Source organism: Lissotriton helveticus, chromosome 4_2 (assembly GCF_964261635.1).
Source record: "Lissotriton helveticus chromosome 4_2, aLisHel1.1, whole genome shotgun sequence".
Taxonomy (NCBI): Eukaryota; Metazoa; Chordata; class Amphibia; order Caudata; family Salamandridae; genus Lissotriton; species Lissotriton helveticus.
In genome coordinates this window covers 118,124,050-118,268,228 of record NC_136064.1, presented here as the reverse complement: position 1 = coordinate 118,268,228, position 144,179 = coordinate 118,124,050, and the positions used below count along the sequence as shown (strand labels likewise).

At 44.6% G+C, this 144,179-nt stretch overlaps 1 protein-coding gene across 1 annotated transcript; it reads left to right on the top strand.

The window, feature by feature from the left end:
* Window positions 1-60,338: 60,338 nt before the first annotated feature.
* On the top strand, window positions 60,339-139,996 carry LOC144752074 (indolethylamine N-methyltransferase-like). The gene is made up of 3 exons (XM_078640023.1): window positions 60,339-60,505; window positions 97,648-97,855; window positions 139,469-139,996. Exons 1-3 carry the CDS (start codon window positions 60,358-60,360, stop codon window positions 139,893-139,895), a joined length of 783 nt encoding a protein of 260 aa, XP_078496149.1. The 5' UTR covers window positions 60,339-60,357; the 3' UTR covers window positions 139,896-139,996.
* Window positions 139,997-144,179: the final 4,183 nt, after the last annotated feature.

Sequence of the window (144,179 nt, the reverse complement as noted above, 5' to 3'; positions counted from 1 at the left end):
ATCACAGCGCTTCCACGTATGGGAGCGCTGTATATAGACAGTGGGAGGGCGGCTCAGCTGGGAGGCGGGGCGGGCTCACGAGGACGAGGACAACAACAATATAAACAAAATGGTAGCGGGGGGGAGGGCAGGGCACAGCGCCGGGGGTAATCGCATTTTAAAGTTACAGTGATTGCAGCGGAAGCAAAGCGAAGCAGCGCCCAGGGCAGTACACAACAAATAAACTTTAGGGTGGAATGCAGATTCAAAACGATACCAGGTCTCGGCAAGAAGGCTGTGGAGAGACCTCTCAGCACAGGAGCGATGAGGGGATCACAGCGCTTCCAGGTATGGGAGCGCTGTATATAGACAGTGGGAGGGCGGCTCAGCTGGGAGGCGGGGCGGGCTCACGAGGACGAGGACAACAACAATATAAACAAAATGGCAGCGGGGGGAGGGCAGAGCACAGCGCCGGGGGTAATCGCGTTTTAAAGTTACAGTGATTGCAGCGGAAGCAAAGCGAAGCAGCGCCCAGGGCAGTACACAACAAATAAACTTTAGGGTGGAATGCAGATTCAAAACGATACCAGGTCTCGGCAAGAAGGCTGTGGAGCGACCTCTCCTGGACATCCTGATATCTGGTACAAACAACTCACTTGAGGTCACGGCAAAAAACACCATTTCACAATACCAGAGTTATCATCCCAGTATCCAAAAGGATTCTATTCCTTTTGGAGAATTTTTCCGGGTGAGAAGAAATTGTACCAACATATCGGATTTCCACAAACATGGGGATACACTCAGAACAAGATTACTCGCGAGAGGTTACCCCGGGAGACTGGTTCGCCATGCATATAAAAGGGCAAAATATTATGATTGTGATGCCCTTTTGGAAGGGGTTCAGCGCACCCCAAAGGAGCAGGTAGTTTGTGTGATTCTCCACTCCCCGTTGAATTTCAAAGTAAAAAACATAATTCTGAAAAACTGGAGGATTTTAAACACTAATGAAGATGAAGTTCAGCTACAACAACCTTTGGTAGCCTATCATAGAAATCACAATTTACAAGATATTTTGGTCCATATGAGACCTAAAACCAGGAGGGTCTACGTCAGACCACCATACCAGGTGTCCCGGCTGTGATGGGTAACAACAAATGTGGATTCTGTCATTCTTGTGAATCTGCAATGGTTACAGATTTGGTTGTTTATCAAGGCTATAAGATCAAGCTCAAAAACCTTACAAATTGTCTGAATATAGTTTACTTTCTACTCTGCCCGTGCAACTTGGCATACATAGGAGAGACGTCACAGGAACTCAGGGTAAGATATAGTGAGCATAAATCAGCGATCCGCACTAGTGAAGTCAATGCTCTGCTTGTCCAACATTTTCTTGAAAAACACCACACTGAAAAAGACATCAAGTGGGGTATTTTAGAAAAGGCGAAAAGCCAGGCTGGGACACCTCAGGAGATTATCCGGAAAAGAATAGAAACCTGTTGGATATTTACTTTGGACAGAATAAAAAGAGAATTGAATGAAGAGATTCAATGGAATATCACGAAACCATGGTGAGTTTTAGGTAGTGCGATTGAACGGGCCTAATGAGTACATTGGTCGAATTATGCAGAGTCATGTTCTTGTGATATTTATGTGGTTTCCTCATAATTGTTGTAGAATAGTTTTTTCTTTTAATTTTTGTAATATTTTTTCTAGATGTAATTATTGAATTGTGCCTGGACGGCTGTCGCCTCTGTGAACAAGCACTTTAACGTCTTGTTAGAGTAATATTCTCTTAGAGGAAGTATCAATATATCAATAGCATGGTGGCAACGTACGGCTGTTCATTACATATATTGGTCTAATTGATTTTAGATAGGTGTTATTATAGCTTATTTGTTATTTTTTGGATATTTGAATTAGGTATGTTAGTTTTTTTTCCAATCTCTCATTTAGGTTGTGATGGGAATTTTACATGTGCTCTATAAAATACTCAAGATACTTATTAAATGATTAGGCACAGGTAGTCATTTCTGTATAAAGCGTGAAGGGAGGACTTTGGAAGGTTAGGAACACTTAGTTTGTTGTTTTATAGTTTGTGTAGATCCAGTGCGATTGGGAGACCAGACTATAGACAACTGCTGCCAGCTGTGGTTATACACAGTCCTGTTGAAGGGGGTTACACTTATTGATATATTGTCATCCCATGGCCCATCCCATGGGCCATGGCCGTATGAGATCCCAGGGCTTTGGAAAATGGATCGTAATAGCGTACTTGCAATTTAGTTGGCATTTACAAAATGAGTTGGAGTGTAAGTGCGTATTTTTTTAATTAGATGTTGAGAACGCTGCTTTATGGGCACTATTATTGGTGATACATTTATTGCGATTATTAGTTGACAATCGGCATACACTGAAAGAGAGGCCACTTGTACTATCTCTAAGATGGAACTACAATTCAACTAAAAGATAGTCTGTTATTAATGTTTGCTAAATCCCGCTTCATCAGCAGCTGAGTTGGTGGTCTAGTCGCTTTTTGCTGACGTAATTATACTGAGAGGATAGCAGTCTGCTCTTTATATTCATGAAACCATCAGGTGTAGCGGGTTTCACATTGCGCACTGGGCTTTCTTCCCGTTTACGCCATGTATAAATTGGGCGCGTGGGGCAGCACGTTTCGCATTTGTCTGCGGAGCTCTGCGACACGCGACTCTGGAGGACTGACAAGCCACATGTATAAGGTGAATGTTGTGAGTGGGGATTTTGAAGATTAAGCATGTATTTACTTAATGACGCACAATGTTATCAGTGTAGTGTGTCTTGAGCTCAAAATAACTAGAATGCTGGTATTAGTGCGTAATTGGGCAGACTTAGGTATCACACTCGGTTGGGGGGAGATAAGTGACAGAAGTTCATAAATGCTGCATTTTTGATTAAATTGATATCGTATGTAGTGAAGATCAATTTCAGGAACCTAAGAATGTTATCTAGTTCTATGACCAATGTGGTGTGCATGTACCGATAGTATGCATTTGAGATCATTTGTTTAATATTTTAGCCACTGCATAGGCCATTATAATGGAGACATCTTGATGGTAGGCATTGGGTCAGGATCAGGTTGTACTATAGGAGTGCAAGATACACACAAACAGCCATAGGGTCGTCACTAGCCACTGTCCAATGGGAAAATAAGGTTGGTCTTACTCTCACCTATCGCTTTATAGCCATGATCTTTACATGCAATTGGGTTTTATGTAAGATGGTATCGCCTCTTCACTCCTCTTTGGCAGTGTTGAAACAAAGCTAGAGAAGAAGGACACGTCCTGGGTCTAAGGCTCCTTGCGAAAATAGTGCTGAAATCTACGTTTGAAAAATGAGAAGAACACTGTGACGCAAATACTTCTACAGAGTCATGGTATTTTGTTCTCCTCCCTGCTGACAATCAGAATACATGGACCTTTTTCGTGAGAACACCTGAAATTTTCTATGCAGATATACTGATGTGCAGCAGTGGGTTTTCCCATTATCAAATTCTTGAATTAAGGAAGAGAGAAGATATACAATTTGTTGGTAAGAAAACTGCCTGTGTGAGGTTGAGATGTGCTGAAGGGTTTTTACTCCACAAATAGTCGATAGTAACAGATAATCTCCCTTCCCTTACTTTGGTAGTAATTAGGCAGACTTTTTGAAACTTTAAATAGTGTGGGGGTTTTCCCACCTATTAGTGATGATTATTGTGCTTCGCTTAGAACATTCAACTATAGTGAGTATACAGGGAAAATAATAGGGTATATGTTTAGATAATATTTTCTAGTCACTTTGGGTTTTCATCACTGTACTGTGTTTTGGACAAATCATGGTGGCACTTACTAATAGCTTCTGTCTCATCTTGTACCTTAGTTGGCTTGGACAGGGTAAGTACAGAAAGACTATTTGCATATATGTTGACACGTGTTTGTGGGACAAGGTGGCACTTGTGTATTACATCACACTTTGTATGATTATATTGTAGTGTTTTGATGGGTTGGTCCAATCGATGTCTGTATATCAAGATATTGTGTTATCATAGACTATTAACCAATGGATTATTCCACATGTTTTTCCAGGTAATCCCAGGGTGTTGAGAAATATATAATAATAGGTGGGTCCTGATGAAGGTGGCCTCAGTGTTTTCTTATGCCACCGAAACGCATTGACCGAGTCCTTTTTCAAGCCTACTAATTAGCAATATCACAATATAGGGCTACTGAGACTATATCCAGCTAAACGTGTAATTTTGGATAACCTTGTGTAGTTGTGGATGGATTATGAATGTAATGTGTATAAGTGCGTGAGTGGTTTGTGTGGGTTAGTCTCTACCCGGGGATGAATAGATTGACTGTAGAAAATGTGTTTGTACCTGAGAATTATTTGTATATAATATGAATATGTATTTTTTATACAAATATTACAAATGAAATAAGACAAATGAATTAAGATATAGTAAAAATAAATAAAAAAGTTGAAATGATCCTCTTGTAATATGTTATTGTCTTCCTGGTTTAATAGCCCGTAATAGCCCATAATGAAATGTATTTTGAAATAGAAAGTAATGTTATTTAGGTCGTGAGGGAGGTATATTCTTTGTATTGTCTGAGTATCTCCACCCTAAACCCTAATGTGGGCTGACCTGATAGATAAAATGGTTTCCACAACGTTTTGCTCATGTTTTATCCAGACAATCAGAGCATTCCCTTTGGAGAATGCATTCTCAATTAATCACAAAACCACTGTGAAATATTCCCAGCCTGAGATATCACTATCATTTTAAACGTATATTGCTCAACAGCTATTGAACAGATTTACACCAAAGAAGCAATGGGCACTTCCATGAGCCAATATCTACCTTCCTGACAACTTTTGTGTAAGTCCATTCAGCAGTTTGGGAATTTACTTTTTCTAATGGAAGCATGGTCCTAACTATAACTCCCTAAAGGTTACTGCCAGTAGTTAATATACATAGATATTACATATGTAATATCATCAGTGATGTCACTGACCATGTCATGATTGATGTAATATGTGACATCATCAGCAGTTCTTTGCAAGGGCGCGAGTTATAGTTAGCTCAACTAACTATAAAGGCCGAATTTCTCTGGTTTTGTATGAGTAAATGTCCAACTAACTATAACGTCCCGGAAGCATGTGTTTTTTTAAGGAATTTCTAAGATTTTTTTAAATCATAATTTCTAACTATAAAGTCCTTGAAACCGATGTTTTTTCCAGTGCATTTCAAAGGTGTTTTAAATGCCAATTTCTAACTATAGCATCCCTGAATCCTATACTTTTTTCATTGAATTTCTAAGGTTTTTTAAATGCTAATTTCTAACTATAATGTCCTGAAACCTGAGGTTTTGTCAATAAATGTCAAAGTAATAATATGTAAGCATGGGCATAAAATCCGTTCCGCTCGCGGATTTTGCGGATTTTCGGCAAATTCGCAATCCGCAAACTCTCGCGAACTTGCCGAAAATTCGTAAATCCGTGCGAAGCTGATTTTTTGCTTGGTAGCACTTGCCAACTAGAATACTATACAATTTCACGGGAGTAAACACTTGCGAACATGTAGATGTGGCGGGCAGCGACAATCTCGCTATTGCGAGATTGCAAAATTTACAATTTCGCACAAGAAATCCACCAGCAGGCAGCATAAACCTTGAAAATTATGATTTTTTATCAGAATAACTCCTCAGGGTGACATTTGCCTGCACTCTTTTTTTGCAAGGAGTCCATTTTGGGGGGGGTGGGAGGAAGGAAGTGTCCCACAGTCTCCAACTTCCTGTTCCTGTCTAGCAGGCTCCACCCAGTGCTTTCTTCATGTGCTGGTCACTTTGATTTGGATCTTGACCTGGAAGGATTACTTTTTGTGGATGCTGCTGGATATTTGGATTTTTGCAAAACTGAAAGCACTCAGCAGGTGCAAAAGTTCAATCTTATCATTAGTAACCATTCCCTGTAGTGCTTGGAAGGATTACTTTTTGTGGATGCTGCTGGATATTTGGATTTTTTCAAAACTGAAAGCACTCAGCAGGTGCAAAAGTTCAATCTTATCATTAGTAACCATTCCCTGTAGTGCTTCCTGAGGGGCCCCTTCAGAGTTCAGTTGCCTACTTGCAACTATTCTATGACCCGGCTCTGACCCGTACAGCAGGCTCAGAGAATAGCTACAAGTATACAACAAAGGTCCTGTTAAAAAAATTACACTGCAACAGAAAGCAATTACAGATAAGGAAGCAGGTGCCAGCCTGGAAGTTCAAATTCAGTGACACATTGATCAGCCCCTAATTCATTCATGTCAGCTGAGGCAGGGCAGGTGTGCTTTTTCCCCTATAATCTACAGTGATGAACTAGAGGGTGGCATGGGTGAGCCAGAGGGTGGCATGGGTGAGCCAGAGGCTGGCAGTGGTGAAACAGAGGGTGGCAGTGGTGAAACAGAGGGTGCTGTGATGAACCAGACGTAGAAACAACATGGTCGCGACCGTTGCTACCCGACAAGTAAGTTCGCATTTGCAAACTGGTAAAAAATCCTTGCAAAATGGCAGAAACACTTGCGAACACAAAAAAAAGGAATCCGAAAAATTTGCGAGAGTTCGCGGATTTTGCGGATTGCGAATCCATAAATACGCAATTTCGCATATTGCCAATTCGCAAAATCCGCCCATGCTTAATAATATGCTTTTCATCATTAAAACTCTTTTCAAAATGTACCACTACGTACAATAAAATAAACCATCAAACTGTTATCTAATGTAATGTAATGTATTACACAAATTACACTGCTATTTTTTTAAGACCACAACATAATTTAAGATTTACATAACATTTAGTTTTCCCTTTTTTCGCTGTTCTCATATTCCACTGAGCTTCACTATACACAGTGACGTCGATGTAGTATCATCATGAAACAGTGGGAAAAATAAACAATCAACTAGGTCATTGCAAACAATCAGCATACAACATTCTTTTTAATATCTGCGCCTATATGTGTTCCTCCTTACAATTTTTTTATTACATCCTTCTATTACAGGATATCTTTCATTTATCTCAAGAACATTTTCAAAATATACGCTCATGTACATCTCCTACAACATACAGAACAAATATGTAAACTGTATGCATTTCAACACACTTTTTCCAAATGCAATACCAATAAGCACAATTAACAGTCCCAACACTAGTTATAATTACTAATTGTTTCCAGTGCTCTTTACTATCTTTACACATCTTCCCAATAGTCTGAATAATGAATGCAAAACTTTGGCTTCAAAAATGAATTTGTAAGGCAATCTGGGTTTTATTTCCAAGTGTGCATCATTGCAATGTGTCCATCATTTATTACACTTTAAATACACAGTATAGTGTCCAGATGTGGTAGTAGGTCCAGCATGGAAAATAATAGCCGATGTTGTGAAAGTTGTTCCAGAAATAGATATTTGACCAGTAACAAAACTTTTAATTCTGTTTTCCAATTTTCTTCCATTTGCTCTACAACGTTGTAGCATTAAAATCATATATTTTCCATATCTTTGTATTTGTAATTTGTTAAAAGCTACAGATGTGCAGTCTGGAATGGTTAAGTATATGAATCGTCCTGGGTTGACTTCAGTGCATATTATTGTGCACTGTTCACATGTATTATGCCATTTGTAACTTAGACCAAATAAGTTTTCAATCTGTATTCCTTCATCTTCTCATACTCCAAGCATTACCATTAGAAATTTGTGTGCAGCTTGTTGTATATTAAGACTGAAAGTCAAAGAACCAGTACATATATCCAAGTGTTGGCGAATGACACAAGCAGTATGGATTTTAATAATGTCCGTTGTCTATTGTTGAAATACATAATGTAGGCCAGAGCATAATCTTTTTTTACAATTTGCTATGTTTCCATGATGAAGATCTTGTAGATAAAATACAACATTCAGAATTACATTAGCGTAACAGTTGATACCTGATCTATTTTCCAATTGGTATCCAACATGATCAAAACTTTCAATTTTCTGTTTCTTTACACTTTTTCCTTTCTCTTCAATTGTTTTATTTTTTTAACCACACTTGATTATTTAACCTATTTTCATTTTGAACACACAGCACATTTCTCACAAATGGGATATTCACCTAAATTCGGTGTTTAAAGTCTTCTCAAACAATTATATTCTATTCCACAATTTATATCAGCACTAATCTGGTTGTCGTCAAAATCAATCAAATACAAACCAGACAATGTTCTTACCTGAGATATCACAGTAAATGCCATTGCCTCCTTGAACACAATACTTCCTATATTTACCAAAGCACTGTCTATACTTTAACCTTGAGATTTAGGAACAGTTGATACATATGCTAAAGACAAAGGAAACCATTTTCTGCGAACATACACGTCTTTTAAGTACAGCACAACGCCCAATCTGTCTTACCTCTGTAATCTGATCAAATTGTATTTTCAAGGATTCTATTTCATCACTGATTGTATACTTTACAAAATCAACAACTTTCACCATTGCTCCATTTAATAAATCTTCTTCTACATTCAAATTATGCTGCAAAATTACCCAAAAGTAGCAGTTTTAGATACAGACTTTTCCAAAGAATTCAATGTCGTCTGTAGTTTGTCTGAAAGTAGAATCGCCACTCCCTGGTATTCAATGTTATCAACAGCTTAAATGTGAACTATTTATGGTTTTTCCAATTAAAGAAGCTCTTAATAACATGTACAACACTCTTGCAGGGTAGGCATTAGGCAACCTATAGACTTTTTTTCTCCAATCTTCTTGTACATTAGTTCAGCTGCTGTGTTTTCAGTTGTAAACAAGTTTCTTAGTAGCTGACTTTCTAAAGCTTGTTTACCATGTTTCGTTAGAACACAAATTCTTATATCTTTGAGTATATTTTCATAATCTTCACCACTTGCTTGTCACATATTCTTTATACGTTCTTTATATTCAAAATGTAACCACAAGTTCACATTTCCAATACTTCCCAAACATTTCCTAGTGTCTTGATGCACAAGTGTTTAAAAAACTGGTTTTCCTTTTACAGGAGTTAGTTGTAGTAGATCTCCAATTACAATTAAATGTTTTCCTACAAACAGAACTTCGTAATCTGTTTTTAAAACTTGTTGCATTCTCAAGTGTCCAAAAGCAAGCACTAAGTTTAAGACCATGCTCATCTCATCAATGATTAAAAGTTTCATTTTATTTAGCACTCTTGACACTTCATACCAAGCATCTCCAGACAGCTTCTGATATTCCAATTTATTATCATGTGCGTAAAGTAATTCTGTTAATATTGTGCGCTTCTAAACCAGTTGAGCTGTTACAATATATGAGACATGTGAATGTGTAGTTTTTGGTCAAAACTGCAATTAAAAACCTTTTACCTGTCCCAGCTTGACCACTGATGTACATAAGAATAGGTTTAAATGATGAACATAGGCGTTTTTTTTATGCAACAAACCATGTTGTATGTGTTCTGTCACTTGTAGATATATTTCTTTCTGTTCAATATTTAGTTGTTCTTCTAAGTTTTGCAAAATAGTATTCTCCTGTTGTGCTTGTTGCATTGAAATTTCTACTTCATTCATGGCTATTGTTGCTTTATTTTCAATTATTGGTTGTCCCAGTGGATCTTGACTAGATGGACCATAAGTTTGACTGTCTTGAGAACTGTTATTAGCTATTTAAGCTGCTATTGTCTGTTCTTGTTTAATTTCATCATTTAACATTTGTAGATATGTAGGGGAAACTGAACATGCAGAACTATCTTTACATGCATTTAAAGAATCTTCATAGCAGTCGAAATTTCCAAGTAATTCAGTTTTGGTACGCCATGGATTGAACAGTTACAGAAGTGCTAAATCTCTCTTATCTGGAGTTTCACAACTGAGTTTTCTGTGTTTAATACGATTTCCTTTGCCATGTTTTATTAAACATCTGTCACATCCAATTACTGCATATTTTCCTTGTTTTATATTTGGTGTAACATTTCTTTTAACGCTGTAATGTTGAAGTATTTCAAACAGACATAACTCTTCCAGATGGTGACTCCCTTTGGGATAGTATGTATTCAACATACTAGTTTTAAGAATTTCAGTACTTTCTGGTTCATTCACTGCTAAGTATTTGTGTCCATTCAAGACCTAAACTTACCCAAATGATTCCTCGTGACTTTGAATATAAACTGGAAGAGCACAAGTGATTCGAACATTCATAGAATCCAATTTCTCTGTGGGGAAGAATTTTCAAGTTAAAGCTGTATAATTTTTTGATAAGGCTCTTCTCTTGTGAAATTTCTTCCCACATTTCTTTTATCTCTGTCTTTTCAGATTATGTTCTATATGAAGTAACCTACTGTGCAACAGCAATTGAGTTATCTGCAACATATTGAAAGTCCATGTTTGCATTTCACATTTTCAAAATAACTGGATTGTAATCATTTAATATACTTCGCTTTTTGTTAAGTTGTACGTATTCTTTAGAGATTTCCAAGTTATTGTATGACTTACAGCCGACAAAAAAACTATTTACTCTTCCTTTAGAAAGTACGTGATGTGGGAATCCAAACTGACACTTGATATAACATTTTCTTTTGGACTTGTATTTTCGTTGACAGTACTTTCCACAATGGTGACTTTGGAAACATAACATTTGTTGTCTCAAGCTTTTTTCTCCTCCTTCTCTTGGAATCCCACACAAAATGTACTATTTCATGAAGGACAATACTGTTTAATCAGTATCCGTTCTAAATTTCGGAGCATTCCTAATCAATAATAGCATGTGAATATGTCAAGCACCTCTAGCTTGATACTCTTTACGCCAAAAATAATCAACAACTTCTCCAAGAGGACAAATATTTTTATTACAGATAAAGGACATCATAGTTTGAAACCTATGATTAAAATACCTGCATACATTTACAGGATCCAATGACCACAGTTCTGCAGGTGTCTTAATTTCAATATTTTTTATATTGGAATTTGATTCTCGTAGAAAATCAAATAAATTTTCCCATGCACATTCAGCACAACTAACTCTTACAAACCATGTTGGTGTACCTAAGTTTCTTCACAAACACTTAAGTTCACCATGATGATGAAACCAACACTCATTGGTTCCACGTTGACATGCCATCAATTTACTGTGCTTTTACATTTTCATCTGTTCGTTAAGCTTTGTTTTAAGTATGTGGTTCACTGCATATAAAAGAGAAGACAACTCACTTTCAAACCAAAGGTAAAATATATATGGAATGCAATGTCAAAATCTAGGATCTTTAGAGTATAATCTTGTTGAGCGATATTCTGAAGCTCAAATCCGTACAGGTTGCTCATCAAATCGTCCTCCTTGTCCAGTGGGGAACAAACTTCTAAGATTTTCTCCCATACACTCATTGGAGTTCCCTTTGCTTTTTTAATTTGAAATAATTCAATGTTGTTTCCTATTACTTCTTTTAAATGTAGAGGACATATCGTATAATGTTCATAAATCTCTTCACTCCTCGACTTGTCCACTTTCTATATTTCACCACTTGAACCATATGATTCATCTTTCAAACATACTATCGGTTCATCGACATTTACAGTTTTATAATGAATATTGTTCTCTGCAAGATATAGAATAGCCTTTTGAAGTTTATTAACATCTACAAACTCTTGCCAAATTTTCTGACTCTTTGTTGGTACACCGTTTACTAGAATACCTACTGGCTCATTTTTCTCTCTGTCCCCACCAGCAATTTCAATATTTCACTTAAAATCTAAAGGTAAGTACACAACTCTTCCTTTCAGACCTCTTTGTAATCTGTTGGTGGTAGCTTACCTGTTTTAGGCTCAATATGAATTACAGCTTGAAATGAGTAAACAGATTGAATAAGAACTGACTCATATGTATTCAGCTACTAAATCCTAGTTTTTATGTACTTCTCTGTGAGTGTTTGATTGATTCAGATGCTCCGTCCATCACCACCCCATTTTGTACCGTTAGGTACTTCTCTAGCTGTCATTGTGTTCTCTTCTAATTTGCTGTAACAATATTTACAAATACGTTGATCAGTACCCAACTCAGTACCCAACTCAAATCGACACTGCACCAAGTAAGCTCCAAATTACTGCCATCTATTATTGTCCTCCTTTTCACTTTTTAAATAAAAATTAAAATTCCTAGTTTGTATTTAATAATGAGTACAGCGACAACAAATACAAACATAGTTTCGTTATTCAGAACATACTGTCTTAAACTTTCTAATTTCTTCTACAAACTCATCAATGCAAATCTCTTTCCCCTGTTCTTCAACATCTGCCGTTGTCAAGCTCTCACTTTCTACACACTGCTGTTCTGAACAAAACAAATGAAACTCAGTTTCATCACAATGATAAACAACTGTGTAAAAGAGCTGTGTTCAGTTCACTTAAACATAATGCAGGAGTTTTTATATGGAACCCTTTCTTTACAATCATCCACATTCCTGAGTGGTGTACTGCTAAAAATGTTACCCGACAAAAAGTACTTTTACACACTTTTCTTGAAAGACAAGTCAGAGAATGTCCTTGCAACTTAGTATATTGCCTTACATTACATGGATCTAGTCCTTGTAACAACCGAATCGTGTGTTTAACACTTTTGTTGGCATATTGCCGAAAAAATGTTTGCATTAAGCCAATAGATTCCGGTTGAATACTGCAAATACTGTTACAATCCCACTTATGTACAGGCAATTGTGTGTGATTCCCTTGCACTTCTTCAGCTATTAATTCTTTTGCACTCATAACAACTATCTCTTCTTTTGAAATGAGACAACCATTCTGAACTTCGTAACAGCGACCTGCAGTATCAACTGAAAGCACTAATCTATTCTGTTGAACGTATCTTTTTTCCTTGAAGGCTCACTAGTAGAAGTGTGTTTCCATTCACCACTGAAACTTTTACAAAAGTTACTCCAATTAACAAGTCTATTTCTTTTGTCTTTCAGAAACATCATAATTTTATCTAATGATTTCATTCTCTTCAATATTAAAATAAATAATTTTAGTTTCAAATTAAAAGCAATATCTATTACAGTTTCAATCTGCTGTTTTTATTTATAGGCTAATAATCTTCTTTTATACTTCTTACAATCTTACTCTACTTCCAAAGAGTCGGTGTCAAATCTGTTGTAATTGGTTTTGTCTTCATGTAACATCTGTTATTTTCCCAGAAACTATTTTTTTTATCATTTGAAGTGTCATTCTCCTTCTCTATTCTATTCATGTAATTTCTCCACAACTCTTGTAAGAAAGTGTCTAGTGTTCTTACCTAAACAAACATTATCCTTAGTAACATTGGCATTTGCTTGTAACACTTCTTTAATTAGATCTCCTTTTATTGTTTCCTTCTCTTTTCATCTTTTCTTGCCATCTTGACTTAGTGATCCAAACAAAATAATTTTCAGAAAAACAAAGAAAAGTTCCAATAGTTTCTTACACATATTCAATATTTAAAAAGATTTACATAGGGTTACTGATATTAACTACCAAGCAGTTATTTACATTACTATTATCTTGATTTTAAATATCAAAACACAACTCATTCCACTTAAATACGTAGTGTGTACTTCATCAATACCTACCCAAACACCCATACAAAGTACCATAATCACTAATCCTGTAGCCACCATGTCTTTAACCTCATTCGCCTGTTGCATCTTTACTACTCAGCAACTACTAACAATGTTGGGCCTACCCAAATGAAAACCAGAAACCCTTTCCATATCACAGTGGAAAGTCTCACCATACTACTGAAAGGATGCATGTATCTCCCTATGCCTTTTCCTAGTGGCATCATACTTAAAACAAACAAAGGTATTGCATCTTCCAATATATAACTCGTGTGAAAGTAAATGCTGAAGCATAGAGATAACTCAGCAAAGTTAAACTGTTAAGACAAATCGTCAACCAATGTAAATTGGGACGATATCTAAGTCGCTACTGTGTGCAGCTTTTTTGTATATCATACAAGTTGATTACAAATTTCTCTGTGCTCGTCAGAGGCCCCCAGCAGCCTAGTAAGGGTCAACGCAGATAAGCCTGTCTTACCTTCCTTTTACAAACAATAGAAGAGGAAACGTTAGAGAGGAAGGAGGGGGGTCAAGGGACTTGCCATTCCCAGTCTCACCATCTTCGGCTCCTGTGATGTACGCAGCTTCAGCACGAACAGTAAGCCTGACAATTACCTTAACTTATATTCACGCATGCTTCATGTGTGCGCAGACCTGTGCAAGTGAGCAGGCAACATTTCATCTCCCTGAAGTTAATAAACATGTCCCTCTGGAAGTCCCCCCCAGTATTTTCCCACAAGGTTCAATCTGCAGAAGGCAATTCCTTTTGCATTTCCCTGGCCGATTTTGGACGCCAATTGATCCCTGTACCTTAGTCACAACACCAAGTAGTCCTTGCAACATGACACACTGCACTCGTGTAGCAATGAAAGCAATTGCAACGTTATCTATGCTCTACAGATGCCACCAACAGTCCAATAAAGGTCTAAGTGCTATTGGTCACAGTACATGGGCTTCTGTTACTTTATTTTTAAAAAGAGGAGAGGGAGGAACTGTTGGGCATTAGAAAATGTAGCAGGGGAGTAAAGGGATTTGTAATTCCCAAACTCGTGGTTTGCTGGCCCTCTAATATATGCAGATTCAGCACAAGGAGACCCCCTGACATTTACATTTACTTATATTCTCCCAGATATACATAACACTCATATCTCTTGTAAAGAAATGCCCCCCCCTGCCTCCCCCTGTATTTTCTGACAAGGCACAATCTACAAACATCCCTATTTCTCATAAATTGATTGGGCCAATTTTCGATCCTAATTCAACCCTGTACCTTAGTCACAACCCATGCAGTCCTTTCAGCATAAGAGACTGCATTCCTCATTTCACAAAGACACGTAAATATATATGGTGTACTTCAACATTAGCTTTGCAAACACTCATACGAAGTACGATGGTCACTTATCCCTTTACCAGCATGTCTTTGACCTCGTCTGTCATTTGCATCTTCACTATTCAGCAACTCCTAACAGTGTTGACTCTACCTGAATGCAAAGCAGAAACCCTTTCCAAATCACAGTTGAAAGTCTCACCATATTATTGAAAGCATGAATACATCTGGCTGTGACTTTTTCTAGCAGCACATACTTAAAAGAAACATACAAATAGATATATACCAGTGTTTTATAGGTATCAGATCTTCCAATGCATAACACCTGTAAAAATACACGAAGAAAGGGACGTGTTATTCTTAGTCTCTCGATCTGCCGGGCTTCTAATGTCTGCACATTCTGTACTGCCAGGGTGTGTGACAGTTGCCTTCACCTATGTTCAAATATAGCTCACAAGTGTCAAAAGTCTGAGCATAATGTCTGCACTCAACATTTCATTTTTTTTCATCTCCCTCAAGATAATTAAACATGCCTCTTCTACCCACACCCCAGTATATTTTAGTGTCTTCGAGAAAGAAGAAGTGTAGTTTGTCATGTTCAAAGGATGTAAGGTTTTGGAAACCCAAATTTACCATTTACCTCACTTTCAAAACCTTACATTCCTTTGAACATGACAAACTACACTTCTTCTTTCTCGAAGACACCTAAATATATATGGGGTACTTGTTCAGCAAATACTCACACTCTATACACATTTTGTAACAAATGTGTAAAGGCACACTTCAGTAATACTATGTTATTTAAAAATATATATATATTTTCAAACTTAAAAATATCGCCTCAAAGACCATTACTACACAATATATAACACACCTTATTGATTTGTAACTCACCTTAGTAGTTGGTATGCAGATTTTAAAATTCACAAACACATGCAATATTTTCATTCTAACACAATAAAAGTAATTCAAGACTCTAATCAAGAATAGAACCAGTAACAGCAAATGAAAGTCTTTCCTTCATGCTTTTAAATTGCAAAACACATTTCTAGTGGTTACTCATATTAACTCTCTCTAACTCTCGTCTAAAATGCCCCAAACTGGTTCTCCTATTTTGTGGATTGGAGATTCCCCCACACTGCCGCATGGCCATACAGCCTAAACCCTTATGACAATTCAGAAGCCTTTTTCTAATAATACTTCTGCAAATTGTGAACAACACACTTCTACACATACTCCTCATTTTGAAAAACAAACTTTAATAGCTTATCAATTGTAATTAATTTTGCATTTCCCGTTTTAATAACACAATTATTTCTACTCCTCCCCCAATCACCTTATAGCCAGTTTCCATACCAACAGCCTCTGCAACATTGAACGGCAGGTACAGGTCACAAGTTCCCCATATTTCAACTCAACTGTTTCTACAACATTTAACGGCGGGTGCAAGTTCACAAGTTCGCCATATTTTAAAGTTCAGAACAGTACCTTCCAATTGCAAGTAGCAGGAGTAGTTGACTTGTGCACGTCTGATCGTATCCTACGTAGTGTACATTTACAACTTTTTTATTAAGCAATCAAAAACATACTTTTTCACGAAAGTAACATACACCCTAGTTTTCACATCACAATGTTCTTCATCAGCCGATCAATTTTTGCAAAAAAAAAGCTTCTTTTCCACCTTTCAACATATCGCTCATCCTACCAATGGACTACATGAGCTACAGACATCTTTTTATTCCTTCCAGCCATACCTTCAAAATGCTAGTGTGGATCGTAGGACACAGCAATGTTTTCTGGTGCAAAAGGTATGCTGAAAACTGACGTATTGACAAAGACGTAGGTTTACAAAATGTGGACATTAAATGGTTTGCATAAAGAGGATTAAAGAGACACTAATTGTTGCCTTTGGTTAAAACCTCTTTGCATCTCCAACACCCTCACCTCATGAGTGTGTACTGTTGGGGCAATGACCTTGGCACATTATCTGGGGTAGGTGTGGAAATGCTCATGAAGGATACCTTTGCACAATATGTGTTGCTTTTGCCTCCAACTGACTTTGTATTCTCCAATATATGCCAAAGACAGAAGTGGAAATGGTCAAAACAATTATGTCCTTAGATTGAGAATTCTAGGAAGAATGTCAATTTCTCAGAGATCATAGAATGGGATCCATCCACAACAACAATCTATGTTTTGATATGGAAGACACATACAAAAGTGATGGAGTTCATTTCACAGATCAAGGAAACAGTTTTTATCAACAACCTGAAGCTGTGTATCCGCACTTAGATGTAGCTCCAACAAACTCATAATGAAAACAAGGGCTCTTTTTAGAGGCACCCTATAACTCAGAACTCAGCCGGGCCATTATAGGCCCAGTGAACTGCATCCTCTGGAGCCTGGCCACAATGTTTGGGAACAGCGCAAGGAGCCCCAATCCCCCGCAGCAGCTGGAATTCCTTTTGAACAAAGCCAGCTGCTCCATGCAAGCACCCTCTCCCCAAATGCAAATCTGCTTCATTTCATGAAAGCGAGAACAAATATAATCCTCTCACTTCCATGAAGTGAAGCAGAAGTTTGCTGTGACAGAGTGAAAACTCTGCATGGATTCCACCCTGCCATAGATAGGTCTGGGCGATGAACTTCGCTTAGTTTGTGGAGTTTTCTACACTCCGCACTCCACCGAGCTCGCAGAGTGCAGAAAATTCAGCTTCGCGATGTGCAGCAGAGTTTATTCCACACTTGTGATCATGAACGGTAAGTTTGCGATTGTGAGCTGCCACTCAGGTAAAATTTCTACCCGAGCAGCAGGAATACCAGCACAAACTGAAGTTTGCAATGCACTCCGCCACTCGTGGAACCTTTTAGATTTTTTTGTAACTTCGCGGAGTTCTGCGTAGCCAACCTCCGTGAACTATGCCCAGGACTAGCCATAGCAAACTACAACGTCCCTGGGGTAGGCACCACAGTTCATTGTTAAAACTGGCCTTCGAGATAACGATACCGAGGGCCATGTAAAGCTCCCCACAGGAAATTAGACAATACGCCTCCATCCAATTTAAAGGCCTGCGAACATCATACTCCCTTGGGCCGACAGTCTGCAACAGATCCCCGCATTTTAATTTTTGAATGTCCGGGAAAGAAGTGCCCCCGGGACAGTGTGGAGGAAGCTTCACCCCTCAACACTTAAAGTTTACATATACCTCCAAAGAAATGCTGCTCTTCGGAGCGGAGGGGGGGAAGACACATACCCCTCCCACATATCATTATATTTGCTCCATGGAAGTAATGGTCCCTGTGATAGAAGTAAATCCTGCATCATAATTAAACATTGCTCACAGGAACTGGCCTACCCGGAGTCTTAATTAAACAAAGCGCACAACACTGCATTTCGTTTCCCTTTTTCCCGCCGTGATTTCCAGGCCCTAAGCGAATCATACAAATCCCATTGAAAACACATACATTTTTCTTTTGTTTCCGACTCCCTGTGACACCCCCTGAGCCCCCTATGGAGGTCACAGTGTTCCTAACCTGCCCTCTTCTACTTGTTCCCCCTTTTTCCCCTACTTGTTTCAACCAAGTCACAAGATGGCTGCCAAGGCTTCCTAGTTTGAAGTGTTGGCAGCCAATCAGAGGCAAGCTCGGGCTCAGAGAGGCTTGGCCAAACAGATCTCACAATTCTCAAATATTGATATCTGTAAATCTTTAAATATCTCAAAAATTACTATAGGGATTTACACCATTTAAAGAAAAGTGTGCTTTCTGGACCAAGAGCTATCTCTCTGTGAATTTTGGTGTAATTCAGTTCAGCAGTTCTGGCTGGAAATTAACATGGAGAAAACATGTTTTGGGACCCCCCCTTGTTTCTCGGCTCCCGCTTGACGAATTACCCTGAAACTCTCAAGACAGGAGCTGATCTGAGTGATACTTTGTTGCTATGGAGGGCCATTTGGACCATAGATGAGAGAGCTTTAAACCGGTCTGTCATTGAGGACTGCCTGAAATTGGAAAATTTCCTTAAGATACCATGGCTCGGTTATATTGTGGATAGCTTTCAAAAGATATTTGGACTAAACATAGTTGCAGACCCCGGCTCTGTGGGAAACTACTCTAAGTTGGACTTGAAGAGTATTTTTTGTAGACCTATCGGGGTCCTGGACAGGAGCACAGCGTCGTCTGCATAAAGCACAACTGGGACACCTGTACCACAGATCTGGGGGGCATCTGCTTGGACTGTTTTCAGGGCCCGATCGACTGCATTAATAAATAAGGTAAACAAAAAAGGGGCTAGGACAAAGCCCTGTTTTATACCACGTTTAACATAAAAGTTAGGGGTACACTCTCCCCCTACCCCAAAGGGCACACAAGTCTGCATTTTATAATATAATCTAGCTAGGAAGAAAATGATAGCCTCGGGTGCGCCAAGTTCCAACAGGACAGGCCAAAGAATGGAGAGGTCCACCAGATCAAATGCACTGCTCAGATCGGCAAAGCAAAGATATAAGGTACCAGGCTTAGCCCTGGTATACTTTCCGATAATTAATTCTAAGTTCAGGCATTGATCTATTGTACCACGACCCCTTCTGAAACCGTATTGAGAGTCAACCAGAATCCCCTTTTCATCTGCCCACTCTTCCAGCCTGTACAACAGCCCTCGACTTGTGGTAAATAAATAATTAATTACCGGTACTATTTTTGAATATATTAACAATAACAGATAGCTCAATAAATAAGAGGCAGGATCCGATGTGTCCGAGTTGAACAGGCTTTATTCAGGCAAAAGGGAAGGGACTGGAACGGGACAGCCTGAAATAAAGTAGGAAGGAAGGAAGGCAGCTGCACCATTTCATCGACAGTGCAGCATATATATAGTACAACATTACATTACATTACATACAGTAGGCGTAACTTATGACAAACGTAAGATAAGAACACATGGGCGGAAGAAGAAGGCGTGCACAGGGCGTGCACGTAGACCTGTGATGTGAAACGTCATAGAAGTGTCATGAATGGGCGGAAACATGGAGGGGGCTACCTGAGCAGCTGGGACCTTTAACCTAGTGGTTCGCGCAAACGGGCAATGACGTGTTACCAGGGAGAACTGGGGGCTATGACTTCTGCACTAGAAGAGGAGACTAAAGTCTGCGGTGTCAGGACGACATGTACCTATAGCATATCTGGTATCTCGTGTTTGGAGTACATGTTGATAGAATCTAAAAGTTATCAGGGCAAAGGCTACTTGACACTAAGACTGGTGCATGCATATATTCTACATGTATTGCGTGTGCTATGAATCTTCCTGAATATTAATACAGTATTTCTCTGACATGGAGACAGAAAGACTAGACTATAGCTGGAGATGTTTATGCGGTTCAGTAGCTTAGGAATGCAGAGAAGGAAAGCTGGACTGATAACTGGAAGCATAACATATTCTTGGCAGACGGGCAGGCAGAGCCAGGCCGGGCACCGCGCTGCTTGGCAGGAAGTAAGTGAGGGGTCAGGGATGCAGGTGGGGGCTACATCGCTCCTCGGAGTGGGTTCAGAAGACTGGAGCTTAAATCTGATGTCCGGGCCCTTTTGAGGCCTAGAAACGGGGACAATGCGGTGAATTAACGTGCATACTGTAAATGTGGCAACATAGGCCTAATACTCGTTGCTTTCACGAGAACTGGATACTGGCATACTAGAGTTGGACACAACTATAATTGCGTCTTTAATCGATCATAGGGGGATATATGCATATCGATCATGCACATATAACATAGGATGGGGAACACGTAGGCACATATAACAAGGCAAAATATAATTTTCCACATTCCCTCCTTGTGCCCTACGTTTCCATCAGGAAACATCAATATTCATGATACCATCTATCTGTTCATATAGCATCATTTGCTCATCTCGAATTGTCTTGGAACGGGACTTAGGACTAGGAATACAAGAGGTAGCAAACATGCCGCAAATCGCAGGGCCACATTGTAAACAGAGGCAGCAACTGAATATGATCATTACTGCTATACCTAGGAATGACAATACTTTCCATCCCCAGGCAGATATGATACTCCAGAGCCAACCGGACCATGTCCAGGTGCCTGGATTCTGGTGTAACTGATGGGCAATTTTATGAAGTCTGGTTATAGCTGAATAAACAGACGGCGCGTTATTAGGAATGAAAATGCAGCAACTAGATCCGATGACTCTACAAGCTCCTCCTCTATCGGCCAGTATGACGTCAAGAACGAGACGATTTTGGAGCACGACAAAACGCATAACAGATTGTTCTTCATTTAAGTTACCTAGAGCGGAAGTAGTCTCATTCACTACTGCTTCAAGGGTTCTGGTTAACCTACGTATTAGCTTACTATTCTGGACAGGACCTATAAAGAAAAATAAACCTTTATTGAAGTCTTGATATTGTTCTAGAGCAGTTTCAGTTTGATCGACAATTGGGGACTCGGTCTCTCTTCTATGTCTAACGTGTACTAGATGTGTGTTTCTGTGATAATCAGATGGGGCTAGAAAAACTGGTGGCAGTAGGAAGGCAATGTTTATTTATTTATTTATTTATTTTAACGACTTGTAGAGCGCCTGGTGACCCGAAGGCATCCCCGCGCTGTAATGATTTTGATATCCAGATGAGATGGAGGAGAGAAAAGGAAGAAAAGAAAGGGGGGGGGACGTTATTTCGGAAATAGAAGTGTTTTCAATTTTTTTCTAAAAATAAGATAGCTGGGTTCCAGTCTGAGGGAACGGGGGAGAGAGTTCCATCTGGTGGAAGCTTTCACAGAGAAGCGTCGGCCACCAGTGCGTGTCTTTTTAAATTTGGGGATGATGGCTAGATGTTCATTCTCGGACCGCAGGGATCTGGGAGCTATATAAGGCGTTACCAGGTCGCTGAGAATCGGGGGGCCAGCTCCATTAATCAGTTTGTAAGCCGTGCACATGGCTTTGAATTCCACTCTTTGACGCACCGGGAGCCAGTGCAGGGCTTTGAGGGCAGGTTTAGCTGACACTCTGGAGGGAAGGTTCATGAGTAGTCGGGCTGCAGCGTTCTGTGTTCGTTGTATTTTAGCCAAGGTGACCTCAGGGGCACCCAGGTAAACCATGTTACTGTAGTCCAGCCGTGACAATATTAGCCCTTGGACTAGGAGTTTTCTGGAGGTGGGCGGGAGTAGGGGAAAAATCTTGCGGGTGGTGCGCATAAGCCCAAAACAGGTTCCTGCAGTTTTGGCCGCTTGTGTTTTCATTGATAACTCGGGTTCTAGCCAGACTCCTAGGGTCTTAATTTCTTTTTTCGGGGTGGGAATTTCCCCGAACATGTTCCATCCCAATCGAGGGGCAGACGAACATATGCGGTCTGACCACAAACAAAATAAGAATGACGTGAGGCTTTGAAAATAGATTTCCCACTGTCACTATACTCGACCATAATAGTACAATCACTATGACCTACATGTGCTGAACCATTCTTTCTGACACATAATTCGCCTTTAACTGGTAGAACTGAAATAGCAGGCAAATCTGGAGTAGTATCGGACTGAACATTCAAAACCATGAAATTCGAGGAATAATTACCTAGATCATATACTTCATTTTCTAGATCTAATCCTGTTCTATGGGAAAGTCCTTGCTTGTCTGGGAAACATGTTCTATTCAGAAGGGACATATCAGTTGAGGATGACGTTAACGTGGACCATGCTCCACACAAACCATTATGTGAAAACGGATAAGGAAAGAGTGGCAGAACTCCCTTCGGTGTCTGGAAAGGGGGGAGTCGACCACACACCCAACAATTAGTGGCATTGCTGGTCTGGTGTGAATAGTGCAGCATTCGGATAAAAGTATTATTACGCATAGCAAGATGATAGGATAACTCGTGAGGAGGCAGGTCACTAAATGTGTGCTCTACTGTAGCATTAGAAAACATATGTACATGTGAAATAGGAAAACATAAATGTAAAGCATAACTTATACATGTAACCATAAGGCTCAAAAACAATAGAAAGAACAGAGTAACTATACATCTATCAGAGTTTTGACTAACTCTCTCACTGTGTGGGTCTGTCTTATACATGTCAGGAACCTGTCTAACCGTTTCACCCGAGAGGGACTTAGACAATTAAACTGGCTGACTTACTAGACCTCAACTTGGATTTATACTCCTGCTGCGGAGTTTTCTCTAATAGGAGAAGTTTAAATTCAGTTTCTTGGCAGTCCTTGAGAAAAGTTTTTGCTTTGAGTCCATGGAATTTCTTGACGTGGCTCATGTGTAGCCACCCTTTTCGGTTCTCGACCTTCACTGCAGTCCGGGTGGTGAGAAGAACGAGGCGGGGCTCCTTCCAGCGGGGCTCCAGCGGACTTGAACGATCAAAATTTCTTATAAGCACAAAATCACCAGGGACGACTTCATGCGGCTTCACGTCGGTGTTGTCTGGAAATGCAGCGGCAACCTGTGAACGACAAGATTGTAGTGCAGACATCAAGGAGGCAAGGTAATCTGTCAGCATATTACTGTCAACATCGGTAATGGTACGGGGTCTAGGTGTACCCCACATATTGGGGGGACGTCCAAACACTATCTCATACGGAGATAGACCTGAACGGGAGTGAGCGACCATTCTCATATAAAAAAGGGCGACTGGCAGTGCTACTATCCAATCTACGCCTTTCTCTGCACAAACTTTAGCGATGCGAATTTTCAGGGTCTGGTTATGTCTCTCTACGAGACCAGCTGCTTCAGGATGGCGTACACAATGGAACTTCCACTGGTACCCTAACAGAAGGGAAACTTGTTTCATGAGCTCGGATGAGAATGGCTGGCCATTATCTGAATACACGACCCTAGGTAATCCATAGCGGGGAAAATACTCACGAACCAACTGCCTGGCAGTGGTCGCAGCTGTGTAATCTGGAACTGGATATGCTTCTGTCCACCTGGACAAAGCGCATACAACTACGAGGACATACTTGAAACCTCGACATCGCTCCATCTGAATATAATCCATCTGGAGGACTTCAAAAGGGTGGTCAGGAGGATGGAATCCACCTTGTTCCACCGGGACACCTTTACCTGGATTGAACTGACAACATATCATACAGGTACGGACTTTCTGTTTGGCTGCTGCTCGTAAATGCTTGTTGAACCAGATGTTCTGGATACTATCTAACATGGCTTTTTCTCCTAAGTGTGCTGGGCTATGTGCGGTGTTAATAATGACTTGAACCATAGAGTCAGGGAGAAACCATGTGGCTTTTCCCTTCGTCAACCATCCTTGATCTGTCTGGACCCCTCCTTGTTCGGACCATTTCTTGATTTCATCGGGAGTAGCATGTGACTGTATATCTATTACATCTTGTGTAGGGTCCTTAACTGTCATACAAGTAGTCTGATCTGGAGTGTGTGTCGTGTTAACTAGAATGTCTGGAGTCTGAGCTGTGAGCTTGGCTGTTCGATCTGCTAGATCGTTACCCTGGGAAATGATATCAGTGGCTTTTGTATGTGCCTTGCACTTCATGATAGCGATAGCTGTCGGTAAATGTATTGCTTCTAACAGAGCTTGAATGAGGGGGCCATGCTGAATCTTGGTTCCATGAGAAGTCATAAAACCTCTTTCTTGCCAGAGCACTCCAAAGTCGTGTACGACTCCGAATGCATAACGTGAATCTGTGTATATGTTAACTTTCAGGTTCTTGGCACGTATGCAGGCTTGGGTCAGAGCGATGAGCTCTGCTGCTTGAGCAGACAGGGTGTCTATACGATGTGTTTCTATAACTTCGGCTACTAGTTCTCCTGTACTTGTTCTCATACATGAACCATCCTCATAAAGTGTCAGGTCGGGGTCAGGTAATGCAATGTCTGTCAAGTCTTGTCTTGGCTTTGTCATGGTGTTAACAACTTCCACACAGTCATGTGTGGCAGGATTTGAAGTAACTGACGGTAACAGTGTAGCTGGATTTAAAATGTTGCAGCGTCTGATTTCTATGTGTGGCTGGAACAGTGTCAGTTCATAACCTGTTAAACGTGCAATTGTCAAGTGCTGAGTCTGTGTTCGGTTTAAAAGAACTTCCACTGAGTGTGGAACTTGTACTGTCAGGGAGTGTCCTAACACTATGGAATCACTTTGTCTGATAGCTAGAGCTGTGGCTGCAACTGACTTGAGGCACGCAGGCAGAGCCTGGGCCACTGGATCTAATGTGCTAGAAAAATAAGCACAGGGCTTGTATTGTCCTGCTTGATCTTGTGTGAGAACAGATAATGCAGTACCATCACGTTCAGTGACAAAAAGTGTAAAAGGCTTACTGTAGTTCGGTGTTGCTAGAACAGGTGCTTGGCATAAAGCTTTCTTTAATTCATTGAAAACAAGTGTATGTTCCTGGGTCCAAGGGAGGACAGTCGATACGGCTGCCTCCTGTGTTGTTAACTGTATCAGTGGTTTGGCTAGAAATGCGTACTGGGCAATCCATTGTCTGCAGTAAGAAGTGAGGCCGATAAAAGCTCGTACCTCCTTCTGTGTCTTGGGTTGTGGAAGACGTGCTATTAACTGGATACGGTCTGGTGTCAACTGCCTACCCCTCTTGGACAGTAAGTGTCCTAAGTAGACCACTTGCTGGACACAGAATTGCAATTTGGAAGGGGACACCTTGTGCCCCATCTCGGCCAGAAAATACAGGACTGTAAGTGACGCACGCTCGCAGTCACGTTCAGAACGGGCTGTGATCAGTAGATCATCGACATACTGGAGCAGGGCAGTGTCAGTTGGCATGTGAATATTGTCTAGTTGTCTTTTAAGTGCTTGACTATAAATACTAGGACTTTCTGTGAAACCTTGAGGAGCTCGTGTAAATTTATAGCTTCTTCCATTTAAACAGAATCCGAAAAGGAACTGGCTGTCTGGATGAATGGGGACACTAAAGAATGCGTTCTTGAGATCGATAACTGTAAAGAACGTGGCTTCAGAATCAATGGCTGTCAAGAGCGAGGAAATATCAGGGACTACTGGGTACTGGGGTATGATACATTTATTAAGTTCTCGAAGGTCAATCACTAATCGATAAACTGGAGGTGTATTTGGATCAGTACGTTTCAGGACTGGAATGATAGGAGAATTACATACATTGGAGTCAGTTTCTACAACCACTCCTTGAGCAATAAGCTCGTCAATAATTTTTGATAAGGCTGCTACAGCCTCAGGTGGCAATTTGTACTGTCGGATTCGTGGTAATACAACACCTTTCTACAGAGTGACACGATGGGGTGTGATATGCATACAACCTACATCAGTTGGACCTTGCGCCCATAAATGCTGTGGTACATTCAATAATCTTGGATCAAAATCACGTAATACATAATGACCTTTAAAATCACGCAAAAACAAACGGACCCCTTCTGGGGAGCAGCATATTACTGCTCCTAATTCTTTAAGAGTTTTAATGCCTAACAGATTCTCTGGGCAAGATTTCGTGAGTAATAAGTCTGTAGTTCGGGACAATGGACCAACTTCTAGAGTGACTGGTTTCGATATTTCATTAACAATAGGCTTTCCTGAAAATCCAAGGGAAACATTTCTAGAGCCTGAGAGTGGAGCCCCTGGAACCTCGTCATGACTGATGGTAGTCCTACTTGCCCCTGTATCAATCAGAAACTTTCTGTCTTTCCCTAATACTTGACTGTGTACATAGGGACCCTCTTGATCTACAGGTATCTCGATGAGAGGCAAGCCTACCTCCCTCTCTAGGCTGTTTCATGAATACGGCTGATAATCTGGATACTCGGACTGTGCATACTGGTACATCTGCTGTGTAACGTGCTGTGTTGCAGCTATAGGCTGCGGTGCTGTAACTGACTGTTGTTCATTCTGCGGCGGCTGGGAATTCTGTGAGACTTGTTCTTGTCTAGGCGGACGTGGTCTTTCTTTAGTTTTACCAGTAGCTATGTTGTGTTTCAGAACTGCACATTCATTTATAAAATGACCTGGCTGTTTACAGTAATTGCATGTCCCTTTAACGGGAGCTGCAGGATGACTGGCTTGATTCGGACCCCTCTTCTGACTGTCTTGCGGAACAGATTGTGCAACTAATACTTTCATTTTCGTGTCTTTCATACGTCTCTTTTCGTGTTCCTGCTTTTCCCTGATTCTGTTCTGGTGATACTGGAGCATCTGGAGCATCTGTGACGGAGTATTAGCTTGCCAGGTACTTTCGACTTTCAGTACTCGATTTTTAACTTGTGGACTTGAATTCTCGACTAGTTTGGTAACAAAAAGATGGGGATACGACTCACTACTCGTTTTCAGACCACTATTAATAATGAACATTTCTCAAATCTAGAATAAAAATCACTAGTATCTTCGTCTTGTTTCTGTTTACAGGCTGAGATGGCATCACAATCTTCCTTTTTCATGGCTAGTAATCTTGGCAAAACTTGTATTAACAATTCGGGCAAAGCTTTAGCTTTATCCCCAAGACCGGTACCTGGTACTCGTGTATTATCTTCAGCTTCTAATGCTGTCCAATCTATCTTTTTCTCTCCCACCTCCCATTCTTTTTCCTTGAGTTTTTCATATATGCCCGCAGGCAACAGGACTTTTAACATTTTAATGATATCAGGATACGTGTATTCTCCCATACGGAGCATGTCCTTTAATTCACGGTGAAACCCTGCTGGGTCTTTATCATGACAGGGAATTAACTTTTTCATTTCCAAGAGTTCTATTTTCGTGATAGGGGTGTAAACAAATACTCGTTCTAGACCACCACCCTCTTTCTTGACTGGATGTACTTCTCGTAACGGATTCTGTCTGTCTATGTAGAATGATTTACTTTCTGGGGGTGAGACGTGAACAAAATGTGGATTCAGAAACGTTCGGTATTTGTGGCGCTGTTCTAGAATGACACTAATTAAATCGGTACCTAGACCTTTCCATCTGTATTGGAGTAACTCGTTCAATATATCATGTAGCGGACCTGGATCAGAATGCTGTTCCTCATACAGTGTAATGAGGTGCTGGATCATATATGTGCCCACCAGACGTTGCTCGGCTGGGGGCAGTTTCAGAAACATTTGTGCCACTATTTCGTCTGGAAAAGTGGTAGAATCACTAGTCCATCGGACTGCTGATCGGGCTAGTTCTTGCTCATGCATTGTACTAAGCTCGCTATACCCTATTCGTGATTTCAGAATGCGATCGGTAGCTTGGAATACTTGCTCAAGAGAACACTGTTCTGGTACTGGAGGAGGAAAAGATTTCTTGTAATCTAGGCGTGAATGTCGGTCGGAGAGTCTAGTTCTACCTACATACGCTATTCTGGAAGGATTCTCGTTGTCTACCTCTTCACTAGAAGAGTCATTCTCTTTCTCGGTTGCTCGTTTTTCTTCCTCTTTCTGGTGTATACGTATTATTTCCTTACGAATTTTCTTGTACATACTCTCTATACAACCTTGTGTCTTGTGTTTTCCATCGGCTATATTGTCACTCCACCTAGTCAGGACTTTCAGTTCTTCTTGATCTTTTTCTGGATAATCTTGCTCTCTTACTAAACAGTTAATCAGGAACTTTAAAATCATGAGCTGAGTCTCGACTTTTCTTTGAACCATGGCTTCGTGAATACTTCCTGGATTCTCTCCTGTACGGATGAAACGATATATTCTGTCTAGATGTTCTCCCATGTCGGGCAGGGTGACCAGATAGCTGGCAACCCGTCTTAAACGTAATGAATATATGACCATGTGATCCTCGCCTGGAACTGGATCATAACGACAGTCAGTAAGACCTCGCATGATATCTACATATGTAGACACTTTTGGCGTACGCTGTAACGCTAGTTCATGTAGCGTCAGACGTCTTGGTTGAGGCGGGGTACGAGGAGAACCTCCCCCCGCGGCTCCTAAACTAGAATCGTCGGTGAATACTGTACGGGCTGGTAGAGTGACTGGCATAATGGGTGCATGTACTGTGGGCTGGGCCGGGGGTGCTGGAACATGAACTTGGCCCCCGGGAACAGTAGTTGGCGGGACAGGAATTACATTATTAACGGGAGCAGACTGAACAGCATTTGCATATGCTGGGACTGTGTCGTCCAAATAGGACGAAAGAAATATGTCAGCTGCGGTCGGTTTATGACGTAGCTTAATCGGGACCATTGGCGGCGAAAAATTACAGGGTGCTTCCGGGGTTGCTTTTGGCAAGCCCTCGGCTAGAAGAGGATACATACCTTTAATAAGGGCATTTCTCTGTCTGTCTAACTGTTCTGTTCTAACTCGTTCACCTTCTTCGATTAATTCCCTTTCTTGGGCTTTCTCAGAGGATTCCCTACTTAATTCTGTTTTTCTGAATTCTTTTTCGGTTCTTTTATGAGATTCTTTGCGCCATAACTCGATGGCATCTTTCTGGGACTGTCTGGCTTTCTTTTTCCATAATGCTTCTTCTACTCGCATGATGCACTCGGCATCCCATGTACCTGATACGGGCCATCTATATTTCTCTTCTAATTCCTTAGTATAGTCCGCCCATAAGTCTAGATATATTATGGCATCTAAGCCATGCTTGTGATACATAAAATGTCCTGGACTGTCCCTAGGAGGGACAGGAACTGCTTCTTCGAGTAACCCTTTTCTGGTCTTTAACTGACGTAATTTCGAGAACAGAGGCATTTCGGTAATACACTTGGAACACAATACACAATAATCACAGTAATAAAATAGCATACAAATCTCTCATACCACGACATAAAAATACATAAATAACAGTTCGAACAGAATAATACCTGATACAATGAAAACAGAACACATGAATTTCTCGAGAACGAAACTTACTAGAATTACTGGATGCACTGCTAAAACAGTACAGAACATACCGGTCCCATAAAGAGACACGTCGGACCGTACCCACCTAGGTGAATACTTCGTAATGGATCTGTGTACCCAAACCCAACGGACCAGGAACAAACTAATGATCCTGTCTAGATACTTCCCCCGCGACGGTACTCACCGGGAAGCAGAAACTGGAAGGCCTCGGACTGGACTGGACTGCTACGACGTCGGACTACGAACTTCGGAAACTTCGGTTACAGGTGGGCCTCCGGATACTTCGGACCTTGCTCTCTCGGCTTGGGCTCTGGTCGGGACGAACCGCATTCCACACCGCTTCGTCTGGATGTCGGACCGCAGTCTCCGTCTCCTCCGTGGGCCTGAGGGAGACTTGAAGCAGAAATATCTGCCGGTGCGCAGTAGAGTTCCGTCACGGCTGCAGAGGGTCAGGGGGCCTGCGTAGCATCGCCAGCGCGTGAGGAAGGGGCTCGTCCCTATTCGGGCGCCATTATGTGGTAAATAAATAATTAATTACCGGTACTATTTTTGAATATATTAACAATAACAGATAGCTCAATAAATAAGAGGCAGGATCCGATGTGTCCGAGTTGAACAGGCATTATTCAGGCAAAAGGGAAGGGACTGGAACGGGACAGCCTGAAATAAAGTAGGAAGGAAGGAAGGCAGCTGCACCATTTCATCGACAGTGCAGCATATATATAGTACAACATTACATTACATTACATACAGTAGGCGCAACTTATGACAAACGTAAGATAAGAACACATGGGCGGAAGAAGAAGGCGTGCACAGGGCGTGCACGTAGACATGTGATGTGAAACGTCATAGAAGTGTCATGAATGGGCGGAAACATGGAGGGGGCTACCTGAGCAGCTGGGACCTTTAACCTAGTGGTTCGCGCAAACGGGCAATGACGTGTTACCAGGGAGAACTGGGGGCTATGACTTCTGTACTAGAAGAGGAGACTAAAGTCTGCGGTGTCAGGACGACATGTACCTATAGCATATCTGGTATCTCGTGTTTGGAGTACATGTTGATAGAATCTAAAAGTTATCAGGGCAAAGGCTACTTGACACTAAGACTGGTGCATGCATATATTCTACATGTATTGCGTGTGCTATGAATCTTCCTGAATATTAATACAGTATTTCTCTGACATGGAGACAGAAAGACTAGACTATAGCTGGAGATGTTTATGCGGTTCAGTAGCTTAGGAATGCAGAGAAGGAAAGCTGGACTGATAACTGGAAGCATAACATATTCTTGGCAGACGGGCAGGCAGAGCCAGGCCGGGCACCGCGCTGCTTGGCAGGAAGTAAGTGAGGGGTCAGGGATGCAGGTGGGGGCTGCATCGCTCCTCGGAGTGGGTTCAGAAGACTGGAGCTTGAATCTGATGTCCGGGCCCTTTTGAGGCCTAGAAACGGGGACAATGCGGTGAATTAACGTGCATACTGTAAATGTGGCAACATAGGCCTAATACTCGTTGCTTTCACGAGAACTGGATACTGGCATACTAGAGTTGGACACAACTATAATTGCGTCTTTAATCGATCATAGGGGGATATATGCATATCGATCATGCACATATAACATAGGATGGGGAACACGTAGGCACATATAACAAGGCAAAATATAATTTTCCACAGACTCATAATTTTTACTGAGGAGTCTAACAAACTGTAGTTACTTGCTGTCGCCTTGTCCCCTTTTTTGTAAATTGGGACGATGATGGAATCCCCCCAGGTAGATGGAATCTGGGTTGTGACAGCTGCATTCAACGCCAGTGTTAATATGGGTCCCCCCGTGGAACTGTTTTATATACGTCCATGGGTACACCATCTGGACCCTGCGCCATACCCCCTTACTCAATCCAATGCTGTATTCCACCTCAGCCAAAGTAATATCTAAGGGGACTATGGGCCAGGAACTTAAAACAGTATTAGTAGGAACCGCACCTTGAAAGATGGCTGAGAAATGTGAAATCCAGGCCTCACAACCAACATTGGATACAAGATGAGGTACTTTATCATCACAAAGAAAAGGGGAATTAACAGTAGCCCAGAATAGACAATTATTAGAAGTTTCTGCAGCCTGGGTTAGATTATCCCGTGCTTCTTGTTGTAACTCCTTCTTCCTTATGGACAGAGCCAGTTTGTAGGCAGATCTCAAGTGGGCAACCAAAATTTTATCCTGGGGTTTCGCTCCCAGGGCCACTTTCAACTGACTTAAGGTGGAGGTGCATGTATGATCAAACCAGCCCTTTCCTTTAGAGGGGTTAACCGTTCTATTACTAGTAAAGACATCCTCAATGGTTTTACAGATTATGTTAAAGTGGTCCATAATATCAGAAGGAGAACTACCCACATTCAGGATCCCTTCAATTTCATCCATGGATTTAGAGACGATCATACTCATAACTGTTGCTGATTTTTTCCCTTTCCATCTTATCCGTGTTCCATTTCACCTGTGAGGCTCAATGTCACATGAACTTATGGTCGCTAGTTGTCTACAATGCATCCATATCTCAGTTTCCAGTACAATTCGATTGTGATCACTGAGTGATGGATCCTGGATAACAGAAATAAAAATACTTGGCACAATAGAAGAGGACACCATAACATGATCAATGAGGGAGTTAAAATTCCTTCCAGTAAAAGTGGGTATGATTTGGCCATCCTCATGCTTCCCATGTTGTAATAGCTCTAAATCATAAATTGCCATGAGATTGTTAATAGCGTCACCATAGGCATTATGCGGAAAGTGTGCTATGTAATTATCACTATTTTCTAATATACCACAAACCCTAGAAAGTGACAGAGGACAAATGGAAAGATTAAAATCACCTAACCAAATGAAATTAGAAAAACATTTTGCTTCAGAAACCAGCTTCACGTGTGCCCTTTCCAATTCATCTATAACTAGATGACGGATACTATTAAAAACATTATTATAAAAATGTATTAGCACCACCTCACAGCCATCCTTTTCCTTGACCCACAGAATTTGTGAGTGTGTTCCTACCGTAACATATTTCACAACTGTAAGTGGTAGGTCCACAGACAACAGAAGGAGCAAACCACCCTTCGCTCTACCATGCCTAGATACTGTTGCTTCTAAGCTGTAACACACAAAGCCATCAACACTAATACTGCTGGTGCACCACGTTTCCTGTAGGCAAAGGATATCATAGGACCTAACTAAGTCCATCCACCCGGGATTCTTTTCCTTAGAGGCCCACCCTGAAATATTCCAGCTCACCATAGTAATCCTACTCTTAACACTGCTGTTAAGCATACCGGTCTGACTATCAGTTACCTAATCACCATTCAGGTCCGGACTGCCTTCAGCTATACCAACACTAATAGACATAGGACAATTATAAATCGGGTCGATTATTGCCCTCTCTGGGACTTTTTGACTGGTCCCTGAACATATCCTTAAGGACACATCCAGTTTGGAGAAGGGCACTAATTCTTGGTTACTGTTGTTGGTAGTAATCAGGGCCACATCCATGGTTGCTCTGGTGTCAGTACCACCCCGGCAGGGTTCGTTAATAAGCTTTCCCCCATTATTAGTTAAACTGTGCCCCCAGACCTTTGGCTGTCAATCATTTATGTCCATAGAGCTTAGGACTTGAAAGCTATTAAAAGTTGGAACCTCAAAGGTCAGATGAGTGATAGGGAAAAAGGGTCTAACCCTATTAACAAACTGCGGTGCTTCGTTCAAGTGGTTATAAAAGTACCCCAATGGATGAACATATACTTTATCATCCTCAGGATTTAAAGAAGCAGCTCTAAGTAGGACAGTTGCCACATGTTGTGAGTGTCTGAAGTTAACAATTATACAGTCACCCCTATAAACTTTCTTAGAGTTACCAATCCAGTTAACTCTCCTGGTGCTTAATATCGGGTCATAGTAATTTAACGGAAACCCACACTGCCTATGTAGCCAGGAAACAGTTTTATTTTTTAAGGAATCATTGGTTTCACTGTAAGATGAGAATGGGTTGGGTGCTAAGGGTGGCACATTGGTAAGAACCACCGTAAAAGGTGCACAGTCAGGCGGGAGATCTATATAATTACCCCTGTAGATTGGTACCTACTTCTTACTAACTGGCGCCATAGGGACCTTTTACTTTTATCAGTTGGGACAGGGACGGCCGTAGCCCTTTTATTCTGCGTCCCTGGCGGAGGTGTACCCACCCTCCTATGCTGATCCACCATGGTGGTTGATATAACAACCTTGCTTACGCCCAATGTATCACCTTGCTGCCTTAGTCCAGCATTGCTAGATAAGGCACCCCTTTCGATAGCTACCTTGCTTACACCCAATGTATCACATTGCTGCCTCAGTCCAACATTACTAATTGAGGCACTCTTGTCGCTAGAGCTTGAACAAACAATATTATCAATATTAGCACTATGAGCAATTAAAAGATTACCCAACCTAGAAACTTCGGCATAAATTAGGTCTATTTTGTCCACCAAAGGTTTGACAATAGTTGCAAGCTTATCCTCAATAAGTTTAACCATCAGGTCTAATAACTCAGAATTCAAATTGACAGCACTATTCTCCATTGATGTCCCCTTGTTGCAAACAGTGTTCTTAGGCGAAGAAACAGTTTTTTTCTGATTATTGGATCCCCCATGCTTTAGTTGCACTGTTCTGCAGGCCCTTATTTCTCTCCTAATCTTCACAGGACGCTCAGGAGTGTCAATAGGGGCGTCACAATGGGTACTTCCAGAGGTACTTCCAGTGGCTCTACTACAGCTACTTTGTCAGATAAAACCGATAGCCCGGCTTCAGGGGCACAAACGAAACCAGGGATCAATACATCAGCCGCAGCCACAACAGGCGGGAGCTGTACCACTAATGATGGTGAGGTCCCGCGCCCCAAAGATTTTCTCCTCTCGCTATTAATTTTGTTAACTACCTTAACCAGATAGTTATCCAGTGTGGCCGGCTGTTTGGGTTGGTTAGACATGGTATAAGTTTCAGATGCACTCTAACGTTATGGGGTGATGAGTAAGGGCAATTGTGGATAAAGGTGTCACTTACTGTGGCTGGGACCGGGGACACGCAGGGGGTATGACCCAGCCCAGCCGCCTCCAGCCAACGACTGTCAAAGACTGGCCCGCCCTTGTCCCGGGCTTCTCCCAAGCAGCTCCCGCGCGCGACTCGCGGAGCGAGAGGTTGCTCCCCCCTTTAATCCGCCTCCGGTCGCGCTGGTGAGGAGTGGGCAAGGTACCGCCCCCGGCGCTGCTGAGGAGTGTGGTGTTGGGAGTCTCCCGGCGCTCCCTGTGTGCCAGAAGTCTTTAGCCGTTCCCCTCACGGTGTTTGATGCAGTGCAGGAGCCGATGCCCCCAGCGCTGTGTTATCTGCACGAGTAAGGTCCCCCAGAGGGCTCCTGGTCGCTCCCCCCTTTAATCTGCCTCCGGTCGCACTGGTGACGCGTGGGCAGGGCGCCGCCCCTGGGGCTGCTGGGGAGTGTGGTGTTGGGAGTCTCCTGGCGCTCCCTGTGTGCCAGAAGTCTTTAGCCATTCCCCTCACGGCGTTTGATGCAGCGCAGGAGCCGATGCCCCCAGCGCTGTGTTATCTGCACAAGTAAGGTCCCCCTTTTCCTGGCAATATGCTTATGGAATCCCAGGAAGATACGACGAGTTCAAGAGGAGCGGAATGGTTGATGCCCTTAGAGCCTGCAGATCCATAGACTGGGAGATAAGTTTGACTTGCTTATTGATGGTGCTTTTCCAGGCTGAGTATGGAATAGTGACTGAGAGGAGAGATGACTTGTCAATCTCTAACACTCTTATGGCCTTTACAATCTGGGTATTCCAGGGATTGCCAGGACTAGACAGGATTCTTTTTAGCTGGGATTTAAGAGTGTTATCACCTGCTTTTAAGGTCCTAATAAAATATTTCAGGATGTCGGCTTCGCAGTGAAGAGATTGTCTTTGTAGACCCAGCTCCAATCGTAGTCTTGCCCGCTGAATAAAACTTGGCAGATGGAAAAGTTTTTTATAGGTGGAGATTTGGGCGAGCTCAAGACTGGAGGAGCATGCACCAGGAAAGGCCTGGTGTCCGTAGGTTAGCGCAGGAAGTAGAATAGCTTTAGTCACCTTCAGGAGGGCTTCTGCAGAGGGGCTGCTCAGAGTTTGGTTCAGCCGGGTCAGGGAGTATGTAATTGCACCTGCTCTCTTGTGCAAGGCGGCTAGGTGAGCTGAAGGCCTGGACGTCTCGTTGAACCAGACTCCCAAGTAATTATATTTTACTATTGTGTTAATCCTGGCGGGCCCGATGTTCCATGCCAGCCTTTTCTTGTTTTTGCATCTGCCAAATACCAGTACCTTTGTCTTTGCCTGGTTGATTTTCAGGGCATTGGCGGTGTTATATGTATGACGCGTACTTAATGCCCGTTGGAGACCCGATTTTGCTTGGTCCATTATTACGATATCATCTGCATATTGTAATATGTGAAGAGGCTTTTTAGCGGGTCCTAGTTTTGGCGGGAGAAGATTAATATTCTCCAAGAATGTGTCGAAATCAGCTGTGTAGAGATTGAACAACAGCGGGGCAAGAACACAGCCTTGCTTTAGCCCATCTTCAACGGCAATTCTTGAAGAAAGTGTCTTTGGGCCAGTTTTAATTCGCACCCACGTGTTCTTATGCAGGGAAATTAGTGCTCCTAGTAGGTCATGCGGAATCCCCCATTTCTTCAGCGTCCTCCACAAGATGTTCCGAGACACTTTGTCAAAAGCCGCGCTGTAGTCTATGAAGCAGCAATAGAGTGGAAGATGTTTTTTTTGTACTGCTTTTTGACTCAGAGTGGCAAGAGTAATGATGTTGTCTATTGTGGAGTCCGATGCCCTGAACCCAGTTTGGTAGTATGGTATTATGTTATTTTCTTCGACCCCTTTTTCAAGCAAACGAAGAAGACACCGAGCATATGCCTTTGCCTCCAGATCTAATAGGGCAATGAGGCGGTAGTTAGCCGGTGACGCAGGGTCTCCTTTCTTGAATATGGGGCATAGAGTCGAACCTAACCAGGAGTCTGGTAGCTGGCCTGTCGCGAACACGTTGTTAAATAGGGGAGTCAAAAGGTCCGCCCACTCTTCCGGGGCATTTTTAAATATCTCGGCAGGGAGTCCGTTGGGACCTGGAGCTCCGTCTTTTTTCATGGCTCACAGATACTTGGCGACCTTGGCTGCAGTGGTCAGTTCAAAAGTTTCTATTTGAGTGGAAGCAGCACGATCTCTTAATTATGTCACCGCGGAGTCCCCAGAGTCACTGCAATAAAGATCGGACACATGCAGGGCCCAGGCTTCTTCACAGACTGCATTTCCTCTCGTCTTGTTGGTGGAGCGGAGCTTGTTCATATGATTCCAAAACTGGGAATGACTTTTGCCCTTGAGAAGGGCGAACATTTTTACCCACTCAGACTGTTCTTTGAGTCTCTTGGTCTCCCATGAGGATTTCTTGTAGGTCATCCGCAGCAATGCCACCTTTTTGGCAGTGTGTACTGTTCCAATCAGTTTGTGCTGACGGACGGCCTTCCTGAGGGTCTTTCGTTGGAAGGCTAAAAATGGGTCATGGATTTGCTTCGGATATGGCCCGAGTGTTCTATGATGAACCGCGGGCCCTGCCAAGAGATCCTGTAACTTAGCAATGGCGTTATCCCACCTGTAGTGTGATTCTGTCGGGGTACTGTGTCTGAAGTTAAGTGTTTCGCCCTTGAGCCAGGATCCCACCTTGGCAGATCCTGTGAGTCCCATTTGATTCTTCTATCCATGGTGTGCAATTCAGCCCGCGTTGAATGCCCCACATCTGTCATTTCGAGGGTGACTTGCACTTGCAGGTCCAGTCTAGCCATTATGGGGTCATGGTCACTCTCCAAACGATAGGGAATTTCCATCCTGACCAGACGATTGTCCAGAAGCGTTGAAAGAAAAATGTAATCAATAGTTGAGATTCTCCTGAATGTTGGCAAGAAATGAGCGTCATGGTGCAGTTCCAGCGAGATTTGCTGAGCCGAGTGGAAGTTATGGGTTGTTGGAAAAGTGATCATCGCTTCTTGCTCTTTGTTTTTCCTTGCTAAGAGGCCGTTGGTTGCGAGGTCTTTGATGTTAAAGTCTCCTAGTAGCAGTACCTCCGTGGATGCAAATTCCGCTAAAAGGTCTTCCAGTTGTTCTATCATTAGATCCGTTGCAGTTGATTTTGCGGTTTTTTGCTGTATTATGATAAATGTTAATTAGGAGGATAGAGCGTGCCCTGCCTGAAAATGACAGACCGGTAATCAGGACCGTCCGCCCTGCCTTCAGGTTCCGAGGGATAGGTGTGGCCGTTATCTTGCACCTATGGCTGATGAAAATGGAGAGGCCCCCTGAGGGTCTTCCATAAGAATTGACCTTGGCGGCCGGTTGAAAAAGTTCATAGTAGCCAAGCAGAGGCGATGGAGACAGAGACCAGGTCTCCTTAAAACAAATTATGTCGCTTTTGTTCAGGAATTCAACGGCTGATTTTGAAGCAAGGGTTGACTTTAGCCCGCTCGTGTTTCAAGATGTGATAGTTAGTTTGGAATCGGGCCAGTTGGTGCTCTTGTTAGGAGGATCGCTGTTGCTGGGCGAAGTTGATTGGCTGCTCTGGGACAAAGTCTCCATAGCGCATGTCGTTGGCATGGGGGACAGGGCAATTGAGTTTGCAGCTTATCATACGTTGATTTTTGTAGCATGCAATATTTAGGAGATTGTCAACTTTTGACACTTCTGGTAGCCAGCCATGGGTTGGGTCCCGGGACCCCTTCAGTACGCTGGTGAGCTGTTTCGCAGAGGCCTGTGGGAGAAGAACATGGGGGTATTTTTTTGAGTGGGAACCCACATTTAAATGCCCCAGTTTTCAAAATGATTGGCTTCCTTGAAAATTGCATTCCTAATGGATTCCTGGGACCACATTGTAATGGTGGCCTCTGAGCCCCCTTTCCCTGGTATTGTGGAGAACTTGACTGATGTAAGGTCTGAGGAGGTGACCCCGGCCAGTGCTGGAATGCAATTGAATAGGCGGAGGAGGTTGCGTCTCTTAAGAGTATCATGTGGGCCCTTATGCTCGTAGTGTGGATAAAAGACTAGTTCTGCTCTCTTTTCCGGGCTCTGGTGATCCTGACTCCTGGCTGTTCCAGGTAAAGGAGCTGTCCCCATCAGGAGTTGGAAGCAGGTGGGTAAATAGTCCCCACGATTGACTTGTCATTCCCGAGATTTGTGGCACTTGGGGCAAAAAATGCCTCTGCGGCTGCATGTGGAAGTCCCAACAGGCTTTGGTTGGGTCTTCTAAACGATGGGGCGTACCGCAGTCTGTTGCATTGCCCACTGTTGAGCTATGAAGGTCAGTGTTCGTAATTTCTGCCATTCCCAGGGATTTAGGTGGACTATTCCGGTCTTCCATTATTGCTTCAGTGATCTGTACAAGGTTATTCTGGTTCCCAGCGCTGTAATCTTTGGTATTTATTCCTGTAGATTTGTTTGGCAGTAATACGTTTACTGTGGTTGTGATGTGCGCTTCTGAGGCTCTTGTGATCCCGGGACTGCCCAGGGTTGATGACCCGGGCTGTTCGTTGGTGTCCATTGAGCCCGCGAGGGTCGTACTTTTCTCGATGTTTTTTATTTCGGGTTTTACAGGTGAGTTGAAAATGGGGAAGTAGGGGAGACCCCTCGATTTATTAACTGGTAGACTGGGTGCCACTAACCCTTGAAGCCCCGCTCTTCTTTTCAATAAGCGTTGTTTTTTAGATTGTTTTTAAGTTTTTTTCTCTCCCTCCTTGACAGTGAAGTTTTCATTAGAGGCTTAGAACGCTGTGAGTCGAGCCCGTGTGGGTACTGTCGGAGCGATCGGATCGCGTGGTTGATACTTGCGTCAATGTGGTTTCAGTGAGTTCCAAGCCCGCTATGAGCGAGCCGGGGCTGGTCCCTGATGAAAGGCTGGCCGAACTTTTGGTAGCTTGGTCGGCGCGAGGGGGTGTGTCTTTTTTCACAGAGCATGGGCCGGCTAGTGAGGCGGAGCGTAAAGGGTCTTCGAGGATAGATGGAGTTTAAAACTCTTGCATGGGCGTGGGCTGAGATGTTCCTTCTCTGATGCTGTGGCACTCTACGCTGTTCAAGATTGCGCCCAGGATTTCGGGGAGGGACGAGAGTTTGTTGATTATTGGGCTGCAGGAACAAGGATTCCGATTGACCAGTGTCCCCGCCAAACCTTCGAGGGTGCATATCCTGGAGCCCAGATCCGACAGTGCTGAGGCCAGAGTTTGCATTAGATCGATCTGCAGCTCTAATTTCTGCGACTGCCATATCGTAGCTTTGGCAATCGCGGCTTGTTTGGCATGGAGGGATGTCAGTGAGACCAAAATAGAGTTTGTGGGGTCCGCCAAAATTAACACGGATGATTCCTGGTCCTCTGGTGGGATTCTGAAGAAATTTGAGGAAGGGCTGAAGCCCGGTGAGTGGGCGAGTGATTCTTCAATTCGACTTTCTAAGGAGGCCAGGAATCGGTTGGATAGTTTGTGAGATAATGAGGGGGATCACTGAAATAATATCGAGGGACAGAATATCGACCATCAAAATATCGAGTTTCTATCTACAAACAGGTAAGTACAAAAATATCTAGTTAAAAATATCGTTTACAAAAATATAGTTGTAAAAAATATCGTATTTACTAAAAACAGTGTTAAATTAAATTAATATTAATAATTAATTACTAAAATATACCTAAAATTACTTAAATTAACTTATAATAATTAACTAAGTAATGAAAGTTAAATAAATATTTTTTTATTTCATATTTATTAAAACATATATATAGTAACAAAATATAATAAAATAATACCCAAAAACTGAAAACTGACCCTGAACCCTAAAAATACCCCTTTACCCAAAAACCCAAAACTGACCCTGAACCCTAAAAATACCCCTTTACCCAAAAACTGAAAACTGACCCTAAACCCTAAAAATACCCCTTTACCCAAAAACTGAAAACTGACCCTGAACCCTAAAAATACCCCTTTACCCAAAAACTGAAAACTGACCCTGAACCCTAAAAATACCCCTTTACCCAAAAACTGAAAACTGACCCTAAACCCTAAAAATACCCCTTTACCCAAAAACTGAAAACTGACCCTGAACCCTAAAAATACCCCTTTACCCAAAAACCCAAAACTGACCCTGAACCCTAAAAATAAAAACCATTTTTTTTACTATCTATATTATATACTTACATATTTTCACTTTCTATATTATTTACAGTCGATATTACTTCACTTACCTTAAAAACGATATTTTGGCTGTCTATATTCTGTCCTGTCGATATTTTGTCCAAACGATATTTTTGACTCGATATTCTGTCCAAACGATATTTTGGAGTCGATATTATGTCTGTGCACCAATGAGGGGCCATCATATTTTGGGCTCTTGTTTGAAGGTAGGGGGTCGTTCCGGCTAGTTAAAGGGGCCCCTGAGCATGCACTTGGGCTGGGTTGTGATGGAGCCTTCGGTGTTAGGTCTGCAATGTAGCAGTTGTCAGTATATTCAGATGGTGTAAACGGAACACTGCCATGGACTTGAGCTTGGACTTCTAGCTTAGTCGCGTTGTTTAAAATCGTGGTGTTTGTAGAGTCTGAGCTGAAGGCTGGTGAGGAAGGATTTCCTGGAGCTAATGAGTCGTGGCGGCGACCTCCTGGGAGAGGATGAGCAGCTGATGTGTCTTATGAAGTGACTCATGGAGTATCTCATGAGCGATGGAAGATTCGGGTGAGGGTAGAGAGGGTTTCTCCGGGGTTGAGTTTTGAACGTAGGCAAGTCCGGGGGAGCAGTGGTTATCAGTCTAGACGTCAGCTTTTAAGTCTGTATCCTGCTGAGATGATTGGGTAGAGGAGAAGCCCTTTTGGACAGGGGTTTTGATAAAGAAGTCGCTAATCCGAGGTTGCGATTGCGATTGTGATGATAGGCCACCTGTGTTTGACATTTTGTCTTGGGGAGGTGGCGACTCCTGTTGAACCCCGCTGGGGGAGGCGGAGCGGAGGGTAGTACCCTTCCTCCGTGGGAGTCTTCAGAGTTGCTTGGGGTTTTTCCTGGCGGGCCCGCGAGGTATTAATCGCTGGTTTAGCAGGGGGGGGCTACACTCCTCCTGACCTGTCAGGAGTGGTAAGTGCACAGAGGTGGAGGAAGAGAGCCAGATAACAGTGACCAGGGCAGGAATTCTCACCTGTCAGCTGGTGGCCCCCCTCGACCCCCCTCGAGCTTGGCGGCTTGGTGGCGGCTTGGTGGCGGCTTGGTGGCGGTGTGGTGTCTCCCCTTAACACCGGGTCTTGCCCTTCCGGTTCGTCCTGCACACAGGTAACACTTTAAACCGCTTAAACCCCCGTGGTTGTCAGCTGCTTCCCACAAACCACGGCACGGCACCACCATCCGCGGCTCTGAAATAAGGTGGGACAGATCCGGGACAGGTCAGCCGAGCTCTGCTGTAGTTAACCATGAATAATAGATGTCTGGCCAGGTTAGCAGAACCGCTGCTACTGTTGCTGTTGTGGCGGTTGTAGATCCAGCAGACAGAGGAATTGTCCGATGGTAATCCTAAGACCCCCCCGCAGTGACCAGGTCCTGGAGCCTGGGGCAGTGGCGTAATGAAACTGGAGGGGGCCCCTCTGCAAAGTACCTGGAGGGGGCCCCCCACAATCTGGACCCCGTCAGGAGCTCTTAGGCCAGGGACCTGCTGCCCGTGGACAGTGCCAGAAGGGGCCCACTCAGCAAGGGCTGCAGGTGCTAATGTTACATCACTGTCAGTGCCATGTTCAGTCCTATAGATATTAAGGTGTGCCTGTACATTTCTAGGTGCCATGGGGTACAGGACATTCCACCCAAAGCACAGGTGAGTGTACATATGTGTCTTAAGGGAGCCCTCAGCAAGAGAAATCTACAGCTTGGGTGTGGAGGAGATGCTGACTGACCTCATCAGGACAGTGAGTTTGAGTCTCTTGACAGCTTGCGTTCAGGTACTTGTACCTTCGTCATTGGGGCAGTAGGAGGAAAAGCGCTTCAACACCTCCGTCTAGATTTGTAAGTGCTACATAAATGCAATTTCGTTACAATTCAATACAGTCTAGCTAGTCCTGTGGATTAGGGTACAGCCTTGCAGTGAGTATTCAACAGTGAGCGAGAAATGTATCATTGAAGTAGATGTGAGAACAAGGACTAAATGACTGCCATTGAAGTGGATGGGTTATAGTGAGTGTTGGAAAAAGAGTGGTCCGAGAATAGGTGAGCTGGTGTTTCTTGAGGCTAATGTTAAGTTTAATAGGACATTGAGGGTGTCATGTGCCAGAGGTAGGCCTGGTAGGAAATAGTGCCAATTTACAGTCACAACATTTTTTCCTAAAGTTGCCTTCCCATTGTCATATCGACTTTTGAAACACATTTGCATTTGTGACACTTGGGTTAGTGTCTAAGAAACTCCAACCTTGCTGACACAAAGGAACTTTGCGAGAACACTTTCACACTGCCTTGGCATTATGTGTGTGATACAAATGTGTTATGACATCCATATGGCGATTCAGCTATCTGTGGAATACAAACAATAGGCAGCCTGATCACAATCACAGCCTGAGGCAAGGATGCCATTTTCTATATATATATCCTTTTGTTTCCAAGGGGTCCATGCTTTTGCTTAGCCGCTGACTGACATCTCTGTGAGGGGGTGTCCGGTTCGTGACCAAGATGGGGGTCCTACATTCTTACCCACCAGGTAAAGGGGTTAGATCATCCAGAAGGTTGTTTCATGGCAGGCCATACACTCACACCCTAGACACGTAGGGTAGGGTTTGCATCGTAGGAGTACTTTGGGTCATTATAATACTGTATATGTATGCCTATATCAGATGTCTCAATAAGATGGTGGAACTCTTCATTTTATTCACTGTTTTGCCACTCATAATAACTTTTGTCTACTTCTGTTTATTAATCATTGCAGCACATATTTTCTAAACAATAATCACTATGGTTAAATAAATATTGGAAAACGTCCCTTTGTGTATTCTTTGTATATTTCTTTGAGCGACAGAGAGCACGAGTGACTGAAAGAAGCATTCTGATCTGTCACCACGATTCCTGAGGGAACAGGGCTGTCATGTTCAGTAGTTGCCAGAACTGGTCACTCCCTGTCTAGGTTTAGGATGGCTAACTATGGCACTGTGAGCTAACTGGTCCAAGGGAGAACATATCCTGCAGGGGTGCATGGGATCAGTCTGGCACCATCCAACGTTTATGTCGTCCACAAACGAGCAGTTCCTACTGATTAGTGGAAACTACATGTCAAGGAGTGCTGCTGTGCAGTTTCAAGAATCATCTTATTACTTTTAGGGAACCCTACATTGGGGAAACCTGCAGTGTAACGTGTGGGACGACGGATTCCATTGTGTCCCCGACCGGAAGGCCTAGAGTCCAAGACTAGGATAGGGATTGAGGTGAGGTACTTCTTGGGAAAGAGGCTGGCTGGGTCGCTGCTGACAGAGGGCTTACAGCATGTTCAGTCTGGGTGGGGTGATGAGGTTGGCACTGGAGTGATCGACTAAGCCAGTGACCATGGGGAGAGAGTGACAAAGAAGGAGTATGAGTGTAGTGATGTGAGAAATAACAAAGCAATACCGTAAACACTCACTATCTTTTGAAAAGAATCGCTTATTCCTAAAGTTGTTTTCAGAACTGAAATTCTCGTTGATTGAAGGCATTACAGAAGTCAGATTTAAAAGACTTGACCAAGCATTTACTAAACCAGATCTCTGGCTTTCCCACAGAAGAGACACACAAAATTTAATTTCAATCACAAAACGTTAAGACTGCTTCATTCACTAATGCATGCCGCTTTGGATCGGTGGGATATGGTGCTGTGCTAACAATGCCAAAGCTATGGGTCCAAACTGTACTGGCCAAGAATGAATTAAGCTTTTTAGCAAAACTATTTGCATCCCATTATCTTACACAAATGTATAATTGCCAAATATATTACATCTTTGTTAAACCTACCTATTTTGCAACAGCCACTCTGTCTTTATACTCCCATCCTATGCCTTTTAATCAGCCCAGCATTCAGTGGCACTTTCTGCTCACATGTAGAGAAACCAGCATTGGCTACCTCGTTGGTACTGCCAAAGCTTGTTTTTTTCTCACAGTATGCATTAAACTTTATTGAGGAGAGGACGCTGCTGGGCTCTCGTCAATCTGGAAAAAAGCATTGGCTAAAATCAAAAATATTTCTTGATCTCAAAAACCTCACATTGCTAAAGGAGTCCCTTCTACTGAAGGAAACGACTTTGTGTGTAGATGTGAAAGGGCAGAATGCAACCACTCACAGTGAAATTAGCAAATGGCTAAAGTGGGCAGATTTTTTGCCCCGAGGGGTATGCTGCAGTTGGTGGAAGAAAAATGTGGACCATACAATAACAGACCAATCCATTTAGAGAGCTCGCTCAAAGCCTCTACTAGTATACTACAAGTATATTACACATAACATTTATGTAAAATCAAAAGGTCTTGGCTAACGCTAGACCTAATAAAAATGACAATTCCTAGCATTGGCTAAGAGTGGCTGCCCAACACTGTCACAGCCCACCCTCCTAGCGAGTCCAGCCAGGGGAGGGTCGCTTGTACTACAGCCCACTCCTTGAAATGCATTTAGCAAGTTATCAGCCACTACAGTTCTTTATACTTTCAAATGAACATTTAAATGTAGCCGTTCACATCCTGAAGCAAGGAGAGACTGGCATCTCCCTCTTCCATGATTTCTGCGCCCTGCTGGGACGCAACTTAAGACAGGCACTCCGCTGTTGGCAACGGGTGCAGTGCTTGGACCAGAGCAAAAGAGTTTGCAGCAGTGAGCAAAAAGTGAGAGGGGCAGAGGGTGCATCTTGCAACAAAAAAAGAGAGGAAAAGAGACAACAACAATAAGAAGGAGAGAAAGCAGTGGAACAAAAGAGAAAAGGGGTGCACTTTCCTGATATTATTTGGGTTAATGTCTGTAATGTCCCAGAGCAGGGGTGTTCCAGTTGACCACCCCAGCTCTGAGGGCCCTTTTGCTTGAGCCCACGGTCATGTGAACATGAAGCATAACACAACACGGTTGGATCCACAAACGGTAGTTTGTCTCACAACGGGCAAGACGTATACGCCTGTGGTTGTTGCACCGCCCTGACCACGAACGCTGGCGTCCCAACCAGGAACGCTGGCATCCCCTGGGCATGGGAATCCGCCTCAACCAGGAAAGCCATGGACATAACAATATGGTGATGTGGTCAGCTTGCCCAGTGCCGCCCCCGCTTCATCACTCGAATGCCGCCTCCCGAGAGTCATGGCGGCTCCCCGCTATACAGCACCTTGCCAGTCTGCGTGGGCCGACCAAGCCAGCACACTGAGCATGGGTCCCGGAGGGTCCCCAGAGCTGCCAAGGTTTTGGATTGCTCATGTGTGACATTTTCATAATTTCAGTGTAGTTATGAGTGACATTCAGCGACTATGAGTGACACTTTCTCGCGAGCAAGATCAAGCACTGAAGTCAAGGGAAATATATAAATACCAGAAATTAAACCCATTGAAGCAATGAGAAACTCTAAGAAGATCTTAAAACGGCTACAAAGCTGTGCTCTTACATAGGGGTGGTGCATGGAGGCTGTGCGTTGCTGCAGCCAGGTCCCAGAGTCTGGGTTTGAGGACAGCAGGTGTGAGAAGGCTCCCTACATGGGGTTGCTACCTGGAGGCTGTGTGTCACTGCAGCCAGGTCCCAGAGTCTGGGTTTGAGGACAGCAGGTGTGGGAAGGCTCCCGACATGGGGTTGCTACCTGGAGGCTGTGTGTCACTGCAGCCAGGTCCCAGAGTCTGGGTTTGAGGACAGCAGGTGTGGGAAGGCTCCCGACATGGGGTTGCTACCACCTGGAGGCTGGGTGTCACTGCAGCCAGGTCCCAGAGTCTGGGTTTGAGGACAGCAGGTGTGGGAAGGCTCCCGACATGGGGTTGCTACCACCTGGAGGCTGGGTGTCACTGCAGCCAGGTCCCAGAGTCTGGGTTTGAGGACAGCAGGTGTGGGAAGGCTCCCTACATGGGGTTGCTACCTGGAGGCTGTGTGTCAATGCAGCCAGGTCCCAGAGTCTGGGTTTGAGGACAGCAGGTGTGGGAAGGCTCCCGACATGGGGTTGCTACCACCTGGAGGCTGGGTGTCACTGCAGCCAGGTGCCAGAGTCTGGGTTTGAGGACAGCAGGTGTGAGAAGGCTCCCTACATGGGGTTGCTACCTGGAGGCTGTGTGTCACTGCAGCCAGGTCCCAGAGTCTGGGTTTGAGGACAGCAGGTGTGAGAAGGCTCCCTACATGGGGTTGCTACCTGGAGGCTGGGTGTCACTGCAGCCAGGTCCCAGAGTCTGGGTTTGAGGACAGCAGGTGTGGGAAGGCTCCCGACATGGGGTTGCTACCACCTGGAGGCTGGGTGTCACTGCAGCCAGGTCCCAGAGTCTGGGTTTGAGGACAGCAGGTGTGAGAAGGCTCCCTACATGGGGTTGCTACCTGGAGGCTGTGTGTCACTGCAGCCAGGTCCCAGAGTCTGGGTTTGAGGACAGCAGGTGTGGGAAGGCTCCCGACATGGGGTTGCTACCACCTGGAGGCTGGGTGTCACTGCAGCCAGGTCCCAGAGTCTGGGTTTGAGGACAGCAGGTGTGGGAAGGCTCCCGACATGGGGTTGCTACCACCTGGAGGCTGTGTGTCACTGCAGCCAGGTCCCAGAGTCTGGGTTTGAGGACAGCAGGTGTGAGAAGGCTCCCTACATGGGGTTGCTACCTGGAGGCTGTGTGTCACTGCAGCCAGGTCCCAGAGTCTGGGTTTGAGGACAGCAGGTGTGAGAAGGCTCCCTACATGGGGTTGCTACCTGGAGGCTGTGTGTCACTGCAGCCAGGTCCCAGAGTCTGGGTTTGAGGACAGCAGGTGTGGGAAGGCTCCCGACATGGGGTTGCTACCTGGAGGCTGTGTGTCACTGCAGCCAGGTCCCAGAGTCTGGGTTTGAGGACAGCAGGTGTGGGAAGGCTCCCGACATGGGGTTGCTACCACCTGGAGGCTGGGTGTCACTGCAGCCAGGTCCCAGAGTCTGGGTTTGAGGACAGCAGGTGTGGGAAGGCTCCCGACATGGGGTTGCTACCACCTGGAGGCTGGGTGTCACTGCAGCCAGGTCCCAGAGTCTGGGTTTGAGGACAGCAGGTGTGGGAAGGCTCCCTACATGGGGTTGCTACCTGGAGGCTGTGTGTCACTGCAGCCAGGTCCCAGAGTCTGGGTTTGAGGACAGCAGGTGTGGGAAGGCTCCCGACATGGGGTTGCTACCACCTGGAGGCTGGGTGTCACTGCAGCCAGGTGCCAGAGTCTGGGTTTGAGGACAGCAGGTGTGAGAAGGCTCCCTACATGGGGTTGCTACCTGGAGGCTGTGTGTCACTGCAGCCAGGTCCCAGAGTCTGGGTTTGAGGACAGCAGGTGTGAGAAGGCTCCCTACATGGGGTTGCTACCTGGAGGCTGGGTGTCACTGCAGCCAGGTCCCAGAGTCTGGGTTTGAGGACAGCAGGTGTGGGAAGGCTCCCTAGATGGGGTTGCTACCACCTGGAGGCTGGGTGTCACTGCAGCCAGGTCCCAGAGTCTGGGTTTGAGGACAGCAGGTGTGGGAAGGCTCCCGACATGGGGTTGCTACCACCTGGAGGCTGGGTGTCACTGCAGCCAGGTCCCAGAGTCTGGGTTTGAGGACAGCAGGTGTGAGAAGGCTCCCTACATGGGGTTGCTACCTGGAGGCTGTGTGTCACTGCAGCCAGGTGCCAGAGTCTGGGTTTGAGGACAGCAGGTGTGGGAAGGCTCCCGACATGGGGTTGCTACCACCTGGAGGCTGGGTGTCACTGCAGCCAGGTCCCAGAGTCTGGGTTTGAGGACAGCAGGTGTGGGAAGGCTCCCGACATGGGGTTGCTACCACCTGGAGGCTGGGTGTCACTGCAGCCAGGTCCCAGAGTCTGGGTTTGAGGACAGCAGGTGTGGGAAGGCTCCCGACATGGGGTTGCTACCACCTGGAGGCTGGGTGTCACTGCAGCCAGGTCCCAGAGTCTGGGTTTGAGGACAGCAGGTGTGGGAAGGCTCCCGACATGGGGTTGCTACCACCTGGAGGCTGTGTGTCACTGCAGCCAGGTCCCAGAGTCTGGGTTTGAGGACAGCAGGTGTGAGAAGGCTCCCTACATGGGGTTGCTACCTGGAGGCTGTGTGTCACTGCAGCCAGGTCCCAGAGTCTGGGTTTGAGGACAGCAGGTGTGGGAAGGCTCCCGACATGGGGTTGCTACCACCTGGAGGCTGTGTGTCACTGCAGCCAGGTCCCAGAGTCTGGGTTTGAGGACAGCAGGTGTGGGAAGGCTCCCGACATGGGGTTGCTACCTGGAGGCTGTGTGTCACTGCAGCCAGGTCCCAGAGTCTGGGTTTGAGGACAGCAGGTGTGGGAAGGCTCCCGACATGGGGTTGCTACCACCTGGAGGCTGGGTGTCACTGCAGCCAGGTCCCAGAGTCTGGGTTTGAGGACAGCAGGTGTGGGAAGGCTCCCTACATGGGGTTGCTACCTGGAGGCTGGGTGTCACTGCAGCCAGGTCCCAGAGTCTGGGTTTGAGGACAGCAGGTGTGGGAAGGCTCCCGACATGGGGTTGCTACCACCTGGAGGCTGGGTGTCACTGCAGCCAGGTCCCAGAGTCTGGGTTTGAGGACAGCAGGTGTGGGAAGGCTCCCGACATGGGGTTGCTACCACCTGGAGGCTGTGTGTCACTGCAGCCAGGTCCCAGTTTCAGGGGGTTTGAGAGAAGGAGAGGGGTGTGGGATAGCTCCACACACACAGCTGCCAAGTTGTCAGATTGTGGGACATTACCATGGTTACAGTGCACTTGTGAGTGAAACTCAACTGCCAAATGTGTGACATTGTCCTGCGAGTAAAACGAAGCAATGAAGTGCATATAAATAAATAAATAAATCTTAGAAATGTCACCCTTTTGATCACTGAGAAGCCCTAAAATATCTTTCAACTGCTTCGAAAACCTGAAATGGAAGGTTAGAATACTGAATCAAAACTATTTAGGTCCCAAGAAGATATAAATGTAAAGCAATCATCATAAATGCCTTACACCCCAATGTCATTACACGTTATTGCATCCTAATAATTAATACAGTAAGTACGTGCTGCAGAGATCAAATAAACACAGGCCAGTACAAGAATAAGCAAAATGACAGTTGGTACATATTTTTACCGTTTACCTGTATAGTTCACACATATAAATAGAAACCACGTTTAGCTATGTTCTATATATGACAAATACTAACAAACAAAACACAGAAATTGCACGATACGAATGACTAAATACGATTTTGTCTCCAATTAGTATGTCATGTCCAGGATCCAGGCCTTTGCAGACTATTGAAATAACAATTAATGGCCGGAAATGTTCTCTTGGAAAGGTGTTCCCTCTCAGTAGAATGCAAGATTCACTCACCCGAGTGCTGCCATTTCCGGGCTGCAGTTAACGCTGTCTCATAGCACCAGCGAGCCACAGGCAGCTCTCCTCAAGAGTCTCATGCGGTAGTTTGCAGTCATTCAAAGACCCTCTGAATGTTGTTTTCCGCAGTCCTGTCAAGTATCACGCATATGACGTTAGACTGACGCATTTCAGTGTGGTGGTCCGCATCACCGCACTGAAATGCAAAGTCACACATTTTTAAGGCCTATGTAAACCTGTCAACCAGGCGTGCTATAATTAGCATTGAGCAAAGCCGCATTAGCGCACTGCTCCTGCAGCCAGCCAGGGACTCTGACTGCTGCAGGCCCAGGGGGCAGGGGCTTGTTTACATGACCAGGCTCCATTCGGCACTCACGTGACATGATGGCGTTGTTAGGGAGAGTGCAACAATGTGTCCCATATTCAACCAATGCCGAGACAGGGTGGACCGCCGACGGCACGACGCAAGCAGACAGCAGCAGTTATCACGTAGTTTGGTAAAGTTTAGCAGGAATGGAGCTCGCCGTTTCTGGAACTGCCGGCCAGTACGGTGCGTTCTGCGCAGCCTGCATCCTCTCACCAACCGGTGCTGCTCCAGTGCGACCGGGCCGCTGCAGTGCGACCGGTGCTGCTCCAGTGCGACCGGGCCGCTGCAGTGCGACCGGTGCTGCTCCAGTGCGACCGGGCCACTGCAGCGCGACCGGTGCTGCTCCAGTGCGACCGGGCCGCTGCAGTGCGACCGGTGCTGCTCCAGTGCGACCGGGCCGCTGCAGTGCGACCGGTGCTGCTCCAGTGCGACCGGGCCGCTGCAGCGCGACCGGTGCTGCTCCAGTGCGACCGGGCCGCTGCAGTGCGACCGGTGCTGCTCCAGTGCGACCGGGCCGCTGCAGTGCGACCGGTGCTGCTCCAGTGCGACCGGGCCGCTGCAGTGCGACCGGTGCTGCTCCAGTGCGACCGGGCCGCTGCAGTGCGACCGGTGCTGCTCCAGTGCGACCGGGCCGCTGCAGTGCGACCGGTGCTGCTCCAGTGCGACCGGTGCTGCTCCAGTGCGACCGGGCCGCTGCAGCGCGACCGGTGCTGCTCCAGTGCGTCCGGGCCGCTGCAGCGCCAGAGAGAGCTCACAGATGCCTGCAGCATAGCTGCCAAGGTTTCAGATTGCTTATGTGTGACATGTTCATAAATTCATTGTACTTATGAATGACATTCAACGACAATGAGTGACACTTTCTCGTGAGCAAAAATCAAGCAATGAAGACAAGAGAAATATAAATATCAAAAATTACACCCATTGGAGCAACGAGAACCTCTAAGAAGACCTTTAAACTTCTTTAAAGCACCAGAAATGGGAGGACACTAATGGGAGTCTGTCCAGACTTTCCCCTTGGGACCTCTGTTAGTTAAAGCACCGAACCAGAGAGCCACAGAATCAAATCCGGGTATGTGCAGTCGAGAATAGTGAGTTGTGTACGTTTAGTGCTACAAGGTCCCAGTCTTATCAGTGACATCCAACTGCCAAATGACATAAAATATAAAAAATGAGACCCTTTTGAGACAGTTCTAAATGTATCTTAGCCCCGCTCACTGTCTCAAAGAAAATGCCCCCATTGCACAGATCAGAAAGTGCTCTCTTGGTGGACTCTCCTTTGCAACAAGAATGAAGTGCTCCCTGCAGTGCCAGGCTGAGGCAGAGAGCTTCTTTAGCCAGTGTTTTGGACAGGAGTGCAAGAGAGCTTACTGGCAGTGCTCCCATAGTCTAGAACTGGCTGCAACTCGCCGTCCCAGCGTTTATTTTCAATACGAAAACAGCTTGCCTCGTAATGTATTGCTCCATCTAGCTAGTGGAAGCAGGGCCTCAATGTGGACGTTGTTGTCACTTTCGTCATTACCATATAATTCAGTCGTGCTCTATTTAACCTATTTTTTGTATACTGACGAGGCTAACCGCCTATTGAACATTTAGAGTGTGTAATGGCATTATGGCATTATGCTGGTCTTTAGAATTGAAAGATGTATGCTATCAAATGCTGGCACAAATTCTACAGATTTATGTCACTTCCGTTGGGTGTCCATGACGTGTAACGCTGACTCTGAGGCAGTGAAGCTGCACACTTCTCTGGCACCACACAGGGGTGGGAGTTGGCAGAATTTTGCAATGCAAATATAAAAATGTAGGTGCTCGCTTATTCCAGCTCACCTGTGTGTTACTAGGAAGTGCTGGCACTCCCCTTTTAAAAGCATTGGACAGTGACAAAAAGTGCAGGTCTCTCTTTTAAATGTAAGAAGTGTAAGTAAAGAGCGAGCCCCTCCTCATTTAAAATCCTGACCCTGTGCACGGAATGAAAAGCTAAGCTCTGCCAGCTGGGGATTTGGAACGCTGGGGGTCCTGCATTGATGGGGGCTTCCCGTATACAGGGGGGATGCAGCGACACAGACATGGGCCATCTTCTGGCTGTGCTATAATCTCTCTTTCAGTGGAGAGGCGCTCGGCTGCTAGAGCAGGGGGCCTGTGACCCAGCAGCCTGGAGCCAACTTCATTCATGATACAAACAAAAATCTTCATCTTCAATGACGCTGCTAAGTTAAAGTGTAGGGAATGCACCTAAGTGCTATAAGTCCAGCAGTTAGAAAGCGTTGTCACAAACACAGGGGCGGCTGGTGACATTTGACAGTGGTGGGGCGTAAGCTAATTTGCATATTGCACCGCAGCGAGCTAAATGAGGGCACCAAAACGAGTCATTAGCAGTTAGATGGCCGACAAAGCTACACTCGTTTGTAGCAGCGCGCCAAAAACCGCCATTCCAAGCGCGCGCATAACGTTACTTCCTATAGTTTCTTTAATGCGTTAATCAGGTATTTACTTTCCTATCACCCCATTTCATAAGCAAACCTGTGCTGCCTAGCTGGCGATTGCTACTGCGGCATAATTGAATAAATACAAATCACTCAGCAGCTATATTTCTCATGGATTTCACTTTCAGTGCACACTACACTACTACAATGAACCCGTTTAGTAAACAGTGTTCCTAGCACTCTGATCATACCTGAGCTGAGTGTGAACGCCGGGTCTCCCTGGCCGAGCGGTTCCTTCGGGACTTGACTGTCGCAGTGTCGCCCTCTCAAGTATTCCTGGGTCCGCTCAGGTCAGAGGTCAAGTCTTCAATCAAACGAACCCCATAAAAAAACAGAGGCCGCAGTACGAGGGAGGGAGAGAGCTCTGCCCCCCAAGACAGGGGGTTATGTACCCGGGCTATGTATTGACCAGCCAATCATAGATTGGCTGGGGGGGCACCATAACTGCTCGCCCAGTCGCCCTGTGCAACCCCGGGGGCTGCCGCCCGCCCCCATGTCCTCTCTCTAAGGGGAAATTCAGAGGGGAAACAAGCTGCGCATGCGCGGACATGTTTGTGCCCAAAAGTCCACTTGCGCAGCTGCAGCAGGCCCATCCTCCCCCCCTCCCTCCCCCCCTGGGCACTCCGGAAAAGTCGGGTGTCTCGGATTCCCGGCCGGCAGGTAGCGCGATTTTTTTAAAGATTTGTATTTGGTCTTTAGTGACGACACGGTGGGTCCATGGGGCTTAGTGGGGCTACGCCCCTACACCCCAATGGACGCACCGCGCCTGCACAAACACCACAATCAGGCCACTTTGTGTTTCATTTCACACCAATAACGGCGAGGGGCGCCAGACAAGCACATTTCACTCGCCAAGGAAGAGGTGACATTTTTTATTGCCCTAAGAGTTGAGATTGGCAAGGACAGGCCCGCGCTGCCTCGAGACCTTTGAACTGAAAGTCCTGCAACCGAGCACATTAATTTGAGACGGGGGTCGCAGAGCAGAATCTCAGCAGTGAAGATAAGGACGGCCTCAAATTTAATATACTTGAGATTTACATTACCCGACACTAGACAGTGGCAGCTTGGCAGAGCGGCCAGTGGCAAGAGAGGCTGCAGGCCCCAAACTCGACTCTGGCAGCCACGGCCATGGTCGGACGTGCATGGCATCGTGATGGGAGGCTGCAGTGCCGGGCGGGCCCGCCTTAAGCAGCAGTGATGCCTTCCGGGCGGGCCCAGGCTGGATAGCAACGAGGGGGTGCCAGTCACGCACATTAACGCCCCTGTGAAGGCTTGCTTGTTTGTTAGCACACAGCCCCCTCCTCACAGTCAAGATCGGTTGTGCCGGTGCCTCGTCCTTACCTCTTACACACAATCAGGTAGGCCCACAATCAACAGCGCTACCTACCAGCAACGGATTTCACTGCAGTGCAACCCCGCAGATCCCTCCAAGCCTCAAGGCAGACGGTGGCCCTCAGTGCCCAGCGTTGACAAACCACGCCCCCAAGAGTAAAAGTGCACACCACAAGACTGCCTCACTGCATTGGCATAAGGAAACTTGAAGGGGGCCCCCTGGAGCTGGGGGGCCCCCGCATCGCGTGGGCTGTGGGGGCCTGTGTTAATCCCCTGGCCTGGGGCCTGGATGATGGCGGCGGAGGTATAGCCCAGAAGCTACGGTGGAGGGGGAGATGTTATGGTAGGATCCGCAGCTTCAGTTTCTGCGTCCGTAGCTTCAATTACGTCGGCGGGTGGATGTCCGTGGGCAGTGTCCAACGAGTGATTCCTGCGGTCCCCCAGCAGTGCGGTATTTTCCCTGGGCTAGGCAGGGCAAATCGTGTTTCACAGCAGGCCGGTCGTGTTAATGGTATCTCCGCACCCCCGGCCGCCGGTGGCCCCGTCGCCCCTGTAGCCCGGAAGCCCATTTTCCTGCGGTGGCCTGTGCGTTCAGCTCAGTCTGGCGTTCTGCCGATCTCGCCTCTCAGCTCTCTGATGCTCTCCGGTGCTCTCTGGCGGCCGCGCAGGGAAAGACAAGGGTGCATGTCAAACTTGTTTGCTGCCGAGTACTTACCCAGAATCCACATCTTGGGTTGGGATAGAGGGATAGAGGGGACCTGTGGAATATGTAGCAGTCATCTGTACTGGGAACACTGCATGCACATCTGTAAAGGATCCACTGACAATACACATATACTGCACAATGATGGAATGTCAGCATTGTCTGCTGCGTAAGATATGTGCAATGCAATGAGGTGGTCAAAGTGCTACATAAGTGCAATTAATAGCACCTACCATACCTGGGAATCATGAATGAAGGTTGAAACCCCTTGCAACACTTTGCCTTCCTGTTAGTGTATGTGGCAGTTGTATGTAGAGATGCACTCTCCATTTGATGCAGCTTAGAACCTGACACAAGCAGAGGGACTGGAGTGCCTGAGAAATGGCCATGATGTTTCTGGACACTCTCTAGAGAGACCATATAGCAAAGAGATGGAGGGCTGCAAAGATCTCGGAAAAGCCTGAAATGTTAAGAGAGCAGCATGTTTCAGCGTCAATATCTTGCCCCCATTCCCAATCATGACCAAGATGACATCAGGGAAAAACAGTATATTGATCTGACATCTTGGCTGGACACCCTAAAAAGGTTGATCCTTTTCCTGAAGATCCTCTCTACTATTCTCCTCATCCTCCTCCTCCTTCCCCGCATATCATTCTATCACATCACAAGAAGAAAACCAACAAATACATTCAATGACAGTTTGTAAGGTCTAAAAGGGTTTGTATGTGGTAGGTCTAAGTTTATATATGCAACTAGACTGGGAGTGGCTGTTGGGCTAAAAACCTTCAGCTGGAACTTGGTGGGCACTGACACAGGTGTGTGTGGTGTGCTTGTGAGAAAGTTAGAAATTTGAGGCTTGATAAGAGGTTTTGACTTTTGACTATTTTGCATTTACATTTGGTTTGAGATGGAATAGTAAAAATGGTTTCTTTGTAGAAGACATTACATGACATATAACTAATAACTAATTGTGCAACTGTAATAGGGATGCTGTATAATTCAAACTTATGATGTTCCGGTGACCACTTGAAGAGTCACATGTTTATAGTTCTGCCATCTTGCATACTATTTGTACACTGTTGTAGTTGGTGTTTTTGCTGTCAGATTTCCACCCAATACACTCCCTACACAAAAACACGTATAACAGCTAAGTGCCTACTTGTAGCTCTTTTCTATTTTAAATGACGTTTTTTGCGCTATGTTGGTTGTACAGCTAGATGCCCTGGATTTAATGATGTGTATATATGTGCAAATGTATTGGGACACACACCAATGATTGCCCTCCTATATCACTGTGTTGTGTTCCACCAGGATAGCCGAGTCTACTCTCCACCCCGAGTGCAGAGATTCTACACCTGGGCAGACATTCCACTTCGAGTGCGGAACTTCATCCCGACTATGGAACCCCTGCAGTCATTAAGATACTACAGTTAGATTTGTGGTCTAAACTTTTAGTTTACCTTTTCCTTTGTGAATCAGACCCTAAAGGAGCAACATTTACTATTCTCATTACGATACAAAACTATTTGAGGAAAAGACTGGCCACTTAGGGCCTCATTCTGATGTGGTTAGGAAAGCATTCCCACCTAGGGACTGATTCTGATGCGGTTAGGAAGCCCTCCTAATGGCATTTGCTTCTTCCAAATCGGATCGGGAACGTGCCCTTTTGACCCACGGCCCAATTATGATGCAGTTAGGAACATATGCTCCCATTGAAGTCAATGGGAGTCCAACCAAATTGTATCTGGAAACATCCGGATGCATCATACTCTGTCGGTCGGTCTCTCCCGATCCGAGTGGGTCGGAAACCATTTCCAAACTGATTCGGTCGGGAAGCTTTCCAACCCGCATCAGAATCAGGCCCTATGTGTTGGCATTTGGTATTCTCACTCCAATACAAACTAATTTGGGGAAGGTGTTGAACAATAATGGGCTGTATTTACTATTCACACTAAATAATAAACCATTTTTAGAAAGATGGTTTACACTAAAGTATTGTCAATTACAATTCCCACTCCAATCTAAACCGATTTTGGGAAGATTTTAGACACCAAAGGGGTGAAATTTACAGTTCCCACTCTAACCTAAACAAATTTAGGGAGGTTGTTGGATTCTAAAGGGGTAATATTTACTATTCCATCTCAAACCTAAGCCTATTTGAGTAAGATAATTGACACTATAGTGTAGACATTTACTATTTACACTCTAATCTAAACTGATTTGGGGAAGGTGTTGGACACAAAAAGGGTTATATTTTACGATTCTTAAAGTAAAGGGGTGCCATTTACAATTCTTGATCCAATCTCAACCAATTTATGGAAGGCTTTGTGCACTAAAGGGGTGGTGACATTCACCATTTCCACTCCAATCTAAACATATTTGGGGAAGATGTTGGATACTGAATGGGTGACATTTGCTATACCCACTCAAATCAAAACCTATTCATGAAGGTTCTGGACTCAAAGAGTGATGTTTACTATTCCCACTTCAATCTAAACCAAATTGGTGAAGGTATTTAACACTAAACGAGGGACATGTACTAATCCCACTCCAATCAAATCCTATTTCAGGAAGGTGTTGGACATGGAAGGGATCACATTTATTATCCCTATCCAATCTAAATCTATTTTGAAAATATGTAGGACACTAAAGAGGTGATATTTCCTATTCCCAATCTACTCTAAACCAATTTGGGGTAGGCAGTGGACACTAAAAGAGTGACAGTTATTGTTCTCACTCTAATCTAAACCAATTTGAGGAATGGGTTGGACACTAAAGGTGTTACATCTACTATTACCACTAGAATCTAAACCTATTTGGGGAAGGTGACAGACATTAAAGGGGTGACTCTTGCTATTCCCACTCCAATCTAAACACATTTGAAGAAGATTTGGACATAGAAGGAGTGGCATTGTCAATTCCTACTCCAATAAAAACCTATTTCAAGAAGGTGCTATTTTCACTCCATTCTAAACCAATTTGGGCAAGGCGTTGGTCTCTAAATAGGTCACATTTACTATCCCTTCTCCAATAAAAACCCATTTGAGGAAGATGTTGGACACTAAAGAGGTGATATTTTTTTCTTCCTTCCAATTTAAACCATGTTGGGGAAGGTGTTGGACAATAAATGGGTAAGATTTTCCCACTCCAATCTAAGGCGAAGATGTTGGATGCCAAAGAGGCTACATTTACAACATCCACTTCAAAATACATTTTTCACAAGGTAATAAAAACTAAACATTTTAAATAGGCAATAAATACCCACACACATACACATTCTATGGAATAAATAGAATGTTATCTCAAACCACACTACTTTTAATAATTAATGTATTTTCAAAATATGTGCTACCATTCAAACAGTTTAAAACATACAATGACAAATAAAACCACAATTCGACCTAATAAACATAAACAAAATGTTTTAAATTATTGTTATAAAATAAGAAAACTATTTAGAATACATTTTTTATTTTTAAAAACCCAAAAATCTAACATGTCTACAATTTTGTAAAATGGGTTATTTAAGATGTAAAAATTGTACATAAACATATTTAAAAAAATGTAATGTTATTAAAAGGTTTTGTAATATTTTTAATTACTATAATATTTTTGTGTTCATATTTGTATTGAATATGTTTAACATATATTTTCAAAATTATAAAATAAAAATATATTACACATATTAATATAAGAAAAACAATGTTAACTTTCACAAAGTTTGATTTGCAAATATTTAAAATAGGTAATTTATAATTTATTTAAAATAGAATTGGTTTAAAAAATCTTCCCAATCTTATTCCCTAAAGATCCAATATAGGCTAAAATATAGGGCAATTATTTATGTATATTATTATACCCCCCCAAAATCTGCAATTGCATAACTAAAAAATTAAATTAATGGAAGCGAAAATCACTAATAAACATCTACATATACAATACATGATATACTAATTAAAATTTAAAAACTATCTTATACATTAATATTTATGACAACAATATTTTTACCTATGATATTCCTATTGACAACATTTTTAATATTCAGTTATTTTCTTGATATGATTGTTTTAGTATCCTAATATTTTTTCCACAATATTTTGTACAAAATCTCTCACTTTTGCTGCCACCGTGTGATTGTGGCCTTGTGTTGCTGGCTGAAATTTTGTAAACACACACTGGCACTGTGTGAATTGGCAGTTGTGGCAATGGTTTGTGATCACACTTCTGGTCACATACTCTTGACCAGTTACCGAAACCTCAAAGGGGACACTTTCCCTTTGGAAATGGTGTTGGCTCTGCGAGGGGGAGGAACCCACTGCCTTCTCTTTCTGAAGCTTTCCAAAATGGGAAACTTTAATTTACTAAAAGTAGCTGTGTTTCCTTTAAGGATCTTTGGCTGGTTTACAAAAAAAGCTTTCCTGTTTCAGAATGCTACGCAGGTATACTAGTCTACTGTCCCTTGCAGTCTAATCAGCTGCAGCCAGTTACAAGGACCTACAAATTGCAACCTGACTAATAAATATTAATAGTGTGGCCCTGCGGTGAGCATCCTCAAATGGAGATTTTGAGAACCAACTTAGGAGTATATTGGTTGTTTTGAAAAATCTGATTCTGTTCAGAAACAGATCCAGGGCTTAATTTGTAGGCTTTATTTAATAGAATATTAGCACAGCAGCCAATTGTTCTTCATCACAACATGCTGATAAACAGGTAAAGCTACCTAAAATATCTAAAAGCACCAACCTGACACCCTGCTTATGCAGCAAATAAATAAAAGCCAAATTTTGAAATTAAAACCATCCTCTCTATACATTTTGAAATATAAAATATAATGGAATCCTCTTCTTAAGATGTTACTGTTTCTGTTATGTTGCACAATTTTTTGTTAGAACTGGCATTACAGGTACCATGCTCCAAAGTGTCAACATTAGCTAAAACATGAATACCAATGAACTACTTAATTCAGTGTGAAACTGTCAACAGACACAGGTTGGCATAGATTAAAAAGGATAAATGTGCAAAGAGGTATTCATTATTTGCATATTGAGCTCTCTTTGCTTGCCCTTAGTTTACCTTTTAGGCCATTTTTCTATAAAACAGGTTTGCACGTAGAAGACGTAAAGTCTAATTACACGGATTGCAGAAAATGGCTTTCTTTTCTGAGCTGAAAGAGTTCCACGATCGATATTTGGATCCAGCATTGTTAATGAAGATGTTCTTTACGAAGGACTCCCCGTTTCCTGATGATACGAGTAATCGGATATTTCCTCTTCTTTGCAAAACATTCTCTTCAGGTATGTGGCTTTTTTACCCCATTTGAATCTCACACAGAAAAATGCAGTATTTGTAAAGCACCCACAATTATTGCCAAGGCGCTGGGGGCCACCAGGAAGATGAAGCCCTGAGTCACGTGGTGATGGGCTGACTTCCCGACAGCCCCAGGGATGGAACTGTGAGCCCGCGTGTTCCGTAGTCAGGCACCCCGGCCGCTACGCCACATCTCTGAATCCTGCTGGAACTCATGTACTATGGGGATATAAACATGCAGGCTCTACTATTATATATATATATATATATATATACTATATACTATAAATCTACTGAAAGGTGTGAATTATGAATGGTTTCAAACATATGTTCTTTGGTTTTGCATTGAGCCCGGTAAAACATAGGCAAGGCGTCTTTCTTTGGGTGTGTTAATTGTGTTATAAAATCTGTTCTGTAAAATAAATGTATAATCACTATATTTTTAACATTGATCAAACACTGTCAGCTTGTTTGAGCAGTACATTGTGTGTGGATGAAAGAGGAGACTGATGGATGAGTCAGATCAGTGTTTCCCACTTGGAGCATTTGTTGGAAGCACCTACAGGATTAAAGGTTGTCTCTGATCAGCATGGAGGGACTAGAAACAATCAAACCTTCTAAAGTATGTACACACAGACAAGGTACGGAACAGAAGGGCATGCAAAGCACCATCCAGTGAGTGATGTCTCAGTACACCCTGGGATGATGTCATGAAACAAAGCAACATTCCATGATACCTAATGATGGTTACATTTTTTAGAGGGGAGACGGAAAAAAAGTGCTGTAGAAAAATCACCTGGTGTTTACTCTGCAAAGGTACAAACAGACATTTTTCAGAAAAACATTTTTACACAGTTTTGGCATTTTTATGGGACATAGCCTAGTTTTGCTATTTTTGGTGCAGTTACTGGTAGAAATGGCTATGAAATCAATAATGGGTCCTAAAAAACTATACATTTCTAAAAAGTAGACACAAATTTGAATTAATCATGGGGTAATTTGTGTAGATCCTTCAAGGTTTTTTTTTAAAGAAACTAACAGGAAAAATTGAAAATAAGTTGACAACGGTAAATTCTTCGAAGTATGAGCACTTTTTGAAAGCAATATACTGTTATATCCACTGTACTCCTCAGGATGTGGGGATATATAGGACTTGTAGATTCACCAAGAACCCGATGAACCCAGAGCCAATAACTGAGCAGTGTCATGCAATGGATTTTTATTGTGTACTAGGTATATAGCAATGCATTTGGGGAAAAAAATACCAGTGAAAATCTATTTGAACCACACCTATGTATTTCCGAATTGGTAACAACATATAGGGGCTGATTTATGAGCCCTTTCGTCACTTTTCCGCTGCCGGTGCGTCACTTTTTGTGACGCACCAGCAGGGTAAAAAGTGCGCCATGTTGCGTCATATTTACAAAGTGACGCATCTATGTAGATACATCACTTTGTAGACTCCTGAGCCACATTATACCTGCGCCAGGTATAATGTACGCAGGGTGAGCGTTTTTAAACAAGTAAGCCTCGTAGAAGTCACACAGTGAAATCTATGAGATTTCACTGCGTCACTTCTAGGAAGCAAATGCATCAATATATTACGCCTGCCTCCCATCAGGCGTAAGACTGTCAGTCAGTCAGTCAAAATTAACTTTATTTGGTTTGTCATAACCATAAAGCATGTAAAACACATTTCATTTCATACAAAGGTTAAAAGAGAAACATTTTCCACTCAGTTAAAATATTTACAAATACTGTTAACATTTCTTATCTGGCGCCGGACCTTTAGTCGTTTCCGGCTTTCGTAAGTACGTTTTCTACTATTATCATGAATTTTACCCCCCGACATATTAAAATGTTTGATGTGGCGCCCATCCAACTTGTCACCGCATGTCTGCAAGTGCGAATGTTTAAATCAATGAAGGGTGTTTTTAGCAACTTCCTTCTTTCCGCTTTTACTATTTCGCAGACGCACAGTAGGTGGCTTAAAGTTTCTATATGGTACCCACATAAACGACATGCCTTTTTTTGATGGTTACTTTTCCAGGAGGGGGCCAAGTCCTTCGAGCAATAATCACCAAATCTATATGCCATGAACTTTCTTTTGAGTGACAGTCGGAAATGGGCTGCTAGATAGGGTTGTGGTTTTAAGCTTATATACGAATGTATTATAACCCAAGCATGGCGGCGTTTTGCTAATCTCCTTTTATATTCTACTAAGGATAATGCTTTTGCTCTGTTGTTGCAGACTTTATTGAATGCCGCCATTTCCAACGTGTAAATGTACATGTATTTATATAGCGCAAATCACCGACCCGGTATCTAAGCGCTTGCTTAGGGAACCCGTCCTGGTATTCCCCTGCAGGGTATCCACAAGGTGAAAGCCAGGCATCCCGCTGCAAGGGGCGTAGTGGAGATTAAGCAAGCTATTGCCCAGAGTCGCAGAGTGTGACCCCGTGAGTTGAGTAGGCACCGGAGCGAGAATTATCGAGTCGGTGGAATTTTTTGAGCCCGAGACCCGCTGAGGCGGGGAATCGAACCCTGGTCCACGGCCGATCTCAGTTTCCGGGTCTGCCGCCTCTAACCACTGAGCCACGCTTCTCCACGTGCTTTTCCATACTTCCTCAATATCCAGTTCTTCCAGGGCAATCCGCAAATGATCACCCCACGTGTTTGGATTTCTTTGATCGTGTTGTAGTTTTATTTCTGTCCAACATAAGTTGTCCAAAGTTCCCAATTCCGCTGTTATAAGTTTCCTGCATAATTTTACCAAGGTTGCTTTCCTTTGAAATTCTTGATTCTGGAGTCCAAATTCCAAACGTATCTGTGCCGGCGAGGAACCTTTAAAGAGATTAAATACTGTTTTATAGACCTTGATCTGTAATTTGTTTAAGATGTTAATTTCTTGGCCATGCCACGTTTCCAATCCATAGGACAAGGTTGGGAGCAATTGCGCTGCCATGATTTTTAGGAGGTGCCCATGTGAAGGGCATTCCAATTTCTTGTGCAACTGTTTGTAGGCAAATATTAGTGAATTGGCTTTTGCTGTGATCTCCTTTTTCTGGTCTATCCGAGATAGATTTCTTGCCATTTTGATGCCCAAGTATTTATAAACCCCTATTTCCCCTATTTGTGTGTTCTTTGCATATCATTTGTATTTCCCTTGTCTCGGGCCCGCAAGTCTTATTGTCTTATTGGGGAGAGGAGTTGGCCTAATGGCTAGGGCGCTCGACCTCCGACCTGGGGATCTGGGTTCGAGTCTCGGTAACGGCGCCAAAACCTCCTGTGATTCTAGGCAAATCACTTAATCTACCCGTGCCTAAAATGAAAGTGTTTCCTCATGTAACGTAACTGGAAAAATATGTAAAGCGCTCTGATACCTGATTCGGTTCGGGTCTAGTTCGCGCTATATAAAACTCTGCAAAAAAAAAAAAAGTCTTACCACCTTGGTTTTTGATTTGTTCAATTCCAGACCTTGGATATCCAGGTAGTCTATGAGTTTATTTATGGTCCTTTGCAGCCCTATCGGAGTTTGGCTCAACAACACGATATCATCTGCATATTGCAGAAATTGGATTGACTCGTTTGCCAACTTTGGTGGGTGTCCGTTTACTTGTAACAAGTAATTGTTTAAATCTGCCAAGTATAAATTAAATAAACATGGAGAGAGAACACAACCTTGTTTTAGTCCATTTGTTATGTTTATTTTTGATGATACTCTACTTCCGTCTCCTTGTTTTACAGTAGCCCATGTTTCGCTGTATAACGATTCTAAAGCTTTTATCAGTGGCTGTGGGAGACCCCATGCTTTCAGTTTATTCCACAGGCGGTCACGTGGTACACTGTCAAAAGCAGATTTCAAGTCAATGTAGCAAGCCAGTAATACTCCCTTTTTTCTTTCAGCCTTTTCCGTCAAGATCGTCAATGCCGATAGGTTTGAGATGGTACCCATGCCTTGTCTAAAGCCGGTTTGAAATTTCGAGATGATGTAATTTTCCTCCGTCCATTCTCGTAGATGTTGCAGTATGCATGAGGCGTAGAGTTTAGCCTCCACGTCAATGAAGGCTATCAACCTGTAATTCCCGGGTTCTGTTCTACAGCCGCTCTTGTAAATTGAGTGGAAAAGGTTACCACTCCAGGACTGTGGGATTTTATTGTCACAAAACACTTGATTAAATGTCAGGGTCTCGTTTGAACAGGGCATTTGGTTGACCATTTGGTCCTGCTGCTCCTTCAGCCTTCAATTTTTTTATCAAAAATGTTGTCTTTTTTTCAGTTGTCAATGGTGTTTGCTCATTAGCTTCCCAGCCGGTCATGTCTAATACTTGTTCCCTTTTTATACCGGTTGTCTCAAGGGTAAGTTCTTTTCCTTTGGCTTCTTGTGTACTTAATGCCTCATTCTGTTGTGGTCCGATTCTCGGGTTATACAATTTGTCGATGTATTCCAGCCACGTTGTTTCGTTTATTCCAATGTTGGCCGTCATTCCATATCCCTTCATTAATTTGTTCATTAAGCCCCAAAATTCCCTGCTATTTGGTAATTTACTTGCCCACAGCAGGTCCTCCCATATCTTTTCTTTATATTTCCTTTTTCCACTCTACATTCTTCCTTGTATTCTTTTCTAATTTTTTGAATCTTATTGTTATATATGTGTTTTCCCGTTGTGTTTGCTTTTGCTTTTTGTCTTACCTCCTTTGCAATGTTTCTTTTTTTGTTTCTCAGCTGTGTTGTATACCATGGATCTTTATTAGCCACTTGCAGGCCTTTACCTCCTGGTTTTGTTGGAAATTTATCCAAGAGTAACGTATATAATTTTTCCCAATGTTTTACTAATGAATATACAGATGGCTCCTCAGCATTCTCTATATGTTTTTTTACCGTATCCATTATCTCTTCCATTATTATTCCTCTCCATTTGAGTTTTCGTAAATTATACATTTCAGGCAGTGCAACTAGAGATGCTACACACTCTTTTTGCTTGATGTCTAACGTAGGACTGTTTCCTGAGGAAAGTGGTTGCTTTCCGGTCTTGTTGTAATGCGGAAGTTGTTGATCAGGGGAATGAGGTCTTTGCTGATTATTGTATAATCTATAATTGATTGTTTTTTCCCGCATGAAAAGGTGATACCTGCCGGCTGATCTCCCTTCGTATTTCCATTCAGGAAGACAAGACCTAGTATTTCTAGCTTGTTTACTGTTTTTTGATGTACATTCTTATTGGATTTTCCCCCTGTTAAATTGCAGTTAAAATCCCCTGAGAATATTATCTCGTGATTTTGATGTGTAATTTGTAACGTTTTTATTAGATTTATTAGGTTTGACGGTTTTTCCTTTTTCTTATTCTTATCAGGATGAATGTATATGTTTAGAATTAATAGTTTTTTCCCCACTCCGTTTATAGACTGCTTACATTCCAATTTGATTACTTGAATCCAGTTTTCTCCGGAATCCATTTCCTCTGTTTTCCAGTCATGTTCTGTTGTCGTATATACGGACAAACCCCCTCTTGGGTGTCCATACTTTGCAAATTTTTCCGCCATTATGTGGTATTCTTCGTATCCTGCTATGTATTCAGGTGTCGTATTCCACGTTTCTTGTAGCAGTATTATGTTGAATTTACTTAAGAAAGCAATGGTTTCTTGTTCCTTTTGCATTTCTTTGAAACCATGGACATTCCAGGAACACATCGTACTTTTTTTATCATTTTGCTTGGTGGTCTTCTTATTTTTTTCCCCACTTACTGTATTATTATCATCAGGATCGATGTAAATTCAGGTCGTATGGTATCCAGGACCAGTCTTCATTTCCGTCAGACTGGGTGGTTGTTTGTCTGAGGGTAATGTTGTTTTCGCTTGTCTCCCTACATGTCTCTTGGTTTGTTGGCATACTTCTAGCTCCTTTTGATATTGAGAAAGTCTTTCCATTTGTATTAGGCAGCCGCGTTGCGTCGTCATTTAATAGTGGGTGCGGATATTTTATTAGAGGTGGGTAGGATACTATTATACCCCAAGTTGCAAAGATCTCCCTTGTAGAGAAGATCCGTTCTGTTGTCTCTGCTGATGCCCATGTTGTTCTACTTACTTCCAATTCGTTCTCCATATTTAGTTGAACAAATTCTACCGCCAAGAGTTCCGACGATGGAATTTCCCTTAGTTTGGGAATTTCTCTGAATAGTCTCATTAGGTTGCCCCTGTTTAATGTATCCCTTTTTCCTTTTGTTTGGTATTCCGGCTAGAAGATTAGTTTACCGCCTGTTTCTGTCGGCTCCAATTGAGGTTCATGGTTTTGATTTTTTTCCGCTTTTTTTCCCTATCTTTTCCCAGACCTTAATTTTACTCAGGGGCTCTATCGTGGATTTTTCTTTTGGGCTCAGTTTTGACGTTGGGACTACCTCCTCACTTTGACCTCTTTTGTCCTCCCTGGTTCTGTAACTAGTCGATGTCCTGGCGTTTTCCTTGTATATTTTCCCCACTAATGCATTGCAAGTCCTGCCTTTTTTCACCAAAGTGATTAATAATTGGGTATCAGTACTCGAGGGTCGTTCTATGGGTAGACTGATACTCTTTCCCCATTTTGGCGAGATTTGTTTATCTTCAACGGTTCTTCTTATGATTATTTTCCTTTGGTCCGGGTTTTTTAAGCCATCGTAAGTTTTTTCTTAGGGTACTTTTTCCAATGATCCTAATTCAGTATCCTGTAGTCCCATTGTTACTTTATTCTTTTCCCTTTTAATCATGGTTTCTTTATCTTCCTCTGTATTAATTTAAAAAAAATCTTTTTTCAGTTACTTTCTGTCCTTTCTGTGTTTTGATTTTGGTATTTTCTGGTGACCCCTGGTTACTTTCTTTGGAAATGTAAAGAGGCCCCGGATTATCTGATGTGTTTATTTCTTGAATGGTCAGTTCTGCTTTTTGCGAATCGTGTGCCTGCTTTAACGTACTTTTGTTACTTTTATAAGTGAATATGGCATAATTTAATTTTTTTTCCTGCTTGGTTTTTAGGATAGCGTTCTTCCTAGCTTTCCTTGCTCTTTTACGTTGTCTTTTAGTTTGATTTTCCAATGCACTTGGTGAAGCAGGGGTGTTGTTTTCGCTGTGCATGTTGCTCTTATCATTTATTATATTTGGGTCGCTTATGTTTGGCTCGCTTATAGTTGTGATGTCTGCAGATTCAATGTTTGGCCTCGTATTCCTTTGTTTTACAAACTTTGTGGTTTTACCTTTAGTTTCTTGGCACAATGTTTCTTCTGTTTGTCTTGTTATTTGTGCTGCCTGTAGAATTTCGGTCAGAATTTCCGGTAGAGGAGCCAATTTATCTATTATTTTGCCGCATCCGCAGCTTTGGTCTAATGCTTTGTTACTGCTTTGGTTGTCTTTATTTGTTCCTTTGGTTATTTGATCTGTAATTTTATCCAGCTTTGTATTAATTCCTGCTATGTGAGTTGTGATCAAATTCATTAAATCTACCTGCACGTCTAGTTTATCTGATTGAAAATTTAAAACGGTAATAGCTTGCTATAGACTTCTTAATAGCGAGTCGCTCCAAGTGACCGTCTCTGTGTTTATCGGTTGTGGTAGAAACCCTGATATGGAGTCGAACCCGCTTACTGAAGAAATGGTAATTGGAGACTGTATTTTTTTGTTTCCTTGTGGAGAAACAGTGTGCCCCTTGTTTGTTTTTTTCCAAAGGTTGGGGCTATGTGTATGCTTAATGGGGGTTGAAAATTCTCAACTTTCAACTTCCTTTTCCATTTTTCCGTTTCTTTGTGTTTCTCTTGCCTGTTTGTCCCTGATTCCTCCTTCCTTTGCGTGTTAAATTCTAGTATTTTTATCAGATCGTCTTCCTCAGTGATTGAAAAAGATCTTGACCAGTCTATCTTTTGAGTGATTCCTTGTGGTATAACTTGACCCCTGCATTGACCTACTTTTTCCTCCTTGCTTTTTTCATGCGTTGCTGCAATTGACGCATGATGGGCTGGGGGTATATGTATTTGTGCTGATGTTTTCAGTTGCCATTTTTTTAAAGCTGATTTCTCTTTGACCGGTATTTCTTCATTTCCTTCTGCATCCTTTCCTCTTTTTTGTTGCCACTGTTGTCGTTGTCTTAACTCTGCTTCCTGGCATTTGTCTCCCGATTCTTTTGGTGTTGTTGAATGTATTGGCTTTATGGGACTTTGTAAACTTTGTGCCTCCTCCGTCGTTGCATAGATTGTCGCCATCGGATATTTTAAAAATTGGAATTTATGCTTTGAGTGGTTCCCCCCGAATTTAAACGGTTCTGAAGTTGTGATTTGGATCAAACTCTTTATTTGTAGATTTTGGTCCTCTTTTGTTTTGCTTTTATTTGCAGATTTGTTTGCCGATTTAACTTGGTCTTTTGTGGTCACACTTCTCTTATTTTTGCGAGTCGGGACTTGACGAACTTTTCCTGACGGCATATCTCCTATTCTCTATTCGGGCTGGGGGGTAGAACTGATCGAGGGCGCTTTTACTGGTATACCAAAACGCCACTTCTTCTTTTGAACGTGTTCGTTCTTCGTGCACCCTATACGTTTGGCACTCTCTGGGCTTGTTGTTGCTCTTCTTGACCTTGCCGCTACTTTTAACTTGTGGCTCTTCCCTCAGTTGTCTTGCCTCAGCTATCGCTGCTGCCTCTGCCCCCCTGCCGCTGTGGGGTACTCTTGTCTCCTCTGCCGTTGGCTACACTCTGGGCTTGTTGTTGCTCTTCTTGACCTTGCCGCTACTTTTAACTTGCGGCTCTTCCCTCAGCTGTCTTGCCTCAGCTATCGCTGCTGCCTCTGCCCCCCTGCCGCTGTGGGGTACTCTTGTCTCCTCTGCCGTTGGCTACACTATGGACGGTGGGCCACGGCTCCAGCCGCTCTCGGCTCCGTCGCCGGCTTCAGACTTCCAGCTTCCCAAACAACCCGCTCCTCACTCGAGCCTTTCAAATTGGGAATTTTGACTTCGGCCTTGGTCTTCCGGTCTCGGTCCCACGGTCTCCCGGAAGTCTCAAGGGTGATCTCGGGGGTAATCGGGGAGATCAGCTTCCCTGCTGCTGCAGCTCGCTCCAAACGAACGGGCTCTGTCGGCTCTGTCAGCGTCTATCGGCAATCGTGATCTGCTTCAGTTGCCGCTTACTTCGCACTCCTAATCTCCTGCCTGCTCCTGCACCAGCTCCTGGAAGAGAGCCTTGAACACTGCTCGGTGCTCTTCCGCTACTACTACTCAGGACTGGCGCTACGTTGCTCCCGGTGCTCCGATACTCTCCCCACTGTGCTGCACTGCACAGAGAGACTGCCAAACCGAAAAAACGGTGTATCCCCAAGGCATTGGAGCTTGAAGCTTTTTTCCCAATGCTAGTTCTATCGGTTCTTGGTTTTTTCCTGAAAGTGGGAGCGAGCGAGCCTCCTGCATAAGTCCCTTGCTCTAGCTCAAGCTCCACTTTGCTCGTTTGCAAAGGAGATGTGAGGGGGGGACCATCAAGATCCAGGTCCTGCCTCTCCTGTCTCACACCGACCAGCAATAAGGCCGATGATGCTCTCTCTTCAGGCCTTTTTTCCAATCCAGTCCTCCATCAAGCATCCTCCGTCTGACTGCACTGCACAGCCTCGGAGTTACCGCGCTGGATCCCCAATAACAGTGCTAATAAGTCGTGGGATGTCGTGGGATGGGAGGCTGGAGAAGACCAACAGCCCAAAAACAGATGTTTTGGGAGACCTGTTCAAGGCACACTCTGCCCCCACAGCGCCCGCAGGAATCCCTGGCCCGCCACTCACGATGCCCACTCACGACGCCCTCAGCACAGTTCTGTGACTTCTGTGGCTTCAGGTCCACCACGATGCTCACAGTGCCGCGCCCGCTGCGACCACAAGACTCAGCTATGCATTGCTGTGCTGTGCTGTGCTCGATTGCAAAAAGCCGCGTCTCACCTCCTCCTTCTGATTCCCGCTGTCAATCTCACTGGCAGCAGCTTCAGATCAGCCACAGGTCCGCAGGACTGCAGGAGCTGCCACCTCTCTCTGCCTCGAGACTTTTGCCCCCAGCTCCCGCTGTCTGACACCCCGTGGCAGGTCCGCCGCAAGATCACAAGATCGCAAGATCGTCACAGACCCTCTGCCTTTCTCCTCCTTACGGCTCGGCTCGGCTCGCGGCTTGTGCCTCACTGCTCTCGTTGGTTGTGCACTGCTGCACTCTAGCGGCCCCTCGGTCTCAACAGGAATCACCATGTAGAAAATCCTATCCAAGGCTCCACATTAGGTATGAGCGCAAAATCCGTTCCGCTCGCGGATTTTGCGAATTTTCGGTAAATTCGCGATCCGCGAACTCCCGCGAATTTACCGAAAATTCGCAAATCCGCGAGCGGCGGATCCGGGAGCAAAAGTTGAAGCCTGGCCTGTTGTAACTATTTTACGATGGCGCCGGCAAGCTGCCAGCGCCATCCTAAAATAGTTACTAAGTTAGCTTCAACAGGAAGCTCTAATAGATAAAATAAAGCAGGTGCTCGATTTTATCTATTAGAGCTTCCTGTTGAAGCTAATTTAGTAACTATTTTAGGATGGCGCTGGCAGCTTGGCGGCGCCATCATAAAATAGTTACAACAGGCCAGGCTGGTGTGCTTTCTTTTCCCAAATCTACCGTCGAAAATCAGCTGTGATGCTGGATAGAGGCCTTTGCATCCTTGACTTTCACGAGCGCAATCCCTTTGCTGTTCCTGTGACCAGGAGCTTCTGTCTCTTTATCTACTGCTGTGATCGGTCTCAGACCTTTTACACACACAATAGGCATGTGCACTCGCATGGAAGCCCCGCCCACACACTCGCCGTGTGCACCGTCTTCCCGCCATTGACCCACTATGATGGACAGCTCACCCAAGGGACCCCTGCGCCCTTCGGGGCGATTGCATAGTAACACACACATGGTCGCTGGAACTAGTTTAAGCTCAAATGCAGTGACTCATTCATCAGCCCAAAAACAATCGTGCTCGTCATCGAGGCTGGGCAGGTGTGCCTTCTTCCCAAATCTACCGTCGAAAATCAGCTGTGATGCTGGATAGAGGCCTTTGCATCCTTGACTTTCACGAGCGCAATCCCTTTGCTGTTCCTGTGACCAGGAGGGTCTGTCTCTTCATCTACTGCTCTGATCGGTCTCAGACCTTTTACACACACAAGAGGCATGTGCACTCGCATGGAAGCCCCGCCCACACACTCGTGGTGTGCACCGTCTTCCCGCCATTGACCCACTGTGATGGACAGCTCACCCAAGGGACCCCTGCGCCCTTTGGGGCGATTGCATAGTAACACACACATGGTCGCTGGAACTTGTTGAAGCTCAAATGCAGTGACTCATTCATCAGCCCAAAAACAATCGTGCTCGTCATCGAGGCTGGGCAGGTGTGCCTTCTTCCCAAATCTACCGTCGAAAATCAGCTGTGATGCTGGATAGAGGCCTTTGCATCCTTGAATTTCACGAGCGCAATCCCTTTGCTGTTCCTGTGACCAGGAGCTTCTGTCTCTTTATCTACTGCTCTGTTCGGTCTCAGACCTTTTAAACACACAAGAGGCATGTGCACTCGCATGGAAGCCCCGCCCCAAATCCGCGGATCCGCAAATCCGCAAAATCCGCCGATTTTGCGGATCCACGATCCGCAAATCCGCAAATCCGCAAATCCGCAAATCCGCGGATCGTGGATCCGCAAAATCTGCCCATGCTTACTCCACATAGTGCTAAATCTGTCAGGCGTAAGACTGAAGCAAGCACATTTGAAATGGGAGTTGCCCATGTAAAATGATCCATTGATGAAGTTGTGTCACTTTCGTGACACACTCCTGCATTGCGTCATTTTTGTGCCTACAGATACATCAGAAATACTGACTCCTTGCAACATGATGGGTCACAGAGTAAATGTGACAAATCCATCATGTCGCAAGGAGGCCACAATGAAAAGTGGCGCATCACTTCTTTTACGCAGCGATGCGTGACTTCTCATAAATGAGGCCCATAGAGTTTAGAAACAGTAGCTATTTTCACATCTACAAAATTGTGGGCATCCATACTAGCAAATGAATCATAGGATTTTTTTTTAAAATGATTTCTCTTTTTCACATTGTCTTACATTTGGAAGGCAGAAATGCATTGAAAGTCAATAGGTAGTAACAGTTGCTCTACAATTATGTTACCCTAAGTCTCCCGATAAAATGGTACCTCACTTGTGTGGACACTCCACATTGTACAGTGAAAACAGACCCTTTTTTTGCAAAGTGACTAGCTGTGGAATTTGGCCTAGTATCCGTGACAGGTAATATTACATTTTTACAGTATTATGTTATGTTATGTTATGTTATATGGGTTTATAAAGCGTACTGTTACCCAAGGGTGTCCTGGCACTGAGGATTGTCTACCTGGTACCCTCCACCTCTGAGCCTAGACTGAATCTAAGCTGAAAACAACGAGGTCTTCAGACCTTTCCTTAAAAAAAAGGAATTCCGTAGCAGTCCTTATGTGTAATGGAAGGTAATTCCAGGCATTTGGGCTCTAAGGACAAAGCTCTTTCCACCCCAGTTAGCCTTTTTTACCCTAGGAACGACCACCCGCTTTGCTTCCAATGAGCGCAGCGTTCTCCCGGGGACATACCTTTGATGCGCTTTTTAGGTCTTCAGGGCCAGTCCCCATCAGGGACTTAAAGATCGTACAGAGAGCCTTGAATTGAGCTTGTTGTTTTATTTTGAGCTAGTGAAGGTACTGTAGGCCATTTCTGACCGACACAAACCTCAGAGTGCCCGTAAGCAGCCTGGCTGCCACATTCTGCACCATAAGTAATCTGTTAATATGTTTCTTATTAATAGTCAGATACAAGCTGTTACAGTCGTCCAGACGGGACAGAATGAGGGCTGAGACAACTGCTCTGAAACTTTCTTCCATGAGGAAGAGTTTTATTTTCCTAAGGGTACTCAGAATTAAAAAGCTTGTTGATACCACTCAGCTGACCTGGTCTCCAAATGTTATCCACGATCACCCCCTAGTTCTTAACTTTACACGCAGGTGGTGGGGGGGAGTCCATAGGTTGGGGTTATTCTAAAAAAATCACCTCTGTTTTGCCTGCATTCAACTTGAGGCAGTTAGCAGACATCCAGCCAGTTATTGCTAACATTCAGTCATAGCAGCTGGAGACATTGTACTCTTCTTTGCCTCGCTCCAGGGATAGCACGATGTGTGTCTGCGTAAGAGGTGAAAAGTATCCCAAAAGATCTTATAAGGGCAGCCAGCGGTCTCACATATGTATTGAAATGCGTTGGACTAAGGGAGGACCCCCGTGGGACTCCACAGGGGAGGGAGAACGGTTTTGATCCGTCCCCTCCTAGAGCTATTGTTTGTACTCTGTCGGCCAGGAATGATTTCAGTAGGATCCAGGCCACACCCTGGATCCCAGACTTCAATAGACGACCCATCAACACATCGTGTTGCACCGTATTGAAGGCTGCCGACAGATACAGCATGATCAAAATGTCTGAGCCTTCCTGGTCCACCGCCTCACAAATCTCCTTTGTGGCTTTAACCAACGCTGACTCTGTGCTATGTCCCGAGCAGAACCCATACTGAGAAGGGTGCAACGTTAATTAGTGGTAGAATTGAGGTTGTTTTCCATGCTATAGGGTGGTGACCTGCCCCCATTATGAGGTTTAGTAAGGAGGTTAGGGTGTTAGAAATGACTTACGAGTAGATTTTAATTACCACAGCCTGACAATGGTTGATAGCGGAACCAGATCTTCAACCCATAACAGATTGGTAACCTCCTTGATCACCAATGGGGTGATACTGTTAAACATGGAAGAGTTGTTGCTTACCATTATCACGGTTGCCAGATCACTGGCCTCACCCTGTTGATTGCTGAAGGAGGAGAAAATCACCTCAACTTTGTTCAGAAAAATAGAGGCCAGGGCATCACAGAATTCTGGACTGCAATGAGTAATAGGTTTAAGGAGTGAAATCTAACCCCTTTTTTGCAAAGTGCCTAGCTGTAGATTTTGAACACTAGCTCTACCGGCACCTAGGGAAACCTAGCAAACCTATACATTTTTTTTAAAACTGGACACCCAGGGGAATCCAGGATGGGATGATTTCTGTGGCTCTCACCAGTTTCTGTTACCCAGAATCCCTTCCAAATCTCAAACATTGTAAAAAAAATCATATTGTCCACACATTTCTGTGGATTGATTTTTATGGGGTGTTAAGGGACCCTTGCATAGGGAGGTGCCGGCACAAGTCCGATATTTTCATGTTGAGGGAGGTCTTTGGAAGCTTTGATTTATCAGGATTAATTTAGATAGTTTTAGGACATTTCCAAGTGAGGTATTGTTTAATTCTCTGCCAGGAGAGAGTTAAACTATGCCGCTGAACCTTGCTTGGAGGATACTTCAAGAATGAGTTGGGTATCATCAGCATAAATAATGAAGCAGATGACACATGTAGCTGTTAAAAAGTGAGGGCAAGGTAACAGAGGACCTGATTTACAGTTTGTGTACTCCATCATCTGTCGTCCTGATTCAGTATTTATAGTCCACATTTAAAGATGTCCACCATCCAAGCAGACACCTCTAGTCAGAACCACAATCATGGCAGCTCCTGTCAATGAGTTAAAGAATTGATGGCCAGCACCATCAACATTTTTATTTGTATTGTTCTTACTTAAATAAATTCCCAAAGTAAGATTTATTTTTGAATCAACAAAAAAGTATGCCCCCCACAGGAGTTATACAAATGTGTTAACGTTCTTTTCCCCAAAAGATATTTTGATGGTGGTAAGTGAGAGGGAGAATTTGCCAGTTTAAGTTGGGGATGCAGTTGAATGCTCAAACCTCAAACTCAGCTGAGCCGTTAGATGCACATGTCAATGACAGGGACTGAATAGTCTCTTTGACCGGCATACTTTAGGGCCACCTGGCTCTAATTCAGGTGTGCAGTCCTTCAGTTTGGCAGAAAGGGTACTCTGTTGCTGTTATGATGGAGTACCATCTCCACCAAACTCTGAGCCCTAGAACAAGTGCTGTGAGGAACAAAGAACCCAACACCCATAGGAGTAGGAAAAAGGAGGTGTGAATACACTTTGTTGATCAGTAGGAGTGTGATCTATGGAGTCCTAAGAAACCAAGACATCCAGGAGCACAAGTACCCTGAACCTCTGACATCCATCATCCTTAAAACAGACATCACAATGAGGTCAGTAGAAATAACACTTTTCTGATCATAATAATGAATTTGCAAAAAAAATATTCTTTCAAGCATTTTGATACAGGAAGGCAGCAGAGAGATGGGGTTAATCTTGCTTAGAAAAGATGGATACAATGAAGGCTTTTTTTTTATTTCCAACATGACAGAATGCAATAGGTAGAGAGAAATTGGGAACAAATAACACCAAGCTTCACATTAATAAACTGAGCCAAGGGCTGAAAATTTTTGTTAGGACACATGCCTAAAGGATCACCCGAAGAATGCCTTGCTTTATCCGACTAATAAAATTACACTACAAGAAGGCACAGAATTTGTCCAATGTGGGAATGCCCCATTCTAAAATTGTTGTAAAATTGTTTGGACAAATATTAGTTTAAACTTTTATATTCACTTTTATTGTAATAAGTTTTCAGTTGTAAAGAGATACAATTGTTCTACAAAAAAAGGTGAGGGTGGCATATCTAAAGTGCCTGTAGCGGATCCTGAAGCAATTTAGATAGATTTGAGGCAGGTAACATGTTGTTTTAAAAGGATTGTTTTTGGCTACCTCAATGTTATTTTCTGATGAAACCGTAAATTTCATTTCTGCCTGTGGATTAACGGTCTTCACCAGAGTCTGCTCTACAAAACTGTATCCTCCTCCCTGTAGTCCTGGCTATAAACTGCAGATTCATTTTATTACAGTTGTATTTTTTCCCTTTACCTGTGGATGTGCCTCCAATCTTTTAATATTAGTGATATTAACTTTCATAGCAGCAAGTGTGACAGCAATGTAGCTGTTATCCAATCTTATGCAGATTGTCCGACCCATCATCGTAGGATCAAACCTTAGCACACACCATTGTTCAATTGAGTACGTCACCTGTAAACAATGCCAATTAACCTTTTTGAAAACCACTCCTTCTCTAGCCACTTTGAAATAAAATCAGCAAAAATAATTCTCTCAGACCACATGTGATAGAGCCGTCACCACAGAACTAGCATAGCAGGATTGGTGAATCAATAGGGAAACTATGTTCTGATGATCATAAGTATGAAGAATGGAAATATGGAGGGTTGTGACACATGATTATTCTGTACTTTACATCACACATTCACTCAGCAAGAATATCTTTCCAAAACATCAGTACATTCCTACAGGTACTAGGTGTTAAGTGCAATATGCTTTATGCAGTCAAACTGAGTACCAAGATGTCAGGCAATTCACACATTTTCGGCACAGCTGAGGATGCCAAAGGCTTCATCAAACCAAATCTTCCTTCTCTACCAGGTTCAATGAAACAGTACAACAAACACAAGGCGCGAGAAAATGAGTGTGTGATTATCTGCTGTTCACACCAATAGTCAAAAAACTGAGCTAAACAAGGGTCATTTTGAGGGCAGGAACAGCACAGGTGGATGGATGAACTTCTAGCTGGTCTTGTCTTAAATCTACATAGTAACATCTAGGTATAACGGGTTCCATGCAACTGGGGTAATATACTGGCCCTACTATAACGGAATCAGAAGAGTGTTCTACTTTGGCTGATTTGCTAACAGAGTAATTAAAGGGTGTGACAGCATAGTGTCAAGCATAAAGCTGCAAATGTTTCAAACATATTTTATCCAGAAGAGAATGGCCAAAATGATTTCCAAGGATCCTGACTAGGACAGAAACTGGAAGGGAAGCATGATTTTAGTTACAACCCATAGGAAAAAAGGAAAGAAAGGACTGTTCCCCACCACTGAACATGAATCCTTCTTAGGAGCTGCCAGGAGGATGAGAATATCAGGTTGTCAAGTTGGGCACTTGGATCTTGCAAACACCATTGAAAGATTAAAGATACTACAAGGAAGTGCTTTACAAAATTAACTAAGTACCCTTTCCAAGTTGCACTATTGATAGGCAGTATGCTGTCAGTATGCATGCAAACCATTAGGGGTCAAGTAACACTCCAGCTACTTCCTGTAGATATCTTTGAACAGGATCCACAAGACCCAAATCACATTCATATAAACACCGTAGCATTTTATCGGAAAGGTGTGTGTCAATGAGAGTTTCCTGCCCTGAGAGATACTGCTGCCTGCTAGACTATTATTTAAAGGAACCACCTCAAATCTCAGATAACTAAAAATGACCTAGGGCCAGATGTAGGTGGCCCAATACCAGTCGGTAACGGCCGAAATTACCGAATTTCCGCCGTTACCGACCGGTTTTGGGCATTTGGGATGTAAGTGGCCTAAATTGCAAATTCGGTAATTTACCGATTAGGTATTTTAAGGAATCAGTAAATTACCGATTCCTTAAAATACCGAATTGGTAAATTACCGAATTTGCAATGTAGGGAGCACTCAAATGAGTGCTTTTCCCATTTCAGGATTCGTTATTTACTACCAACTACAAGTTGGTGATGAATAAGGAATTCCTTTGAAAATGCAAATCTATGCATTTTCAACTGTGCCAAGTGGCAGACATACATGCCCTTAGGGCATGTATGTGAGCCACATCTGCACACAAGCACGATTCAGGGGTGCAACAGGGTGTCTAAGTGACACCCTGGCACCCTTGAATGTGTCCCCCATTTTACCGAATCGGTATTTACCGATTCGGTAATGGCCTCAAGGCCCATAGGAATGAATGGCAATTACCGAATCGGTAAATACGAATCGGTATTTACCGAATATTACCGATTCGGTAAAAAATACCGAATGATTACCTACATCCAATTTATCGATTCTAAAATACCGAATCGGTAAAATTCGGTATTTTAGAATCGGTATATCTGGATTACCTACATCTGGCCCCTAGTGGCTAGTATTGATGACATGGGGTATCCGCTTGCCAGTTAGTAGTTAAAAGACAATAGGAAGTCATCTGTCATTGATGGGATATGATAGAAACAGGGCCCTGGGTTCCTAAATGGCAATGACCTGATTTGGACATGTTCAGTGCCTGTAGCCTGGACAGTGTCAGCTGGACTGACTTGTATACCGTTTGAATGCCATTCTTGTGAAGACGTCTTTGTCACTCTTAAAGTGAATGAACTAATATACAGTACAGTAGTGCAGACACGGGTAGGTTTTGAGGAGACACTGACCTAGGTGCTCATTATATCTGCTCTAAATGTAGACGAGGAAAAGGCCTCAGAGGCAGACCATGTCTTGAGACTTGATCACTAAGAGAGCTACAGAAATCCATGGCTGCTGTAAAACTGATCAGTGAAGAGTTTTGGCAGGAACAGTAAGAGTGTTCTTCTTTGGTGGACCTACTTAATGTGTCCTACCGAAAAGCTGTCCCATAAGTGGTTAATAAACCTCGTGTTGCCTGGATGATGGAATATTGCCTAATGAACTGAGGTATCCAAAACCGAGTATTATGAAATATTCGTGATTCAGTATACACTGACATTTTCTGATGTCAATGACCTGTGAGGCACTTTTAGCTGGGAGCATGAGTATAAGTTAGAACTGTTTGTCTACTGCACAAGGCATATGTAGATATATATACAAGTTCTTTTAAACCAGCACAATTTATCAAGTGGTCCATTCACCTGTGGGTGGTGTGCCTTCTTGAAAAGGTGGGCATGGAAGCAGACCAACAAACTCATTTCATCTTCTCATACTTGAAGGAGAAGTGATTGCAATCTGGTGTAACCTACCATGTTTTGACTGAAAAACACCCACAAAATAATTTGTTAGTGAAAAGCTTCAACTGTCACTATCTAGGGCCCCCTAAAGCTGCAGGGGTTTCTAAATCCCTATTGCAAGGACTTAGTTCAATGCATTAATACAAAGTAGATATCTTGTTGGATTGCAAGCCATACACAACCCACTTTGTTTTAGGGTCAGAATTAGCCCCAAAACATGAGTCCAGGGACAAGGTTACATTCTAAACCCTCATTTGTAACTGAATAACACACTAAAACCCTAGTCTAGTATACATAATATGAATGGTAACCACACAGAATGTAAGCAAAAACAAAATACACATTCCAAACATAATAACAACTGACTGCTACTTATTAGAACTATGCTAAATTTTGGCAGCAGCAGACAACAGCAAACCTAAAAATGTAGTGTCTTAAAGATGGATTGATCAGCAAACCTTCTTACTGGAAAAATAGCTGTTTAGTTAATTTGTATCACAACATTTGATGGGGAATGGTAAGCAGTGCAGTCTTAAGGCATCTTCTCTGCACTGCGTCTGGAGAAGCCTCTGACCAAGGCTGGGTGTTAATGCCAACTAGCTTGATCTCTAATCATAGTGATTTAATGGTCATATTCCTTTGTTTTCATAGCATTTGATCACCAAATGTATCTCATGTTTATAAAATAAAACAGTACTTGGAGGCACTATGGCCCTGATTATAATGTCGGTTGGAGCTGCAACATAGCTACAGTTGGGAAACCACCGACCTCAGGTGGGTGATACAACATCGCAATTAGGATGCAACCCCACATGGTGTGGTCGCAAACTTTTTTTAAGGGGAGGTTGGGCAGTGGTAACATCCCTGCATCGTTTGGCCATAGGTGCCCCAGAGGGCCACATTTGAAGGGCTGGAGAGAAGAGGGCCCTGCTCGGGGCCTCCAAAGACACTTTCTGACTGCAGGTCCATGTCAGAAAGGCCGACATGGAACTGCTGTCGGAAAATGCCATCATGATCCCATTGTCAGAAACCCAGTCCTTTAGGAATTATGAGGCCCTTCTGACTTGCAGACGGGTTCTTGAGCACATCAAAACTGATTCAGATTCCTCAGCTGGTTTAAATTCCAACTGCCAAAAAAGAGGACCCCGGAGTAAAGAATGAACAGGCAGACGAATCAGGAACGCAAATGCATATACCATAGAAACAAACAGACTGCTTGCAAAGGATTAGTTGACAGACTATCTTCCCTAGCTTAAAGGATGCTTATAAGTCTTTAACAGAGAATTCATGTGTATGTATATATCTATCACACAAAAATATTTTTTAATAAACATATAAGGAATCAATGGCTTCTAAAAACATTTTTAATAAAACAATATAAGATATTCATTATAAATATCATCATATAAAAATACATGTAGCTATACATATCACAGTTCAAAACATAACAGAAATTACCCAAATGACAAAGGGATTGTATCCCATTTATTTAATACCTACCTAGATTCAAACGCCAATACACCTCTCAAACCATTCATTTAACAAATACTTCCAACGATATCAACAACCTACAGATAAACAAGGCAAGAAGAAAAGAGAAACGAACACTTAAGAGAATGTACTGATGGACAAACAAGTATAGCAAGCAGACTAATTTCTAAATTCAATTATTTTGCATACATACAGTTAATCTATATTGTTGGCTGTGTACGCAGCAAGTGCACAACACTTTTTGTATATACTGTTGTTGGAACAAAGGGGAGGTGCTGGTCATTTTGTCTAGCTGCAATTGTGATATTTAATATAGCTGTTTCAGTCAAGATACTCATTGACAAGCCTTGATGAATTAGCACTGGTAATGGCAAAGGAAGTGACCTCCTCAATGAGAAGATATGCCTTGGACCTCTGCAGCCTATAAACGAAGAAAACCAATGTGGTAGCCAAGGGAAGGGGGGCCACATGGCCCCTCTCCCTAATCTGTGCTTAATTTGTGCCGGTGCTTTCCGGTGCTTAGCACTGGCACTTAATTATCAGGGCCAGGTCTACACGCATTGCTGCACGTAATTTAATTATATTTTTTATATTAATTATTCACCTCACTACTGGACTTGGCAGTGTCACAGAGTGTTGTGCAACTTCCACAATTTCTCATCCCCAGTACTATATGTCTGCTCGTCCATCTTCCTGAGTGACTCAGTCCCACTCCCAGCAAAGCTGTGATGAGCCTTACCGTGGGCACCTGGGAGCAAATGCTTTCCTGTGAAATTGTAACAGTGTACCTGGCACCTAATTGGCCAGCAATGCCACCAACACAAAACAATCTCCTTACATCAGTCTGTCGCTCCCCCATAGCATCAACAAATGCCTTAGATCCATCACCGTTTGTTGTGAGTTCCTATAACCTCTGGCCTTCACCGGGGGTATTCTGAGGGGGAAGCAACTTGGCCATCCACTCATAAAAAACTCAGCAGGACAATCATGTCCTACCTGGTTCAATGGGAGTACAGGAAACACAACATCCCTACCTGGAAATCTCTTGGGCTCTCCTCCAAGCACAGGATGAGTAGTGTTGCCACTGATTTTGTCATGTTTATTGTTACCTGCTCAGAGCTAGTCTGCACCTCGATTCCCCCATCACTCTTCTCACAAACATGGGTGGAAGTACTACTTGTTTTACATCTGCATGGTTGGGCTTGACAGAGTACTATCAGTAGATGACTATTGTGCAGGGGGTCACACCCCACCCCTTAAAACCTCCCTTCTTCATGTCAAACCATTCTCCAAGAGAACTTCAAGAATATAAAGCAAAAAGGCAATATATCATCCAACAAAGCAACCCTTTCCAGTATTTTTGATGTGCTCTTGTGTTGCAGGGAATCTGCACATACACAGAACTAAGTGCAGGAATACGGGACATCAGTGTATAGGGGCTATGCCTTCCTACCACCTCAGCACCCACAACCCCAGGACTGACTACCTATAGTGTCACATTTGCTCTCCTACTCACAAATGGAGAAACCAATGATTAGGCACCCCAGAACACAACACTCCCAGATCTCTCAGGAATCGTGTAACAAGACTCATCTTTTCGCTCACATTCTTGTACTCGTCCACAATAAGATCTGACATAAACACGAAAATAGTTGAAAATATTTATTTTAACTAACGTGCTCCAAAATGCAGTATACGAGCCACCACCAGCAACAAAATGCATAATATCATTACAGTTAGCATTTAAGCAAGGCCATATATCATAAAGGGAGAAAAAATGTAAAAAGACAGCGGCTAAAGGACAATAAGGCCTAACCACCCTCTCCTTGGTAAGCAGATGTTTTATTATATAATGAAAGATCTCTTGGCTTTGACAGCAGACCCCATACCTCAGGTCATAGATCATATCTCTACATCACAGGTGCGGGTTTCTCTTCTCCCCAGAAAGGTCCCTATCCAAGTGTGTGTTAACTAAACATGCATGCCCATAATATCGATGCATGAGACCCCAGCAAAAACTGCTACATTGGTATGTTTTGTCTAAGTGCTAGGGCCTGAGCAGTACAGAATAACAAGAGTCAATATTTATCGACCTTTCACACTATGTTCAGACTAAACTCCAGGAAGAGGCAGAGAACGTGTACAGCAGAGAGTTATCATGTGAAATGCAAAAACCGCGTAGTGCAAAATAAAGACATGCAAATGCAGCATCATAGCTACCGGGCTCATGCTAACTTAAAGATGTCGACAATGTCTCTAGAACCACATGACACTAGACTTGCAATCTTAGTAGAGATTTGGGGAAATTGATAGTTAGGACACTATTAGCTGCAGTCTTTTCATTCTCAGTAGAACTGAAAAATGTGCAAACAATTTGTAACCTTGTGGGTATACAAGGAAGGAAGGAGCCACTAAAGGGTGTTTGCACAAGAGGTTTATTGGGTTTCTACACAATAGAGAGGTTATATACAGTTCCAGTCTTAAATATAGTTCCAAGGTTCTTGCTATAACTTGCTGCTTGTTTTCGTCGTGAGGTCGCCTTTTCCGGTCTTCGCCGCTTGCCCGGTGTATGCAGGAAAACAAAAGAAAAGGTGGCAATTACTTCACTGCCTGAGCTTGAATGATTATGGGGGGAAGGGAGTGAGTGTAACTACCGTGGGTGTAGGATAGAGCGAACCACCGTCACCAAAATTACTTCACAATTATCGAACCCGAAGTGCGGTGAAGTGCACAAAGCAACTGGTGTGTCCTGGTCCCTCTCACTCCCACATTTACCCGGTTCCCCCTTTTGTAAAGTGTAGAAGGTTACGGAAACGACCCCGTACATGCTTGAGCCACGCGTCTTCCTGCGCGTGGCTGGGCGGTGCATGGGACTGGTGGCCTCCTGGCTTCTCCCGCTGCGGCGACTCTCTCTCTCTCTCCTGCTCCGACGGTCCGTTGTCGGTTGGCTATGCTCCGGGTCCGCTGCTTCTCAAGTCCGGCTTGGCGTCCTCCGCACCTTCTTCTCCACGTCTGCTTTTTCTCCGCGGCTTGATATCTCCGCGGCACCACAGCACCTCCGCGTCTTCTGGATCCTCCTTTTCTTTGGCGTCATCACTTGGGGATAGACTGTTCTCCACTGACGTCAGAGGGGTGGATTCACGGTCAAGGGAATCCAGGCTTCCCTTAAAGAGCCCGGACCATTCCTGCAGGGAAGACGAAAAGTCTGTCACGGGGAAGGATCCTGATGGGTTCGTGACCCGGTGACAAATCTCCCCCCCTAGCTTTTCCCGTTTGGGGGAAAGTGGATAACGGGACAGGAAATCTGCGTTGGTCTGTGATGGGCCTTTTCTATGGCGAACCTCAAAGTCATAAGGTTGGAGTGAAAGGAACCAACGCAAGATGCGAGGCTTTCTTCCTTTGTTTTGTTGCAACCAAGTCAATGAGGCCTGATCAGTAAATAGGGTGAAATGGCGGCCCTCCAGGTAATAACGGAGCTTGTCTATGCTCCACTTGACTGCCAGACACTCTTTTTCGATTGTTGAATATGCGACTTCTCTAGGAAAGAGCTTCCGACTTAGGTATAGGATGGGTTTTTCTCTGCCTTCATCGTCTGTTTGAGACAAGACCGCTCCTAGTCCTATGCCCGATGCATCGGTTTGTGAGAAAAATGTTTTCTTGAAGTCCGGGGTTATTAGGACCGGGGCGGAGGATAAGATGTTTTTAAGGTACTGGAAGGCGGTGAAGGCCTGAGGTACAGAGTTTCTGAAGTGTCACAAAGAAGCTGTTTTTTTAAGCATGTCTGTCAAGGGAGCGGAGACTGAAGCAAAATGGGGAATAAACCGGCGATAATAGCCGACCAGGCCTAGGAAGGCCCTAAGATCTCTTCGGGTGGTAGGAAAGACCTGTGCCTGAATGGCTTTTATCTTTTACTGTTGCGGAAATAGCTGGCCTTTCCCCAGAATGTATCCCAAGTATTTCAATTGTGTAAATGCCATCCGTGTCTTTTTCGCGTTAATGTGTAACCCTGTTGTAGGTGGGTTTCCAAGCTGGGACTGTGAACGACGATGTCGTCCAAGTATGCAGCCGCAAACTGGGTATATGGGGCTAAGACGGTATCCATAAGACGTTGAAACGTCGCTGGAGCCCCATGCAGGCCAAACGGCAGAACGGTGAATTGGAATAGCCCTCCGGGTGTTGAAAAGGCTGTCTTCTCCTGATCTTCTGGAAGGAGTGGCACCTGCCAATAGCCCTTGGTGAGGTCAATGGTTGTTATGTATTGGGCCTCACCAAGGTGCTCAATGAGTTCGTCCACCCTCGTGAGCGGATAACCGTCCTGTTTGGAGACTTTGTTGACAGCCCTGAAATCAATACAAAATCTGGTACTCCCGTCCGCTTTCGGCACTAATACAATTAGAGATGACCAGTTGCTTTTGGAGGGGACTATTATACCTGCTTCTAACATTTTCTGAACCTCGGCTTTTAGCAACGCTCTTCGTGCTTCAGGGACCCGATACGGCTTTTGTTTCACAGTTACCCCAGCAGGGGTAGGAATTGAATGTATTGCTAGGTTTGTTCTGCCCGGCTGATCCGAGAAAATAGGAAGATGTTTCAGTAGAACGTTTCGTAGTTCTTTTGACATATCTTCGGTCAGATCTGGACTCACAACCGTGTGCTCCACTGTATGTTGAATGGGTGTGGTGAGATAAACTGAGTGGCATGTTCGGGGGGGTCCTAACCACTTTTTAAAGATATTAATGTGGTATATCTGGGTTTTTGTGTTTGACAGTTTCAATGCATAGGTGGTTTTCCCTAATTTCCTGACAACGGGGAAGGGTCCTTGCCACTCCTTTCTGATTTTATGAGTGGATGAGGGTAAAAGGACATGGGCCCAATCACCTATGGCCAGTTCCCTCCATTTCTTGCCTTTGTCGTAAAAGGTTTTCTGTTTACTTTGGGCTTTCTCGAGGGTCTCATACGAGAGGGTTCTTAACTTATGCAATCATGTTTTTAATTGTTCTGAATAGTCTAGGAGTTCTTGGGCATCCTGAGCCCCTGCTTTTTCCCAGCTGTATCGAGTAATCTCTAGCAGAGTGCGAGGTTTCCTCCCAAAAAGGAGCTCAAAAGGGGATGCCCCTAGACTACTTTGAGTTTGGCTTCTGAGAACAAAGAGAGCTAGGGGAAGCAGTTGGTCCCAACGTTTCCCGTCTCCGGTTAGGAGTTTTTTTAATGTGGTTTTTATGATCCCATTGTATCGTTCGACTAAACCGTCGGTTTGTGGGTGGTAAACCGAGGTTCGAAGGTGTTTGATGTTTAAAAGGGCACAGACCTGCTTCATGAGGCAGGAAACAAAAGGATTACCCTGGTCGGTGACCATCTCCTTGGGGAACCCCATTCTCGTGAAGAGCTCTACCAAGTTCTGTGAGATAGCTGTTGTGGTGGCTGCGCGTAAAGGGAACGCCTCTGGATAACGGGTAGCGTAATCCACGATAACCATTACATATTGGTAGCCCCCTGTTGTTTTAGGAAGGGGCCCCACTATATCTACTCCAATCCGGTCAAAGGGCTTCCCTATTATCGGGAGTGGTACCAGGGGTACTTTGGGGGGTAGATAAGCACTACGCTTCTGGCATATATGACACTCTTGGCAGTAACGCTTCACTTGTGCGTATATACCAGGCCAAAAGCAATGTTGGACTATCTAGTCAATGGTTTTTTCAGCTCCTGAGTGCCCTGCTAGGAGATGGGCATGGGCATAAAACATGACTTGGTCACGAAAGTCGGCGGGGACAATTAGTTGAGGAGATGCTTGGTCCAAACTAAGTCGATAGAGGAGCCCATTTTTTTCTACAAATGAAGGATAAACGAGTTTCCCTTTCGTTTTATTGTCCTGGGCGTTCTGCCAGGCTTGAGCCAAGGAGGCATCACTCAATTGAGCGGTTCGGAAGTTGGAATCGGTTGCCCAAGGTTCTGACACCAATAACACCGCTCTACTTGTCTTCAAGTGTTTACTCTTCTGTAATGCTTCTGTTAAGAGGGTGGAAAAACATTCATTATCGGTGCCTATGATAAGGGGTTCAGGTAGTTCAGGGAGGACTCCTAAGTCACACTTTACCCGGGGGCTATCTTCGGTGGTGATCGTTACTGTAGCTAAAGGATAGGTACGTGTGTCCCCATGTACACATTTGATCCTGACTGTACGTTCTGGCAACAGGAAGGTTTTATCAATCAAGTGCTTCCTAACTACGGAATGGCGACACCCCGAGTCCAGTAAGGCCTTAGTATTTTGATCATTAAGTAAGACACTTACATAAAAAATGGGACCAGTTTCCTGTGCATACATGATGGCGCGGGGTAGGTATCCCACTTCCATTGGTTCTTCGTATTTCTTTTTCTTTTTCCGACAGAACCTCGCAATATGCCCCCATTCCTCACACTCATAGCATTGTGGATTGGTCATAACGGGAGGTTTGAACTTCTTGGAACAGGGCTTGAAAGGAGGTTCTGTAGGGGTCTTGGTCATATTCTTCTCTATTTTTAACGGGGCTTTGTTGACAGTAGATTTCTCAACTTTTCGAATGTTAGGGCGGATTTGGGCTCTGGCATACGAGGTGGCCATTTCTATGGCATGCTCCAAAGTCCATCCTGCATGCTGTCTGAGCCACCTCTGAGTCCCATACGGTAAGGCTTCAAAAAATTGTTCTAGGTATATCTTGCTCATCACATCGTCCATGGTCGAATCTTGTGGCTTTAGCCACCTGTCGGCTGCCTCTTTTAATTTATAAAATAACGTTTTCGGTGTGTCGTTTGGTAACCCCTTTTCCTGGCGGAACCGCAATCTATGACTCTCATCTTCAACCCCAAGCCTATCTAATATGATCTGCTTGACATGTCCATAAGCCGCTGTACCATCTTTATTGGCCAGCTGGTGAGCTGCCTGGACTTCTCCTGATAGAAGAGGAGCGAGATAAAAGGGCCATATTTCACCGGGCCACGCACTGGCCCTAGCAGCCCTTTCAAAGTTCAAGAAAAATTACACGGGATCATCGCCCGATACATATTTTTGTAGAGGCACCACTGCTCCTGGAGGGGCAGCGGCGCGGGATTGCGCTAAGGCTACCAAAAGCTGGTTCTGTCCTTCAGCTAATTTGGTCAAGTTATCTGCTGTTAGGAAATAGGGCTAGTCTGTCCTCTATGGCCATACTCCACCATCACATGATCGGCCTTGAAGGGATAAAAGAAGCGCCCCTTCCTTAAATCAGTGCTTGGTATCTTTTAGTTTGGGTTCCAGGTGCTGGGTTGTGGTATCTAAGTTGAGAGAGAGATTGGTTCACGGGCTCGTGTTCCTTTTCAATTGGATCCCCTCTGTTTCTTTAGTTCTATTTTTGACTTGCCCTTTCCTCTCCCTGGTTATTCCGTTTTTTTCCCTTTATTTAGTGCAGTTTAGGAGAAGTCTGTATCCCACCCCGCCCCCCTCCCTTCCCTCACTTCCCTCTGTTCCTTCGTAATCCTGAAGATTGAGCTGTTGTGTTTTTGTTGTTCATTTGAGGATAGCTGGGGCTCCAGTTTCCTCAGATATCGGCTCTTCGGAAGGACAGTTAGTAATAATACCGAAAGACGCCAGCTGGCGTGTTAGCTGCGTGGATTCCAAGCAGCGTCCTTTACTTCCGCGTTGTGTGAGGCTGTCCGCCTCTTTGTGTGCTGCTTGGGCGCTTTCAGTCGCGCTGGGAAGACAGAGGAGCTGCAGATCCCGGAAGAGGGATACGTTTGTTTGTTGTGTCCCCCTTCGGGGGACACATAAACACTCGCAAGGACATTAGCTGGGGGTTTTTTATGCCGAGTTGAATGGCTTTTTCCCCTTAAGAGTCTCCGTTTTGGCAGAAAACGTCCTCGAGTGAATTAACTTTATCTCCTATCCCTACCTAGAACTGGATGCTCCTACATTAGTGAAATACTCATCATCCTTGCTGCCAAAGACCTCCCGAGGCTAATCCTGTACAATTCACAAGTAAGGAGGTGTCTTATCGTTGTATGGTGGAGTGTGGCTATGGGAATAAGGGGTAATCATTGAAGCTGAACACAGAAGTAATTGTGTGTACATTGTTTTGTAGGTACAGAGGCGTGGAGGTGGTGGTTGAGTCTTATTGTCCAGTCCGGTTCAGGGGTGAAGCCTTTTTGACGTCCCTTTCATTTGATTTCCTGTCCCCTGCCCTGGGCTCGGGTGTCCTCTCATGGTTGTCTACCTCATGGGAGGCATTTGAGTCAGGGTAGTGGATTTGGGCATACCTCGTTCCTGCAGTGTCTGGGCCCGTGGAATCCAACAGAATACCAAGCCCACGATAAAATACACTGCCCGGACGAGGTATGGATGAGGACTTGGGTGGTCCCATGGGGGAAGCCGAGCGGGCACCTACAATGCAGGACATAGTGGGGGCGGTAGCGGCCTTACAGGCCCAGGTACAGGACTTACAACAGGAAAACGCAGGATTGAAGCAGGAGCTGGGGGCCGTGAAAGCCAGAGAACTGTTGAAAGAGAGGGGACATGTCCCTGTCATCCAGCCAGCTACATTTCAGTATGGAGGCGGGATGGGTCAGAGAGCGGAGGGGGGTGTCCCTGTAGCAGTTACTGTTACGACGCCTGTTCCTGTTCCCTTGGCCCCCCCTGAGAGGTTCCTGGGAGACAGCAATAAGTATGGGACCTTTATGACTCAATGCCAACTGCATTTTATTTGCAGGCCGACCGCCTTTCTGGATGACACGGCTAAAGTGGCGTTTACAATATCGTATTTGGCTGGCACTGCAGCACAATGGGCTACCCCTCTTGTGGAAAATGATGATCCGGTATTGCATGATTACCTGGCGTTTAAAGAATTAATGAGGGGTCTGTTTGCAAAGCATGCTTTTATGCAGGCGAGTGATGCGGAGCTCCTCAAGTTAAGACAGGGCAAACAGGATTTGCTAACCTATGTGTCAACATTTAATAGGTTGGTGTCAGAAACACATTGGCCCACAGACAAGAGAACCTCCTTGTTTTATCAGGGTTTATGTGACGAACTGAAAGATGTGGTATCTCAGGTGGTCGATCCTCCAGACGACTGTGCTGCCTTTATAGATCTGGTGGTGAAGTTAACTCATAGGTTGACTGAGAGGCGTGGTGATCGTAGTCGGGTTCAGGGACCTTGGAGGAGTTATACGAAACCGGAAACAAGATCCATTGGGGAAAATAGGCCTGCTTCCGAGCCCATGGAGATTGGAGGGGTGAGAGGCCCATTAACCATGGAGGAGAAAAGAAGAAGGAGGGAACTGAATTTATGTTTGTATTGTGGGCAAGGGGGGCACTTTGCCCGAGAGTGTCCTGTTAAACCCTCCGGACAGGCATTTAGCAAAAAGGTAGCATGTGTACAGGTGGATCGTAGTCAAACCATGAACAGTGGAGAAGGGGGGACCTATCAGGTGCTGGGTGTGATAGATCAGGTGCCAAGACATTTCATTATTCCGGCACAACTCTTGATGTCGGGGAGTAGGCGTGTACCAGTGTCTGTTTTGTTGGACTCCGGGGCGACTGGGAATTTCATTGACATCTCGTTGGCAGAAAAGCTAGAAATCCCATGTCTATTCAAAAGACAACCAGAACCTGTGAGAGCCATCGATGGGACTGAACTAACCTCGGGTTCCATTACACGCCAGACAGAACCAGTGACGTTGCTGTGCGAGAATGGGCACTCAGAGTCAGTGGTCTTTGACCTTATTGACGCCCCCTCTTTTGGATTGGTGTTGGGAGTTCCCTGGCTTCAGGAACATAATCCTAAGATTGACTGGGTGCAACGTTTGGTGACTCTAGATTCCAGGCATTGCCTTACACATTGTTACAGGGAGGCTGTCGAACGGATACCTCCCTTGTCTTGTGCAGGGGTGGAGGTGATATCGGTTCCCTCTCAGTATTCCGCCTTTCGGGGTGTCTTTGATAAGGTTAAGGCACAGGGTCTCCCTCCTCATTGGTCTTTTGACTGTAAAATCGATTTGATACCTGACGTTCCTCTGCCTTCTTGTCGCATATATGCGCTCTCTGAACCCGAGGAGTTACATCTGAAAGAGTATCTAGAGGAGATGTTGGGGATGGGTTTCATTCCTCCCTCTTGTTCGCCTGTGTCATCGGTGATCTTTTTCATTCCGAAGAAGGAAGGGACGTTGAGGGCATGTGTGGACTACAGGGCTCTAAATAAGGCCACCGTGAAGAATAGGTACCCTCTTCCTCTCATCCCCGTGTTGTTGGACCAGCTCCGCAAAGCAACCATCTTTACCAAACTGGATTTGCGGGGTGCTTACCATCTCATTCGAGTCCGACCCGGGGATGAATGGAAGACGGCGTTTAAGACCAAATTTGGCCTATTCGAGTATTGCGTGATGCCGTTTGGCTTGTGTAACGCGCCAGCGGCCTTCCAATACTTCATTAACGAGGTTCTCCGGGAATATCTGGACAGAAGTGTCATCGTCTATTTGGACGACATATTGATTTTCTCAGAGACGGTGGCAGAACACCAGGATCATGTATCTAAGGTGTTACAGAAGTTACAGGACCATCACCTGTACGCCAAACTGGAGAAATGCCAGTTCGACACACAGAAGGTAGAATTCCTGGGGTTTGTCATCACAGCTGAGGGTATTCGAATGGACCCTAGAAAGATAGAGGCTATTATTACCTGGCCCATACCATCTACTGTCAAGCAGATCCAGGCCCTTCTGGGGTTCGCCAATTTCTATCGGCGCTTCATCTCCCACTTCTCTGATGTAGTGTCCCCGCTGACCCGATTGCTAAGGAAGGGGGTTCCCTTTGTCTGGTCCACTGAAGTCCAGGATGCTTTTCAACTTCTGCTGCGATCCTTCACATCTGCTCCTGTTTTGGTGCATCCCGATACTGCCTTACCATTTTTTGTGGAAACGGATGCTTCATTGTGTGCAGTGGGAGGGGTGTTGTCCCAAAGGGATGCTGAAACGGGTCAGATGCACCCCATTGCCTTTTTTTCTAAGACCCTGTTGCCTGCGGAGCGTAATTACACAGTGGCTGAGAGGGAACTGCTGGCGGTGAAATTGTCTTTTGAGGAGTGGCGTCATTATCTCTGGGGCGCTCGACACACAGTCACGATCTATACTGATCATAAGAATCTTGAATTCTTTCGGTCTGCTCGGGCGTTAACACCTCGCCAGATGCGGTGGGTCTTGTTTTTTAATGAGTATGACTTTGTCATTACTTATCGACCCGCCGCACAGCAGATAAAATCTGATGCCCTTTCAAGGATACATGTGGAAGGGAAGGAGGAGGGACGAGTGAAAGAAGACAGACCTATGATCGGTGAAGAGAAGATTGTAGGGGTGGCACACACTGAGGATTTTCCCTCACTTCTCAAGGGGCAATTACGACAATTGGATTTAGCCCCTTGGATGGCTTTGCCCCAGGTTTCGATGCAGGATGGGCTGTTGTATCATGGGAACCGTTTGTTTGTCCCTCCTGCCTTGAGAAAGATGGTCTTGGAGTGGTGTCATTCCTCCTCGCTGGTAGCACATCCAGGGATACAAAAGACGAGGGAGATGTGTTTGCGGTGGTTTTGGTGGGATTCATTGATTAAGGATATACAGTGTTATGTGGCTGCTTGTCCCATTTGTGCCACTAGCAAACCCACCCATAGCATGCCGTCGGGTCTGTTACAGCCCTTAGAGGTCCCTCCTGCTCCTTGGCACACTATTAGTATGGACTTTGTGACGGATTTACCTCCTGTGTCGGGACATACCGCCATAATGGTGGTAGTAGATTTGTTCACAAAGATGGCACACTTCATCCCTTTACTTAAGGTTCCTACTGCCAGGGAGATGGCTTTGGTATTTATGTCATCCATAGTCAGGATCCATGGGTTGCCATCTGCGATTGTTTCTGATAGGGGAGCACAATTTGTGTCTCATTTTTGGATGGAACTGTGTTCTGTGCTGAAGATAGATGTACGATTGGCATCAGCGTACCACCCGCAGTCAGACGGTCAGACTGAACGGACGAACCAGACCATGGAGCAATATTTGAGGTGTCTTGTGTCGTCCTTGTCTTGTGATTGGATGGTGGCTCTTCCTATTGCGGAGTTTGCCTATAATAATAGTCTGCATTCCGCAGTGGGTATGACTCCTTTCTTTTGTTCATTGGGTTACCATTCTAGGGATTTAGCCATCCAGCCTACAGGGCATGTGCCAGCCATAGACGATATTTGTAGGTCCTTGGGTGGAATATGGGACAGAGCTCGTGAACAGCTACAGGCAACTAAAGTCACCATGAAGGCTCAGGCAGATAAACATAGAGTCCCCGCTCCATCTTATAAGGTGGGTGATCAGGTGTGGCTAGCTTCGCGCAATCTTAGGTTGCAGGGGTCTCGTAAATTGCAGCCTCGGTTTGTGGGACCATTTGCTATTACGCAAGTAATTAATCCTGTGGCCATGAAGCTTGTTTTGCCTGATGACTACAAGGTCCATCCGGTGTTTCATACGTCACTGTTGAAGCCCTATATACCGACAACACAGGTTCTGCCACCACCCCCTCCCTTGTTAATCGATGGGGAAGAGGAATTTGAGGTTCAGGCTATTATGGATTCTAGGCGGAGGAGAGGACGCCTCTTCTACCTTGTGGATTGGAAGGGTTATGCACCTGAAGATCGGACATGGGAGCCAGCGGGTAGTGTGCATGCGCCACGGTTGGTTCGTTTGTTCCATAGACAACACCCCTCTAAACCCCGTCCGGTGGGGAGGACCATTGGGGGGAGATACTGTTAGGAAATAGGGCTAGTCTGTCCTCTATGGCCATACTCCACCATCACATGATCGGCCTTGAAGGGATAAAAGAACCGCCCCTTCCTTAAATCAGTGCTTGGTATCTTTTAGTTTGGGTTCCAGGTGCTGGGTTGTGGTATCTACGTTGAGAGAGAGATTGGTTCACGGGCTCGTGTTCCTTTTCAATTGGATCCCCTCTGTTTCTTTAGTTCTATTTTTGACTTGCCCTTTCCTCTCCCTGGTTATTCCGTTTTTTTCCCTTTATTTAGTGCAGTTTAGGAGAAGTCTGTATCCCACCCCGCCCCCCTCCCTTCCCTCACTTCCCTCTGTTCCTTCGTAATCCTGAAGATTGAGCTGTTGTGTTTTTGTTGTTCATTTGAGGATAGCTGGGGCTCCAGTTTCCTCGGATATCGGCTCTTCGGAAGGACAGTTAGTAATAATACCGAAAGACGCCAGCTGGCGTGTTAGCTGCGTGGATTCCAAGCAGCGTCCTTTACTTCCGCGTTGTGTGAGGCTGTCCGCCTCTTTGTGTGCTGCTTGGGCGCTTTCAGTCGCGCTGGGAAGACAGAGGAGCTGCAGATCCCGGAAGAGGGATACGTTTGTTTGTTGTGTCCCCCTTCGTGTTTAAAGACTATAAACACTCGCAAGGACATTAGCTGGGGGTTTTTTATGCCGAGTTGAATGGCTTTTTCCCCTTAAGAGTCTCCGTTTTGGCAGAAAACGTCCTCGAGTGAATTTCCTTTATCTCCTATCCCTACCTGGAACTGGATGCTCCTACATTAGTGAAATACTCATCATCCTTGCTGCCAAAGACCTCCCGAGGCTAATCCTGTACAATTCACAAGTAAGGAGGTGTCTTATCGTTGTATGGTGGAGTGTGGCTATGGGAATAAGGGGTAATCATTGAAGCTGAACACAGAAGTAATTGTGTGTACATTGTTTTGTAGGTACAGAGGCGTGGAGGTGGTGGTTGAGTCTTATTGTCCAGTCCGGTTCAGGGGTGAAGCCTTTTTGACGTCCCTTTCATTTGATTTCCTGTCCCCTGCCCTGGGCTCGGGTGTCCTCTCATGGTTGTCTACCTCATGGGAGGCATTTGAGTCAGGGTAGTGGATTTGGGCATACCTCGTTCCTGCAGTGTCTGGGCCCGTGGAATCCAACATCTGCCTGCTGTTGTATAGCAGCTGTAAATGCGGCTCTATCATTGTCCGCCTGTTCAGTAGATTGTCCCACTGCCCATTCCAATTTGGCTTGTCCATCCCTCAACTGTGTTAATAAGGTCTCCATCTTGTCAGACGGAAGTCTCCTATCTGGCTCGCCACTTGTGACCTTGTGGGTATACAAGGAGGGAAGGAGCCACCAAAGGGGTCTTTGCACAAGAGGTTTATTGGGTTTCTACACAATAGAGAGGTTATATACAGTTCCAGTCTTAAATATAGTTCCAAGGTTCTTGCTATAACTTCCTGCTTGTTTTCGTCGGGAGGTCACCTTGGCCGGTCTTGGCCGCTTGCCCGGTGTATGCAGGAAAACAATAAAAAGGTGGCAATTACTTCACTGCCTGAGTTTGAATGATTATGGGGGGAAGGGAGTGGGGGGTAACTACCGTGGGTGTTGGATAGAGCTAACCACCGTCACCAAAATTACTTCACAATTATCGAACCCGAAGTGCGGTGAAGTGCACAAAGCAACTGGTGTGTCCTGGTCCCTCCCACTCCCACCTTTACCCGGTTCCCCCTTTTGTAAAGTGTAGAAGGTTACGGAAACGACCCCGTACCTGCTTGAGCCACGCGTTTTCCTGCGCGTGGCTGGGTGGTGCATGGGACCGGTGGCCTCCTGGCTTCTCCCAAGGCGGGGACTCTCTCTCTCTCTCCTGCTCCGACAGTCCGTTGTCAGTTGGTTCTGCTTCTCAAGTCCGACTCGGCGTCCTCTGCACCATCTTCTCCACGTCTGCTTCTTTTATGCGGCTTGATATCTCCGCGGCACCACAGCACCTCCGCGTCTTCCGGATCCTCCTTTTCTTTGGTGTCATCACTTGGGGATAGGTTGTTCTCCACTGACGTCATAGGGGCGGATTCACGGTCAAGGGAATCCAGGCTTCCCTTAAAGGGCCTGGACTATTCCTGCAGGGAAGACAAAAAGTCTGTCACAGGGAAGGATCCTAATGGGTTCGTGACCCGGTGACACAATTATTTTGAGATATGTGCTCCTGGCAAAGCCTCTTCGAAAAAGACTTTAATATGAACTTACTCTCGAAAATGATCATAGTTCTCAGAAGCTCCTTTGTTTTTGTTCTTTCACAAACTCTCTCCTGTGATGTGCACAAGCATTTATACTAGTTTCTTTATCTCTTACATTCTTATTTTTCCTTTTTGTGTGTCCAGATGTTCACTGCATCAAAGTCAGCTTGGAGTCTTTCATTATAGTCACCTTGTATTTTCAAATGACAAAGCTGTTGTCCTAGAAATCATACCCATCTGTAATGAGACACGTCTGACATGTAAGGCAAAATTCCCAGTGCGCCAAGCAGGTTCAGTGTCCATTGGTTATCAAAATTGTTTCCCGAATCAATACACAGAAGGTCCTTAGGATGGGCAGGAACCACTCGAAAATACTGCCACAAAAACAAAACTTCTAGTGCAAAGTCAGAATGCAGTGATCCAAGTAACCTCTGCAGTTGAATTGCCAGACCTGTTCTGTAGTCCTAAAAAGAAAGCCGCACTTGACACAGTTGATCAGAGAGACTGAGAGCACTTCAATCTGCAGGCGATGGACATTTGGAGTTGGTCAGGAGGTTCAGGCAGGAACAAACCTCACACATAAGTCATGGACTAATGATGGCACCTGACGGGCAAAATTTCAGAAAGATTTTGAGGTCATTGCTAAACAATTATATGGGGTGATAGTTACTATATTCTTTTGGCTCTTTTGAAATCAGTGAAAGTATGCGTTTTTCATAGAGATGCTGTACAGCAGGCTATAGATCCTCCCTCTTTAAAGACCATCAGTAGGGTGGAGAGAAAGTGCTACTAACTCATCCTTTGGCCTGGGAAGGCACCCCCCCCCCAGAGATTAACAAGGGGGAGTGTTGTAAAAACACCTTGTATTTCCCTTTACCTAAGCTTTCCTTCTATGAGTTGTCTACTCCTGTGGGACGGAGATGGGAGGTCCACCTGCTTCAGAAGATCTTTATCCTTCTGTTTTGCACCTCTGAGCTGTAGACAGTCATGATGCAAGCCTAAACAACCCGAAATGATGTGCTTCTAGCCTTTCTGTGATGTTCTGTAAGGCTGATATTGAAGGCTATCATTTTCTCTGATGCAATTGAAAAGTAAAAGACACACAAGTAAGCAGCTATGCATGCATTTTCCCCCATTCCTAATGGTGCTCCGGTTACCTGGGCAATACCTTCCCTGCCTACATGATTAGGATAGAATTCAGTTCACAGTTCAATTAAATCAAATGACACTGTAGCCCAGTTATCAGGTGATCACAGTATTGCCTGGTGAGATCCCTACCTGCTTTTTCATGTCTGAGTTGTTTTGCCCAAACTTGCTTCCTAGTTCAGGTCAATCTCCCATCGTGAGGTCTTCTTCACATATTGCCCACAATTATTGAGTCAATTGAACTAAAGCCTCATTCTCTTCCAAACGCACTCTAATGTGTGCCTGAAGTGTCTTCTTATACTGGGATTGTCTCTACATTTTGTACTGCATGTGTCACAGGGGAGGGCATTCAAAAACAATTTCCACCTTTATGTACACAAGAAAGAGGTTACCTTCCATGATAAAACAGTGAACAATCGGTTGTCAATGAGACATGATATAGATTTGCGATTTGTCTATGAACATTCTGTTCCCATCTCTTTTCATACAATTGTATATCAATGTTCTTCTGAAAATGTGAAGAAGTTACATCAACTGGGACCAGAATATAATTTCAATCAGAATATATTTTTACTTTTAAAGATTATTAATATTTAAAGTAATAAACATTATTCTTAACAGGTGTAGTGAAGGGAGAGTTGCTGATTGCAATGTCCATCGTTCCTTTCTTCCAATGGGCTCTTCCAGCCTGTCAATATTTCTCAGACATCATTTTATCCTGCTCAACTGATAAGTGCATCTCAGAGGTAGAGAAATGGAGGACAAATGCACCTGGGGCTATGGACTGGAGTCAGGCAGCAAAGATGATTTGTGAAATAGAGGGCAATGGGTATGTATTCTGTACTAATCTGTGTATTGCAAGTGCTTATTTTTTTATGATCTTAGCCCACAGTGCCACAGATTTACCAACATACGGCAATTCTCAAGGTTTGTATTCCTTGTTCATAATATTGTTAAATAAATATACACTACCTATCCCTAGCCTAAAATAGTTAAAATGTATTCTCTGCACTTTGATGCCATTTTCTGGCATGGATAAGGGGATGGGAGATAGTGTGGCAAATTTCTAAATTATTTGTAATTTCCCCCTTTGGCAGTTTAAAAATGATTGAACCACCCACCAAGTGTGAGCTCCGCTAATGGTGAAATAGATAACAGCACAATATATCTAACACCTTGGGGAAGGAGCGTTTGGGAATTGATATCTGGATGGGCAGGTAGAACTTTAGAGGGACAAACACAGCAATCAGCAAAAACATGAGCACAACCATTTTATTTTGAAGGAAGATGACAGATAAGTTAACCTCTTCAGTCTTTAGCAGTCAACAGCCGCTCGAGTATTTATAGTTATGTATGATGAAATCCAAAATGGCATTGATGTACGCAGTTGAAAAATATTTATAATAAAAGTTAAGAAAAATTATACTGTGCAAAAATGCTGCAACTACATTCTTCTGGCATTGGGGTCAGGGGTGAACTGGAAAGTGGGATTGCTATGTGAGTTTCTATTTTGTGCAGAAGAGATGTTTGAACGTCAATGTAAAGATAGTGCATGAGGAGGCAGAGTGCAGAGCGTAAGTTAGCAAACAATTAAGGACCCATGTAGAACCACTGATCTCCAACAACTAGCTGCAAGCACCCTGAATGCTTTATCACGGAAACAATATCAATATGTAGATGTACCCATCATCATGTCTGCCACAAGTTGCCAATCACTTAGGATAACCCACTCAAATCACTAGTCTGTATTATATGAGTAACTCACCCATTTCTATTTTCGGTTCTTGTCACCTGTAGAAGTGAATGGCATTAGTTATAATTCGTTAAGTTGTTTTTGATACTTACAGATGGTATTACATCCAAAAAAGAGTCAGGCCTGTTGAAGAAGAGCATAAGAAGAAGGTTACTCTTGGTCTAGTATAGGTAATCTGAAAAGGTTTCTGAGAAGCCATGGGATACTGCTGTGCAACCTACCAGAATGCTGATATAATAACATTCCCATTGTCCATCCGGAATAAAATGGTCACCCAAGCATGAAATATCCTAAACCTGTCACATCCATTAGATGAAACCTCATTTGACTTTCATTGATATAAGTTACCTGTTTCAAGTGCCATCTCCACCTTACTATCTATTGGCCCGATTATGATGGCAGGGAGACCAACAGGCTATTCATGGCGGTCTACCCATCATCGTAACCCACTTTGCAAACCCGCTATATTATGATATCATAGTACCTACAATTATGGCAGTGCCTAGCAGGTATTGCCGTTGGGATTACGACGTCCCTTTCTGCCTGCAAGTTCATGCCTGTTAAAGCTCCAGAAACAGGTAGGTGGAAAGAGACTTTCAATCAAATCAAACATTTATAGAGCTCACTACTCACCCGCGAGGGTCTCAAGGCGCTGTGGGGGGTGGGGTGAGTTCTGCTACTGCTAGAACAGTCAGGTCTTGAGAAGTCTTGTCAAGGTCAGTGGGTCCTGGTTCTGTCGCAGGTGGATTATTATTATTATTATTGGACATTTATTAAGCGCCTGGTTACGCCAGTGGCGTGTCCCCGCGCTATGACAAGTGGAGTGACTGTCCCCCCTCCTCCCAAACCAAGCTATCTACTGAAAAGATACGTTTTAAGTTTTTTTCTAAACTGGATTTCGGAGGGCTCAAGCCGAAGTTCCAGTGGAAGATTATTCCAGCACTTGGGAGCAAGGTATCTAAAGGATCTGCCTCCCATACGAGCTTTAGATATTCTTGGAACTTTTAACAGCCCGGTCTGCGAGGACCTAAGACTGCGTGTAGGCTCGTAATAGGCTACTAGGCTCTGAAGCGGAGGAGGTGCCTTGCCGTGCAAAATACGATGGCAGGTGGCAAGGGCCTTAAACTTCACTCTCCTCTCGATAGGGAGCCAATGGAGCGCTTGCAAGGCTGGTTTGGCAGATGACCTCCTGGGGAGTCTGAGGACCAGCCGCGCTGCCGCATTTTGAAGAACCTGCATGCGGCCGATGACCTTTCCTGTGGCCCCCAAATAGAGCAGGTTCCCATAATCGAGTCGGGAGGTGACCAAGGCATGCACCAGCGTCTGACGAGCAGAAATGGGAAGCAGGTCTAAGACTTTCCTAAGGGCTCTCAGAACACTGAAGCATACCCCCGCCACCCGACCGACATGTGGGCCAAAGGTGAGGTCCTTATCGAGCCACACGCCCAGGTTCCTGGCCTCACGGCAGGGAGCGGGGACTTCCCCCAGACAAGGTGGCCACCACGCCGACGACCACGCCGACGGTGCACCCCCCACCACGAGCACCTCGGTCTTGCTCCCGTTCAACTTTAAACAGTTGGCAGACATCCAGGCAGCAAGGTCTTTCATACAGTTCCTGAAGATGTCAGCCGCAAGACCGGGCGCGCGCGATAGGGAGATGACCAACTGCGTGTCGTCGGCGTAGGACACCAGGCGGAGGCCATGCCCCTCCACAATGGCAGCCAGGGGGGAGACGTAGATATTGAATAGAGTTGGGCTCAGGGACGAACCCTGAGGTACGCCCTGGCCCAGCTCAATCTCCCTGGAATAGCACTCACCCAATCTGACCTGAAAGTACCTCTCAGAGAGGAAGGACTTAATCCAACCAAGCGCAGCTCCTGTCATCCCACCTCCATTCAGACACTGTAGCAAGGTGGAATGTGCTACAGTGTCGAATGCTGCGCTTAAGTCTAGAAGGATCAGTGCCATCGTCTGGCCCTCGTCTACTCCCTGTCTGAGTGCTTCTACCGCCATGAGGAGAGCAGACTCCGTCGAGTGGCGGGGACGGAAGCCAAATTGCGAGTCGTGGAGTATTGAAGCCGTGTCCACGAATTGCGCGAGCTGTATATTGGCTATTTTTTCCGCCACCTTCGCCATGTAGGGAAGCAGGGAAATAGGACGGAGGTTGTCCAGCTTTTCAAAACTAACGCTGGCCTTTTTTTGCAGGGGAAGTACCACCGCCTGTTTCCAAGCCTTCGGGACCACCTGAGACTCAAAGGAGATGTCCAGCAGCTGACGCACATAGGGCTCTAGCACTGGCAAGCTGTCCTTGAGCCGGCTGGGGGTGGTCGGATCTCTGGGGGAACCGGATTTGATGGATCCACAAATGCGGAGAAGCTCCGCAGTGGGAGGAGTAACAAACATGGTTAGCCAATGTTCCCCTTCCCTTCTTGGGAGTTCCAAGGGGGCAAGGCCACTGTCGGCCCTCTGGGGGAAGGAGTTGTATATGTTGGAGACCTTGGTTGCAAAGTACTCCGCAATACGATTACAGCCCTCCATGGTGCAAAGTTTCTTCGGTACTACGGCGGATTTGCCTATTGCAATGGATTTGTAAATAGAGAAGAGCTCCTTGGTGGACTGCTTAGCTTCCTCAATTTTATTGCAATAGTACGTTGATTTGGCCTTCCTAATCAACATGTGATAGGCACGTCTGCAATTAGTGTAAACAGTTTTGGCCTGCATGGAGTAAGCAGTCCTCCATTGCCTTTCAGCACGTTTACATGCAGCTTTGGCCGTTCGCAAATCCTCATTGTACCAGGGCGCCGACCGTTGTATTCGGCCGCCTGATTTCGCCACACCCAGAGGTGCCACCTGATTCAGGGCTTCCAGGATCCGCTGGTCCAGGTTGGAATTGATTTCATCAGCCCCGTCACCCCCAGGATGACCTTTCTCGGTGAGTGCCAGGTTGAATTTGGCCTGGGAGAAAGCTGACCATCTGCGCCTCGGATGTGTATCAGCGGGAGGGTCATTGGGGCGAGGTCCCTGTATTTCGATGGTAAAAGGGACGAGGAAATGATCAGACCATACGATGGGAATCGGGGCTTGAGCGTCCACTTGACTCCAGTTGGCAAAAACTGGATCCAAAAGGTGACCCAACTTATGGGTGGGCTGCAGTACCTTCTGCTCAAATTGTAAGCTAGCCATCGTGTGGCATAGCTCGCTCGCCACTCTGTCCGCAGGGGGAATCTAGGTGTAAATTGAGATCCCCTAGGACCAGATATTTGTCCGAGCGTAGAGCGGCTTCTGTGACACCTTCCATTAACTTTCAACGAAGATGGGGAGGGTGTTCCATGTCTTGGCGGTGAGGTGGGAGAAGGATCTGCCACCGGTGGTAGTTTGGTGGATGCGCGGAACTGTGGCGAGGGTAAGGTCAGCGGATCAAAGCTGGTGGTTAGGAGTGTAGAAGGTGCGTCGTTAGTTGAGGTATGTTGGGCGGGCATTGTGGAATGCTTTGTGAGCATGGGTGAGGAGTTTGAAGGTGATCCTCATTTTGACTGGGAGCCAGTGCAGGTCTGTCAGGTGGGCACTAATGTAGCAGTGGTGGGGGATGTCGATGACGAGGCGTGAGGAGGCGTTCTGGATGCGTTGAAGTCGTATCAGGAGTTTGGATGTGATTCCCGCGTAGAGGGCATTGCCGTAGTCTAGCTTGCTGGTGACGAGGGCCTGGGTGACCGTCCTTCTGGTTTCGTGGGGATCCATCTGTAGATCTTGCGAAGCATGTGGATGGTGTTGAAGCGGAAGAATACGACATTGATAGTGTTGCATCCAGGATGAACACCAGGTTGTGTGCTTGGTTGGTGGGTGTCGGTGCAGCTCCTAGCGAGGCCGGCCACCAGAATTTGTCCCAGGCAGAGGGGGTGGAGCCGAGGATCAGGACCTCCATCTTGTCCGAGTTCAGCTGCAGGCGGCTGTTCTTCATCCATTCGGCGATGACCTATATTCCTTCATGGAAGTTGGTCTTGGTGGTTGTGTGGTCCTTGGTGTGAGAGAGGATCTGCTAGCTGTCATTGGCATATGAGACGATATTAAGGGTATTCGATTGCACGATGTTGGAGAGCGGTGTCATGTAAGCGGTGAAAAGAGTCGTGCTGAGGGATGATCCATGGGCTACGCCTCAGGTGATCTTGGTGGCTTCGGATTGGAATGAAGAGAGAAGGACTCTCTGGGTTCTGTTGGTGAGGAAGGAGATGATCCAGTCAAGGCATTTTTCATAGATCCCCATGTTGTGGAGGCATGTGTGTAGGGTGTGGTGGCATACGGTGTCAAAGGCAGCCAAGAAGTCTAAGAGGATGAGAGTGGCGGTTTTGCCGTTGTCCAGCATGGTCCTGATGTTATCGGTGGCAGTGATGAGGGCGGTTTTGGTGCTGTGGTTGCTGCGGAATCCGGATTTGGGTATCCAGGGCATTGTTCTCTTCGAGGAAGCGGGTCAGGTGTTGACGATCTTCTCAATGTTTTTTGCCGGGAACGGGAGCAGGGAGATAGCCCGGAAATTCTTTAGGTCCGTTGGGTCCGCCTTGGGTTTCCTGAGTTGGGCATTGATCTCAGCATGTTTCCAGCATGTTTCCAGCTCTCTGGGAAGGTGGCTGTCTCAAAGGAGCTGTTGGGTTTCTTCTGGAGTTGGGGTGTGATGATGGAGCTCGCTTTGTTGAAGATGTGGTGGGGTAGGGGTATGGCGGTAAGCCATAAAGGAAGTTGTTCATGGTTTTGATGGTCTTGTTGTCCTTGACGTTGTTCCAAGAGATCAGGAGGCCAGTATGGCTGGGGAGTGGGCGGCTATCGGTGGGGGGGGGGTCAGAGTGTTGAAGCTGTTGTGGATGTCTATGATCTTGAGGTGGAAGGAGATGGTTAGCAAGTCGCAGAGCTTTGTGAGCATGGGTGAGGTCTTGTGACCGAGGGATGTCGTTAGAGCTGGAGTTGGGGTTGGCGAGTACCTTCATGATGATGAAGAGCTCTTTGCTGTTGTGTACGTTGTTGTTGATGCTTTCCTTGAAGGAGGTCATTTTGGCAGTACAAATGAGTTGATGGTGTCTGCGGCTGGTGTTTTTAAGGGCTGTGTGGTTGTCCGGTGTCTGTTTGTGGCACTACTTCTTCTTAAGTGTTCAGCAAGTCTACTTGGATGCTTGGAAGTCGGTGGTGAACAAGATGGCCCTTCTGTCGGTGCACCTGGTGGAGAGTTTCTTGAACGGGTTGAGGGTGTTGGCACCATTGTCAAACCATTGCCTGAGGTTTCTTGCGGCTGTGTTGGTGTTGGTGTGGTCGGTGGGTGGGTCTAGGGCGAGGGTGGTGATTAGCTGGACTTCGGTGACCTTGTTCCAGCTGCGGTGGGGGATTTGTTGCGGGTGGTTGTGTGCTGTGTTTTTCTTGAAGGAGAAGTGGACGCAGCTGTGGTCGGTCCACTGGAGTTCGGTGGTGTGGCTGAAGGTGACGTGGTTGCTTGCGGAAAAGATGAGGTCGAGTGTGTGTCTGGCGGAGTGGGTGGGTGTTGTGAGGAGTTGTTTGAGTCAGAGGTTGGTGAGTTTGTGAAGCAGGGTGGTGGAGTTGCTGTTGTTGGCGTTCTTGAGGTAGAAGTTCAGGTCTCTGAGGAGGATGTAGTCTGTGGAGGCAGCGCGTGTGGGCTGACGATATCTGTGATGGAGTTGCTGAACAGTGGTCGGTGTCCGGGGGTCTGTAGACAAGGGTTCCTCTTAGGGTGGTGTTGGGATCGATGTGGATCTGGAAGTGCAGGTGTTCAGCAGAACTGAAGGTGTATTTGTTGCTGTTCGAGATTCTAAGGGTATTCCGGTGGACGATGGTGATTCCTCTTCCAGGTCTGTTGGTGCGGTCCCTGCGACTGATCTTGTAGCCATCCGGGATGGCTATGGCAATGTCGGGCATCAACGTGGGGTTCATCCAGGTCTCAGTCAGGAAGGCAATGTCTGGGGAGGATGAGTCAAGCAGGTCCCAAAGTTCGATGGCGTGCTTGTGGATGGAACGGGTATTGAGTAGTATGCACTGGAGATGGTTTTGACCTGCCCTGGTAGGAGGGGCAGGACATGTAGGTGTTTGCTGGCTGGTGAAGCTGCAGTTTCAGCAGATGGTGGGTCCATGGGTGAGCTTCGGGATGGCCTGGAAGCAGATGGTTGATCGACCAGCATTGAGCGCATGGAGGAAGTTGGTGTAGGTCTTTTGCATGCCCCTCTTACTCCCTGGCCCCCAATTACACAGACCTGGGACATGGGGGACACCTACAGTGCTCCCCTACATATCTATGCACCATGTGGCAGGCACAGCATGGTGCAGGGATATGTAACTTGTCAATGTTTTGCATTGCGGTGGGTGCTGCATCCAGCAATGCGACTGCCTCCGTGGTGGTTGCATCGTAATTTATGATTTGATTTGATTTGATTTTGATTTTAAAACATTTGTAAAGCGCATCATATACCGTGCGGTTTCTTGGCGCTGTATAGACAAAGTCTCGGGGACTACTGTGGGACTACTGCCTTGTAGGTGGGTGGTCCCAAATACAAAACAATGGCATGTGTCTCATGTGTCTCATGGAAGAAACACAGGCATTCAGTACAGGACTTTGCATCTTCACTTACAACAGGCAATGGTAATTCAGGGTTAGGCAAAGGAGGCAGGCATCTTGTTTTTTTCAGGAAATGGTCCAGAATTATTCACTGGTGACTTTGAAACCACTGATTGTTCACTGTGTAATTTAAGGTTGACTTTAGAGTTGAAGCAGTTTTCTTTCTTTATCACTGACCATTCAGTCACCGGGCAATTGCATTGTCCTCTGTGATTATCCGTGCCACGTTCTAGTTAAACGTATTTACACTTGCTACTAAGCATCCAAAACTGTTTTTCCTTTTCTTCCGTATGTTCAATGATTTCAACCCTGGGGATGGGCTCCCTTGGACCTCAGAAGGATCCGGCTGACCTGTTTTGAAATGGGGAGACTAGACTGTCAGGCCTCTCAAATGAAAAAACTCTGAGCCCAATTGTGAGTCTGGACTGCCTGACTAATGGTGGTAGGGTGGTGGTGGATCAGCCACTGCTGCACCAATGGTCTGACCATCCCTTTACACTGTGACTTCTAAGAACTGGGAAACTATGTTAGAATGTCTTAAGGAGTTACCAAATGATGACACATTGCCTCATTAGATTTCTTTATGTTTTGTTTTCATGCAGCAATGTGAATGAAAATTAGGAAGCACAACAAAATAATGAGAGAATGTTAAAAACAACTTCAAAACATGCCTCAAATGTAAATATTACAAGGCAACAAATATCCCTGCAAAATACTTTTAAATCAATCATCTCAAATACACAAAAACACACAAAATGGCGGGTTAGCAAATGGGGAAGCACAAAGGAAAATGTTAGGTTACATGGCCCTGAACTCCTGGAACCAGTCTGACCCTAGACTCTAACACATGCTGACAACAAAAATAATTTTGGCATGAATACAAAACCATACGCAAGCCCCTAAAAAATAAAACAAATTCAAGCACATAAGCATTGAGAATGCAAAAAAAATAATTAAAACATACATCCAAGGCCTACAGTGTGAATACAAAACGGGACGAAATTCACAGCAACACAAGGAAAGTAGGAAATGGTATTACCTCCAAATGTCCACCATTCATAATTCACATTGTCTCTTAATCTTATGTTGCCTCACTGCACCGTCATAACTTTAACTCCATGTAAAGAGCAAAGAATTAGCACAATACAAAACACACAAAAAGGAATACAAAGATTAGTGCCTACTAAACAAACATTTTGCATAGACATTGACACTGTACTCTATCCTCACTCTCTATGGCACTTCCTCTGTGTAAACCCCAGACCAAAACAGATAAAAGATGCATTGCAGGGTGTGCTGGGGTGTAAACACTGCAGCTTAGCCCTGAGAGGTGAGCCTGCACTGAAGGCAGCAATAGACGGAAAGAGTCAGGCATCCCAAGTTTTACAATGTTTAGTTGTCAACCGCACATCGTGATTGTGCCTTGCAGTGAGGGTGTGACATCGCAATTATTTTTAAACAATCGCTTGAATGTTCTTTCACTGTCTTCGACTAACTGATAGTGAGAGAGCCTTTTTCACAACCCACCAGGACCAGAAATTAGTTTTATCTCAACATTATTGAGCCTGTTGCCATCTTATGCAATGTGCTTTAAGCACTTGTTAGTGTTAGGGAATAAGAACCTACACTTTGATGATAAAAATTCGCTTGTAGCTAATGCACTGGTTGAGGAGTTAAGAATTCTGCAATTGACACAATTTATTCATGGTCCCGAGCACCAGCTGGGGCATACTCTAGATCCCACTTTGGCAAATTTCACTGATATTTCTGTGTGACCTCCTGTGCAGGTAATATGGTCAGATCATAGAATTATACACTTCCAGATACAGCTAGCCACACCACTTATGGGGCCCACAAAAATTCTATTGCCCAAATCCCGTTAATGGACAAAAGTGCGGCTGTAGGACTTGTAGAATGCTCTCCATCAAACAACACCAGTGGCAAGTTAAGATGTGGACTCAGCCTTTACTGGCATTGAGAAGTGGATTACAAATGACTTGGATATGGTTGTGCCTTCAACTCAGATTAGGGTGACAAATACTTGACCTACTGTGGAGTGGTTCACTAAAGATTTAGCATCCTGAGAGACTATCATATAAAAGCACATGCTATATAGTGTCAAAACAATACTATAAGTTAATTTGTTGCTCACATAGGGCTTTCTATAACCAGAAAACTGAGACCTTGGCCACTTCTACAAAATGATTTTTTTCTATAATTAAATCCTTATCCTCCCTATGAAGTGTGGCACCTTGAAGGTCACTGGCAATGCAAAGTTGCAATGAAATTGCATGTTTCTTTGCCAATAAGATTTAAAAAATATATGAGGCTTTCCCACAGGAGGATAGAGAGTTTGGTGCTGTGGAAAATAACTTTGAGCACTTCCAGTCTCCTTAGGTTTGAGGTTTTGAGATGCCCCTTAGAGTGAGCTTGGTGGGCTATGGGGAAAAATTAAATCCAGGTCACATTAGAATTGGTATGAAAACAAAGAGAGGAGTATCCCCAACGAAGATATAGAACAGACTTGTCTGGAGGGTGAATTTTTTGGCAAGAAAGAGAACATTCATCCTTTTGTTAAAAACCCCTCACTCACCAACCTAGTGGTGACATGCTTCATCATCGGGGTCCACCCTGGTGACCTAGCGCCACCAGGATGTGCTTCAACACCTACAGTACCTACAGTGGAGCGGGTTGTGACTGTAGGTGCAAACAAAATGTTAAAAATTGTCCTGGTTTAACTCAAAAATATGATTTTTATTATGGAGCAACTGAACAATATTAAAAAAAAAAATTCTGGCGAGATCCTGGTAGGTGAGTTACGACCAGAAGATCTCTATATGTGTTTGTGTGGGTTGGTCAACATGTTTCTACCATGTGGGCGATTGCCCGGTATTCCTCAGGACCAAAAACAGGAGGACGGAAGGTGTGGGCCCCCTAAAAGGCGCACCCTATCCTGATCCCCTGTGTACCTGCTGGTAAGTGACCAGTGGTATATAGGCTCAATCAAATAAATGAGCACGTAAAAAAAGTGAAAAAAGAAGAGACCTGTGGAAAAGAGAAGGTAAACAAAATTCAGTTTCCATCATGCTTACTCTCCTGTTACGTCGTGCAGTGTCTCTATGATGTGAAATATCATGCCAATAGGTTTGTTTAAAACCTTCCTGCTGATTCTATCTCGTGATGATGGGGTGTCCATGTCGGGTATTAATGGGCATACATACTAATCAATAAGTGCGTTCGTTGTAGCATGCAATATCATTATGGCACTCATAATTCATGGCACCTTTATCATTAGGTGCGTGCATTACTAGCATGCATTTTCGTCTGGTGCTATCATAGATATTCACGAAAGTGCGGCAAATATCCCGTAGTGCTTTCAGTCATAGCATAGTGACTATAGACTAGGTAATACAGTGAGTGCACATCATTTATGGATTGCGTAAATGAATGTGAAATAACGTACAAGACACACACACATGTAACATTTAGGAATACATAGAGGCTGTATGGCGTGAGCGAAGGCTTACTTAATTCTGGACTCTAGGGTGCTTCAACGAGCAGGGCGTAGGCTCTTTCACGTAAGAGCAACATATTCTGTAATGGCGGAATTGGAGATGTTAAAAAATGAACCGCGCCCGGGTACGCCCGGTTCACGAGAGTGAACTGCACCGTGAGTTCCGACAATGTGTCGGGTTCTCTGGAAAAAGATAGGGTTTACTTACAGTTGCTGGGTGAAGGGAACCGAATGAAACCTACTGCTATCGACCTCTGCTCGGCTAGTGTTTGCCGTGCAGAGCGGTCTCAGTAATGAGACGTCGGCCGCTTCCGGGGTGGGCGTGGCCACGTCGAGGAGAGGGGCGGGGCCAGAAGCGTCATATAGCGTGCTGACGTATAGGCATAACAACGCTAGAGAATTATTTATAAGGAAATGCGCTTTGGCTTGCTTAACAAAAAGTACAATTTGCAATATATATATATAAAATTAAAATATATATACATACACACTCGCGTTTTTCAGTGGAATAGTGTGCCTAAAGGAGCTTCGTGGCAGTCATTGATGGAAAGGTGATAGTGCCTTAGTTATACAGGCGAGTATGCTATGGGGCATATTAACACCTCTCTTAATTGGGATGAATGGTCTGATGTGGCATCATGGCATAGGGCATTGTCAATTAGGGTGATGTCAATATGTAGGCATCACCGGGGAGTTAAGTGTCTTAAGGGGGTTTGGCATAATGGATAGGGACATTGTCAGTTGGGGTAGTGTCAATATGTAGGCATCCCTAGGGGGTGGCGTGTCTAAAGAGAGGATGGCAGTATGTATTATTGACTATGGGAACGAAGTTCTCCAGGTGGATAGTCCATCAAGAGGGTACCAGGGTTTTAGGTGGTGCCTCTTATTCAAGGATGGTGGTGTTATTTGAGTACTGAGGCTCATGGAATATTGTCATTAAGACCGATCTTCTGGGTGGAAAGTCTATAAATCCAGCGCTGTTCCTTTTCAAAGAGGCGTGCCTGTGCATTAGGGCCTGGTTGAATTTGCTCGATCACAGTCCACCTCATGTCATTAGGAGTGTGATGCACTGTGAGGAAATGGTCTGTGAGTCTTGTGTTGTTTTTTTTTGCATCTGATTGTACTCCGGTGTTCCGATATCCGCTGTTTCACTTTTCGTGTGGTCATTCCTACGTAGGGTTTACCACAGCTACATTTGATCAAGTATATAACATAGGTACTGTTACAGTTGGTGTGCGACCTCTGTTGCCAGACTTTCCATTCTTCTAAGTTCAGAGTCTTGGTATTGTCGGTGAGGTGGCAGACACTGCAGTCCCCACATCTGTAATGTCCCGTGACTGGTGGTAGTCCCCATATTGTTGTAATGGTTGGGTTGGTTGTTACTGTCGTTGTTTTTGGCCTGGTATTGACCAAAGTGTCTTTTAGGCTGCGTGCTTTCTTGTAAGAAAAAAGTGGTTTGTCCCATTTGTAGTTGCCCGTGTGGAGTATGGACCAGTGTTTCTTGATGCTTTTGCTCACCTGGTTAGACACTGCATTATATGTCGTGACGCATGTGAGTGGGATGACCTCCTTGTTTTTGGGTGTGTCTTCAAGGAGAGCTTGTCGAGGTTGATTTCTGGCTCGCTTTTGGCATCTCTTCAGGATTTTTTCGGGATATCCTCGATTGGCTAATTTCTTCGTGAGGTCTTCCGCCTGGTTTTTGTAGTCAGTTAATTTACTACAATTTCTCCTTAGTCGGAGGTACTGACCATAGGGTAAGTTTTCCCTAAGGGGGCGGGGATGGAAGCTGTCAAACCTCAGCAGATTGTTTTTGGCTGTTGGCTTGAAGTGTGTCTTAGTTATTAGACTGTCATTGTCTCTCTCGATTTCAATGTCAAGAAAGACCATTTTGTTCCTGTCTATGCAGTGTGTAAACCGTAGATTTGGGTCACAGTTGTTAAGCCAGGTTATGAATGACATCAATGTTTCTTGTGGCCCTTGCCAGATGGTGAAGACGTCGTCAATGTACCGTCGCCAAAACTTGATGTGGTTTCCATAAGGATTGGTAGCGGCCAAGATGAATCTTTGTTCAAAGTCATATACATAGAGCCCCGCTACACTAGGGGCAAAAACACTTCCCATGGACGTGCCCCCTATTTGGAGGTACATGTAGCCCTCGTATTAAAAAAAAAATCTTTTGAGGGCGAGGGTTGCACACTGTATGATGAATTCTTTTGGGGTCTTAAAATCCCACACCGAATTGTCCAGTGTTTTCCTCAATACGTTGATGGTAGCATCTTGTGGTATATTGGTGTAAAGACTTTCTATGTCAAAGCTCACAAGGATATGGTCTTCTTCCATTTTGATGTTTTCCAGGAGTGTTAGTAGGCTTTTTGTGTCTCTTAAGTATGTTGATGTGCCTTGCACAATGGTTTTAAGAAAAAAGTCACAGAATCTTGACAAAGGTTCTAGAAGTGAGCCTATACCTGATAAGATAGGTCTACCAGGGGGTGGGATCTTGCCCTTATGTATTTTGGGGACCACATAGAAATAAGGGATCTTGCCTTCTGTTTTGCTCAAGTAGTCTGCTTCCTATTTGGAGATGTGTCCTGTGGCCTCTGCTGTTTCAACCATATTTGTTATTTCAATGCGTAGATCTTCAGTCGGATCTGTTTGTAATGTTCGGTAATTAGTCGTGTCCCCCAGCAGGCGTTTGCATTCAGTGTCATAGTCGATCCTATTCATTATTACCAGGCCCCCTCCTTTGTCGGCTGGTTTGATTATTATAGTCTCATCACTTTTCAAGTCTGATATTGCTTTGTTCTCAGCTTTACTGTTGTTATGATACTGCGTGGTGACTGTTAATGCTTCTATATCATTAAATACAGCTTGCTCGAAGGTATTGATTTCCACCGGGACCGAGTGCGGTGGAGGAGTGAATGTAGATCGTTGTCTGAGACATGTTTCATTGATGGTTTCATTAGAGTCATCAGTGGCGTTTTTCTCAAAAAATGCTTTCAGCTTGAGCTTGCGGAAGAAAGAAGCTATTTCGCAGTGTAATTTGAACTTATCAAGAGCCTCAGTGGGCACAAAGCCAAGTCCCTTGTTGAGGACCTTGGATTCTGTAGTTGTGAGTGTTTGTGAGGATAAGTTCATTACTAGCTCCTCGCAGTGCTGGGGCCTGCTTTGTTCGCTCCCGATTTGCTCCTGGTGATGCTGCCCGTTGTGTCTTCCTCCTCCCAGTGGACGTTGTTCCCTCGTCTGTTGCGTCCTCTTCCGCGCCTGCCTCTGTTGTGAAAAGGAGGACGGAATTGATTTTGTGGGAAGGGGAATTGTTGGAAGGGTGGCTGCCATCCATACATTGGGAACTGCGGTGGTTGTTGAAATGGGTTTACCGGTGGTTGTTGAAAAGGGTGTTGGAGGGGGGGGTTATATTGTGGCCACTGAAAATGTCCTCTGTATGCACCTTGCTGTCTTTGTCTTGGGGTCCCGTTGTTTGATCCTCCACTACTGTTTGAGCTATTGGAGGTGTTACTTGAGGCATCTGAATCTTGATCTGGAGCTCCAGTAGCTTTGTAATCTGGGTCTGAATACGGGTAGACCTTCACATTAGAATTGGCCCCTGCCAAAATGCTTGCTCAAGCACAAAAAGTTATGCAAAAAGTCACCAATAACCTTGATCTCGGGAAACTTGCAGCTAATTGTGAGACTCCCTTCTCATATCACTACGGCCAACAACCTCACTGAACACTATTTCACAACCATATCAACACTCTTGATGACCTTGTTCCGTTAAAACTAAAAAGACCCAAATCAAAGACAGGAACCCCTGGTTCAACGTTTCCCTCAACAATGAGAGGAGATCCCTCCGGTAGACTGAACGAAACTGGAAACAGCACCCGTCAGCAAAACATCTAAAACTTCTCCACCAGTCCAGAAATGCCTACAATAGGAAAATACTCCACACAAAAAAGAATTCTTCAGAACAGAACTGGAGAGCACCAAGAACAGACCGTGTAAACTATTCAAATTGGTCAAAGACTAATCTAACAAACTGTCAAAAACCTCCAAAGAAACCCCCAGATCTCTAATATCTTGCCAGGAATTTTCCTCATTCTTCTCTGACAAAATTACTGCCCTAGGAAACAAACTTAGATTCGCCACTCTCTCCCAAACCCCTCCAGCTCTTCCTCTTCTCTCCGTGCTGCCCACCCCCAGACATCACGCAAAAACCAAGCGCGCTGGACCAACTTCAAAGTTTATGATGAACATTCCGTCTCGGAAATTCTATCCTCACTAAACCAGAGAAAACACTTCACTGACCCTCTCCCCTCAAACTGGCTATCATCCCTTCTTGGACTGCAATACTCAATGCCTCCCTCCTAGAGGGATCAATACCTGACTTTATTGAAGAGGGCCAAGTCATCCCCATCTTTCAAACACCTGCACGAGCTCATGCTTCCCCTGAAAACTATAGACCTATGTCTAATTTACCGCTCCTGGCTAAAGTTCTGGAAAAAAAATTCAACAGCAGTTGAACCAACACATCACCAACTTCAACCTACTAGACGACTTCCAATCCGGGTTGAGACCTGGTCACAGCACTGAAACCACCCTCCTCCACATCATGGATTATGCCCTTCAATCCCTTGGTCAAGGCAAAACCAATATCCTATTCCTCCAAGACCTATGCTCAGCTTTCGATACGGTCAACCACGGAAAACTCCTTGAACGCCTCAATATCTGGATGAGACTGTATGGCCCTGTTCTTGAATGGTTTCGGACCTTCCTCCAGAAACGCTCTCAGAGATTGCTTAACAGCAACTTATCTGCACCCTCGCCAATCACGGAGTCCCCAAGGATCAACCCTGTCCCCCACCCTCTTCAATGTCTACCTTGAACCACTCTCAGAAGTTCTACACACCGTCAATATCTCCTACCACATGTATGCCGACGACACCCAGATCTTCATAAAAATCTATTCTCCTGTGGACATTTTTTCCCTGAATGAGGCGTTGAAGCTGACTGTTCATTGGCTCACCTCTAACCAGCTCAAACTTAACCCCCTAAAAAAAGAATTTCTTCTAATCTCTCCACCTAAAACTAACCCTGACATCCAGGAATGGATCAAGGCGATCGTAGCGCTAAACGGCCCGCCAACCATACTGGACTCTGCTACATCCCTTGGAATAACCCTAGACTGCAACTTGGACATGCACTGCCACATCGACTCGATGGCAAAAACAGCCAGATTTCGCCTGAGCTACCTAAGAAACTTTAAACCTTTCCTTGACACTACGGACCTGAAAATGGCAATCCAGGCTCTAGTCATCTCCAGACTGGAATATGAATGCTCCACCCTCGCAGGTCTACCCAAGACCTCCCTGGTACCTTTAAAAGCCTGCCTCAACGCTGCCACCAAAGTCCTAAAGGTCTCAAAGAAATTTGACCACATATCCCCTCACCTTAAAGCTCTGAACTAGCTTCCTCTCAAGGCCAGAATACAAATTAAGCTAGCTTGCATCACTCACAAGGCTTTATACACTAACTCACCACCTGCACTCCTCGCCCAAAAACTTGTGGTATCCAGAGGAGCTAGAAACCTCCGATCTGCCAAAGAGTTTTGGCTCCAACCAGAACGCTAGTGGGGAGAAAAACATACAATCGGTGTAGAGAGTGCATTTCTAGTTATGGGTATTTATATCTTTAAGGAAGGTTTTTCTGCTCTGTATTCCTTGTTCCAGAATGTTGTATGTGCATCTTTCATTTTACTACCTGCTCTATGCTGGATCAGTCGTGGTTTTTTTGTATGGAATAAATCTTCTTTCTACCATACTTGGCTTTTGATTTCATATTTCAATTCAACCAGAAGATTGAACTTCCTACAATTATTGGCGACCTTTTTTTCTCAAGACCCACCAACCTTGGTTTATTTTCTTTACCTCGTTGAATATTTTCTTTTAAAATTCAAATCCTTTGGTGATTTATGAGAATATAATTTATCCTAACTTGGATTTCTTCACTTCCCGATTTGCAGCTTTGCTATTCTATTTATTTTTTGGACCTTCTCATCATTTTCTCCACATGGTCTACTTGTCGCTGTGAATGTTTCATCTCCACATCGTTTTGGATCTCTGGAACTTCAAGGTACTTTTCATTTATTTAATAGCCTCTTTGCTGTTTGTACACTCCGACGCGAGCACAACATTAGGCACGCTAGAGTGTAACACAGGCTATATTACAGAACTGTTTACTTTCAACTCTTACAGGCACACAGTGGTAGGTGTTTACTTTCAATCAGGACTCTGCGTGACCAAGCTGTTCGTTTCTTCATGACGTCTGATGACAAGGATGTCTGTGCTGCTTCAATAACGTCCTGCAGAGTGTTACTACGTGCACATAACGTTTCATCATCACGCTAAGAAATGCTGGTCACGTTGCATCAGGACGCTGTTCACATGCCGGTGGCCATTTTGATTTCTACGGGAAGCACATCGGAACTCATCACAATTATCGGAAAAGTTTCGGAAAAGTTTCTTCTCTTCAGAAATCTTATATTCATCGCAGCTGTTCATCGTTTATACTGATTATACCATCTTTCATGCTTTTCTTCTGTGATTAGCACACGATTGTGGATTTACATGTTTCTTGCTTCTTTTACGCTGACATTATTTATATATATATTTGTTATTTACGGTGACATTATTTTTTTTTGTATTAATTATTTTTTTATTGGGCTCACTACATATGAGATAGTTAATGGTTTAGGATCTTTGATAACTATCTGGAAGCCAAAGATGCTACCAAATATTCAGCGTCTAGGAAAAAAGCACTGTTATTTAATCATTGGGGTAGTGCAGGCCAAGATGTCTTTGATAATTTACCTGTCGTTACAGCGCCATCTGGTGATAAAAGATGGGATGTATATAGTGAGGCTCTTGCTAGACTAGGCAGAAACTGCGTGGATGAACCTTCTGTTATGGTTCAAAGGCATGTTTTTTAAAAAAGAAAACAGACACAGGATGTATAAATTGAGGATTACTTAGCTGTTTTGCATGTCATAGCAGCTAAGTGTCAATGTGGTTCATACTTAGACACAGCTTTGAAAGATCAGTTGGTTTTCAATTGTTTCAATAAAAAGATACACGAGCACATTTTAACTTGTAAAAATCCGACACTGGATGAGGATATGGATATTGCTCGTAGTATAGAACGATCTGTCATTTCTTCAAAGATTTTAACTCAAGAGGCTGCTGGCAAATCTACGATTACTGACTCATCTTCGAGTGTTAAAGGTAACTAACCTGTTGTGAATGTGGTTTCCACTAAACCCAAAAATAAAAATGTTAATGTTAATAACAAAGGTTTTTGTTACAGGTGTGGCTCTAATTACCATATGGGCAACAATTTAAGTTGTCCTGCACTTTGTAAAAGATGTAACATATGCAAGAAGATGGGACATTTTAATACCGTGTGTAGAGCTGCTAAATTTAAAAAGAGAGTAAATGCACTCGGGGTTGATGAGGATGAACTTTGTCAAGGAATGATTAACACACTTTCTACTATTGAAATCAACTCTTTGAATAGTGATGCTAAGAAATGTAAAGGTCCTTTATGCAACATGCTAATTGGTGCTATTGATATCTGCTGATTCTGGTACCCCAATCACCATTTTAGATGTTAAAACCTTCAAAATCCCTGGGCAAATGTTTTGCTTAAACCTACTGATGTCAACCCCAAGGCGTTTGGCGAATTTGACACCGCTATGTGTGGGTACTTTTCGTATTCTATCAATTTTAAAGGGAGAGAGATTTTCACTAAAATGTATGTGGCAGTGAATGGTTGTGACATATTAGGCTGGCAGGATCAAGCAAAGTTAGTAATCATTTTGAAAGCGGGACATCCAGAGCCCGTTGTTTTGGGTGATTTGCCTATATTGTCTATTACGGATAATGCCTTTACAATTTTTGATGATCCTGTGTTAACAGATTTACTTACCAAATATGCAAAAGTTTTCTCTGATAAGGTTGGTTTGGTAAAATGTTTCCAACATAAAATTGTTCTTAAAAAGAATGCGGTACCAGTGGTTCAAAAGGGCAGATCTATTCCTTTTTCTGCTCGGTATGATTTAAAAAAAATGCTCGGTGATTTATGTACTCAGGATATAATAACACCCGTTAAGTCTTCTGAGTGGGTTTCTGCCAGCGTTGCTGCTCAGAAGAGCTCTAGTGAGATCCGTCTCTGTGCAGATTTGAGGGCACTTAACTATAATATTCTCAATGATTGCCACCCCTTACCCAGTATTCAGAAGATGTTTAGCGAAACCTGGTGGTAGTAGGTATTTTACGACTATAGATATAAAGTCTGCCTACTACCAGATTCCTCTCTCAAAGGATTCTCAACCTTTGACTACTTTTGTCACTCCTTTTGGGGTTTATATATACAAATGCTTGCCCTTTGGACTCGTGTCGGCTGCCAGCGTGTTTCAACGGCTTATGGATCAGTTTTTCTCACATATAGATGGTATTCAGGCTTTATTTTGATTCACTCTGCATCCTTGGAGTCACACTACAGGCTTCTTGAGATTGCTTTCCAAAAATTGGAGAGTGTGGGCATGACTATTAAAAATAAGAAGTGTAAATTCATCACCCAAGATGTTGAATATTTGAGACACAACATTTTGGTTGATGGCATTAAACCTAAGTTATCCTTATTTAATGCCATCAAAGGTGCACCAAGACCTCAGGACAAGGATTCTTTGAGAGCATTTTTTGATCTCAGCAAGTACTATTCCTGCTTTGTTCAAAGTTATGAATTAATTGTCCAACACCTCAGGAATTTATTAAAGAAAAACGATAAAATACATTTGGTCTGAGGATGCTGAGGAATCATTTGAATCAGTAAAGAAATTGATTTTAGATGCACCAGCGATTAGAGCATTCTCGCATGGGCAACCTACGATTGTGACAGCACAATCGTAAGGGAGGCTTCGGAATGTTGTTGGGCCATGGAAAAGTTCTGAATGTATATATGGGGTTCGAGATCCCAGCTTCTTACTGACCAAAAGCATTTGATATATATGCTTGGGGATAGCTGCTCTAACAGAGCTTCTTCTCGATTGGTCAGATTGTTGGCTAGGTTGCAGGAATATAATTTTGAAATTAAATATATTCCTTGAGGGAAGAATATCAGGGCTGACTGCTTGTCTCGAATTACTTTATATATTGCTGATTTGGATTTGGTTGTCAATGGGAATGATTCTGATGTGGTTTTCTCCATCAATGACTTGACACAGTGTAGCAATTTTTCTGAGGAAGAGTGGTTGTCTTCTGATAAAAATGATCTCTGCCTTGAAGGAGTTAAAAGATTGTTTGTGCAGGGCTGGCCTTGCGACAGGAGTTAATCTATGCAAGGCAAATGCTTCGCTCAAGTTACCGCAGATTTATCCATTGTGGATAATGTTTTAGTCAGGGAGGACAAAGTGGTGCCACCTGACGGTATTAGGTCTAAAATCATATCTCTTTCTCATGAGGAGCATTTGAGAACATCTAGCACTGTTAGAAAAATTAAGGAAACATATTGGTGGCCTGGTATTGATGGGCAAGTGAAGAATTTTGCAGATAAATGCCCCGAGTGCTTATGTTCTGATAAGCATTGGTGTTTGTCAACTTCACCTGCAGGTAAATACCGAATCGGTAAATTCCGAATCGGACATTCAAAAACAGAAACAATTAAGAAATAAGCCAATCCAGTGCAACCACCCCTCCTCCCAACTAGAAAGTGGCCACACCCATGCAGCTGCACTCAATCTAAAGCTGCTGGATAGGCTTGCAGAGCAGAGAGCAGAGAGTCCTTGAGCCCTTTTGAAAAATGTTCTGCTTTAAAACTGCAAAATGGCAAGCAAAGATACTGACATGGAAGGTGGAGAGAGGAAGAGAAAGCTCAAATTCAGAACCATGGAGCTGCAGGTCCTTGTGGAGGAGGTTGTAAAGGAACACCACAAGTTTTTTGGGAAGCAGTCCCTGCAGGTTGCATAATCTGCTAAAAGGAAAATCTGGCTGGCAATACAGGCTAAGGTCAATGCAATAGGAGTGACCCCAAGGGACATTGACAACCTGAAAAAGGGGTGGTATGACCTCGGGAGCATGACTAAGAGGAAGATGGCCGAGCTCCATAAAGAAGCAAACCTGACAGGAGGAGGAAAGAACATGGCACATGCCCTGCCAGAGCTTGAGGAGCTGGTGGAGTCCACCATTGAACCAGACAGTGTCTGTGGGATTGGGGATGCAGACAGCTCAGCCCGAGCTGCAACCAGAAAAGGTAAGAAGCATGCACAGCAATAACCCCCACCCCTTCCCCTTCCCTTTTCCCTTTCCCAATGTGGTAGTGACAACCCCACTCCAGTACAGGTTTTGGATTATACCAGCAATGCATTATGGGAGATGTAGTCATTGAAACACATACCATATCAGACAGCACACCAAACAACAAGGCAAGCGACCCACAACAGTGAAGAGCAAGCTGTGGCAATAGTGACATCTCGCAAGCGTCCAAAGGACAAGGAAGGGAGTGCAACACAGAGGGAAGGCACACAGGAGGCGAGCACAAGCGCAGGGCAAACCACCCAGGAAACAGCTGCATCAACAGCACAGCCAGCCTCCCAAGACCTTCCTGCATCACCACAGCTGCAGACCTCCCATGACCCTCCAGCATCACCACAGCTGCAGGCCTCCCCAGAACATTTTGGCTCACCTCTACTCCTTTCCTCACCTAAATTAGTTGTGTCACCAGCTGCAAGAACACCTGCAGTTCAGAAAAAAAGGCATGTTGTGGCCACACTAATGGAAATGGATTCATCTGCAGGGGACACGTTGGGGGGGGGGGACAGTTCAACTCTGGCAGTTCAGGACAGCAATGCCAATCAGCAGTCCACCTCCGAGGGGGCCCACACAGGTGGCAGACTCCGCAGGGCCAGTTACAGCAGTCAATCACAACATGGCGAGGGTCCTGGTGTCTTCTGCGGAAAGGAGACCAGTATGGTGAAAGTGCAGCAGATGCAGGGGAAGGCCATCCAGTCTGTCCAAACGCAGATGTGGCACCTAAATGTCAATGTTGAGAACATTAATAAGGGCATCAGCTCTATGGCGGAGAGAATGAGGGAGATGGCTGCGGGTATGCGGGACATGTCCCAGTCTGTGCTGCTCTTGTGCAGCAAGTTGGACGAGGACAGGGCAACAAGGCAGAAGGAGAGGCAGAAGGCCGAACAACACAAAAGGGCAGTCAACCGCCTAGCCACAGCCACTTCCCTGCTTTGCAGGTGCTGAGTGAACATGCAGGAGGGACAGGCACACAGCAGCAGTGACGTCTCCAGGGTCTTTCTGAGGGCGACAAGTGCAGTGGAGGTGCTGCTGACTGCTCAGTCAGCTAATACTGTTGCTCTGGATGTGGTGGAGAGCGACGAGAGCACCAGTAGGAGCAGCATGACCCCCCCAAATCCTGACACCTGGAGGAGCAGCAGGCTCCATGGGGCTGGCACTGCCAGTGTGGACAGCCAACCATTGCCATTGAGCACCGGTAGGCGTGCCTGCAAACACTAAGGATGCCCAGACTACCTGATCTGGAATGGGTGAAGTAACCCAGGACTTCCATAATGGATGGCTACAATTGTACTGCCACATTTGGGACTTTTTTGTGTACTGGCGTAGTGCCAAAAAATTAAACTACGTCGTGTACGTACTACTACTGGCTGTGTCTCCTTACTTACTTAGAAATAGTTGCGTGTGATCTCTGTCCGTCTCTGTCTTCCATCTGTTGCTTGCGTCACTCCTGCTGTGTTGGGCTCAGGGTGTGCAGATTCATCATCATCATCCTCAATGTCTGTTAATTCCACTGCTGTTCCTTTCTTAGTGGCAAGGTTATGCAGCATGGCACAAGTTGCAATGATTTTACAGCAGATGAGGGGTAAGTACTGATGTGCGCCTCCGCTTTTGTGGAGGCAGCGGAACCTGCTTTTTAACAGTACAAAGGTGCGTTCCACAACATTGCGATTAGATTTGTGTGCCACGTTGTATCGTCTCTCACTTGGGGTTGATGGGTTCAGGTAAGGTGTTAGGATGAACGAGCAGACGGCATATGCACTCTCGCCTATGTGGGAACGAGAGAGCCATTAGTCACATGCATAACAACACCTACATCTGCAGTTTCTATTAGGGTGTGTTACAGTTTTTTACCTAAAAGGTATCCTTCTCCAAATTCCACCGCTGTCAGACGTGTGTAGATCCCACTGTTCTGGAAGATGTAGGAGTCGTGGGTGCTTCCTGGGAATTTGGCCACTATGTCTGTGATTATGTTGGCAGCATCACAGATTACCTGCACATTTATTGAGTGTGTGGACTTTCTGTTCCTGTAGATGAACTCTGTGGCAGCAGGTGGGCAGATTGGGATGTGTGTGCCATCAATGCAGCCGATCACGTGTGGGAACTGGGCCATTTGGTAAAAGTCAGTCTTTGTCTTCAGCAGTTCCGCATGTGTGTCAGGGAAGCTGATGTAATGATGCATTCTCTGCATCATGGCCTCCAGGAACTTCCTGAATAAATGGGACAGGCAGCTCTGGGACAACCCACCTACCGCATCTATCAACTAATGGTAACTGCCAGATGCAAGCAGGTGTAGGCTACAGAGCACCTGCTCATGGGGTGGGATGGCGTGCGCCCTTGGTGTTGGGTGCTCCAGGAGTGGGTGCAGGTCCCTTATCAAGTCCTGGATGGTGTGGGGGTGTAGCCTGTACCTTTCATGGATCTCTGCCTCTGTAAGTTGGAAGAGTGTGATCCTCTGTCTGTAGACTTGATCCTCCCATCTCCAGTGCCTCTCTCATGCTGCTTGTAGCTGTAGCCGCCTTTCTATCACGTAGAAAGCCGCCATTGTGATCACACTGTTGCATTTTAGGGCCTGTTTTATGGTGTGCACCTGGTTATCACCTGTTTTCTATCCATAGTAATTACCGACTCTTAAATACCGAATTTCATGAAATTTGGTATTTTAGAAGTTACCTACATCTCCATTCTCATTTTTACCATTTCTTATTTACCAATTCGGTAAATATGAATTCGATAAGTCCTAATTCGGTAATTTTGGATTCGGTAATGATGAATCGGTATTTACCGATTCATATGTACCGAATCCTTAAATTTGGCATCCTACATTTTAAATGCCTAAATACCGGTCGGTAACGGCAAATTTACCGAATTTCGGCCATTACCAACCGTTATTTAGCTACCTACATATGGCCCTATGTTTTTTTATAGTAAACAAGAATTCAGCAAAGACACTAAGTACTGTTTGCCAGGTGTCAGAGGAAATACTAGCAAATTTTTTCTTTTTCTGCCCGGCCTTTATTCATCCTAGTAAATCATGGATTATTCCCATTTGCAAAAAACTAGGCTGCTGGCAAATTGAGGTAGCCTTATGCCTACTCCGCACTGATACGTGGCAAACAGTTGTTTGTGGTATATTTTTCTATCAGGATATTTTTCTATCAGGAGTATTGCCCTTATTCGAAATTATTGACAATGGTGTTATATACATCATTATTAAGATAATCTCCTTTAGCTTTGCCACCAGGTGTATGAAATGTGATTGTTTATATAATATTACTAGTTCTATTACCAAGGTGTAGACCTGCAATGTTTCTCTATTTTCGCCTTCTTTACGGTACATTATATGTAAATCTTTTTGTACTTGAAGTGATTCGTTTTTAACTTAATGATGTATTATTGACATGTTAACTACATTTTTGTACGCTTTGTATGTGGCTTTATGGGCAAACAGGCCAAACAAAGTATTATGTGCGCTAAAGCAGAACTACGTTTGAGTTAGATTATATTGGTGCTCGAGTTAAAGAAATGCCTGTCTTGTTTGAATCAATTATATTGTTGTGGTGAGTCAATCACATTTTTCCTTTGCTCTCAAGATAGTTTTTTTTCCCTTTCTGGACTCACCCCAGAAGGGGGCAGCAGGGCCCAAACAGGTTCCGTTCCACCAGGCCACCTAGAAAGTTTCTAGGAGGTCTCTGTTTTGTTCGTATATCTCACACATAAGATCAGTCAACTATCTATAAAGCCAGGTCTGGTGGCTCAGTGGACTAAAGCAGCCACTGCATGGACCTTAGTTTGACCTCATGTCACGGGTTCAAATCCTGGTGGGTCCACTCAGCCTTTCATCCATCTGAGGTCGATAAAATGAGTAATATTGAGTTGGGTAACAATAAACATCTGTTATTCAGTGCCAGGACACCTTTGGGTAATCGTGTGCTTTACAAATACACCTGTTATGTTATAAATTGTCATTTTCATAATTGGGACTTAAAATCCATATTTACTTTTAAAAAGGATTTTAAAATACAAATCATCTGAATGAAAACATCAAATCTCTATCTGCTCCCAATCCGGAGTTAGCACTTATTAAATGTAAAGATGTAACCCAGTGGTATTCTAAGATAGAAGAATTTATTAACAGTTATGATGTTATGAGAGCGCAGTGTGCAATCATATGCTGCATAAAGATGTTTATCACCGACGTCCTTTTATGGTGTATCCAGTTGCATGTTCCCATGAGGGGGAGGATGCTGCTAATATAATTAAATTGTGAGGTGAAAAACCAATATAAAGGAAATGCTTACCATAGCCCACCCCCCCACCCCCTTAGCTCTACCAGCTGTAGATGGTATGGTCTGCTTGAAAAATAAATAAAATCCTTCAAAATGGAAGTTGTGTATCATCCTAGTGTCTTGGCAACCGATAGTATCATGTGCATGCATTGATTGTCAATCAGTCTGTATTTTATACTTTGATATGCACACCAACTATATTACAAAAGATTAGTTTCAAACAATCAATTAATCATTCAATCAGTAGAATTGGGAGAGTGCTACTGGTCGCCCATGAGGGTATACTGATGCTGCAAGGGTCTTGTTGATTGGACGAAACGCCAGGTCTTTAAGGACTTTCGGAACTCTGGAAGAGATGGGGAGGTCTGTAGATGGAAGGGTAGCTAGCTTGTTATACATCTTTGTTGCTAGGTAGTCAAAGAAGTGTCTTTCACATCTGTTATGTCATATGCGGAGGGTGAGGATTAGAAAAAGTAACACAGAGCATAGGTGTCTGGTAGGCTGATGGAACTTCTTGTTGTGGTTCAAGTAGGTGGGGGCCACAGTTGTGTAGGGCCTTGTTTGTATGGGTCAGGAGCTTGAACTGGCATCTGTTCTGTACAGGGAGCCAGTGGAGTTCCCTGAGGAGGGGAAGATGTGAGATTGTCAAGGATGATCCAAAACGTGTCTGGCTGCAGCGTTCTTTATGGTCTCTAGTTGTAAGTGGAAGTGAGCTGTGATCCCTGCATAGTCCATTCGGCAACAGATGATGGCCTGGGTGAAAAAGCAGGAGGGGGAGATGGAGTTGAACTGAGGCTTCATGGTTAGCTTGTTGTCCAGAATGATGCCTAGGTTCCTTTTGGGTCAGTGGGGGTAGGGGTAGGGGTAGGTTCGAGTTCTGAGGGCAAACATGGTTCAACCCAGGGGAGCTTTTGTTTCCGAAAATCAGTACCTGTGTCTTGTCAGTGCCGAGCTTCAGACAGTTGTCCTTCATCCAGTTGTGGACGTCTATGGTGCAATTCTGAAAGTTGGTCTTGTGTTGGTGGTGTCTTCGGAAAGGGAGAGAATGAGTTGTGTGTCTTCAGTGTAGGATATGATGTTGAGTCTGTTGACTTTTGATAAGCTGGCAGAGGTGTCATATTAGTGGTAAAGAGCTTAGGGCTGGGTGAGGATCCTTGTTGGTACTCCACAGATAATGTACTTTTGTTTAGAGGTGAAGGTAGACATTTTGTGAACCTCCATTGAGGAAAGAGACGGTCTATCTGAGTGCAGCTTCTTGCTTACCTGTATTGTACAGCCTTATGATAAGTGTGTGGTGGCAGACCAGATCATCTCTTCAAGTCCCTCATGTAGATGATAATTGGCTTTTATGTTGCTCAAGTATGGCCCTATCAGATTTATGAGCTGCGGATGGGGCCCTCTGGAGCAGAAAGATGCAAGAGAGGTGCAGAAAGAGGGAACATGAGTGCAAAAAGAGACAGCAGGGATGCAGAAAGAAGCAAGTAAGATGCAGAAATAGGCAATAGAAGTGCAGAAAGAGGCATTTGAGGTAAAGAAGGAGGCAAGATAATTGCAGAAAGAGGTAATAGAGTTGTAGAAAATGGCAAATGAACAGCAGAAAGGGAGATGGCGGATGCAAAAAGGGAAAGAACGGTTCCAAAAGAAGCAAGAGAGGGGCAGAAAGATGTAAGAGAGGTGCAGAAAGAAGGAGGATGGGTGCAGAAAGAGACAACAAGGGTGCAGAAAGAAATAAGAGAGGTGCATAAAGTGGCAATAGAAGTGCAGAAAACGGCAAGTGAGGTACAAGGAGGCAAGAAAACTGCAGAAACAGGAAAGAGAGTTGCAGAAACAGGCAAAAGGTGTGCAGAAAGAGGGAAAAGGTGTGCAGACAGAAGCAAGAGAGGTGCATAAAGATTAAAGAGGTGTACAGAAAGAGACAAGATGGATGCAGCAATTTGCAAAAGAGTTGCAGAAAGAAGAAAGAGCAGTGCAGAAAGAACCAACAGAGGAGCAAGAAGAGGCGAGAGGGGTGCAGAAAGCGGTAGGAGAGGGGCAGACAGAGGCAAGAAAGGGAGTATGAGTGCAGAAAGAGACAGGAGGTGTACACAAAGAAGGAAGAAAAGTGCAGAAAAAGCAACAGATTTGCTGAAAGAGGCACAAAGGGTGCAGAAAGAGCAAGAGAAGTAAAGAAAGAAGCAACAGTGGTATTGAAATATGTAGCAGAGGTGCAGAAACAGACATGCAGAAAGAGGGAACAGGGGTGCAGAAATACGCAAGAGAGTAGCAGAAAGAGAATTAAGGGATGCAAAAAGAGACAAGAGGGGTGCAGAAAGAAACAAGTGAGGTGCAGAAAGAGGCAGGAAATTTGGTGGAAGAAGCAACAGAGGTATGGAAAGAAGCTAGAGAAGTGCAGCAGAGATGCAATTAATGTACAGAAAGAGGAAAGAGAGCTGGGGTGTAAAAAAAAGCAAAAGAGGTGCAAAAAGAAGCAAAGAAATGGTGAAAAAGAACATAACATAACATGTATATTTGTTCACCCCAGACGGGGATCTTGGCACTGAATAACAGATGTTTATTGTTACACAACTCAATGGTACTCATTTTATCAACCTCAGATGGTTGCAAGGCTGAGTAGACCCGCCGGGATTTGAACCTGTGATCATGAGGTCGAACACAGGCCCCTGCAGTGGATGCATTAGTCCACTGAGCCACCAAACCCGAAAGAAGCAAGTGAGGAGCAAACTAGAGAAAGAGGTAAAAAAAAGTTGCAGTAACAGTCACAAGGGGTGCAGAAGAGGGAACAGGTGAGCAGCCAGAGGCACAAGAGTTGCAGAAAGAGGGAAGAGGGATGCAGAAAGAGGTGAGACGGATACAGAAATTTGCAAAAGAGGTGCAGAAAGAAGCAAGAGCAGTGCAGGATGAACCAACAGAGATGCAAAAGAGGCAAGCGGGATTCAGAAATAAGTAGGAGAGGTGCACAAAGAGGCAAGACAAGTATGAAAAGAGGCAGGAGGGGTGCAGAAAGAAGGAAGTAAAGTGCAGAAAAAAGCAACAGAGGTGCTGAAAGAGGAGTGAAGTGTGCAGAAAGAGCAAGATAAGTACAGAAAGAAGCAACAGAGGTACTGAATGAGGCAAGAAAGGTGCAGAAACGTACAGAAAGAGGGAACAAGGCTACACACAAAGGCAAGAGAGGTGCAGAAAGAGGTCAGCAAACTACATAAAGGGGCAAAAAAGTTTCAGAGAGACACAAGTGGTGCAAAAAGAGCGAACAGGTCTGCAGAGGGTAGAGGGGTACAGAATGGACCAACAGAGGTGTAAAAAGAGGCAAGAGGGGTTCAGAAATAAGTAGGAGAGGTGCACAAATAGGCATGACAAGTACAGAAAGAGGCAGGAGGGGTACAGAAAGAAGGAAGAGAAGTGCTGAAAGAAACAACAGAATGTTGAAAGAGGTATGAAGGGTGCTGAAAGAGTAAGAGAAGTACAGAAAGAAGTATCGGTGAAATTTTTCGCTCAAAATCGCATTCGCAATCCGCGAATGTGCAGATTTTTGTTTTTTGCGTGTTCGCGGGGTTTTTTGCGTGTTCGCAGGGCTTTTTTGCGTGTTTGCGGGCCGCTTGCATGGCGAAGTTACCCATGCGGTCGTGTATGGGCAGAGCACCCTCTGGTTCACCACTGCCACCCTCTGGTTCATCACTGCCACCCTCTGGCTCACCACTGCCATCCTCTGGTTCACTCCTGCCACCCTCTGGTTCACCCTGTCACCCTCTGGTTCACCACTGCCACCCTCTGATTCAGCACTGCCACTCTCTGGTTCACCCCTGCCACCCTCTGGTTCAGCACTATTACCCTCTGGTTCACCACTGCCACCCTCTGGTTCACAACTGCCACCCTCTGGTTCATCAGAGCACCTCTGGTTCACCACTGCCACCCTCTGGTTAACCACTGTCACCCTCTGGTTCAGCACTGCCACCCTCTGGTTCACCACTGCCTCCCTCTGGTTCACCCCTGCCACCCTCTGGTTCACCACTGCCACCCTCTGGTTCATCACTGCCACCCTCTTGTTCATCACAGCACCCTCTAGTTCACCCCTGCCACCCTCTGATGCAGCACTGTCACCCTCTGGTTGATCACAGGACCCTCCGTTTCACCACTGCCACCCTCTGGTTCATGACTGCCACCCTCTGGTTCATCACAGCACCTCTGGTTCACCCCTGCCACCCTCTGGTACAGCACTGTCACCCTCTAGTTCACCACTGCCACCCTATGGTTCACGACTGCCACCCTCTGGTTCATCACAGCACCTCTGGTTCACCACTGCCACCCTCTGGTTAACCACGGTCACCCCCTAGTTTAGCACTGCCACCCTCTGGTTCACCACTGCCACCCTCTGGTTCACCCCTGCCACCCTCTGGTTCACCACTGCCACCCTCTGGTTCATCACAACACCCTCTGGTTCACCCCTGCCACCCTCTGGTACAGCACTGTCACCCTCTGGTTCACCACTGTCACCCTCTGGTTCACCACTGCCACCCTCTGGTTCATCACATCACCTCTGGTTCACCACTGCCACCCTCTGGTTAACCACTGTCACCCTCTGGTTCCGCACTGCCACCCTCTGGTTTACCACGGCCACTCCCTGGTTCACCAATGCCACCCTCTGGTACACCCATGCCACCCTCTGGTTCACCACTCTCTGGTTCACCCCTGCCACCATCTGGTTCATCACTGCCACCCTCTGGTTCACCCCTGCCACCCTCTGGTTCAGCACTGCCACCCTCTGGTTCAGCACTTTCACCCTCTGGTTCACCCCTGCCACCCTCTGGTTCATCACTCTCACCCTGTGGTTCATCACTGCCACCCTCTGGTTCACCACTGCCACCCTCTACCGAGACCTTTTGTGATGCAGCGGCAGCACAAAAGATGTGCCATGGTGCTGGGTATTAACAACGTGACTCATCTGAGAGATGCATCACGTTGTAAAGCCCTGTGCCATCAGGAGGCGTTCCGGTGCAGGGGAGGGCATTCCTGCGCAGGAACGCCTCCTAAAAGTGGCTGAGTGAAATCTACAAGATTTCACTCAGTCACTTTTAGGCCAATGCTGCGTCAAAACCCTGCGCCTGCTTGAAGCAGGCGCAAGGCTTGATGCATCATTGGGGAGATAGGGTCCCCCAGAGCATTGCTGGAGCTGCGTCGCAAGCGCTACACAGCTCCAGCAATGCACTGCTTTTACGGCACATATGCGTGACGCATCTGTGCCATTTTTGCCACATGGTGCGCCGCATTGTAAATGCGGCGCACCATGGGTGGCGGAGCTGCGGCGCACAATAACTGGCGCGCTAGTTATTGTAAATCTGCCCCTATACATTTAGCCAATGAGGGAGCACTTACTGATTAGACAGTAGAAAGTACTCAAGTTGAGTAGAGGTATTGCACAGAAAGGTGGCATCTTCGTGGACAAACACGCAGGGCGGGATTCATTCTGCCCCCTGTTAGACTCGTTTTGTGCCCTTCTGCCCTCTATTAGACTCGTTTTTCCCTAGTTTTAGTGCACTTCTGCCCCCTGTTAGACTCGTTTTTTGTGCCCTTCTGCCCTCTGTTAGACTCGTTTTTTGTGTCCTTCTGGCCTCTGTTAGACTCGTTTTTGTGCCTTTCTGCCACGTTAGACTCGTTTTTTGTGCCCTTCTGCCCTCTGTTAGACTCGTTTTTTGTGCCTTTCTGCCCCGTTAGACTCGTTTTTTGTGCTCTTCTGCCCTCTGTTAGACTCGTTTTTCCCTTGTTTTTCTGCCCTTCTGTCCTCTGTTAGACTGTTTTTTTGTGCCCTTCTGCCCTCTGTTAGACTTGTTTTTCCCTTTTTTTCTGCCCTTCTGCCCTTTGTTAGACTACTTTTTGTGCCTTTCTGCCCACTGCATCACCACATCATCACTCAGCGCTACCCCATCATCACTCAGCACCACTATATTATCACGCAGCACCACCACATTATCACTCAGCACCACCACAGCACCACTCAGCGCCACCACATCATCACTCAGCGCCACCACAGCATCACTCAGCGCCACCACATTATCACTCAGCTCCACCACATTATCACTCAGCACCACCACAGCACCACTCAGCACCACCACAGCATCACTCAGCACCACCACAGCATCACTCAGCACTACTACAGCACCAATCAGCACCACCACAGCACCACTCAGCGCCACCACAGCATCACTCAGCACCACCACAGCATCACTCAGCACCACTACATTATCACTCAGCACCAAAACAGCACCACTCAGCACAACCACAGCACCACTCAGCACCACCCCAGCATCACTCAGAACCACCCCAGTATCACTCAGCACCACCACAGCACCACTCAGTATCACCACAGCAACACTCAACACCACCACAGCACCACTCAGCGCCACCCAGCATCAATATGCGCAACCATTCAACAACAACTTGTTCAAATATGTTCTCTCAATGTTTCAAACTTTATTACAAATGTCACAAAAAGATGTAATATTTCACTTCTGTTCTTGGATTTTCGTCACAATAAAATACACTGAACATAATCTTCACAAAATGTATTTACAAAAGTTTAAGCTATTGCCATTATAAATTAAAATCACTTTTATTTAAGTATTAATTATTTAAAAAAATTAAAAGTCATTGTAATTTGTAATATCAATACAGCTAAGTCACCTAAATACAAAACATGTTGCATTACAAATGCTATAGGTGTCACATTTGCGAAAGTTATAACTATTGGCATTGTAAATGACAAAGCTATTAATTTAGCTATTTTTAAAACCAACACATACATAAAAAAAATTGTCATTTACAAGACCAATAGCTCAAACTTTCCTAATGCGAGACCTATTGCATTGTAAATGCTTGTTTTTATATATGTCAGTGCTTCCTGTTGAGGTTTAATTTTCGTGACAGGCGCCTCATTGCCTACTTGTAACTATTCTCTGACCCTGCTTCAAGGGTCAGAGCAGGGTCAGAGAATAGTTGCAAATAGGCAACGAGGCGCCAGGAAGCACTTACAGGCTTACAGCAGCAGGTGCCCAAGTTGAAGTTAATTTCTTTGTAACCCTTTTGTAAAAGGTTACAAAAAATTAGCTTCAACTTTTGCACCCGCTGCTGTAACCCTGTAAGGGCTTGGCTGAAAATTCGTCCCTGTTGATTCGCGTATTTTACCGCGATTTTGCGAGATTCGCGGATAACGAAATCACGGAAAATCCGCAAATTACGCGAGCGGAACAAATTTTCATACCATTACAGAATTAGGTAAGAGGTACAGAATCAGGAAGGAAATATTAAGAAAGAAGGAACAAGGGTGCAAAAAGAGGCAAGAGAGGTACAGAAAGAAGGAACATGGGTCCAGAAAGAGGTTTGAGGGATACAGAAATTTGCAAGAGAGGTGCAGAGAAAGGTAAGAGTAGTGAGAAAAAAAGCAAGAGAACTGTAGAGAAAAACAGGAGAGTTGGAAAAATAGGGAAGAGGGTACAAAAAGAGTCATGAGGCATGCCAAAATTTGAAAAAGAGGCGCAGAAAGAAGCAGGAGCAGTGCAGAAAGATCTAAAAGACGTACAAAAAGAGACAAGATTGGTGCAGAAAGAGGTAAGAGAGGTCCACAAAGAGGCAAAACAGGTACAGAAAGAGGCAGGAGGGGTACAGAAAGAGGCAAGAGAATTGCTGAAAGAAGCAACAGAGGTGCAAAAAGAGGCAAAAGGGGTGCAGAAAGAAATATGAGAGTTGCACATAGAGGCAAGACAAGTACGGAGGCAGGAGGAGTGAAGAAAGAAGGTAGAGAAGTGCAGAAAGTAGCAACGGAGGTACAGAAAGAGGCAAGAGAAGTACAGAAACAGGTAGGAAAGGTACAGAAAGAAAGAACAAGTGTACAATAAGAGACGAAAGAGGTGCAGAAAGAGGGAAGAGGGGTACAGAAATAGGCAAGAGGGGTACAGAAAGTAGCAAGTGAGGTGCAGAAAGAGGCAACAGAGATGCAGAAAGAGGCATGTGAGATGCAGAAGGAGGCAAGAGACCTACATGAAGAGCAACAGCATTTTAGAAAATGGCAAGAGAACAGCAGAAAGAGGGAAGAGGATGCAAAAAGAGAAGAAGAGTACAACAAGAAGCAAGGAATGTGAAGAAAGAAGCAAGAGAAATGCAGAAAGAAGCAAGAGAGGTTCAGAAAAAGGGAAGACGAGTGCAGAAAGAGACAACAGTGGAGCAGAAAGAAGCAAGAGTTGTGCAGAAAGAGACAATAGAAGTGCAGACAGAGGCAAGTGAGATGTAGAAGGAGGCAAGAGAACTGCAGGAAGAGGCAAGAGGGTTGTAGAAAACAGGAGAAATGGGAGGAGAACAGCAGAAAGAGGGAAGAGGGATGCAAAAAAAGAAAGAAGAGGTATGCAAAAAAAGAAAGAAGCAAGAGATTTGTAAACAACTTCTACATTTACAATTCCAATAGCTCTAACTCTTGCAAATGCAAAACATATTTCATTACAAATGCTTCTTAAACTAGTAGTCGCTTTTGCAGAGTGGTGGAGAAAGGGGGCTGGGCCTCCGACCAGTGCTCAGTGCTTTCTGCGTATGACTTTCAGGAAGTACCAGGAGGGCTTCTTTGCCCCAAAGTCCCTCAACAGTGAAGTGAACTTCATCCCCCAACCAATAGTTTGCAGGAGGCGCATTTGCAGAGTGGTAAAGAAAGGGACTGTGGCCCAGAAGATGTCTAAGCAATCCCACTGTGTGGGACATAGTACAGGTAACAAGAGGGGTTGTTGGCCTCCAAGGACATTGTTGGGGGCCGACTACCCCTCCTTTTACCTGCAGTAAGTCCCACATAGCAGTATTGCTATGTTCTCATAGCAGGCCACACCCCCTTTCCCCACCACTCTGCAAACGCGCTCCCTGGTGTGTTCTTGGATGGGGATTGAAGTCACCTTCTCTGCTGGGTGTCTTTTGAGGCCAACTAGTCTACCTCTTACCTGCAGTAAGCCCCACAAACTGGGATTGCTAAGAGGTGGACACAGGCTATGCCCCCTTTCTCCACCACTCTGCACACGCACCTCCTGGCATGCTCTTTGTTAGGGAATGAAGTCCCCTTGCCTCCTGATAGTCTCTGTGGGCACACTAGCCACCAGGTATCTCCAGTAAGCCCCATACAGCTGGATTGCTGAGAGTGGTCCGAGGCTATACCCCTTTTAACACCACTCTGCAAACTCACCTCCTGGAGCACTGCTGCTCGGGGGATGAAGTCCACTTGTGTCCTGAGGACTGCACTGCCTTGCTTAGGCTATTAACTGATTAGGACTCACCTCAGTGACTGTTAGGCCTGGCCTGCTAGCCTGCCTGCCTAATCTGGTGCTGTTTTCAGTATTGGTGCAACTGCTGCAAGTCTTCACGTCGTCGTTGGACTGTCAGATGAGGTTTTGCCAGCTGGCACTGTGGTAAATAAAATATTACCCTGGCATAATTTCTAGGCATTAACAATTAGCATGTATCAAATGAGAGGCAGAGAGTCCGTGGTGTCCAAGTTAAAAGGGCTTTATTCCAATAACTCGAGTTAAGGGAGAATCTGTTCCATCACCACTGAGGTTCAGGAAGGGTCTTCTAACATTATTTACAAAGAACAACACATATATAAATTTTTTCTTGTACATAGGGAGGAGCGCTCCAGGCAGAGCAAGAAAGACAGAGATAAGAGCATGTGGGCGTGCATGAGGGTGTACACTTGATGAGTCACAGGTGGGTGATAGGTGGGTGGCTACATAGAGGAGGAGTTACATGGCAGGCTGGAACTTTGCCCTACTTGTGCACGCAATTTGATCATGACGTGCAATTGACGTGTAACTGGGAGGAGCTGACTTTAAGTCTAGTAGAGAAACCTTCAATGTCAGGGCGACCAGCACGTCTGGTACTAACTGATATCTTAAGTCAGGGGATGTATTATCTGAAGCAAAGGTTGCTCATCACTAAAAGACAGAAAAGGGCATATTTTTCTTCGTTCATTACATGGGGGCTGTGAGCTTTCTACAGATGCAAGTACTGTAATTTCATTTAAACAGAGACAGAAAAGCTGGGCCCTATCTCAGCAGACGGGTTCTGTTTACCTATTTCACCGGGCATGCAGATAACTGTTAAGCAAAATATACTGTCTTGGCAACCCTTGCTGGGCCTCTTTCGGCTGAGCTAGAAGTATGCGAGGTCAGAGATACGTAACTGCAGCTTTCAGTGTGTCAGGAGTCATGAACACCCTAATTCAGAAAGTGGCTCAGACTGAACCACAAAAAGGGTTCATTACGATATTTATTTAAAAGTGCACAAATGCAAATACATGGGCCTTCATGTTAGCTTAACGTTTGGGAAACTTGATGACAGGCATCTTAATGCAGGACGTGATTGCAGAGGCCTTGTGATTCAGGCCACTAAGAGAAATATGCATGGGTGACATGCACATACATGTAACATAGGGTACACGTAGGGGGCATCTTGGTCAGGCAAAATTTCATTTTCCTCAGCACAGGCACTCAGACCTTGAATGGCTATTGGGGACTCATTGGTGGGATATGGCCTTTGCAGGCATGCTGGGGCGTGGCTGCGTGGAAATGCACAATCTGAAAAAATCTGCACACGCTACCTGCTGCTGTACATCCCAACCCCTGCAGTACCAAAATCCAGCGCAAAATCAGTGTCCTGCCCACCGGGAATTAAGGGTGGCGGCTGCCACGCCATCACCAACATTGAGATTCGTTCATGAATCACCTTTCTCTTCCAGCTCAGCCAGGGCAGGCCACTAATTACATAAACCCATTAGCACTTCACGCCCAGTGTAAGTGCATCACAACCCCCTGTCAAAATCACCAACTTACTGCACCATAACTTTAGCTTTGCCCACTGGTGAATCAGGGAAATAAAACAATCGCTGACAGGGTTGGGAGCTGTGCTCCGGCCCTGCCACAGCAAAAAGCAATATCCCGGGGGTGGGTACCACAGGACATTGCAGGAGCTGGCCCTTCAGGGTGGCGGTCCCCGGGCCATCAAGGGCTCTAGGAGGGGAGCTGCATGGTCCCCTCCATATATTTTTTAAGTCCCAGGGAGGTTGTGCTCCCCAGAGCTAGGGGTCCACAACAGATACCCCCAATTGATATACTGAATGCCCTAGGGAGGTGGTGGTCCCCGGGGCAACATGGGGGGGCAGGGCCCCCCAGGCCTTGATTTTTCTTTTAAAAGCCCCGAAGAGGTGGTGGGGCCTGTGGCTGCTGTGGCCACAATGCCTCCTGTAACCTAACAAATAAAGCCCTGTGGAGGTGGCAGTCCTCGGGCTGCGGTGGGGCCACAAGTCTCCCACCACAGTTGAGAAAGGATTTCGCCGGTGAGATGGCAGTCCCCAGGGCTGTGTAGGCCCACGGGCCCGACACCATTATTATATATTGTCCCCAGAACTAGCCCTTCCGGGGGCTTTAAGAAAACGAAGTGCAAGGAACCGCACTTAATTTTTTTTAAATGTTCTTCTGAATTTGCGCACCCAGTGCGACTCCAGACGATAATTAAAAAAAAAAAAATGCTTTTTATTGGCCTGGGCATCCCTCTGGGACCCCCTTAGCAAGCCTAGGGGGTCAGGGTGTTTCTTTCCTGTCCCCTTTTCTTCATATTTTCCTTTTGTTTACTGTTTTCTTAGGACTCAGTTAATGAGTCACAAGGTGACGGCTAACACATTCTGGTTTGGAGAGACGGAAGCCAATTATAGTGCATCTCACGCTTGGGAGGCTTTGCGAATCCTCCTCAGTGCCCATATATATACTTTTTTATATTTTGAATTTTGAAGGCAACTAATGAGCAGATTTACACCATTTTAAAAAACGGTCGCTTTCTGGACCAAGAGCAAAATTTTTTATCAAATTTGGTGTATTTCCATTCAGCAATTCGGGTTGTAGTCTTGTCTAAAGTTCCTATGAAAATTAACATTCGGAAATAAACGTTAGGGATCACCTTTTTTTCTCAGCCCCCCTTCACCAATCACCCCAAAACTTTCAAGACAGGAGCTTACCTTAGTGAAACATTAATTTAAAAAATGTCAAGATGATTCGTCTAATGGCGCCAAAGATATTAGCAAAAGAAAAAATGCTTTCTGAATAAAAACAAGGTCCTAACTATAACTACCTATTGGCAACCGCCAGTAGGTAATTTAGATATGCAGCTTTATATTGAACTGAAAAGATCACTGAGCTCCCATTAACACATTAACACGTTGACCGCAGCGCAAATTCCGCCTTGGTGCTGGCATTCTAATCAATGGACGGCCCCCCAGACGCCCTGCGCACACACCCACCATCACGTGGGATGGCCGGGGGCCATCCGCAGCATCGAATGGGTTAAAAGAAATATTTGAATGTGACTGTTTTAAACAAAACATTTATTAAAACAAATGACAAATTTGTGGCCATTACAATAGTCTATTTGGCAGTTTAAACGGTATAAAAAGAACTTCACCAATGGTCTAGAAAAAGATTACTGCCAAAAAAAGGTGCTAGTGTAGAAGTTCCATTTCAAAATATATCCTTTAGGTATGACCACAGGGTGGCAAGACATTAAGAGCATTCATAGCGAGGCAAAAATATCTTGCAGTAGCTAGTGCAGCAATTGTAGTATCAAGTTAATCATCCTTGACAGCAGCTATACGATTCAGTTTAAATGTTACTACAACTATGTAGCAGCAGTTTCTTTCTACAAGGTTGGCAGCAAAGTGTTGTTTATGATGTATCATACATTAGACTCTCTTAAGTGAAAGAAAACATCAGGGTGATCTTCAGTTGCACATATGATGCCTCACGTGTATTAGTGCATCAGGAGTAGCAGTGAATTGTTCCTCATAAATAGCAGTCTAATCTATATATATATAAAAACGAAAGTATGTCTGTCTGTCTGTTTGTCCTTTATGCATTACTACACCATTCATCCTATCGCCATGAAACTTTGGGAAGTTTTTGAGTACACTCCCGCGAAGGTTTCTGGCATAAAACATTTTTAAAGTTCGGCCCCCCAGGGCCCTCATAATCTTTTGAATACTGAATTTGCAACCACGACTTTGCAACGGTACTAGACTTTCGGTGAAAAAGATGATGAACAATGTCATTGAAGCTGCAATTTCGAATGGGAAGTTGTTGAGTACACTCCCGCGAAGGTTTCTAGCATAATTGTTTTTTTAAAGATCGGCCCCCCAGGCTCTCATAATCTTTCGAATACCGAATTTGCAACCACGACTTTGCAACGGTACAAGACTTTTGGTCAAAAAGATGATGAACAATGTCATCGAAGCTAATATTTTGATTGGGAAATTCAAAGGGGAAGATGTACTGTTGCCACGTATTCCAATGATCCCAACAGATATGCCATTCAAATTCAAACGTTTACAGTTTCTGGTGCGACTCGCTTTTGCAATGACCATCAACAAAGCACAAGGACAATCGTTGCAAGTATGTGGACTAGATTTGGAGAATCCGTCTTTCTCACATGAACAACTGTATGTGGCCAGCCCACGCGTCAGAAAACCTTCTGTTTTATTTGTGTACGCACCAGACGGAAAAACAAAAAATATCATGTATCCACAAGCACTTGAATGAATAAATAGAATTACGACACTTTGAAATGTTTTCCATATTAAAATGAATAAGTTTCAATAAAAATGACACAATGTAAATTGAATGTTAACATAACGAGTTTACTTGAATTTCCTTTCTTCTGAGATCGCAGCAACGCGTGACGGGTAAACTAGTGATTCTATAAAGTGCATGTGCAACTTTTAGGACAACAATTTTTCAACATGGGTGGCAGCATAACGTTCCTCAAAGCAGTATCCATCAGGTTTGCTTCACACATGGGCCAATTGATGCTGGGCATAGTATTATATGAACGTATTCAGAGAGAGCACTGCTCGCTAAACGCAGACATGCCTGGGCAGTCATCAGCAGTATCATATTTTGCCTGCATGTATGCTTTGAACAAGAACTTGACCCAAATTGGGTATCAGAGCGCTTCACAGAGCACCAGTTGCATTACATGAGGACACATTACATTTTGTTAGGCACAGGGAGATTATCAGCCTGATTCATCAAGCTGATTTGCGCTCGCAAAGGGCCAGATTCTGAGAATCTGGCCCTTTGCGAGTGCGATTTTTGCGTTTGGGATTTATCATCCCAAATGCAAAAATCTCTATTACCGAAATCGCATATTTGCGAGGAATTGGATTTGAGGAATCTCTAATAGAGATTCCTTAAATGCAATTCATCAACCAAATAGAAATAGCGAAATCGCAATATTTGATCTCAATTTACCACCAGGTCTGACTTGGTGGTAAATTGCGTAAATAGTGTAAAAAGCACTTTAGTGCATTTTTTTCTTTTGCATGTTACACACACACATGTCCTTTGGACATGTGTGTGCGCAACACCTGTTCTAATGTGCATTTTAGGGGTGCTACAGGGTGTCCTTTGGACACCCCTGGCACCCTTAAAATCGCTATCTGATTTGCGAGTAGCAAATTGCTACTCGCAAATAAGGGATACTCCCCATTCATTCCTATGGGCCTTTTGGCCCATAGGAATGAATGGGGAGGTATTCCTTTTTTTGCGAGTAGCAAATTGCTACTCGCAAATAGAGAACATGTAGGAATCGCTATTTATGTAGCAATTCCTACATGAATACCGTTTTGCGAGTCCTCAATAGCGAATCGCTATGATTCGCTATTAGGGGCTCGCAAAACGGCCCCTTGATGAATCAGGCTGTAAGTGATTTGTCCAGACTCACAGAATGTTCAGCGTCATTGCCAAGACTCAAACCCAGTTCCCCAGATTCGAGATTGACCGCCCTAGCCATTAGGCCAACTCCGTTCCCAGAGATGCTGATTCATGCCCCCTCGAATATTCGTTCACCATTGATCAACTATATAATACTGTGCCGTACATCAATATATTCTGCTGCAATGCAGTGCACCACCTTTGATCAAAAGTGAAGTGAAGTGCTCTGCGATTTGAAACTGACACAAAATGCTTTGAGCAATGTTCATGAAATCAATAGCATGTTTCATATACAAATAGTTTAAATTCACTAACTTTAGTAGGGAAAATGTTAATTTGCATGCAAATATTCACATAGATACCAGATTATGTGGCTTTCCCTTTTGAATGTCTGCCCCTTCTGCTCCTAACCTCCTGTCTGCAGTGGTCTGCAGAGCTGAGCAGACATATAAACACACTTGATGAATCACAGGTCCCTACAAGGCAATTTTTGAAAATGTAATAACAATTGACCCCGAAGTTCCTGAATTAAATTTATATTATTTAGACAATTTTGTCTTATAGGGGCCTAGGTCAGGCCCCCACAGTGCAATCAAGTTCCCACAGCATGAGTGGGTTATCATACGCAAGTCACCACAAGTGTAGGAACACACACACACTCACATGCACACATACACATCCTCAATCCATAAACACTTACATTAAATATACTAACCATGCATTGTAAAGATATGCATGGTAAAGGCAAATTGGGGTGAAGTTATGCATTGTAAAGGGAATGCATGGTAAAGCATTTCATGGTAATAGCATTGCATGGTTCTGACCATGTGGTAAAGGCTATTTCCACTAATCTACAGCTTTGTTTGATATAAAGTAGCTATGTTCTCCCCTGGCTCAATGTACAATAAAGTAGTTTTACATTACTTCTTAATTATATCATTTGTTTTTTTTATTGCACTTTTAAAAAAGAAGCATTGGTGTGACCTATGGGTATGCCTTCATGTGCTGTTCCTTGCAAGCATCATTTGTGTACCCCACTTTTTGTATCTATTGCTACAATCAAGCTAGGCCAACTTGCTTTGCCAATGCATGTTTATCTGCATTGATCCAGGTTCTGAACATGACATTCATAAATTGTTCATTCTTTTTTTAGGGAATCATGGATTGAGAAGCAAATCATGTTACAAAAAAAAATCAAGCAAGTTCCCAAATACAACCTCAGCAAAAGTAACCCTTTGTCTCCCACTGTCCTGCCCCAGGCTGACTGCTTGATCTTACCAAATTGCTTGGAGTGCCACATGATGGATGAAGGCGGGTTCTGCTGTGCTCTGAAAAATTGCTCGACACTGTTAAAGAAAGGAGGGCATCTCATACTGATAATGGGCTCTGAAGAGACCTTTTACATGGTTGGGAGTTGCAAGTTTCCCCATCTTTCCATGGATGAGGGTTTTGTGAGGAGAGCGCTTGGTGAAGCTGACTATGACATCGAGGAGCTACATGTGTTGCCAAGGCATACAGAGTTGTTGAATAGTGTGTCAGATTACAGAGGGTATTTCTATGTGAATGCCCGCAAGAAGTAGTTGGTATGTCTCTTGGTGGGTCATAATTCATAAATAGGCATATCTATCAGAAGAAATAAAAAAGACCCTCTGTGTCTGCTCTTTTTAACTCTATAGTTTATGACCCCTGCTTCCTACTGTTCCACTCACTACTAGATAATTTACTTTGTTCTCCATCTCTTATACCCCACCTTCATAATGATGGTTACATTTTTCATAGATTTGAGCAATTAAATTGCCATTTGATTTCCTTTAATAAACACAATTTAATTGTGCACGTTCAGAAATAGGATGAATTACTTTGAATTTCCTTTAAAAATGTTCTTGTTCTGCAGCAGTGTTCTCTGTTATCTGTGAGTCCATGGTCCAAGAAGAAAGGATCACACATAGCTCATAAAAGATAACACCCTCTTGTAACTATATCCAAAGTTCCTATCATACCTCAAACATAACTTTTAAAAAGTTGTATAATTTGCTAGTAGAAGGTTTGTTTATATTTGCTATTTTGTAGCCCACTATGAGACACTTCATATTTTGTAGTCCACAACTCCTCAGGCTTGGAAAGATGAAATGATGCTTTTGAACCCTTGCTCTCTAGGTCACACGCGGTTATCTGCTGAGAATACACCACCCCACAATTTATAGTTCTCTGACACTGGACAATGTTCAATTAGTTCACAAAAGTGGCTTTGCAGGTTCCAGAATTCCTGCAGAGACGATACGCGAGCAATGCCACTGCTTCCCTGCTGCCTTCCATCAAAATGGCTGCTAGCTCACCGCAACATCGTTGACCGACTTGGGGGCTGAAACGTTCTACAAATAAGGTTCCCCGGAGAGCTCCGCACTCCATCTGAGGTCATCTTTCACTCACAACTTTAAAAGAATAGATGAAAGACTGTGCTTTTTTGGAGGTTCTTCGCCGCGTCTATCATTGGCATGCCTGACCTGAAAATGGCGCCCGTATGCGACTCTTTCTATCGAGAGTCCAAACTGCCCCAGAGTCGATTGCTGCCTCTTGGGCCCTGTTGTAGAGCAGCACTCCTGTTGCAGCGCTGAGCCTTGGGCAGAGCGGGAAAATCGCAGGAGTGACTGTGACGCGAGGCAGAGGATGCGGCAGCCGCCGTTTCCTGGCAGCGTGGAGCAAACTGGTGAGGCGAGCGGAGGCTTGGTGGGGAGAAATTAGGATGTCTGGTGGCAGCTCGAGGTGCTGCAGAGGGCTTCCCTTGCTGGCTGAGACCCCCTTGCGGCCCCGATAGCAGAATTCAGCATTGCCTGATTCTAACATGGAGCCCGCGGTGGACGTAATAGCGGCGCCAGCCGCTATTTTGAATTTGGGGAGCGATTTTATCCTCTGGCAATCTCCTGACTGTGATGAGATGCCCCACCAGTGTCCTAAGGTATTACCCGACCGCTGCCTCAGCGGACTTGCCAGCTTGTCTGCCCAGAGCCTCCGGTTGCTGAAGAGCGAGGTGAGTGACCCCTTCCTCCCCCTCCAATACGCAAGGCAAAATGGCGGCCCCCACTGTGTCCCAGTGCACCTACAGGGCTGGGTACCCAGGGACACCAGAGGTGATCTTTGTTGCCTGTTTTTACAACTAATGGGCGCCCCCTCCCTGCAAAGCTCCACCGCACTCGACATACTTGATATGAAACAGGGTCCAAGGATGCCTGACCCCATCATGGCGGATAATGATGACTTCTCCCCCCCTGCTGACCTTTGACTTACTCTACCCGCCCTGGACTGCACCTACCCTTATGAGAAGATCAGCAATTCTTTCGGACCATGACTCCCCGACACCCCCCGCCACTCTTCTGACTATTCCTGAGCACACATGACCTCCATCCTGACAGCTGAGCCTGAATATTATGTCCGACGCCCGGTGGAGCTGCTCTGTTCAGCTTTTGAGGAGATTGGCCTTGGCTCACCCCCTGACCATCACCTGCCCAGCCGGACCTTGGGCACAGTTTCTCCCCTTCTCCCTTCTCGCCCATCCCCCCCCCTCTACTGGAAAAAATCTCACCCAGCATTTTAACCTCAAGAAGGCACCTCACAAGGAACGGACCTGCTTTTTGAATGACTTGAAGCAGATCCATAGGAACTTTTACTGAACTACCTACCCCCTTCCCCTCCCCGCTCTACTCCTCTCCACTTGCCTACTACTGACCTCTGCCCTCACCTTGTCCTGGCCCTAGTCCCCTCCTTGTTTACCTGTGAATTTTCTCTTGTCGTTTGAGATCTAGCTATTTTGTCTGATGCCTGATGGAGCTACCTGTTTTAGCTATAGGGGAGAAAGGTCAGGGATTCCCTCCTTGGACGTCACCTACCCAGTCGGACTTTAGCCAGACTTCCTTTCATCTCTCCTGTCATCTCTTCCCGCATCCTCCCTCTATTTATGTCTCTCCTTCTCTCCTCTCTCAATGTATTGAGACTGTACTATTTTGTCTGATGCCCGATGGAGCTACCTAGTTTAGCTATAGGGGAGATGGGCCGTGGACTCCCTCCTCGGTCATCACCTACCCAGTCACCTTTAAACAGACTTCATTTTGTCTCCCCTTGTTGTCTCTTCCCCTATCCTCCCTTCCTCTCCTTCCCTGTCCCCTCCCCCAAAATGTTGCCCTCCATGTTCTATTAATGTCTCCCATTGAGAACTAGTTATTTGGCCAAAGCGCGGTGGAGCTACCTGATAGCTATACAGGAGATGGGTTTTGGGACATCCCCCTCGACCGTCACCTGCCGAGCTGGACTTTGGGCAGACTTTCCTTCGTATTTCTGCCATATCTCCCTCTCACCCCATTACCCTTACCCCCTTCCACTCTATGCTTCACTTATCTTGTTTCTCTATGCTCTTGTAACTGTTTGTCTAGCAACTGATGTAAATTGAAAATGATGTAATCTTGTAATTTTGTGGAACCTCATGTAAAGTGCTCTGATACCTGCGGGTCTAGCCAGCGCTATAAAAAACACTTTAAATAAATAATTAAATAAAATACATTCTTTTACTATTAAGAAAAAAACAGAAAAGGAGTTCCAGACTGGTGAAATTAGATGACATGAAAAAGAAGGAGCCACTGTCTGGAATATACATAATACAAAAGTACAAAACACAGGGCCATCACTAACAAGCTCAAAGTCGCAGTAAATTTAGCAGTTGTATGATTGAACACTGCAATATTCCCAGATAAGCACCCTACTTAGCCATAATTCATCTGCACAGTAAGTGACATCTCTTAATGATCCCATATTATAGATTGTTCATAGGTTTTCCCCCAGGGTGTCTTTTAGCCAAGTGTCCCAAGCAAAGGGTATCACCTTTTTATATCCGAAGGCACTAGGGCTGAATCTCTCCTTCCACAATAAGCCACACATCTTTTTTACTTCAACTTCAGACTTTTAAACCAACACCTCACAGACATACACACTATACTCACTCATCAATCACCAAAACTTCTTTCACATACCAGTAGTTAGCATGCACATAGAACCCACGTCACAACATCTTCACCTCATGCATACCAACACAGACTCAACAATAAGTTAAGCCAATGACATTGCTGACCTTGCCACACACCACAACATAGATGCTCTTTTCATCAAATAATTCTGGTGAACACTATCCTCCACAAATAGTCTTGATGTCCACCTCCTCTTTGAATTCATCATTCAACAAATAGACTGCACAAAACTGGATGGAGATTTGAAGTCATATACTTATAACATGACCATACTAATGTTTTTTTAGCTCCTCTCCACCTACTTTCCACTCTCAGCCTGAAAACAGCCATATTTAATTTCATCTTCATACCACTTGTAGCATCCATGGACTTTGTAGAATAAATATCAGCCCTCATCACCTTTGCCTCCACCCAATACACACACCATAGCTCACTTTGGCTGTTTCTGCATCATTAGTGTCTGGACGGGGGAGGACTATTTCTCAATTTATGTGTTAGTATCATTGTGTCTGCAGTGCCTTGTGACCCTTAAAGGTGAGTAGCCATGCTCAACAACTACTGACTGATTGATGGATTGATTGATTGATTGGTTGACCACTTCCTTAGAACTGTCGCATATTTCTGTCTCAGAAAGCACTTCTCACTCAAAATCAACATGGAGAAAATCTCTCCTGGGAGTTCAGGTCTGGTTATTCCAACCTACATGTGTGTCTAACTGTCCCCTTCACTCCCCTTCCAGATCCTCTCCTAATTAAAGTAGAGGGGGTCCGATCTGGCTGTAGTTGCAGGAAGTAGGGATGGGCCTCGTTCCTGTAGTATCCATCCTTCTCCTTTTGAAGACCAGTTTGGCTT

Coding starts and splice junctions, on each gene's coding strand:
- LOC144752074 (XM_078640023.1), top strand. CDS start 60,358: ATGGCTTTCTTTTCTGAGCTGAAAGAGTTCCACGATCGATATTTGGAT. Junction 60,506..97,647: donor TTGCAAAACATTCTCTTCAG/GTATGTGGCTTT, acceptor TATTCTTAACAG/GTGTAGTGAAGGGAGAGTTG. Junction 97,856..139,468: donor TGTGAAATAGAGGGCAATGG/GTATGTATTCTG, acceptor TTCTTTTTTTAG/GGAATCATGGATTGAGAAGC.